Here is a 144,179-nt window from a genome sequence, read left to right on the forward strand (position 1 = left end):
ATATGACAACACAGTCACCGGTTTCTCAGACACCTGTGGGTCGTTTTTGGCTGTCATCGCAAAAAAAGAGCAATATCAATTTCAACAAATGACACACTTTCATGTACAGTGTGCAAAGGGCTGTGTGGGGGTGACAACCTGCTCACTCTTCAAAGACTTAATTGTTTTTGAAGAGACGAGCGTATTATGGTATAGGAGGAGTGGCTGTTTGTTTTGGAACTGCCAATTAAATCTGTCACAGGTTGAAGATTTTATCACTAATTGTAACACATTTACATGGAGAGGAAATGCATGATAATTAATCATGAATTTATTATGCATGGGTCTATCTATCTATCTATCTATCTATCTATCTATCTATCTATCTATCTATCTATCTATCTATCTATCTATCTATCTATCTATATAAATAGTATTCATATAGGCTACTATGGATGTGTTTAATGCTTAAAGTAAACTAACAACTAATTAAACCACATTTAAAAGCGACAAAAGAGAACATTTAATATTCTTCAGTTTGCAACAACAATCAGGTTTAACCTGAATTTTTTTAAAACATTGAAAAAAAATTCAGCATGCACCTTTCTTAATATCTCATTCAGAGTTATGGGATATCCGTACTTCATAATATCAAGCAGGCCCTCGTCATCATGTAAATATAATATTATGAAACAAAAAAAAAAAATCAAGCTTTATTTTCTTATTCGCAGAGATTTGCTGTCATGGTCTTGGAAATGAATTATGTTGACACATGGCTGGAAACAATAGTGAAAAGGCATGCAATGTAATGCAATGAAGAATCATGTGCTGCACCAGAGGAGAGGATGTGGAGCTGTTCCTTTGAGCCCTGTCTGACAGCTATGCAGTGCGACTTGACAGCTCAGTATTGCAATGATAAATGCAGTAGGTCTGGGACTCCCATTCACTAAACTCAGGAGTGTGTTGGGTTGATACTTCAAGGTCAAGTGAATAAGAACGAACAGAACCACACAGCTTGCTAAAGAGAGAGAGAGAGAGAGAGAGAGAGAGAGAGAGAGAGAGATGGTCTTGTTTGCGTTCATGCTTCTACATAATTCACTTCATCGTATTGTGGGTCATACAACATTTAATATTTAATAAAAAACAGGTTCATGCTTTCTTGATTCTACCTAAGATTTGCATAATTTTAGGACAATTTTAGATAGCTGTAATTCCCAGTGAATTAATAACTGGTTATGCTCGTTTTACATGTTTATTTAAAACATCAATAATTTATTTTTTATCTTAAATATTTACTGAAACACTGTAAGTAGTACATACACAACTCTAGCAAACTGTAGCAAACACATAGGTAATATAAATAATTCCTCACAATTTGAACATGTACATGTGGTGGCTATTGCAGCAGTGTTAACAAAAGCCATCTACTGCACTGTATATAAATTTTTCAGATTGAACACACAGCATATGTAAAATAAAAATAGCTGTTAAAATGGGAAGGGCGTTGTTGTTTAAATTTAATAATAATAATAATAATAATAATAATAATAATAATAATAATAATAATAATAATAATAATAATTTAACATTTTAATTACAGTGGCCAGACTCACCTGCTCTCTCACTCTTTGCAGATAACACAAAATGAAACATCAGACTTTTTCTTTTTCTATCCTCAATATCTTTCACAGTGCATACAGAGCGCTTTTGAGTGTAGTGGTGATAAAGTAATGAATACAAAACATGGCCTCTCAAGCTTCAGGCTTTCTTATATTTTCATTCGAGAGCCTTTTTTTGTTTATTTTATTCTCCTATGGTTTATCCCAGAGGAAGATTTGATTTTCCGCATATCTGATTCTTTGCTCTTTAATTACCCAGTGTTAATTCCCCTTGTTGAGTGTGTGTGTGATGAAGGCAGGCCTACAGGGCCTCGGAGTCGTAGCATGTGCCCAGAATCCCAGTTCTGAAGCACAGTTCTTTTTTTTTTGTTGTTTTTTTTTTTTTTTTAGGAATTTGCAGCATGGTGCTCTCACATGCTGCTGCATTAGGAGAGGTGTCTGATTGGCTTTCTAACTCCACCCAAATTAACAGTCTGCATGCCTCAGTCTTGGTAATTAGTCCCATCACAGCAGAGTCTGTCATGTCACAAGTGCAAGACTTGCTTTTTATTTGATATTTGTATGAACATTAAGACTGTTAAATAATGACTGAAATAATTGACTTAAATAAAATGACATAAAAAGTTTAATACAGTATGTGCAAGTGAGTTTGTTGCATTTTCTCATTACCTATACTTAAAAATTAATTGATCTGATTTTAGACGAAAAATACATTAACAGAATAAATATAAAAAGGTTTGTGTAATAGGAAACATCATGCACCTCATATTACAAATCTATATGGTGAATCCATACTATGGTTCTGTTCTGTTTGGTTCAATGTCTGAAGACAGTTCTTCTGGCAAAAAATCAGGAGCAACAACAGCAACAGGCCAAAACGTAGGACCCGTGTATTTGAAGACAGCAGGAAAAGTCACCGGGTGTTCTCGCAGGAAACCCAGCACAGCCCCATCGCACGCGCGCCAGCAGCAAGCGCGGAAACGTCACTGTATCTCCTCGTAGTCTGCTACCATAGCAACTGCAGAGGAGCACTGCGCAGCGCCGCCTGCTTGGGCAGTAGGTGTCACCCGTGGCAACGACCAATCAGAAGTTGCTGTTTCGCTGCACGGTCCTGAGCTCGGTGGGCGGGCGCTCGCTCGCAGCGGAGCGCTCCGATTGGACACTGTGCCGCTCACTCAAAGATAAGCGACGCCGCGATTGGCTCAAAGCGTTTTAGCTCCAATAGTATAAACATGTCCTCCACTCGGCTACCCTGCTAGGCAGGCTTGGTAGAGGCGGCCATACCGTGATACGGTGTGGAGAAACGAGGAGGCAGAGCAATCCATTATCAGTTTAGAATCAGGCAACATAAAACTTCGGGTATGTCTTTCGCGCGTTTTACTGCAAAATTCGTCTAGAATGTGACGCATCCGCTCTAAATGAGGCACGCGCAAAGTAGGACTTGAAGCTTTCTTTTTTCGGTGTTCTCCTTTCGTCATTATCATCACTAGTATCATTAGTAGCGCGCTGGCATTTTGTTTTCCAGGCTCTGGCGAGAAGTGACAATCCAGACCCCTCCTCTGCAGGGCGGAGCGTGCATTTTGATGTCGATTTTTATAGCGTTTTTTTCTGCTCAGCTTCAGCTCTGACACGTCCTCACTGAGTGAGTGGCATTGGCACATTGTCAATCGCTCACTACCGCTGCCATCAAACAACATAAAGCACACACAGCCCAAACGCGCGCCTCATAAATTTGAGCACGCTGATATTTTTGCGCATCGCTTCATGGCGTGTAATTAATTTTTTTCTTCCCCTACTCATCTTAAGAAAAACTTTTTCTACGTTTTATATTTTTTACTGTCACGTTTAGGCTAAAAGTGTTGCTTCTAGTGTCGGTTAATTTAGTTATTTTATTGCTCGTTCACATTTTCGGAAATTATTTGGAAAAGCAGTTATTTTGTGTTTTCTTTCTTCTTTCAAATATTGATCATCCATTCAGTTTGCTCTGCTGTTTTTACTCGGATATTTTTTGTTTGTTTGTTTCTGTCAGATTTCAGTGCGGATTCAAGCAAGTTTTGAAGAAGTGCGAACGGAGAAATTACATAAAGAAGAGACAAAATCAAGCCACCTGCAAGGAGCAACAACAGTTCAGTTTTTTTTATATTATTTTATTATTTTTATTATTTTTTTATTTTTTGCGAAGAGAAGAGAAAGTCAGTTTGGTTTGGAATGAAGACTCGGACAATATTCAACGGACGACTGCTGTCCTCTCACTGCTGAGCAAGTCAACATCTCTACGAGAGGCTGAGATTTCGCTAACGGACATTTCTACACGGATTTTTGTGAGAAAGTGAACAGCAGCAGTCCTCCCTCGCTGGTGGTGGTCGCGGTGCGTGCTGTTCACCTTGTTGCCACGAGCCCGCTTTACATCCAACGCTTCGGAGAGGAGACCAGCCCCGCAGATGCTCCTCGTGTAGTCACGCAGCCTTTTTGCATGCGCTCATTCCGCGTATCTCCAGCTTCCTCTGAGACTGAGTAAGAAGCGCATTGATCGGGTTGCGGCGGACTATGGACGAGCAGGCGCGGATCATGCAGACTCTCGGCGGGGTGAATTTGGCTGCGCACGCGGTGCAGGGAGGCATGGCACTGCCGCCTCCACATGGACACGACGGGACTGATGGAGACGGCAGGAAACAAGACATCGGTGACATTCTGCATCAGATCATGACCATAACCGACCAAAGTCTGGACGAGGCGCAAGCAAAGTTGGTGCATTTCTTTAAATTAATGAGCGTTTGAGTGATTTAAGTGTAGATCAAATCTAGTTTGGCTGTTTATAATACATAGAGCTTACACCGGCTTTACGTTATAGCTATTAGTTAGTAAACGTAGTAATGTGGGGAAGTTTTTTTAATCCCTGTAATGTTTTTTTTTAAATAGAACTCCAAACATCCAGGAAGAATTGTTCTTAGCTAACTTAAGTCTCTTAGCTAAGTCACCTGTCTCTATATGTGTAAAACATCCAGCAAAAAAATACAAATACACAAAGTACCCTGCCCTAAAGAATGTAATCTCTAAGACTAAGTGTTGTAATTTAAAAAATGCTTTAAACAGTAGAACAAGCAAAGGCATCCAAGAATGCACCATACACATTCTGTAGCTATTCTCTAAAACACTTGTGGGCATTTCATTAAAAGTTTCACAGACATCCCCCCTGTCCGGTAGCTGGACCATAGAGGCAGGCCTCACCGCTTGTAGCTCTGTCCTGTCCTGCCACTCTTATCATTTATTGCTGAGTGTGATAAATAAATAAGATCCAGTGACTAATATTAATTAGATAAAAATAATAATAATAACAATCTGAAATTGTGCAATAATAATAATATTAATAGTAACAAAGGCAACAAAGAGGCATTTAATAATAAAAGTGACAGTTACAGTGCATTTACTAGGCTATTTTGGTTTCAAATAGTAAACACATTAAGTACATTCAGTTTAGCACACAGTCAAGTGGGCTCACAATAAGTGAAGAAAATCGTTTAAAATAATTGAAGTGACTATATACCAATTTTGTGTCTTGTTCCAAACTGAAACAGGAAACACGGACTGAACTGCCACCGAATGAAGCCTGCCCTTTTCAGCGTGCTCTGCGAGATCAAAGAGAAAACAGGTAAGAGTGTAAATTCCGTACAAAAAGCTTCTCTTACACCGACATGCCTCAATTAATAAAAAAAGGAACCCTCGTGCCACTAAAAAACATCTCACCCCGCCATCTTTCCTATAGTTGTCTTGTTTTCCCTCGGCGTGGCTTTCTCTGCTCACCTCTGCGGCTCGGTCCCAAACCGCTGAGCGCAAAGCGCGCAGAACAGCGCCAGCCTGCAGCTGCCGGGAGCGCGAGCCCCGTCTCCAGCTGCCTCGTGCTTTTCGGTTGAGGCGCGCGCAGCCCTTTAGCCGTTTGTTTACTTTGCTTCAGACGCGCATTGTCCGGCCTGAGCCGCGCAGAGAGAGAGAGAGAGATTAAATATTGTTCACATTAAATAAGGCGCCAGACGGTTCCGCGTGCGCGTGTGTATTGTAGTATATACATATAGTTGTATATATATTTTTTCTCCAATGGCTGTTTGCTTAATTCTAATTACCCACATTTACATTGCGCCTGTGGAAATATGGTAATGAGGGCAGCGCGGTTCGTGTGGTTGTTAGTCTCATTATGTGGCCAATTTATTGGAAAATTATTGGCACTATTGGACATGCAGCTAAGTATTGACTCAGACACTCAGTGTTAACCGCTTCCTTTAACACTAAAGATCATTAAATCTGAGCCAACAGGAGTTTATAATGTATTTCTAAAAAAAAAAAATGTCATTTCTACTAGAATTTGAATTTTACATTAAACAGGAGTATTGTGAGAAACCTTTCCCACAGTCTACATAACTGACAGGCTACAAGTACTCACCTGACCAGTGTGAAAAAAAAATATATGTTTTGATAAATAAAAAATAGAAAAAGACAAAATATAACATTTTTGACAAAGCAGCGCTGGTGTTCTTAAGCAATAAGAATCCCACAAATAAATGTTTACATTCTCATTCACATCTCATGGTATTTCACCTGCTGCAAATTTCAGTTCTTATTCCTATTTTTTCCCATAGACTCACCTCAGCTTGCAATATTATAAATAGAGTTCACTGACAGATTCAGCACCAATTTAGCACATACGTTACCAAGGCTATACGGTGTGCCCCAGTGTCATATATTAACATATGTCACTGTCTCACAAAAGACAGATTTGAGGGGGCGACTCAACACCCATTGAGCGCTGCCACATCATGTAATTTACTGTCCTTTTTCTCAGCGTTCTGCGTATGGCGCTGTTAAAGTGCATGTTGACTTGCCTATAATACTGTTGAGAAAATGCACACAAATTGTGGGCATGCTAGCAGAGGTTTAAGATTGATTGTATTTGGGATGGAAAGTGGAAATTGCAAGGACAGTGTCAGCAAAAAAAAAAAAAAAAAAAAAAACTGAAAAAGAATGTGATCATCAGTGTATTAGTAATTGTAGTTAATGCAGAGCTTACGCTGTCTTTGCATTAGAAAGGGAGGCTTGTGTATTAATTGTGGAAATAATTACAGCTTGTTTCGGGCGTGCTACAATTAACATTGGCTAAAAATGGTATCGAATGGTTTTAGATTCTTACATATTATACTATTACACAGAGTTTTTATTTCCCTTAATTTAAAAGATTGTATTATTTAATGACATTTAAACAGGATAAATACTTTTTAAAATTTTTTAGCCTTGATCAAAACACAGTGGTGTTGCAGAATCTCCATATATACACTCTAGTGGATTTAGCCTTTTACCACGCTGTGGTTTTACGTGGAATTGTGCTTACCAGATTTGTGGCCTTTGTGCGGCTTATAAGCAGAAGTGACTCGAGGAAGATCATAAAACTTAATGAACTTCTAGGCTGCTGCATCTCTCCGCCAGGGGAGGGCAAAGCCTCGCTTAGCTGCCCTGCCTGCTTGAGGTGTTCTTTATGCCTGTCCAGAGATTGAAAATAGTGTGAATGGTGAGGATAAGCATTTAGTTTAGTTTAGTTTAGCTTTACAACTTACAATGTTACCTTTTAAAAAAAGACAGAACAATAGAGCGGTGTGCACACTCTGTAAAAATTAAATTGCAATTATAGCAATTATGTTAACGCGTATTTTTAGTACCAATTCCAAGCTTTCTACTCTTAAGTAAAGCATATGTTGCCTATTTTAACACCATGCTCGCTTCATAATTGCATTTGCTGGAAACATTTGTCATCCTTTATTCATGCATTCTCAATATTTTAAACCCACCTGTGGTCGAGACGCGCTCTGCTTTTCCTGTGTGCCTCTTGTGTTACAATTTAATACAATTAAGTTCCATATTGTATTATATCTCTAATTAAATAAACTTACAGAATAGAGTCCCTGAGTATGCTAATTATTTAAATGAGCTTGTTTACCAGCTCAGTTGCTGTAATCTTTAGTAATCCTTTTGATGCAGCCGGTTTTGAAGGGTTTCTTTCCTTTTTTTTTTTCTCCCCAGCACATCCAGGCTAATTCACTAACAAGCTTTCAGCTAATTTGTTTCCTAACCCATGAGTGAACATATGCTTCTTGTTTGGCATTGTCTTACGTTTTATAGTATTAACTCCCTTTTGTGAAGGAGTGGCTGGGTGGGTGCTTACACAAGAAACACAGTAAAAGCTGTTTTAAGTTTGAGTTTAAAAAAACACATACTGGTGTAAATGGTATTTGGGGAAGTTGAGGTATTTAGAATAATTTAAATAAACTATTCCTAAATAAACAAAAAAAAAATGCTTTGACAGGGAATATTGCTTATGGCAGTACTGTGACCTATCCTCTGCAAAGTTCAGGGCTAACTTTCTATGTGGAGAGAGAGGAGAAAAGCTTCTTTCTTTTCCATACGAGAGTTTGCGTTGTGTCTTCCTCCTCGGCTTGTTGAAGGACGCTGTGTGACGAGCGTGATAACGCAGGCCTCGCAGATAAGCGTTCTACTCCTGCTACTTTGCTGTCATGGGAATTTCCTTTAGTGTTTTTAGTTTCTCTCGTTCTTTTTTTTTAACACATATTTACCTTTAAAACTAGTGTCAAATCTGTGTGTAGGTTTGTGCTTATCAGTTATCAGTTTGATTGGTTGTTGTTGTTGTATGATGAGGTTCTATAGGTCTATAATCTCACCGCTGTGTGTGTGTGTACTGTGTGTACATATATATATATATATATATATATATATATATATATATATATATATATATATATATATATATATATATAGGAGATTTAAAGGTCATATAAATTTAGCAAATAGTGATCTGTTCTGAATTAACTGTTAATTATCTGTTAATACTTAAATTTTGTCATATATCTTGTTGTGTAATATAGTGTATTAATGGCTGTTTAAAACCATGTTAACCTTTTTAGCTTTAATTTTTTTATTATAATTTTTTTAAATTGTCACATTTAAACATTTAAACAATTAAAACACTTTTTTGCAATGAAGGATTACTTTTTTGTATTACTATAAATATATTAGCAAAAACAAATCTATATATCTATATATGCATACATAATAAGTAGATTTTCTTTTTTTCCCCATCACATTTTACAGATAGTACAGTAGTTATACAGTATGACAGTATGTTATATTGGTGAGCTGATGTCTAAATATATATATATATATATTTAAATACGTAAGATTCGAACACACCAGCTAGTGCTGAGAGACTTTGAGGCTTAGAGAAAAGGAAGAATTGAGTGTTGCTGCTGGATCCGCTGTAATGAGGACTGGAAGGTGAAATGGCTAAATCAAACCTGAAGTGTTTGTATAGTAGCTATGTAAACAGCGAGAGTGAAAAGCTATGTATGTACATTTTGTGTTGAGACGCAGGGAAGAGAGATGGTCTGTGTATGTGAACGTGTGAGTGTGTGTGAACGTGTGTGAGTGTGTGTCGTTTTAAAAGAGAGTTTTTTTACTTTGCAGATTCCTGTTTATTGTGTGTGTGAGTGTGTGTGAGAGAGTGTATCTTTCGGTGCGCATACATGGGATTCTTTTCTTGTATATGCAGATCTTAATTGTAGCTATTAAACTCACATAACACACTTCACTGTTGGCAGTGTAATTGTAATGTCACGATGGCTGGCTGTGTGAGAATGCACAGGAGGCTCACAATTACAGCCTGTAACCTGTGGGGGGTTCAGTGGATCTCCACGTCCACCTCCTCCTCCTCCTCCTCCTCCTCCTCTCGCTTAGCCATGTTTGGGATCATTCAGCTGGTCTGTTGACCCTTCTTGACTTTGCTGTTTTTTTTTTGAGCTCACCGTGACGCTCTCTCTCTCTCTCTCTCTCTCTCTCTCTCTCTCTCTGCTGCCTGTGCTTCATCTACTCCCCGGCTCTAGCGGCACGCGGTCCAGCAGCTGTAAGCCTGCCAGAATCCCACCAGTGTAGCAATATCGCCACCCTGGCAACCCTGTTACACTGGCACTGTAGAGCAGCAAGCCTCGGTGGCCTGAACTGTTAGGGACTTCTAGGGAGCTTGATCGTTCTAGTTAGTTAGACTGGCATAAAATGTAGAAATGTAGGCAGTACAGTTGTATTAAAAAGGAACATTAATCTTTTACTGATAACTGTTAGTAGTTCAATGCTAAAATTGTAGAAACATAAAAAAAATATATATTTTTTAAAATGTACAATTGTTTCAATTTTTTGTTGCAATTGAATCGCTAGGACGCTACATTCAGGGTGTTATTGGAAGCCCAGGGCTATATGGAGATTGGGCATGTAAAAACTGTAGCCTTCTCTTAAGTCGTTTCGAGCAGCAGTGGATGGAATGAGTTGGGTTGGGTTGGGCGAGCGAAGAGACAGCGAGAGAAAAAGAAAAGCAGATAAATGGATGGAAGCGTTTTGCAATGCAAAGCTGTACGCTAGTGTCGGGGAGCTTTCTTGGCACTCCACTAACTGCTACTGGAGGCCCTCAGCAGATTTCCCCATTGCTAAAGCCCTAGAAGTATAAATTCACTTTGATATGCTAATTAGAGGGCATTATGAAAGAAATGAGATTAAGTGGCAGCATGAAGTCATTTGCCTGTCAGTAAATTGAGTGTTTTTAGCAGGAGGGGTTTGTTTTTTTTTCTTCTTCTTCTTCTGCTCCTCTCCCTCCACTTTCTCTCTTGCTTTTTTTGCATTTAAATGAATCGAATGAAGGGAATGTGGCGGAAATGCTTGAAATGATTCTGCCTGCGTACAGTCGTCACTGAATTTTTATCCTGTGAGTGTGTGTGTGTGTGTGTGAGTGTGTGTGTGCTGTTTCTTTTTTTTTTTTCATACCACATTCTTTTTTTTTTCTTTTTCCAAGGTATTTATGAAGGTTTGAGGAGAGTATTTAAAAAAAAAAAAACAGCAGTAGGATTGTGATGGTGGAATTTGCCTTTTTTTTTAACGAGGATGCTGCTTAATTACTGGATTCATAATCATAACAATAATCATAACAATAATAATAATAACAATAACTAATTTCTCAACAAATGTTTTTTTTAGTACCTGGAAATGGAGGTGTCTAATCAGTGTCTAACCGCCTAGCATGCTCAGCAACATACATGAAAGAGTTGCTGATCTGTAGTATTTTAAATTGTAGTACGTTCCAGCAGACATAGAGGAAGGAGAGTACTGTAAAGAGATAGTAAAGTGTTGTCAGTGTGCAGGTAGAGATGGAGAGATAGCGGAGGCTTGTGAGAAAAGGAAAAAGAGTCGTACGGTATGGAGAATTGGAGACTTGTCGGTTTTATTTCAAGAGGGAATACAGAACCACGGTGTCGGGGTAGACGAAGACCTCTGCTGGGTTGATCAGACACTGAGAGGGTGTGTGTGTGTGTTTGTGTGTGTGTGTGCTGGGGCTCGCGCTCGGTTTGTTTGCTCTCGCTCCGATAGAGAGTGGGGCTGGCGGAGGCAGTGGCAGAAGCAGCAGGAGCAGCAAGGAATAACAAAGGTGAAAGATTACCTCCATATGGCATTTCTGACCGAGAGAGAGAGAGAGAGAGAGAGAGGGAGAGATGAGGGGGAGAGAGAGAAGCAAAGGGAGAGAGAGAGAAGCAAAGAGAGAGAGAGAGGTGTTTTGAAGCACCACTCCTTTCTGAAGTGAGGTTTAATCAATAGAGAGAGATTACAGAAAACTATTACAGTGCCAAAATCACAAGCTCTCTTTCTCTCTCCTCTCCTCTCTCTCTCTCTCTCTCTCTCCCTCCTTTCACTCGATCACTGGCTCTGAGGCTGCTTGCCTATTGACTTGTTGTTTTTTTGACCTTTGACTCATCAAGTTCAGGAGCTGGCGGTCTGGAGGAGAGAGAGAGAGAGACCACAGGAAGCTAGCTGTGTTTCGCCTGTTGTGCTGTAGGTGTGTGTGTGTCTCTCTCTCTAATTCTCTCTCTCTCATTCTCTCTTTCTCTCTCTATCACACACACACACACACACACACTCATACACACATGCAAGACAGATACCACTCTCACCACCAAACAGACACAGGGGCGAAGGCAAAACAAGAGATGCCCCATTTATTGCATGAGTTGCCAGTACACACACAAACATACACATATCATATTTATTCATTTTATTATTATATATTATCTTATATCACTTCTCTGTGATAGGCAGTGTGTGTGTGTGTGTGTGTGTTTTAATGTTTTTCGCTCGTCCAGGGCGAGCCCCTGGTTTGCACGCTCCGGACCGGCTACAGTAATCTGTACCCGTGGTTGTAATTAACCACATGCGAGGCTGGCTAAAAGCATTACCTTGAATAAATGGAATGTGGCGATGGAGAGAGTAAGCATTTCTTAAACCCTCGGGGAACATTTATTTCGAGGCGCCCCGACAAAGCGGTAATGAGCCAACTAAATCTGCCCTGAAGTTGATTTGACATCTGCTGCATTATCATTGTGTCACTGATATTGTTATTATTGGTATTATTATTTTTATTATTATTATTTTTTTTTAAATGAGCGGTATAAGTGGTAGGCTAATATCACTGATAAAATTCATTATTTCTATTACTTAAATGAATTCAAAATATATATTTATTAATGAATCAGTGAATAAAAACATTTATTATATGTTTAGTATTTAAAAAATCTAAGCCAGAGTGAATAATAATAAAATATATATGAAATGAGATATTAACAGCACATTAACACCAGGTCGTAATGCATAATGCTTGAAGTTCAGCCGTACGGTGAGCGCTCTGAGCGCTGCTGAGAGCGTGAGCCGAGGGATGAAGAAGAGTAAATATTAGTGAGTTCTGCCTTCCTCACTCCTCACTCGCCTTTCACTACAATACTGCAGATCCAGTGTTTTTTTTTTTTTTTTCTTTTTTTTTCTGAATGCTGGGCTAAATATATGCGGGCCACAATAGAAAGCCATTCAGCCAAGTAGACAATTGACTTTGGGCTGCTTTTTGTTCGCGTCTGCCCCAGTGATGCGTCTGCACTGACAAGATAGTGTGAGGCAGAATGGCTCCCTCTCAGCAGGACTCCCTTCCTCTCTTGCTCTCTCTTTCTCTCTTTCTCTCTCTCTCTCTCTCTCTCTCTCTCTCTCGCTCTCCCTCCCTCCCTCCCTCTCTCATTTGCTGGTGGAGTGAGGGATTGAGGAAGAAGAGGCTGGCTATCTTCTCCACAGCTCCCTAAATCCCTGTGCCTTCTGCCAGGCAAGGGTGGCACTAAAAAGGGGATGTGTAACAGGAAACATGAGGGAGAAGAGAGAGAGAGACGGGGAGGAGTTGAAAGATGTCATAGATGTCATAGATTTAAGGAGAACACCACTAAAAAAAAATGTTTTAAATTAAATTTAAGTAATTTCCCTGTTCTCTATGTTTAGGTAAGCTAAATCCACACAACACAAGTTTTAGGCTATTTATAGCATAGCTTTAGTATAATACCATTAAAAACACACTCAAATACACTGATAAAAAAAAGATTTTTATATGGCTCTAGACAATTTAGAATTTTTAGGTTCTAGATTTGTTGTCATGTTTAATCATTCAAAGCTAAAGGCCCTGGATTAGGAGTTCCATGCCCAATCCATGTTTTAAATGTTAGTTTCTTTATATTCTGCTATGAGGAGAAGCATGTTTGCCATTATTAAAGCTGAAATGGCAGTGCTTTATGCGGATAGATATAAAAAAAATATATACAAATCTTTCCGTTTTTCCGTTTTTTTCTTCTTCATCTATCTCAGTTCCCCCTCAGCATGGCGGTGGATATCAATGACATTGTCATTTATTTGCTAATCTCATTTAATAAATGTGAACCCCCCCCCACACACACACACCACCCCCCAGCAGAAAGCTCACCCATCCCCCAGGCAGCTCGGCATTAGATGAGCTCATGTTTCATTTAATTATGTCCGACTTCCCATTGGTCCTTCAGCCTGTTTATGAGAAAGTGACCGAGGTATAGTTAATGTGGCTAAATGCTAAATGCACAGACTTTAAAAAAATCTCTCTCTCTAATGTCTCTAATGCACTTCCTTTGTTTAACCCACTGTAGTGTTTTTTTTCCTTTAGAAGGAAATATATTGTCATATATTTTAGTTATCAATACATTCGAGTGATTGTGGATGAATCTTATTGCTCTTTGTTTTTTTCTGTGCATGTAATTTATAGCTTGTTCGTTTAGTCAGTGAGCCAGCCACAGCTTGCTAAAGGTCAAAGGTCAAGACTGCGACAAGACACTGAGCCTAAACAGCACATATACCCCCCACAGACACACAGACACACGCACGCACACACACGTACGCTCTCTGTAAATGATAGAGGAAATCTGACGAATCTCGCATCACCTCAGACTTGTCAGCTATTCGTTGTGGGTTAACCAAATTGAGCTCTGTATTGAAACATTAAATTTTCATTTAAAAAAAGTAAATGTTCTCGCCCGCCGCCGCTGTTTTAATATTTTACATCCCCCCCCCCCTCCCTGACATGTGTGTGTATATGAAATAAGTGCAATTTGTGATGTGTTGTCATTAATAATTTTGTCACCGAGCGTAAAAGCGCCGGTACTTTTGCCGAGCGCCGTGTTTATGCAGCATAAGAGAGAGAGAAAAAAGATATAGGCAGCTTTTACATCTGCCGTCTATAGAATACCATTTATACAAAATTAATTTACAATAGTGTCTGGCATGTTTGATATTTGTATCTGTGTTTATTTAGCTGTATATTGTGACTAGCACTAAACGCGCAGTTAAATGTTGTATGTTAGGTTTTAGCTTTTTTCTCCTGTTTTGTGTTTAGTGTTGTAATGATACTTACTGTAGCTAATTTAGTTTAGTCTTTTTAAGACAGCTTTATATAATTGATATAACTAGATATTAGGTATTGCCTGGTAATTATTATTATGGTATATTGAAGAACATGTTTGTAATGTTTGTACTGTATATACACCTTCTGTGTATCGCCCACCCCCTAGAACACTAGGGGTGGGCGATATGGCCCTAAAATAAGATCACGATATTTCATAGTATTTGCACAATATCGATGCTATTGCAGATATGATAAAAGACTGAATTAAAAAAAAAAACTTAAAGAATACACTACTGCAACAAAATGAAATTAATTTTTTTTATTGCATACAAAATTAAATGACACACCCTTAAATGAGATATTATTATTATTTTTTTTTTTTCAAATTTTATCAAATTTGTAACAGAATGATCAATTGGATCAATGATCCAGAATGTCATGATACTAATAATATTAATATATTGCACTCTACATATCTATATATATATATATATAAAAAAGCAAAAAAAAAATGAAGTAGTATCCTGATGTGATGATTAAGGGTGGGTGATATGGCTTGATATTTTAGGGTATAGTATTGTTATTTATCGATATTTAAAAATGTTACCGATATTTTTGCGTACAATATGATAGGCACACCCCTATATAACAATATTTTTTTGTATTATATATTTTATATATTTTATTTTTTATTTTAAGGCTCAACATGTTTTACAGCATTCAACAAGTTTTGCCAACAATGAACCATTGTTAGCATCAGCCCCTATAATTTAATAATGTTTACATGCTTTATATTTTAAAAGCTTATATATTTTTCTCCATATAGACTGAAGTATGCAGGTCAGTTTTCTGCATTAGGGTTTTTTTAGCCTCACCATTAATATCTGCTGTTGGTTCTCCGTCCATCTCTGTGTGTAGATGTTTGGTAGAACATGTATCACTGGTGGAACACTTATTAGTGTAATAGAGGGTCGGATGGTGAGGAGAGTACAGATTGAGAGAAGTCCTTTCACCGTAATGATGCCGCTATTTATAGATCTCCATTTCATTAGATGCACTGTTTCAGGGAAGAGATTTCCTCCAGGACTAAGTTCATTTACTTTCTCTAGGAGAGTGCACTTGTGTTCTCTGCATCTCTGCTCAAACAAGCATGTAGAACAAACAGGAATTTCGACCAATCAGGGGGGAGTTTACCATAAGCTTTGTAACACTTTATTAAGCACTTAATTGTCTCATATTTTAGAATATTGGTTAAGTAGATATTTATACCTAAAAAAAACTCTGTAACTAAAGTTGTGTGTAAACTTCTAAAAGCTTTCAAGTTGACGAATAGAATTGTCTGCAGTTCAGCACCTGAACACCAGGGGCTGCTAATCCTCGAGGGAGGGGGTCTGCATGAAAAAGGATGAATAAAAAAAATGTAGTAATTTAAATTGTGTATATATACAGTATCAATTAAAAGTTTGGAAACACCTTAAATAATAATAAAAAAAATCATTATTTTACAATGGTATGCATTGTAGATTAATACTAAAATCATCCAAACTAATAATAAAAAAATGTATATGAAATTATTTAGTAAACAAACAAGTGCTAAACAAACCAAAACATATTTTATATTTTAGATTCTTTAAAGGAGACACCTCTTGCTTAGATGGCAGCTTTGCTCATCTTGCCCTTGTCAAGAGTTAATTACTTGAATTTCTTGCTCCTCTTAATTAGTGTGTTTGAGAGCATCAGTTGTAAAGTTGTGAAGAGGTAGAGTTGGTATACAGTGAATAGCTCTATTTGAGTAATGTTCTATTCCATATTATGGCAAGAGCTACTCAACTAAGTAAAGAAAAGTAAAAAATACTTTAAAAAATGAAGGTCAGTCACTCAAAACATTTCCAGAACTTTAAAAGTATTCTCAAGTGCAGTCAGCGCAAAGACCATCAAAAACGTTCTGATGAAACTGGCCCTCATCAGGAACACTTGCACAGGATAAGTTGATCAGAGTTACCAGCCTGAGAAAGCACAAGTTAACAGCTCCCCAGATAAGAGCGCCTAAATGTGCTTCACGGATTATTATGGTCTGTTTAACACTTTTAAGTTACTACATGATTCATTATGTGTAGCTTCATCGTTTAATGACTTCAGTATTAATTTACAATGTATAAAAAAATGACATTGATTGATAAAAAAGTGTGTCCAAATGTGAAGTAATGAATCAAAAATCGTTTGCTCTGTGATTTGTATTATTCCCTAATAATTACTTACAGTACATTACAACAGTTCTAATGCAAAACCAGAGATATCCAAACCTGCCTAAGGCTGAGTGAAAATAATGGAATTATTCCTCCATAGGAAATAACCTTAAATATGTAGAATTTTACATGCACATTTTAGACACAAATACTTTCTATTTTCTGAATATATTAACATATAGAAAAAAATACATAATATTCATTTACTTTTGCAAAAGTGGCAACATACTTACATAAACTTTTGCAACATGTGAAAGAATGTGAAAAGATGTGTTTTATGTATTTTAAAAAATCTGACATAGTTGACTTTAACTAATTTTATTGCAGTTAACAAGAAAACAAAAAATAACCAATTAACTTGGCTAAATCAGTGAAAATCACTGATTAAATATGTTGTTAATATGTTTTTAAAAAAAGTGAATTTCAACCATTTTTTATTTTTTTCATTGTGAAAATATTAAAAAGGTGTATAGGGTATTTTTATGTATTTAGATGTACATAAAAAAAACACTTATTCTATATTCTTATATTGGAAACTTTAAAAATAAAAAGTAGTCATGTGTAATCTAAATGTCTAAATGATGTTATTCTCCTAAAACCTTTCTCTCTTTCTCTTCCTTTTTTCCTCTGCCTGTTTGCGTTGCTTAAATATAGTCCCTATGCCAGTGCTCCTCTGGATTATCACACATTAGAATGATATATTGAAAGCAGAAATGGGGAAAAGACTGCAGTGCAATGAAATTTTAATCAGCGTCTTCTGCTGCTTTAATAAGGCAAATAATTCTTATTGGCCGCTGTGTTAAGATTTCTAATATTTAATTCATAGCGAAGCTTGCGTGAGTCTCCCGTATCCCCGACAGGCTCCACTTTGCCCTGCGCCGAAAGGCAGACGTAAAAGACTTAAAAGCACGTGTAAACGTCCGAAAGCTTGCGGCCGGCCAGAGCGGCTGAGGGGGAAAACCACAGCCCGGCGCTGTGTAGCTTTAGCTGCTGGAGGGATTATATATATCCATCGATTTCTCATTTATTTATTAAATATCAAGAAACACTCACAATGCCATCGCTCACTCTGACTCCGGTGTTTTCACTTAATGTTCACAAGTTTAATGCCCTCGCTTTTGCCCCAGTTAAACACACAAAAACACAATCCTTTGAAAAATGTAGCGTATATATATATATATATATATATATATATATATATATATATATATATATATATATATATTTGGTATATATTGTTCTGGTCCTACACTGAAGAAACACTGACTGAACAGGCACAGGCTCAGTCTCTGGCATCGCCGGGGCATTCAGAGAGGTGCATTAAGAGAAGGACACATAGAAAAAGCCTTTAATTCCTAACTGAACTAGTGAGATTTACCATCTGCACACCTAACTGTGCACCAGGGACTACTCTCCTCTCCCCAGTCCGGCATCTTTATAAATCCTATTATTTAAACTGCACTAAGTGCACTCCGAATGTAGCCCCCTTCACCGTCTCCTCCTCTCCCCTATCCTGCACCCTTGAAGTTCATTTTTGTTCGCTGAAGCAGTGGAAAGATGGCGCAGGGCCAGTCAGAGCTAGATGCTGTCTCAGGTTTCAGGGAAAGGGGCCATATCCAGTTTTGGGCCTGTGGTGAAATGGCTTAATTGGTGTCAGAGCCCCAGGGATACAGTCTCTCCGCCTCGACTCTGCTCCTATTCTGCCTTACTTTTACTATACACTGTGCTACACCTCTCCTCTCCTCCTCCACTTCTTCTCTTCTCTCCTCCTCTCCTTCACTCCTTCTTTTCTCTTCTATTTTCTCTCATCTCCTCCTCTCCTCGTCTATCCTCCACTCCTCCTTTCCTCTTTAATCCTTGCTCCTCACCTCCTTCCCTCTCCTGATTTCCTCCATTCCTCCCCTTCTCTCCTCTTCTCCCTTCCTCTCTCCTCTCCTCATGTATCCTCCTTCATCTCCTTCACTCCTCTCCTCCTCTCTCCTCTCCTCTTCTATCCTCTCATTTTCTCCACTCCTCACCTCCTCTATTCTCTCTCCTCTCCTCTTCTATCCTCTCATTTTCTCCACTCCTCTCCTCCTCTATCCTCTCTCCTCTCCTCCTGTATCCTCTTTCATCTCCTCCACTCCTCTCCTCCTCTATCCTCTCCTCTTCTATCCTCTCATTTTCTCCACTACTCTCCTCCTCTATTCTCTCTCCTCTCCTCTTCTATCCTCTCATTTTCCCCACTTCTCTCCTCCTCTCCTCCTCTATTCCCTCTCCTCTTCTCTTCTATCCTCTCATTTTCTCTACTCTTCTCCTCCTCTATTCTCTCTCCTCTCCTCTTCTATCCTCTCATTTTCTCCACTCCTTTCCTCCTCTTCCCTCTTCTTCTGCTCTCCTCTCCTCTCTCCTCTCCTCCTCTATCCTCTCATTTTCTCCACGCTTCTCCTCCTCTATTCTCTCTCCTCTTCTCTCTTCCTCTCTACTCTCCTCTCTCTTCTTCTCTCCTCTCTCCTCCTTTCCTCTTCTATCATCTCTCCTCTTTTCCTTCACTCCTCCTTCCCTGTTCTATTCTTGGTCATCTCCTTCTCTCCTTTGTCCTCCTCTCTTCCCCTTTCATCTCCTTACCCTCTCATCTTTTCCTCTCCTTCACTTCTCTCTTCTCCCTCTGCTCCTGTCCTTCACTCTTCTCTTCTCTCCTCCACTGCTCTCCTCTCACCCTCTCCCACTCCTTTTCTTTACTCCTCCTCTCTCCTCTCCTCCTATACCTTCTTTCCTTTCCCCTCCTTCTCTTCTTTCTTCTCCTCTCCTCTCTTTCTCTCCTGTTCTTGGTGTTTATGACATAAAGCTGGCCGGTGTATGAGTTGAATGAAGAGTGAACAGCTTTGTAACAATATGCAGCGATGTTTGGGCTGACAGAAATTAATCCTTGCCCGGCTCCCAGAAAGCGGTGATTAATGGGTGAGAGCTCAGAACGTTGTCCTTCCCCTCTACACTGCTTTGATGAGGATTGAAAAGCAGCAAAAAAGAGCCTTTTTATTTTATTTTTCCGTCAGAAAGTGAACAAAAATATAAAAAAAAAATAAACACATCTGTCTTCAGGGCATGTATCTCTCTCTCTGTATCTCTCCCTGTATCTCTCTCTCTCTCTCTCTCTCTCTCTCTCTCTCTGTCTCTCTCTCTCTGGCAGTGGCAGGGTCCCAGAGACAGCGTGTCAGTTACTTGTTAATTCATTTAATCAGGCTTCTTGGCACTCTGCTTGTCTCATGGCTCTGCTGCAGTAATCTTATTGAGGGCGAGATGCGGAGGAAACCGCATGTCCGCGGCCTGAGAGTTCCTGCCCCGTCAATACACAACACCCTGCTCCGCTCAGCACGCCTCAGCCTGACGCAGCCTAATGCATTATTACTAATGGCTCAAGTTCAATAGCTACTTGGGGTTAGAAGGCGCTTAAAAACACAATGGGGTGCAGTTTCCTGGCTGCGTGTGTACATATTTAATGTAATTGTATATGTTTGTAAGCATATCTATGTGCATATACTTTATATATATATATATATATATATATATATATATATATATATATATATATATATACTTTTTTCTAATTTAAATAAAAAAATAAACAAACTTTTAAATATGTTGATTTGTTTATAGATATAATCATCATGTTAAACTTTTTCTCTTTTGTACTTATTTTTAAGCACTTTGTGTGAAACGGTTCAAATAGAATAGCACAAAATAACACAAAATATATATATTTTTTACATTGACTTGTTGCCATTTTAAAGAAATTATATTTTTGCAGGACAATTATGATATGTAACATGATATTATGCTATGATATGTGGCAGCATTGTTTTTATATTTTCATAATCTGGTCCATAGTGATCCTGTGCACTTATTTCACACATGCTATCTGAATGTTTGAGTCAGAAGAGAACGAAACAGGGTGTTGAAACAGTGGATTTGTGGGACATTAGTCTCTGCACGCTGCGGGTGTGTAGAGTGCAGGTTCTGACAGCGGTCATTCTGCTGACAGGGAGTATTTTGCTCACTTCTGCCTCTGAAATAAGCTGCAGCTCTGTCAGGATGATTGATATGGATTTGTTTTCTGTGGTACAGTTGGTGGGGGGTGTTCTCGCTCTTCTGTGTGTCGAGGGAGTGTACATGAAGTCAATTAGTAACTTATTTAAGAAAAAAAAGGAATGTTACAGGTAACAGAGAGATGGGTGATATGATTCCAGAAGCTTTATTACTTCAGTATTTGCTTCATTTTGAGTGGATTGTATAAAATGTGGGGGGAAAAATCACGCAAAAATAGAAAAAAAAATAAGACTAAACCATTACAGACTAATTGTGGAAGTGTAATTATTTAATAAACATGTAATAAAAAACTTCTTATCAAAAAGAAAATAATAAAGTTTTGCTTACAGTATAATTATTGACAGCTGCTCTTTAAAGATTAAAGATTACTGTATTTTTCAGACTAAGAGGTGCACTTAAAATCGTAATTTTTCCAAAAATCCTCAGTGCATCTTATAATCCGGTGTATTTTATGTGTATTTTTTCCAGTCAGGTTGTAAGGAGCAGTAAAGCCAACCAATGAAGTACAGCATATTAAAGGAGTATTAGGAAAGATTCTCCAGCACTAAGGCTGGGTGCAGCAGCATTAGCATTAGTGTGCTAACTGCATCGCTAGCACTTTCGCCGTTCAGAAATGAGAATATCACACTGTAGTCTGTGTGTTTACCATGTTAAAACAAGCTACAGGGATGAACCACTAGCTGATAGCGCCCTGGGTTACTGAAACATTACTGGTAATACCGGTGGCATTTACTAACACTAACTGTGGCTGGCTAGTGCTGCTAACCGCAGCTGGCTAGCACCGCTAACCACAGCTGACTAACCGTGGCTAGCGTTTACTCTTGGACAAAATACTGGAAATCTAAGCTTACTGTAAATAATCTGAAGCGCTTTACTCACCCAAATAAACAGTTTTCAGGAGAGAAATCTGTGTAGATTAACATCCAGCACTCGTTTGATTTTGATAGAAAAGTTTTGTTTTCTAAATAATTAGAGATTTGTTTAATTAAAAGGGAAACATAGCGACACCCTTGATCATTTTAAGCATGCATTCTTACTAGTGTCGCTTAATGTGCCTTATAATCTGGTGCGCCTTGTGTATAAAAAAAAAGACCAGAAAATAGACGTTCATTAATAGTGCGCCTTGTAATCCTGTGAGCCTTATAGTTAATTTTTTCTTTTTTCTTTTTTTTCTTTGCTAGATTACTGTGAGCTGGGTGCATGATGTGTTGCATGATTTGAATGTGACTACAGCATATACTCCTAAAATTTAAATACATTAATTTTCTTTGCTTGGATGTTCGATTCATGAAACTTTTTACTATATTGAGGATTAGGTTGTCTGTTTGTCGTTTTGTCTCTTGTCTGTCTGTCTGTCTGTCTGTCTATTCATCATTCATCAGTTTGCTAAATGAAATGTGTCAGTACCGGTTGAAAAAATTGAATTAGCTCTGGGTTTTACCATGATTCTGGAGCTCTGACACACACAGTATGGGAGAGCTTTTTATTGCAGAGTGTACATGGTGGGAGGTGTTGAGGAGTGTATCATTCCCCACTGCTTTTGTAATTTACACAGCACTCCATATCCTTGTTAATTTGCTCCCAGTCCTCTAATATAATCATGTAGAGTAGAGGGGGCCGCACTGTACACACGCATAACACTCAGGGACACACACACAGCGGAGAGGGCGTATCTCTCTTTCTCCTCAAATTAGAGACACTTTCAATATGTGTGTGTGTGTGTGAGAGAGAGAGAGAGATGTACAGGTATGCGGAGCACGGCTGTAGTGTGTATTTTGCGAGTGCTGTGGGATTGGTGAGTAGTGCAGTTAATTTATTTAATGACTGAGCTTCTCCTATCCCTCCTGAGCCCTGATTACCTTCCGTGCCTGATAAGAGGTGAGATAGAGAACACACACACACATATATACGCACACACATACACATACACACACATATATATATATATATATATATATATATATATATATATATATATATATATATATATATATATATATATATTTAACACACAAAAATATACGTTTGTTTGAAAATAAAATTTCACATTATTTAAAACACATTGGACCATCTAAGAGATACTGTGTGTGTATGTATGTGTGTGTGTGTGTGTGTGTGTGTGTGTGTGTGTGTATTGTACTGTGTGGGATTGGTCCCTCAGCCCATCCTCCGCCTGCAATAAATCGTTGCATGCAGAAAAGCAAGTAGTTGTGTGTGATCGTGGGAAAACCAAACAGTATGTGTGAGTGTGTGTTTGTGTGAGTGTGTGTGAGTGTGTGTGTGTGTGTGGTGTCTCTCTCTCTTTCTCTCTCTCTCTGTCATTGCCAGTCTGGCTTCCTCTCAGTGTTAATTCTCCTCCTGTGCAGACTGTGGTGATCAGCACAGACGGGGGGGTGTGGGGGTTTGGTTGGGGGGGGAGGGATTAGTGGAAATGCCGGAGCACAGAGAGAGAGAGAGAGGATGGGGGGAAGAAATGAATATATATATATATATATATATATTTACACTGACATGACAGAGGTCATGGGACACGATACTACTACTATTTCAGTTAGAAGCTAAAGAGCACTGCACTTTCCAGAGTTGCTTGTCTGTATGCATGGACAGTTGTAGGCAGATGCTGCCGGTCATGATCATTACCACCCACTGTGCTCTGCACTGTAGTAACCCAGAGAAAAGAAAACTCTAAAAGTAGATCTCCTTATTAATTAAAAAAAAGGTTATAAAGTGATTTTAAGGACTTTTTTTAAGTCAAACAGTCTACAAATGAGACCATTTGGGACTATAGCTACTATGCGAAGCAGTGGGCACCTACTTAAAATGACCCCCAAGAGCACAACAGTGCCTCATGAATGAGGTAAAGAAACAACCTTAAGTGACAGACACACAAGCAATGTGTCTGTGGCAGGACCCCATGAAAGTAGCCTCTGCTTACCAAAAGAACAGTTTGAAACTCTGTAAAAGTTGGGTCATGCAACAGGACAATGACCCAAAACAATGGACAATGCGAAAGGGTTTATTTCCCCTAGTTTTGAGCTGTGTTCTCTGGAAAGACGGAGTTCTATCCTTTACTTTTGGGATGAGTAGAGGACACTGTGGATTAATGATAAAGTTGACCTCACTAATGGCCTTTTCACCCCTTTTTTTAATGGTGATCAAATCCTGCATAGTAAAGACTTTGCTGTAAAGTTTATCCAATTAGAACCAGACCTGCTTTTGAGTTACAAATGGTCTACAATCATTTACTTATTAGTAGTTATTATTAATAAGTTAGGCCAGGAAATGATGTGTGTTTTTTTGATATGCTTGTCTTTATTAATGAATTTTCTGGAAAATTGACAGAAAATCACAATTAAACTCACACTCAAATAACAAATCACATTTAAGTTAGACAGAATGAAAATTGTGAAAAGACATCATTATAGTAAAATGTAAAAAAATGTATTTTTCTGTACTGAACGGTTGTTTTTGTAGTTTGTAGTTTTACATGTTAACGTGTGTTTGCATCGTACATCAGGTGCCTCAAACAGCTTCTGAGCGCACTTATCTATGTTGTACACTGACAAGTTTGCAGACACACACTTGTGAAAATTCACGCCGAACCATTTTAGGTTTTAATAAATTATTCATCTATATAATGATTATTTTTTTAAAGGAAGATGTGCAGTTAAGGCATTTTCCGAATAACATTAGCGCACTCACACCTTCTGAAAGCTGCTGGATGATAAATATGTTTGTGCTTTTTATAATCAGACCTGTTTGTTGGCTTCCCCTGAGCCGTCTTTAGGTAAAGTTTTAATTACCGCTCGTAGGTGCGAGGTGTCGTCACGTTCGTCTCTCTGGCCTTTAACAAGCTGGGAATCGGCTGCGTGTTGGAGAAGGAAGTTTAGGGTCTATGAATATGCAAAATATGTGTGTGTGTGTGTGTGTGTGTGTGTGTGATCGCAGCTGTGAAGTTGGAGGTCTTCATTAAAAACTCTCGACTCCGCTGCCCTTGTGAGAAGCTCTGCCGTGCATGCGTTAGGTAGGATGAGGGTGAAAATAAGTGCAAGATATTATTTGTTTTTTTTGGGTAAACGTGTGTCCATATGTGTATGTGTATGTGTATGTGTCTGTGTGTGTGTGTGTGCAGAGGGGATAGAAGGTGTCATCTCGGCATGCAGCCTTCATAGGACGCAGCTCCATAGTGACAAAACATTCAAATAAATTGCTGTCAGCAGGCCCAAACGCCAGCTTCAGCGATTTTTATCTGACGTCTAGAGGACTCAGACACGCCATCCTGACAACCAGCACTGGGACACCTGTGACAGAGGGAGAGAGAGAGAGAGAGAGAGGGGTAAAAGAAATCAGTGGATTGTCCTGATCCACCAAGATAGAGCATTCAACATTACCTGATATTAGAACGCTCCTATAAGAGAGAGCTGTGAGTTATGCAGCTGAATTGCTGTTATTATAGAGGAAGCTGGTAGCATTACGTATTTTCATATTCTAGCGGGCTAAGGCTCTGCCACTATGATCAGAAGATCACCTTTTTGAATCCTGCTCATGCAGCTTGCCATCAGCTACCAGAGCCCTGAGAGAGCACAATTAACCTTGCTCTCTCTGGGAGGGTAGATTTTTTCCCACATAATATCAAAGAGTGATGTCAATCAGCACGAGGCGTCTGTGAGCTGATGTATCAGAACCGAGTCGCTGGGCTTTCCTCCGAGCGCACTGTGATGCTACATCAGCGGTAGCTGACTTTACATTTATCGGAGGAGGCATGTTCTACTCTTCACACTCCTGGTTTGTTGGGGCATCACTAGTGATAGGGGGAGTCCTAAGGAGTAATTTGGGTAATTGGCCTTGTGAACAGGACAACAGAGACACACGACAGTAGTGCACTATAAGAGTAAAAGTGTACCAGTTAGGTGTGATGGGAGGGATGAAAGAGGGAATAATAGTACCAATATAAAAAGAACCCGTATAAACATTAGTGCAAATATAGAGGTATAAAACAACTTAGCTTCCTCTAAATTCTATATCTAAAACCAAGTCTTAAAGAACATGTTTAATGCTGAGAAATTTCTGTGCACACTTTATTCAGATTTCTGATATTTACCCACAGTTCTAAAAAGCACTTAGAGCTCAATTTTTATCATGTTTGAAAATGATCTTTGTAAAGTTGAAACTGAAATCCTGTAAAAGACGAGTGAATGAAAGAGGAGGAAGTAGTCGGGCGATATTGTTAATTTTGAGCGTATAGACTTCTTAATGAGGAACTGAAGCTCATTACGATTTTAAGGATGAGAGGGGAAAGCTTTTAATTAATGATATGTAAATGGTTCTGAATTGATTACGTTAGAATACCAAGAGAGCATGTGTAGAAGCTGCGGTGTAATATATTTAAGTTGGCTTGTCAAAACTTCAAACCACACATACCCCACAACACACACACTCCAAACCACACATACCCCACACCACACACACTTCAAACCACACATACCCCACACCACACACAATTCAAACCACACATACCCCACACCACACACACTTCAAACCACACATACCCCACACCACACACACTCCACACCAAACAAACCCCACACCACACACACTTTAAACCACACACACACTCCACAGCTCACATACCCCACACCACACACACTCCACCACACACATACCACACACACTTCACACCCCATGCACTCCACACACACTTCACACACACACCACACTCTACACACCACACCACACACACTCCACACCACACCACACTCTCTACACACCACACCACACACACTCCACACCACACACACTCCACACCTAATACACACAACTCACCCCACACTCCACCACACATACACCACACTCCACCCCACATTCCAAACACACCACACCAAACACACTCCACAACCCACTCCACACCCCACACACTCCACACCACACTACACAACTTAGTAACTATTTGACAAGCCAACTTAAAGTTCGTTCACGAACTTTGCCTTTTCTAGTTTAATTAGGAATTAATTAAAAATGATGGCGATTTCATAAAGCCTCACAGAAAATACTGGAATGTACTTTCTGTCAGGAAGTGAATTAGCCTTTGATTACATAAAGGCCCTCGTATTTACGGCGCGGTTATTTTTAAACCTTGCCGGGAAGAATTATGCGGGGCAAATTAGCGGCGTGTCTCTCGGTGGTCCACCAATTGCAGAAATGATATTAGGGTCATGTGACTGCTGTTCGTTACCATAATCGACTGGTGCACCTTATTGACCTCGTTTGGTGGGGATTTTTTTGGGTTTCTGATTTCTTGCAAATGACGTGGTAGAAGGGCTTGGTAGAAGAGTTGCTACAATGTTTCTATTTGAATTTAATTTTAAAGATTTGTATTTTGTAAAAACATAATAAAAATGATGGAAAATGTGTTTGTATATAAAATAGATAGATTTACAAAAGGATAAAATATAACGATACATATAAAAATACAATAAAATAAAAAAAGTACAGTCTGTAGTGTGTGTGTGTGTAATGGAGAATGGAGGTAGTGCAGTTGAACACAACAGTGAACACCAGTTGATAAAGTGCATAAAGTGAGGATTACTGATGTCAGCCATACAGAAAGTGCAAATACACAGTTATATAATTTAAAAAAATGATATCATTGATAGAGTAATATGAATCCTAGAAAAAAACACTTATCAATGATTTAACTTACTTTAACTGTTGAAGAATGTGTGTGTGTACATGCATGCATGTACGTGTACGTGTGCCTAAAACAGATCAGTGACGTGGAACAGTGCGAGAGGCAGGAGCTAGGCCTTTGTTCTTGGCGTGGTGTAGCGCGGCTGCGTTCGGCGCAGGCCCTGCAGCCCCCCGGCGCTGGATCGATGGCAGCGCGGCTGAGGCGGGAGCGGGCGGCGCTGCGGGGGGAGGAGGGAGTCCCTGGTGGGTTGGGTTTGATTGGAGCGCTGAGTTTGGTGTTGAAAGGCGGAGGGAGACAGGCTGCCAGAGCCAAATCCCGCAGGATCGGTTAGAGCTTTGCAACGAAAACACCTTGATATTCTGCAATCAAAAAAAAAAAAAAAAGAAAAAAGGGGGAAAAGAGCTCCTTTGCAAAAAGACAGAATCCGAATAAACGAGGCAACCAAAACAGACGGCGGAGGAAGAGTGGTAGATGCAAATTGCTTTTGATGGGGTGTGTGATGGGTTGTGTGCGTGTGCTGGGTTTTTTTTTTTTGGTTGCGTATTTGCATACCGTGCATTTTATCCGTGCCTGATGATGTAATGTAAACGGAAAGGCACTGCAGGCTGGATGGTTAGGAGTTGGTCTCAGATGCATGATGCAGACTGGATGTTTGTTTGTTTGTTTGTTTGTTGATGTTTCTTTGTAAACAACTTTTCTTTTTCTTTCGTTTTCTCCACAGTTTATAAATATATTTTCAACACAGACATTCTCTTCTATAATATAAAGATAAAATATTAAATAATAGATGCGCATAAAAAGTTTTTTCTGGAGCAAATTTAGAAAAAGAATTAGAGAATTTAAAGACGTGAACCCTATGGAATGATATAGTGATGGTGATCAAACTGTTAGAACGATGGAAAAAAGGAAAAGAAAAGAGAGAAAAAGGGAGAGCTCCACATGTAAACGGGGGTATCAGTTGTGTTCCCCGCGGAGTGGCCCGCCCCCCCTCTTCGCCCCTCTATCTCTCTCGGTTCACGTCCCTCTCTCTGGCCCACCCACCCATGACTGGTCCAGTCTCGCTCCTCTCTTCGACACCTGCAACCAGTTGCAATACATCACTGTCAACTCTGCTTTCCCCACCCATCTGCATGTGTGCGTTGGTGTGTGTGTTGGTGTGTTGGTGTGTGTGTGTGTGTTAGTGTGTGTTAGTATGTGTGTGTAGGGAAGAGTTGAGCAGCCATGACACACACTCCCTGGTGGGAACAGTGTAGGTAAGGGTTAGTAGGGAGGTGCTTGGTCCCCTCACCACCCTTCACTGCACCCACCCTCCAGATCTGATTAAAACTGAAGGCTGGATATTCCTTCATTCCGGTATATTCCGCTCGCTGCTGCTGCCGGCGTAGCAGCACTCTTGTCTCTGAAGCAAGTGTTTGGTTTAACTTTGCAGGAAAAGTAAAAAACATACGTAACTTTTGTAAGTTATTTAACACCATTCATCACAATTGATCCTTTTTTGTTAGCTCATTCATTTGAATTGAACTGAATTTATTCTGCTTTATTTATCAGTGCAACAACAGACAACAGAAAAAAACAATATATCTATATATATATATATATATATATATATATATATATATATATATATATATATATATATATACAGTATTGATCAAAGGTTTTAGGCACCTGTGGAAATTTTAAGTAAAGAAAAAGCTTCTTATCTGGGCAGTAATTGTCTTTTAGCTTAGTAATACACTAACATTACATTAAATACAAACAGCAATTTTACAAAAGCACAGCTTTTAAAGCCCTATTTTCCTTAAAACATCTCATAATCTGAGATCAATAGAGTTATTTCTATATTCTTTTGGAATTGTGTATCAGTTTAAAAAAACAAACATTATTGATCTTTTTTTTATTATTATTAATATTAGTTTAGTTGTAAAGATAGTCGTCAGAAGTGGTTTACTTCTAATTCACGTGTTGTGTTTAAACCCCGCCCACTGGACTGGACAGTAGTGTTGTATTCTCTTCTTAGATTTTTATTGTTCTGACAATACAAAAAACAAAAAAAACAACTTTTCTTTTATTCAAATTTTATGAATATAAGTGTGCTGTTGATTTTTATTTAATTTGATTTAAATTTAAGCAATCACAATATAATAAGATATATATTGAATCGAGAACCCTGTATCCCTGCAATGTGTATTGTATTGCATTGCTAAGCTCTTGCTAATACACAGAGGTAGCTGATGGTTTGAGTCACAAAAGTCACTTTTCGATGGACAGTCGGGCATGTAGGACAGCAGTACCGATAGCTGAGGGGCAACAGAGAGCAAAAAAAAAGCTAAATAGCAAAATAAAGTAGAGTTTTGTAATAATAACATAGTTATTACATAGAACAGCCTTCTTTCAGTGTTGTTTGTTTGTGTAGTACAGCCAGAAATCTGTATAATTTTGGAGCACAGCTGTAAAGTCTTTTAAACTCAGAGAGTGTATCCAGCCAATACGAGAGAAAATAAAACAACACTTTCAGTAAAAGAGCAATAATAAGTAAAAAAAAAAATAAAAAAGTGTAGTAGGCCTTTTTTTTTTTTTTTTTTTTTTACAATTGTTTAATTGTCTTATCTTAACACTTTAACTTTGCTATGAGAAAAAAATTAAATGAATCAATATCAGGTATTTTGATATGATATATGTGGCTGATCGTAACTACAGTGAAGGATTTTCCCTGTTTATTTAAAGTCTACTCATTGTTTAATATAATTAATTGATTGATTATGCAAGCATGTGGGTCTTTTATATGTGGTTTTATATGCTTTTACTTGCCAATTCTGGGCATTCTGGGTAATGTAGCCATAGACTACTGATGTATTGGTAATTGAATACTTTTGGTTGGTCATCTTTAGCAGTTGGCATAGAAGGTGTGTGTATGTAGGTGTGTATGTGTGTGTTCTTGTCAGTGGCAGCAGTTCATGACGGGGGTCCAGTGTATGGAGTGATGGCTGGAAAGCATGTGGAGGGTTAGCAGAGCAGATTTAGCAGAAAGAGAGAGAGAGAGAGAGAGAGAGAGAGAGAGAGGGAAAGAGAGAGAGGGAAAGAGAGAGAGCAGGACCTGCTGAGGCAATTACACAGTAATGGGGTCATTTGGAAGGCAATTGCCAGGGGTTAATGTAGTATGGAGAGATGAGGTGAGATTGAAGTGAAATTTGGGCCCAGAAAATGTGTTCAAATGAAAAAGGCAGCGGCGAGCAGACAAGTGGAGCTGGAGCAGGAGGCCGGCTGAGTGTGTGTGTGTGAGAGAGAGTGTGTGTGAGAGAGAGAGAGAGAGAGAGAGAGAGAAGGAGAGAGTTGGAAATCTCAGCCTCTGACTGCTGCCTCTCCTCTTCATCGCCTCCGTTCTCACACTCCCCCTCACGGCACATTTTTAGACACTAGCCCTTTCTGTCTCCCTCTCTCTGACATCAGTGGCTGAGGAGGAAGTGTTATTTTACCCTGCGCGGCGTCTTCCACAAAGCGGCCCATTGTCCTCGCCCTTTCATGAAATCATTTCCTGTATCATCAACCAAAACAGCGCATGACAACATGACAAGTCACTTTTGGAGAGAGCACTTTAAAGAACAGGGCTGAAGCACTCCTATGATACCTAATACCCGGGCATGTGTTTTACATTACAGCTAAACACTTAACGATCCAGACTTATCTGGAGTTAAATGGGAGGAAAGCCACCTATAATAGCCAAGAGAAGCCTTTAGAGGAAGGATCATTATGCTTTGTTACATTAGCTAGTTCATTAGCTTAATTGCTGTGGGTAATCCTGTTTTGGAAAAGCGCTCGGGCAGTTATGGGAGCCGCTCTCTGCCAGAGCTTTAAACAGGGCCTTCATCCTCCTCTGGATCCAGCGATCTGCAGAGCCGTTCGGCCTCGACTCTGATCAAAGCCGAAGTTCCTTAAGGTCACCCATGTGAGTTCCCCTGGGGCCGTTAGTGTGCAGTGGAGCGCAGGGGAGCGGGTAGAGAAAGAGAGAGAGTGTGTGTGTGAGTGTGTATGTGTGTGTGTACAGTTGAATGGCTGTGCTGGATCACTAACCAGCCATGGCATTATCATCAGCTTTCTCAGCCCTTCAGCTTCTCATCCTTCATGTAATAATGCTTATATTTCTTACTATGCAGGCTTGATTTTTCCTCTCACTATAATATCCACGTCTTTTTCTTTTCCTTTTCCCTTCTCGTTTTAAGCTTAACTTTAGCCTTATATCTCAATTTAATAACATTTTTTTCACACTTATTTTGTCACTAAACATATTGTCAAAAACTGGCAGTTGTCCTTTACATAGTGTCAAAATTGAATGAAATAATTAATAAAGTTCAATGAATTAGGGCTGCAATGATGCAGTTCAACCTCCAGGTGGACGGTTGTTTCCGGTTAAGAGTAGACTGTGCGCCATTGGCTGCCGCTTCTCATCAGTGTGTGGATGAGTGCTAAGTATGAATGGTTGTGTGTAAAACGTGTTAATTTTAAAGTGTCCTTGGGTGTGTAGAAAGCCGCTATATATAATCGACAATGTCGATTATTTCATTTTGTCAACTACAGATTTCATTGTCGAATAAAAAATTGTTAATTTGTTAAAGTACTGCATTACACAATGTGCTGGGGACAGAAGCGCAATGGGAGATGGGTAAATGGCTCACTTACACAGTTTAAATTCAACTCAGTGTGTGTTTCCAAAAGTGCCCAAACAAAACAGATTATATATTTACTTACTAAATGTTAGTACTTCCCACATTTAAACAAAATCGAGACATCTAAATGCCTTTAAAACCTCATGTTCAGCTGTTTCTATTGTTTGTAGAGATTATCGACTAATCGAATTATAGTTGCAGCTTAACTTCAATTTATACAGCGCCTTTCTAGAAACCCAAGGACGCTTTACAATTTGCACGTTGTAAACACAACCTTTCATACCTAGCACTCATCCACACTCCGGTGAGAAGCGGCAGCCTATAGCGCACAGCCTACTCTCAACCGGAAACAACCGTCCACCTGGAGGTTGAACTGCATCGGGCACTACAGCATTTACCCAGGACAAAGTGTCAGTATATACCTGGGCAGAGTCATGCATACATTACCAATAGAATAGAACCAATAGATTAGACCGATATATACATTACCAATGCAATAGAACCAGTTGAAAAGTTGGCAAATTTTGACTTTGACTTGCAGTGCAGTGCTTTTTAAATATTATTATTTCTCTAATTCACACTTTTTCTTTCACTGTCTGAAACAGACAGAGTTTACACACACAGCACACACACACACACACTCTTCTTGGGCTCTGGGATTTTTGGCGAGGAGCCGGCCACTTCAGCTGAAGCAGATTTTCCCAGGCTCCCACCGGGCTATTTCAGCCTGATTCCCATTGGGCCTTGACCCATTATCAATGTTCCAAATCATTTACAGAGAATCTATTGAGTCTCATACTGTAATGAACTCATTTGACATGGCCCGCTCCCTCTCTCTCTCTCTCTCTCTCTCTCTCTCTCTTTCTCTCTCTCTCTCTCTCTCTCTCTCTCTCTCTCTCTCTCTCTCGCACGCGGCCGTGTGAAAGTCAAAAGGTATTGCTGAGCTTCCCCTCAAGCCTCCTTCTCCTTCTCCTCCTCTCCGCTCTCTCTCTCTCTCGCCTTCGTTTCACAGCACTTCACATCTCTGCTTCAGTCACATTTAACAGTGAGCAGCGATTACAGTTCAGCTGGGGCCAGACCCGGAATATCTGATGCCCTGCGTTTAACCACAGGGAACTCCGGCTCCACAGTCTGCTTTTATCAGTGTCTGTGGAGGTTTCTGCCCGTTTCAGAGCGCGTGTATGGACAGTGTGAAGAGTAAACATATGAACATATGAAGATCCCTGTCTCTCATTGGTGGAAAAACACAATCTAAAATTATTTAGCACAGAACCTCAGGTAGAACACAGAAGTGGCCTGTGGATTAGTCCTGTCAGGGAGGCAGGCCCTTAAGCTAGTCTATCTGTTAGCACCTGTCCCCTGGTGGCCACGCTCTATGGAAACTCTACAGCAGTCTCCTCTTCGGGAAGTGAGATTCCTCCTCTATCTCCTTTCAGCAGACATACGAGAGGAGATGAGCAGATTACAGCCAGGTTTGCCCTAACACTGCGCTAACGCCCGCACTCATGTGAGGCAGGTGATTGAGAGAGCTGACGGAGCGTCTGCAGCTACACTCCTCTAAAAGATATGAAGGGATTGACTCTTACTCTGTCTCCCTGCTTCTGTCACGGTGTGGCTGTGTCTCTCTATTCTCTGTATGTGTCCAGCCAGGCTCGCTATCTGTCGCTTCATCCGTCACTCCGGCTTTCATTACATCGTGTCATTATTGCTCCTATCTTGTTTTATTTAGGAGCTCCGCAAAAGTGGAGTCCTGTCTCGAAGGGTCTTGCACTAGAATAGTGTAAAGGTGTAGAAATGACTAGAGAAAAAAAAACATGAAGAACATGAAGACCATAGGTCTCTACATGTCATTGAAATACACCATCAAAGGCAGAGAGAGAGAATGAGAGAGAATGAGAGAGAGAGAAGGAGAGAGAGAGAGAGAGACTAAGAGGGAAAGAGAGAGATGGGGGAGAAGGAGAAGGCAAGGGGAAGAAAGGGAGAAAAAAAAATCAATGCTGCAATCTTTTTCTTTTTGCTTTGCCCAATCCGTAATTGAAATGGAAAATCAAATGAACGGCGAGCAGATAATTGTTTTATCAATATTCCCGGCCTGCCCTACAAGGGTCAGCGGCGAATGATCACGAGGCGGGGATATGACGAGGACAAAATGTGAAATTGAACAGCTAGGAGGCAATAAATCAGTCTTGACAAGTAAGAGTGACCAGCACGTAGGCCAAGCAGGCGGTTTTCCCCCCTCGGAGCAGGTCCCCGAGCAGAACCGACCTAATGGAGAATATTCATCTCATTACCGACCCTGTTAATGTCCTTATCAAATATTACTCTTAGAAATTCACCAGGAAAAAAAATACAAAATCCAAGGGCAGTTCGGGCTATTATTGTTGTCGTCGTCGTTCGCCGGTAATATCCCGCCTGTTATAGAGGGCAGACGAAGCTGTGGCAGGGGGCTGATTAGGAAAAATACAACAAATTAAAAAAGAAGAAGGGAATTCGCTTGAATTAGATTTTAATATATTGTCAACGAGGGAAACGGCAGAGATGCCGCATTGTGTCAGGTGATGGTTCTCTGAATGTTACATTTACACTGTGTTACATTTATCCTTAATGTTATTCTGTAGTTTTTTAAATGTATTTAATGATTTATTAGTGCAGTTACAGAACATGTGTGTGTGTGTGTGTGTGAAAATTGTTGTTTCAGTAATAATTAAAAAAATAAAAAATAATAAATATGTCAGCACTTACTGACTTTTTCCCAGTTTTTTCCCGTTTTTACATACTGTATACTTGCTTAAAGTTTTCTGCCAAACTAGAGCATTTTAAGGGGTTTTGAAATTCAAATATATTATTATAAGTTTACTGAAAAAAATGTGTTTTATCATTACATTGCAGAGTTATAAAAAAGGAACATAAATGAAAAGATACATTACACAAGAGTAAAAGTATATCAAAGGGTAAAAGGGTCAACACATGCAATTATATCTCAATAGGTTAATACATTCACAACCCAGAGAAAGTGAGAGAGAGAGAGAAATGAAAAGCAAGGCCACAAATAATGCAAAGAAAACAAGTTCATATTCATAGTTCAAGTTTTTTTTAGAAGATCAATATTTGGTGGAATAACCCTGGTTTTTAATCACAGTTTTGTAGCATCTTGGCATGTTCTCCTCCACCAGTCTTACACACTGCTTTTGGATAACTTTATGCCTTTACTCCTGGTGCAAAAATTCAAGCAGTTCAGCTTGGTTTGATGGCTTGTGATCATCCATCTTCCTCCTGATTTTATTCCAGAGCTTTTCAATTTGAACTGTAGAATCAAAGAAATTCATTATTTCTAAGTGGTCTCTTTTTTCCACATATATGGTGTAATGAGTGGAAGAAAATGACTCTTATTATCAAATCCCAGTGTTGGCAAGTACAGGGGTTGGACAATGAAACTGAAACACCTGGTTTTAGACCACAGTAATTTATTGTCTGGACGGACAGTTCTGGTGGAAACAGGAGAGTTGAGGTGCACATTGAATTCTGCCGTGATTTGGGCAGCCGTGGTTTTATGTTTTTTGGATACAATCCGGGTTATAGCACCCGAACATCCCTTTCAGACAGCTTCCTCTTACAGCGTCCACAGTTAGTCCTGTTGGATGTGGTTGGTCCTTCTTGGTGGTATGCTGACATTACCCTGTCCAATTTGTCCTCTTTTGAACTCTGGGATGTCACCCATAATGTTGTGTGCATTGCAATATTTAGAGCAGAACTGTGCTCTTACCCTGCTAATTGAACCTTCACACTCTGCTCTTACTGGTGCAATAATGTGCAATTAATGAAGATTGGACACCAGGCTGCTTCAATTTAGCCATGATAGCCAGTTTCATTGTCCAACCCTTGTATGTACTACAGGCATAGTCTTTGTGGTAAACATGTGTCATGTGTACTATGATTTCTTTTTAGTTTAAAACAATAAAAAAAAAAATAAAATCACTTTGTAGTGAAACATTGGTGCACAAAATGTTCAGTGTGGTAGTTCTCACTTAATCTGACCAGATATGCTTAATGTGACACAAATTCTATCAGTGACATCAGTGTTACTGTGTCCTGTTGACCGCCTCCTGTTTAAGACACAGGTGTCTCCAGACTAAACGAGGATGCCTCCTGTTCTCCATTATCAGCCCTTTAAATGAACACGTCCAGGCCACTTTATAAGTCTTGTAAAGAGCCCAAATAAAGCTGCTGTTGAAAATCGGCATCCTAAATCACACTCTGGTCCCTTCCTATATGGCCAGTGCCCTAGCCAGGCGTGACAAAAATATGAAGTTGATTTGGTTGAAGGGTGTTAAGGAGTGGACAGGAGGATGTCACAAACAATGAATGGTGGCAGTAGTGGATGAAAAATCAATGGGAGGAGGTTTGCAGCCAGGCTAAAAGAGAGAGAGAGAAAGAGAGAGAGAGAGAGAGAGAGAGTTGGACCACAAGAGCTTTTCTCGCCACCTCTTTCCTCATGTGACTGAAAAGGGAAGATAAGAATGAGGTTTAATGAAGGAGCGACGATATGAAAGCTGACAACACAGACACAGATATGGCAGAATGGAGTTTCACACCAGAACAGACTATTGTCAGCTCAGCTGATTGAGGATCACATGTCTTAATCACAGCCACGAGAAGAGAAAAAACGAGAGAACAAACCCTCTGCTGCATATCAAGAGGAGCATGGATATAATTAGCTTCAAATTAATTAATGCTTTTCCTCTCTGACGATAATTGAATATAGGTTAAAAACGCTGTGTGCAGGTTAAACGTGTTTGGCTGCTTACAGCCGTAATCTTACAACAAACAGCACACATCAGGGTTTTTTTTTTTCTTACCGTGCTTCACAAAGAACAACAACAACAACAGCAGCAACAGCAAAAGCAACAACATACATTACATTATTCCCACTTCTATAGATTCCAACCTGTAAAGAATAGGATAAAAAAAAAAATAAAACACAGCCTGGCAGAGTTTTCTTTAAGTGGCATTCAAATTTAAACCCCCCTGCCCCTACGTATCCTGCTACTTTGCTTTGTAGGATTGCATTTGTAAGGCCGGGGCCATATGCTGCCTCCCTCTTTAGCTGGGATTATGCCACCATTATTGCTGATAAAGGCTGTTTACAGACTTGGCACAGGCATGGCGCTCGGGGCGATTGGAAACAGGCTCTCTGAGTTTGGCTTATGCCAGATGCTCTCCACCAAGGCCTCTCTCTCCTTCTCTCTCTCTCTCTCTCTCTCTCTGTACCATGTCTGTACTCGCGCTCGAAGCACTTCGTGTTTGTGTGGTTTATTTTGGCTGCAGTATTTGCTGTTGATTCATAATTGGTTTAATTATATCTTTCTGTTTTTGTTAATGTGGATTTTTTTTCTGCCTTTATTTCTGCCACTGTAATTATTTAAAATCCGTGTTTAAATCATTTATTCTTTCGATTTTCAATTAAGAATAAAAAATCGTTTTTCGTTTTTGAATATGATACTGTTTTTATTTTTTTTTAAGAGTGGCCCTGTCGTAATATTATGAGATTAAGTTTGTTGTATTTTGAGGGAAATGTAGTTCTAACTGCTTGGGCTGCAGTTTAAGAGTGGAGCACGGAAGGAGGAAGGATCATTTTTCACTCATGATCTGTTCCAGGGCTGCTGTGATTATCATCAGTTATCTACATATATTACCTGCCCCTTATTATTGCTCTGTTGTTACAGTTAATACAGATAATACGGTGTCGAGATTTTTACATGGTGGCATCTCTACCGGTAGCCTAGCCTTCGGCTTGGAACATAAATACAGTCAATTCCAGTTATGAATAAAGTTAGTAAACCTTTTACTGATGAAGGATGACTGTCTGTGTGTTACTGCAGTTAGCAAAAAGTAAGGTAGAATGGAAATCTAAATAAGACGCTGGTGAAAATTCAAATCAAGCTCAGTTTCTGATGTGTTTTTTTATTTTATTTCCCATTTTTGTTTGGATCATCAAACAAACAAAAAACAAAACAGAAAATACAAGCCATTATTTTTTTTTGGTAATGTTTTACTTTTTATTTTTTTCAATTTTGAATTCTCAATTGAAAATGAACACAACGAATAATACACAGATTATTTAAATACGTCCAAAAAAGCTAAAGTCATATTTTCTTCCTATGAACACGGTTTAAGCAGACAACTAAACTTTAAGTTTTGTTTTTTTTCCTCATTTATGCTCGTCTTCAAGGACGCGCCAATCAATTGTCAGAGACAAATCCTCATTGTGTTGCCATAATGACCAGTTCTCATCTCATCAAACACTAGCATGTCCTTGTCCGTCTCAAATTAATAATGTAAAATCAACAGCGGCCCCGTTCCCAGGCCATCGGCTCGTCATCCGTTACCTGAGCTTGTCAGGCTGATGCCTTTTGTGCAAACTCATTCGTTTCAGGAGAAGAGACAGACGAAAACATTCTGTATTCAGCTTCAGCCAACGCCAACACCCGGAGTGAACTTGACTGAGTGTATTGATTGGCACAAACCAATTCAGGACCTTTGATCAGCTGCACATCATGCCTGCACATTATACGCTGCTTTTTTATTCGCCTACTAACGCGAGTGCAGAGCCAGAGCAATGGAAGGGGTATTTGCTTTTTTATCAACTTAAGATTCAGTCAGGAGCTAACTCTATGCTTACTCTACTTTTTTTCTGAAATGTTTGGCCAGAGCTGGCAAAACTCTCAAATTCTCATGTCTGAAGGGCATCATGATAGCAGAATTATAAACCTATAAACAATTAGATTTTGGCATTTAATGATGCTAGATTGCTATTGTAAAATTGGTCTATTATATTTGCTAGCTGTTAAACATTATATAAAGTCTGTGCCTTAAACAGCTGCCTCATTACTTACATTTATTCGTTTTTGTGTTTAATAACTCCACTCACTCCATTTTAGAAAAGCACTTCCAGTGTTGAATCAGTGTTGATTTAGTCTTTTGCCAGCACTGTGTGTGTTGTTGTTGTTTTTTTCTTTACAGCGATGCAGGCAGATTTTTCCATGTTGGTTTAGCCAAACAGCTGAAGATGAGGGTAAAGTAATGGGGAGCTGACTGACAGGAGATCAGTGTAAATACAGACGAAAAAAACCCCCAAAAAACAGACAGGGGCATCATTTTCTCGTTTTCTCACTCACATAATATAATAGGATTTCTAACAGGAACCTAATATTAATATATGCTGAAGCCATTGCTAAAAATCATTGAAAAAAATAACATTTTGTACTTATTTTTTTAGATTTTACATTTTTAAATTAGGTAGAAAAGGAGAGAAAATCGACTAATGCTGCTTTAAGTTATATCTTCTCTCAACCTCCCCACCCCCTCTCTCTCCCTCTCTCTCTCTCTCTCTCTCTCTCTCTCTCTCTCGTTCTCTCTCTCTTCTTCCCTGGGGGCAGCTAGGAAAATCACTCTGATCAATATTTCCCATTTTAGAGGAATTGCTGCAAACATTCAGGCAGAGCAGAATTTACAGTACCTTCTCCTTGGCTCTAATCAAACTATAATTTAAATCTGTGTAGCGACCGAGTGAGCTGGAATTAAAATATAGTGTGAAAGCACTATAGTGCTTGCTAAGGTTGTTCGGCTTTATGTGTGTGTGTGTGTGTGTGTGTGTGTGTGTGTGTGTTTGTCCTTTTTTCCATTACCAGAGGTTGATGTGCTTTGTCCAATCTCCTTGATCATCAGCCTCGGCTATATTTCTAAAGAAAGCACACAGTATGTGTGGGTTCATGCACATTTGGAGTATGTGTAAATAAAATGCATTACATTTACATACATATATTCTTATATGCGTTAATAATACAGCTCTGGAAAAGAGACCATTTAAAAATGATGAGTTTCTTTAATTTGACGAAATTAAAAACCTCTGGAATATAAGCAAGAGAAAGATGGATGATCACAGGCCATCAAACCAAACTGAACTGCTTGAATTTGTGCACCAGGAGTAAAGGCATAAAGTTATCCAAAAGCAGTGTGTAAGACTGGTGGAGGAGAACATGCCAAGATGCATGAAAACTGAGATTAAAAAACAGGGTTATTTTAACAAATATTGATTTCTGAACTCTTAAAACTTTATGAATATGAACCTGTTTTCTTTGCATTATTTGAGGTCTGAAAGCTCTGCATCTTTTTTGTTAGATATTTTTTTGCAAATAAATGCTCTAAATGACAATATTTTTCTTTGGAATTTGGGAGAAATGTTGTCTGTAGTTTATAGAATAAAACAACAACGTTCATTTTACTCAAACATATATCTATAAATAGCAAAATCAGAAAAACTGATTCGAAAACTGCATATATAATATTTTTTCAGAGCTGTAACTGATTTCCTAGTTAGTTTTTTGTACTAAACCCTTAAAAATGTAGGTGCTTTAAGTGGTTCTTTTAGGAATGCCATGAAAGAACCAGTTTTGGTTAGATAAAGAACAATTATGGTAATAGAAATGCGTGAATGTAAGTGATTTTATCACACAACTCACATCCAAAATATGTTTTTCTTTTTATTGAACCAAAAGTGCTTTTCTTACTCAAACAACCATTTTTTAAAGAGGGTATAAGAGGGATTTTTACTATCTCTGGTGTGACAGTATTCATGCTGTTGCTTCTAAATTCTGAGCCTGCCATGTGTGTGCTACCATAAAAATCCAGATATATGATGTTTTGTTTTATGATAGTTTGGCTGATTGATTGATTAATTGATTAATTGATTGATTAATTGATTGACTAATCCAATAATTGCTTGTATAAAGTAGTAGGTTCGGTAACATTGCTGTGAAGTATGGATTTTATTTTGCTACAAGATTACTTTCTGAAAGTCCTGAATTTGTTTAGTTGTTACACATCAAACCAAATTAGTAAATCCACTTATAATGCACTGATCCACTGAGCCAGTGGTCCTTTAGAATGATTTCTTTAATTTCTAGTATTAAATTAATCAAGAAATTCCACACAATGTGAAGAACGAAACAATGCAGAAACCAAAACACTATGACCATCTCTTTGTTTCTAGACTTACTGTAGACTCACATTTTATCACATTATCACAGCGTTATATCATACACTTGCTTGTAGTTCTATAATTACTTTTTCTTTTTATTTATACTTTATTATTATCCTCATTTCAGCCTGTTCTTTAATACGCAGGACCCCACAGAACCACCAAAGTGTTTCCAAAGTGGTGTATGTTGTGTTAATGTGAGTTGTGAAGGTACGAGTGGATTAGACACTGCAGCAGTGCTGCTGGAGTTTTTAAGCAGCCACCATATTGCTGCACAGCTGGTCAGTGTTGGTCATCTTGTAGTTCTTCATCATCATATTATCAGTATTTATGAAAATATAACTATTGAGAAAGAATAATAAGGGTGGGTTGGTGGAACATTGCATTTCCATCTAGCTTTGTGGCAGAGTTGCTATGTGAAAATATGCACTAAAAGTGTGTGTATATATATGTGTGTGTGTGTGTGTGTGTGTAGTGGTAGAGGTTTGGAGAGTGTGTGTACTGGGTTCAGCTGGTTTGGGTGGCAGATGGTGACAGGGCATGAGCTGTGCCTGTCACAGGTGTGTGCAGTCAAGCCCTTAGTCAATCCTGCAACACTGGACAGCCATGAAATGAGACACTATTTCTCTCTCTCACACACACACACACACACTGCTGTGCTCACTACTCAGTAAAACAGAGGACTCATTCTTAGCCATTCTTAGCTATCAGCCCCCTTCTCCCCAACACATACACACTTACACTTACACTTACACACACACACATACACTCCTTACACTGCATGCTGTACCAGCATAGCCTGCACAGGTGTGTATGTGTGTGTGAGAGAGTGTGTGAGAGAGTATGTGTGTTGTGAAACTAATGTTTCGAAAAATGTCACTTTCCCCGGCTGGCTGTGGCTTGTCACAGGTCAGGCTGTAAGTGCAGGCTGATCCAGTTATTAACTCCACAATCTCATAAACAGCAGTCTCGCTCCAATTAATAATTTACATAATTAACACGGAGGATTTTTTTAGTTGGGGCTGGCAGACCAGGAGTTTGGGGAGTGGGAGGGGTGTAATTAGGGCTAACGTTGCTGTGCTGACAGGACCCCTGATGGTGATTCCAGCACACTCTCTCTCTCTCTCTCACTGTTTCTCTCTCTCTCTCTCTCTCTCTCTCGCGCGCTCGCATTTTGCTTCAGCATGACCAGCTGACAACTGGCTCTCCCGGCTTGCAGCAAAGCCCCCTTTCTGACAGTATTAATAGTTGACAAACTGCGCCTAAGCCCGGGCATTGTTTCTGTCACTTTGTTTGGTTTGATGTCAGTGTTAGGCGTTATAAATCAATAGTGTCAAGATTTGGTAATGCTCATAGCAGAGCCAAGGTTTATTATTTCATGTGACTGTCATGGACAAATAGTATTTATCATAGCTGTCTATAAATTACGGCCGACAGTCTGTTGGTTTACCCGAACCCACTCCGCTCGAGCAGGGACCATTCCGACGTCCACTTCCATATTTAAAGCAATTTATTTTCCCAGCGCCAGAGCCAGACGTTAACCCTGCGATGTCTCCCTCTCTCTCTCTCTCTCTCTTCTGTGGGAGTGTGTGTGTGTGTACGAGTGTGTGTGTGTGTGTGTTTAAGCACTATTGTGAATGTGGTGGCACATTAACACTTCCTAAACAGCTTGAGGGGCAGACCTCGCAACCCGACCTCTCTCTTATACATTTTGCATTAGACTTTTCGGTAACACTTTCTATGAATGTCATCTTTATTAGACTCTATAACTACATAATAACTTCATAATATATTATAATGCATTCATTAGGCGTTAAAAACATGGCTATAAATATTTATAAAAATGCATAACTCACTACAGCCATGTTTATTAAGCATTATGACTTGTGATTATAATACATTATAAGCTATGCTTATGATATACATGTTAAAATAGTTTATATCTATCGTTGATAATTCAGTCCTGCAATGAAAAAGTATGTCACTTTACTTAGAGCGCACAAAGACCTGTTATAAAAGATTATACTTGACTATATCTAATATCATATTCAAGACAAGTATAATTCATGAGTGGTTAAAAATATATATTTATAGGATTACTGAGGGTGTGTTTATAAGTTGGAAGCTGTTTTAGTCATGATACAAGTCTACAAGCTGGGACTGAGTTTCTTGGTATTGACGCATAACATGTTATAAACACAGCTATTAATGCATTATAATCACAGTTCATGATGCATAATAAACATGGCTATGATGAATTATAGAGCTTTATAAATACGTATAGCTATGTTTATAATGCCTTATGAATGCATTATAATGTGTTATGAATATGTTTATAGAGTCTTATAGAGATGACATTCATAGAAAGTGTTACCAGTAAACTAGGGAAGCAACTATTAATGAACTATGATTTATTTGGTATTATGACTATCTAATATGGCAATATCTGGCAACTGCTTTTCCGTTTATTCGATTATTTCTGATCGTGCTCTCCGACTCTTGCTGTGGGTCCAAGTCATGTTTTTGGCTTCTTCTTTTAGCATCTTTTTTAACAACACAAATGGCTGAATGTGGGTTTTAAATGCCATCTAAAACATTGTCCTTTAAATGTGAAAAAAAGTGATGCTGTTTAGTGAGTATATTTACAAGGAGTGTACGATTGAGCCCATTACCCTTCTCTTATAGGCTATAGGTAGCACAGTGGCTTAGTGGTTAACATGTTTGCCTCCCAGCACTGGGGTCTTGGGTTCAATTCCCTACCTGGGTGGAGTTTCCATTTTCTTCCTGTGTCTGTGTGGGTTTCCTCCCACAGTCCAAAAAAACACGGGTATAAGTTTAATTGGATACTCTAAATTAATTTATATAAGTATGTATAGGTATGTGTATTGTATAGGATTGTGTGTGTGTGTGTATAAAATGTGTGTATGACTGTGTGCCCAGATATGGATTGGCAAATCTTGGGTCTTGGATAAATGCTGTAGTGACTGATTCAGTCCTCCAGGTGGACGGGTTGTTTCCGGTTGAGAGTATGCTGTGCGCTGTTGGCTGCTACTTCTCAACAGTGTGTGGATGAGTGCTATGTATGGATGGTTGTGTGTAACTTCAAACAACACACATTCACACTCATTCACATTGTGTTTCTGTTCCCAGTAATTGGTGTATTAGTATTATATTAGTACTGGTACTAGTACTAATATTTTTACATTTGATTATATCAACTAATCGTTGTGTGAATCGTTTATACACCTGTTCACACACATTTCTTTGGACATACAGTGTATTTTAGAGTCAGGTTCCAGAGCTATAACAAAACTGTACTGTTCTTCTCATGTTAGACTGTTTTTTTTTACGTGCAGCTTCTGAATGAGTCTTTTAATTCTCTTGCATTTTGTTCATTGTTCATGTTTGGTTTGAAGACTCTTGACTCTGAGGCGGCTTTCAGAGACTCTGTGACTTAATAGCTCCATTGATAGAGGGTTCTGCTCCTGTGTGTGTGTGTGTGTGTGTGCATGTAAGACATGCCTTTGGCCTTGGGAATGATTTGTCGGTGGCCGGACTGGGCTGTGCGGTATTGATCAGGAGCAGCCATTGACTATCAGTTCCTCTTTTGGCAGGGAGGTCATTAGTTACCCGCACACACTCATTCATCAGAGAGCGGGGCTGGATATCACTTAGAATGCTAATGCACACGCTAGGAGCTGACAGCTGGGCCGTCCCTGCTCGTATGTGCATGTGTGTGTGTGTGTGTGTGTTGGGAGGGTGTCGAGGGAGTGCATGTTAAAGCGTGCGAGTGCGTGCTTGTGTGTGTGTGAGAGAGAGTGTGTGAATGTGTAAGCTTGTGTCTGTAAAGTGTGTGTTGACATGCATGCACTCCCGTCTCCTGCTCCTGCCAGCAGTAGCAACACAAAAAAGAAGAAAGACGCGGGCTGTCCGTGCTGAACCTGCCGTCCACTCCTATGGGGGCCACCGATTCTGACCTACCTTGATTGAGCCCGAGGCTGGCACCCTTTAAGGCCGAAACCCAAAAAAAAAAAGGAAAAGAAAAAGAAAAACATGGCATGAGAGAGAGCAAGAGAGATAGAGCGAGAGAGGAGCCTGTATAATTGGGCCAAGTGAAGCAGCGGGAGGTAGCCAAGTCTCCACGTTTGCCTTTTGTATATTCATGACCCCCTTGACTTGATTGATGGAAGGATAGCGTTTGGTGACATTGTCATTTGCAAGTTGAAAAGGTAGTGCAGTGGCTGGAGCCGCAGGCCCGGGGGCCGGGCCGGGCCTACAAAGGGGGCTGCGAGAAAGAGAGAGAGAGCCTGCCTCATTTCTATGCTGATGATATCCAAAGCCCTTCTCATTTCTTTTGTCTCCAGTGGAAGGACATCTGCTGACAACGGAGACTTTCCAAAAAGGGCCTGCAGTAAGGGGGGAAAAACGGACACGGGGTAAACAGGCATCTGGGTTTGTGGCTGTTTGTGTTCACATGTGAAAAAAAAAAAACAACAACAAAAAAAAACTATTGGATTTTTAGATTTTGGACAGTTTTTTTTTGCAAATTAAATAAAATAAAATTTAATTTTCTGCAGTTTGTACATTACAAAGTGATTTTGTGTTTAAATCCATAGATGACTGTGTGCTCAGATATGGATTAGCACTCTGTCGTTGTGTAAAATGCTGTAGTGCCCGATACAGTCCTCCAGGTGGACGGTGGTTTCCGGTTAAGAGTACGCTGTGCACCATCTGTGTGCTATTGGCTGCTGCTTCTCACCTGTGTGTGTATGAACGGGTTGTGAGTATGAATGGTTGTACATAAAACGTGTAAATTGGGTTTAAAAAAAAAAAAAAAAAGTGTCCTTGGGTTTTTAAAAAGCCCTTCTCATTTATTTTGTCTCCAGTGGAAGGACACCTATTGACAACAAAGACTTTCCAAAAAGGGCCTGTGTAAAATGGTGTAAAAAGGAGTAAACTGGCATCTGGGTTTGAGGCTGTTTGTGTTCACATGTGAAACAAAAAAATATTGGATATTTAAAGGAAGTTTAAAGATTTTGCACAAACTAAATAAAATAAAATTGCACTTTGTACATTACAAAGTGATTTTGTGTTCAAACGTATGTATGATTATGTGCCCAGATGTGGAGTGGCACTCTGTCGTTGTGTAAAACGCTGTAGTGCCCGATACAGTCCTCCAGGTGGACGGTGGTTTCTGGTAGAGAGTACGCTGTGCGCCATCTGTGTGCTATTGGCTGCTGCTTCTCACCTGTGTGTGTGTGTATGAATGGATTGTTAGTATGAATGGTTGTACATGAAAAGTGTTTTTTTCGAAAGCCCATCTCATTTCTTTTGTCTCCAGTGGAAGGATATATGGTGTAAAAAGGGGATAAACAAGCATCTGGGTTCGCGGCTGTTTGTGTTTACATGTAAAAAAAAAAAGTAAAGAAAACTATTGGATTAAGAAGTTTAAAGGTTTTGTGCATTTTTGACACATTATTTATTTTTATTTTTTTTGCAAATTAAATAAATACAAATTACAGTTTGTACATAGTAATTTATAGTAATCATTGTAAAAATAGTAAAAACTATTTAGCTTTTAGAGTTTAAAGAGAAACTAGATCATAAAAATAGATCTCACTCTAATATTTAATTTAACCACCTTTAGCTTTAGTCTGACCACTGCACAAAGCCCTCTCCAGCACATCCTAAAGATTCTCAATGAGGTTAAGCTCTGGACTCTGTGGTGAACTCTCTCTCAATCCATGTGTGAAAATGATGATCTCATGCTCCCTGAATCACTCTTTCACAATTCCAGCTCCATGAACCCTGATATTGTCATTATGGAGTATGCTCTGTGTCATCAGGGGAAAAAATCCATTGATAAGTTGGAATAACCTGGTCTATATTCAGTATATTCAGGTAGTCAGCTGACCTCATTCTTTCAGCACATACTGTTGCTGAACCTAAACCTGCAGACCAACTGCAGCATCAACCCCACATCATTCACTTACTTAAATCCAGGTGAAGACTTTTTGTATTTTTGTATTATCACGTATATACTGTATAGATGCAGTCACACGTTTTATCGCTCCGCTGTCACCTCACGCTCATCACAGGTGCAATTTATAGGTATAACGTGATGTCTGGGGTGCAGCTTATGTATTTACACCAATTAACACATAAAGTGTAATTACCCCAGTGGTGGCAGTTGGGAGTCCATAAATGAAGGCAACACTGGGACCCTGACAGCTGAGAGAAAGAGCGAGAGAGGGAGAGAGTGAAAGAGAGAGAGAGAAGGAGAGAGAGAAAGTAACAGTTAGATGATGGTGATGCTCGCTCACGCTGCGAGATGTCAGAGAGGTGTTTGTGCATGTGCAAGTGTGTGTTTGTGCTCCGTTCTCACCAAGGCTCACATTCATTCGGCGTTCAGACGCTCGCTCGCAAACTCACAAAATAAAGGCGCACACTTTGCACCCCCCTCTGTGACCACAGACGGGTTAGTGTCAGTCAGTGGCAGCGAGGAGGGAATAAGAAGGCTGAGTGATGGGGAGGCACAGAGGTTTCGGGAATTGAAACAAAGCAGCGGATCGGTTTTGTAAAAGTCCAAATCATTACAGTTTAGATAGAGATTATAATTAATCAATCAAGAGCGAAGCTGTAAGAAGAATAGAGAAGCTCATCGATCCGTCTGTTCTGATGGAAATATAAAACACAGCTTCTGCTCAGCAGTACTGCTGACTTTTCTCTTTGTGTTGTTGAAAATATATATATATTTTTTTTCTGATTCATCTTTTGAATTGTGTGTGTGTGTTTGTGTGTATAAGCACATGCACTATTTCCACTTGTGTCTGGGACTCGAGAGAGAGTGAGAAAGAGAGAGAGAAAGAGAGAGAGAGAGAGTCAAAGAGAGAGAGAGAGAGAGAGAGAGAGAGAGGGAATGGCTGGGTGTGATGGATATGCTCAGGAGCTGTTTACAGCAGTGTGTAAAGCATTAAGGAGCCAGCAGAAGGGCCATTAGCATAAATGTTTAAATCAGACAAACAAACTTATGTACCCAAATGAAAATGTTTCCCTGCATTAATCTAAAGCAGAAGGCACCAGCAGAACAATTAGTGCCTCTCTCTCTCTGTCTCTCTCTCTCTCTGTCTCTCTCTCTTTCTCGCTTCTCCCCGATTATGTTTTTAAAAAAAGACCTAGGGCAGCACTTCTGCGGTCTCTCTTGTCAGCAGCGATGGGCGAGCAGACGCTTTAGCGACAGTGCCTCAAGAGTCAGAGAGTAATTGTCAGCTCGGTCTATTATGACTGAGTTTGTCAGGGGGCTGTGAAGTTTCACAGACCAGCTGTAAAGCATCAGCTTCTCTCTCTCTCTTTCTCTTTCTTTATATCTCTCACCCCCTCCCTCCCCACACTCCTTCCCCTCTATATCCACACTTGCGCTCCGTTCGGACCCAACTGAAGCAGTGCTGATTTAGAACCCTGTAAAAGTGTCGGCTTTTTAAATACTATTTGCATGCCACCTCCCGGCAGACATTTCATATTCAGCAGATTTACATGATGGCCATTATTATGATTTTATGAAGCGTGAGCTTTTAAAACTGCTGCCCCCGAAAACGCCAAGGTTTTTTTCCTGAGACACACTTCGCACACTTCACACCCAACGCACTTCACCACGCATCAGAGGACCTGCAAGCTTTCTGGACTACTTTCTTGCTGTGTTCAGGTATTACGGGAGGACGTTTAGTAGTCATGGTCATCGGTCCTCACTTATCTGACTCTGAAAAAAAGCCATGTTTCACTTATAGACTTGACAATAAGAAGATATGGAGCACAGCTGAACTGTTTTCTAAACGTTCTCAACTAGATTGTAAAGGAATTAAGGAATTCTATGCATTGTGGACTGGTCATGCCAGGCTAGCGCTAACAGGAAATCCTTGGGTTGATAGAAAGCTCTATAAATTCTGCCGTTCTTTCAAACACACTTTTCTGTGCACTTCTTGTTTACAGTAGAGGGCGTGGTCGGTCATGAAAAAGTCGGCAGCTCAACCTCCCGTCTTAAACTCTTAAGATTGAATGTAGAACTCATGTTAACTCATGTTAACTCATTTTGTCAGCTCTCCTCTATCTCTATCCATCTTTAAAGTAGTCTACTCTAAGTAAGCAAGCTGAATCTCTCAGAATATACACATAGTGTACAGCTCATCTCATCCAAACAGTGCTCCAGACCAGGAACAGGAAGTGGAATGGAAGGTGAGGCCGGGTTTGATCAGGCCAGCTGGGCTGTAGCTCTTCCTCTTGTGGAGAGTTATGGTATTTTGGTAAGGTAGGCAGGCCAGGAGGCTTCTTTTCGCTGCAGGCTTGAGTGATAGATTCAGCTGCCTGAAGCATCCCAGTGTGTTTATCCATGGCTAGTATGGCAGCTTTCAAAAGACATTTACCCCATGATTTGCGATGAGCTTATGTGTGAATAATTAATGGCAATTAATCCTTAATTACAGTAATTAGGCAAGTCACAGGAAATTAAGCTGCAGCTGGAGAGACCCGGCACGTCGGGGGAGGAGGAGACAGGAGGACGCGCGCAGGCGAACGTGGCACGGCGGTGGCACGGCGCGGCTAGCCTGGGCACGCGCGCCCGGGCGCGGCTGGCAGCCGCGGGCGCAGATCGGGAACACAGATGCACAGCGGGCATGGAGAGAGAGAGGCTTCATAAGCCACGGACGGTCCTCTCTCTTTTTTTTATTCTATTTATCTTTCTCTCTTGTTTCTGTGTGTTTTATCCCTCGCCCGACCCTTTTTCTGTCGCCGCTTGCTGACCTAAACTCTGGCTGTAAATCTCGCGACCCCATTACGCCCTACCTGCATCCGTCAAGCCACTACAACTACAACAGACTACACCCTTTCCCACCTCCACCCAGTAAAAGTTCTCAGCCCTTTTCCCAGGGTCAGGATGCGCCGAAAAACGGAGACAGCCCTTTGATTCATCTTCATTTTTGTAAATCTCTTTTAATAAAAGCCAAATTTACAGCAGTTTGGAGCACCTGAGCTATAAAGCATCGCCCGCCAGGTCTGCAATGAAGACTCGGGCGTGAGAAGCCCAGCTGCAGTCCACTGTAACTCATTCGATATGACAGCAAGTTCACAATGCTCTCCCTCTCTCTCTCTCTCTTTCTCTCTCTTTTTCTTTCTCTCTCTCTCTCTCGTTCATTTGACTGGGATAAAACGGAAAAAAAAAACAGTCTATAAACATTTTCTGTTCTCAGAGATGCAGAAGCATTTTTGTTTAGTCTGAGCGGCTATTTGCTCATTTTCTTCTGAATAAGTGATGCTCTGAAAGCTGCACTTTATGAAACCAATGAAACCAATAGTGGGGAAAAGGTACTTAGCTTTTTTCAGTTTGGAGTGCTTTACAGAGATGCCTGTTCAGATTTTATCTGCTTTAAACTATGGTGACTTAAAAAAAATCTATTCATTTTTACCTGCGAACTAAATGAGCAACTGATTTTTACTTTTGTATCCATTCATTTATTTATTGACTGATTTCATGCTTTTCTGATTCCTAGTTTATCATAAGCATTTTAAGCCATGTTTAATGAAGTAAATGCATGTACTGTACCGGTTCTACAGTACTATATTTTCACACTCATTATACTGCTTTTATACTTTCTTTTTCTCTTTTAAATGACTTTATTATTCTATTATCACTCATGTTAATGGCAACGCTGCTGTTCAACCTGTATCCATGTGTCATAAAAACAAATTACAGGTAGTGTACACTGGATGTTGCTTTTTCTTTTTTTCTTTTTTTTTTCGTTTTTATTCACTGGCAATTATAAGAAGTATAATTTTGCTGCTTTGCTTGTGGAGTGGCAGCCGAGGCTCATTTTCACAGTGTTGAGAGGGAGTGTTTTACTAATAGGGGGAATAAGTGTCATGGTGAGGCGCCCAACTGTGATATTGCATTAACCCGGGCTGCCTTGCAGAGACTGCCACCAACAGCAAGATTAAGAGAACACACACCACTACACTCTTAGCGCTGAGAGACGGCATTTCAAATAATGAGGATTTATCGGTGAGCTAAAAGACCCTCTCCTCTTTTCTTTACCTCTCCCCTCTTTTTTTTTAAAATATCCTTCAGCAAATCTCTACTCAGTAAGTGTAGAAAAGCTCAAGTTTTAAAAAATAAATTATACACACAGCAGTGGCTAAACAGCTGTGCTTTGGTCCATTTAGGCATTTCAGACGTTTCAGGCCTTTTAAGGTAAACTGTATACTGCTTAAACAGGTAATCAGTTACCTGTAATCAGTTACAAATGTGGTAGAATTTGAGAGATTGAGATTGTTGCACCATTGTTAGTGTGAGCTAGATAGAGAGAGAGAGAGAGAGAAAGAGCAGTTCCAGAATGCTCCATAAGCCCATCTTCACCTGCTTAGTCAGTGAAAGAATGTGACTAACAGCCCCGCACCCAGACAGAGAGATGGAGGGCGAGGGAGGGAAGGTGGCTGTGACAGAGGAAAGTTGACAAGGTCAGCATGTTCTCTCGTCAGCGCCGAGAATCTTCCGGATAAGTAAAATAAATGAGGCAGAGTTAGCTGCTAACGCACCGTGTGTCGCCGCCATGCTGCACACTAACTGCTGGCGGGCCGCTCTCCAAATCTCCTGCTGGGCTTTAACATCAGGCTGGACTTACTGCTAAAGAGTCCATAAAACTGCAGTGCCAGGAAAGCTACTGATGGAGTCCGTGTGAAAACGCCTGATTCTGGGATGGATGGAAAAAGAGTGAAAACTGAAAACTGAAAAATGAAAATTGCTTCGTCACCTCAGTTTAATGTGGGTTCAGTGTAGATTGAAAGATATTAGATATTGGCACCTTGAAAAAAGTCTTTATCTTTAATTGTGGCACACATGCACTGTGGCATTGTTTCAATAAGCTACTGCAATGTTTCAGATTTATTAAGTTACCACTTTAAAATGAGACTACCTTTATAAAGGGTTTACAAATGGTTTATAAAGAAGTTTATTACTGGCAATGAAATAGGTTTGAAATACTTAAAAACCTATTAATAAACAGTTATAAATAAATATATGACAACGCAAAAATAGAAATGGCAAAAGTGAGCTGGAAATGTGCAAAATAGTGATTCTACACTTATTTATACTGCCAAACTTCAGATCTTTACAGATACTGATCTTATTTTGTGCTTTCATGGCTAAATTGGAGCAGCCAATTGCACATTATTGCACCAGTAAGGGCAGAGTGTGAAGGTTCAATCAGCAGGGTAAGAGCACAGTTTTGCTCAAAATATTGCAATGCACACAACATTATGGGTGACATACCAGAGTTCAAAAGAGGACAAATTGTTGGTGCACGTCTTGCTGGCGCATCTGTGACCAAGACAGTGACCAAGTCTTTGTGATGTATCAAGAGCCACGGTATCCAGGGCAATGTCAGCATACCACCAAGAAGGACCAACCACATCCAACAGGATTAACTGTGGACGCTGTAAGAGGAAGCTGTCTGAAAGGGATGTTCGGGTGCTAACCCGGATTGTATCCAAAAAACATAAAACCACGGCTGCCCAAATCACGGCAGAATTCAATGTGCACCTCAACTCTCCTGTTTCCACCAGAACTGTCCGTCCAGACAATAAATTACTGTGGTCTAAAACCAGGTGTTTCAGTTTCATTGTCCAACCACTGTATGTAAATAGAATTGAATTGAATTATGAATCCTCAAAGCATTTATGTCTGTATGACCTATGAGAAATCTTATGGGCCCAAAGCCGCTGTTTAAGTTCAGCATTTTACATTTTCATTTAACCGTCTCATTCCCTGGCAAGACCACGGAAATGCAATTGAGCGAAAGAGCAGGAGACTGCAGTCTGCGTTTGTGTTTACCTAATGTGGCATTCCCAAACAAGTGAACTTTAGTGGAAGACATGGCATTATAGCTGGACACTGGGGCTTAAGATGCAGCAGTAATCCAATAAAGAGGCCATTTGTGAAAAGTGGCCCGTGCCCCGAGTCTAGGCCCTCTCTTCCTCTCTTTCTTCATATGGAACCTCTTCGCAATTAAAGACCTGACTGCCAGTCGGCGGCACCCTGCGGGGGGTGGGGGGGGGGGGTGTTTGCAGAAAGCCAGCGTAATGCCATTAGCCCATATTTTAAAAGTGCAGTTTTGTGGCTGTGACTTCTGTGATAAAATGATCGAAATTGTTTCATTAGAATCCAATCGTGGCAAAAGCTGATACATGGCGCGCTTCCATTTTGAAAAGGAGCACCTTGTGCAGCTTGTGCTCTGTCTTTATTTTTTATTTTTTCTCCTCCTGGCTTTATGTTTTTTGCCGGGCTGTAATTGTCCAGAGTAGCCGAGAGTCGATGGTCTGCCATTAAGGAGCATGGGGCCAGCTTGTTGAGGCTATTTCTCCCTGTGAAAGCCCTACAGGGCCACGCTGGTGACAGCACCTCTGACAGGCTAATGGAAGAGGCTGTGTGTGTGTGTGTGTGGGTGTGTGTGTCTGTTTGTGCGTGTGTGTGTAAGGCTATCCCCTCGGCCTCACGCTGACCTCTTTGTGGGGCTGAATTCCTCGGATGTTTGCAGGATCAAGTCACTTAATCTGTGTTTCGGCCCAAACCCCAACACACAGAGCCTCCGAAGGGGAGTTTTTGTTTTTTTTGAAGGGGAGAGAGGGAAGGAGAGAGAAAGGTAAAGAGAAATATGAGAGATGAAAGAGTGGAGGCAAATTCTGAGGTTGTAGAAGATTGCTGCAGTACTGTATGTCATAATATTCTGGGTTTAGTCAGTAAAACAGTGTGTTTTATTTCACTCCACACTGTCCGTAGACACTTGTTGTTGACAGGTAAAAAACAGCAACAGAATTTCCTTGGGAATTCTGTGTTTTGGAACAAAATGGCAGGCGTCTGAGCCTAATCGCTTGGTCTTCGGTTGGAAATGGCTCCCTATTGAAATGTATGAGTTTGGACTAGAGCGCAGGGAACGCTGTGCTGCCTCCTCTCCTGTAGCAGGGCTCCGGAGGGAGCGCTCCTGCAGATAGAATTCAGTTTGTGTCTCCGAACAGCATTCCTATCACCCACCAATCACCGGCCCCGCTCCCATCAGCCTACAACGGCTCCCGCTCTCTGTAGCGGCAATTCATAATTTCAGCTCCGTGTCACACAACAGCAAGCTCTCATAGGCTAATAGCCTGGCGAGGCTGATGCGAAAAGAATATAGCTAAAAGACGCCAGAGCCTCGAGAAATATTTGAGGATCAGTCAGCGATCCGTTCAGAGGATTCGAATGCATAATAGATGAGGTTAGGCAGGGGGCCCTCCGGAGTGCGAGCCGCCGCCGCTCAGCTCGCCTCCGCTCCCCCTTCTCCATCACCGTGATGAAACAAAAGGTGCGGGGAGTGCGGGAGGCGGCCCGGTGCTGTAGCTGCGCAGAGCCGAGCTGCTCTCTCTAGTTAATGTTGGCGGCTAAAGGGCGGCTCACGGTGCAGGGAGGCGACCGGATCCTCAACCAGCACGTAACACCGCTGACAGCGTGGCGGTGTCATTAATTATGCAGTCTGGAACTGCAGAGCAGAGAGAGAGAGAGAGAAAAACACAGGATAAGAGAGATGTGGAGCAAAGAAGATGGACAAAATAAGGAGAGAAAAGAGAGGTGTGTGTGTATGAGAGCGCTAACCGAAGGAAAAAAGCTAGCACAAGTTAGCACAGCCTGTTTACACTGATAAAACAAAATATAGAAATCCATGAGAAGCTGAAGCAAAAAACTCTGAACTGATCTGTGGTATATGTGGGCGGGGTCTCTATCAGACTTTCCTCCAACTCCCATAATCCTCCTGTACCCACTCTATTTATCATACCTCACTTCAACTCCCATAATCCACCTGCACCCACTCTATCTAGCAGACCTCACTCCAACTCCCATAATCCACCTGCACCCAATCTATCAGACCTCACTCCATCTCCCATAATCCACCTGCACCCACTCAATCTATCAGACCTCACTCCAACTCCCATAATCCACCTGCACCCACTCTATCAGACCTCACTCCATCTCCCATAATCCACCTGCACCCACTCTATCTATCAGACCTCACTCCATCTCCCATAATCCACCTGCACTCACTCCATCTATCAGACCTCACTCCAACTCCCATAATCCACCTGCACCCACTCTATCTATCAGACCTCACTCCAACTCCCACAATCCACCTGCACCCACTCTATCTATCAGACCTCACTCCAACTCCCACAATCCACCTGCACCCACTCTATCTATCAGACCTCACTCCAACTCCCATAATCCACCTGCACCCACTCTATCTATCAGACCTCACTCCAACTCCCATAATCCACCTGCACCCACTCTATCTATCAGACCTCACTCCAACTCCCATAATCCACCTGCACCCACTCTATCTATCAGTCCTCACTACAACTCCCATAATCCACCTGGCCTTACAATGAGCACACTGACCATGTATATGTATTTTACACTGAATTTGTGTAAAGCATATTTGGCTGCAGTAGCTAGAAACATACCTACAGAGTATTCATGCAGAGAATCCATCAGAATATACTGTATATATATATATATATATACATTACATTTATATATTACATATACATACATATATTTATATATTTTTTTCTGTGGTTGTTGAGCAGGAAGTCCCATCTGTGTGTAGATCCCGCCCTCTGGTCTGGAGCAAGCTGAAGTGCGCTGCTAATGTGACCAAGTCACCATGGCATAGTTCATTCTGTCTCTCAGTAAGATGCTAATTTTAGCCCATGTCCTAGATTTATTATACCTTAGCACAGCACTTTCTTACAGTGCACACATACAGACTTCTACACACACACACACACACACACACACTTACACACACACACTTACACGCACGCACACACACAGCGTACAGACAGACAGATGATGCTGACTCTGTCTCTGCCAGTCATTGTACGCCATCATTCACGGGTGATGTGTGATGGCCTCAACAACAAAGTGCTGCACTGTTTTATTCCATCAGTCTTTAGTGCTATAACTACCCTTAACCTCTTAACCTTAACACAATGAAGCACCTCACCTTCCGACACAGGCTGTGACACACACGATCACATACATGCAGAGGCTTCAGCTTTTGACTGTGCTGATCTCAAAACTGTGTGATTTGACGCCATATTATAAAAAGTGTTTTTGAAGAAAGAGCGTGATTCTCTGATACCAGGGTTTTTTTATTGTGATGTCGATATATTTCTGTTCAAACGATATATAGTGTATCCAAAAACAACTGGTTTTATTATTTTTTTAAGACCATTTAATACTGCTGATGTATTGATTATTATACCATTATACCCTATATATTATATTGGAGTAAAAAAATAGGTGCCACTTTAAAATAAGACTACCTTTATAACGGGTTTATGAATGGCTTATATAAGAGTTTTTAATGCTTATTAATAAGCTTGCAAATACTTTAAAATCCTTTAATAAGCAGTTAATATATAACAGCACATAAATAAAAATGGCCACAGTGAGCTGATTTGCAAAATAATGATTCCACACTCATTTCTACTGTCAAACCTCAGATCTTTCTAGATACGGATCTTACTTTGTGTTTTCCATCAATCAGCATTAAAACTGTCATATTAGTATATTTGTAATTATGTTTTATGTTATTTACTATAGATTAAATGACTAAGTTGAATTTAATTAAGTAAACAGCAAATCACTGTTGCCTTTTCATATTGGATGTGTTGTAACTGCTTATCAAAGGCTTTTAAGCCATTTACAACTTAACCAATAACAATTAATAATCTAATCTATGAACCATTTATAAACCTTTTATAAGGGTAGTCTTATTTTAAAGTGGTACCAAAAAATAGTTTAATAGATAATATTCTAAAAAAAAAATAAAGTTTTAAAACAGTCACCTTTCCATCTTAGTGACATTAATAAGCTCTCCTTGTTAAGTAAAACATAACGGACAGTAGGTCAGCAAACTTAATTGAGGTCATGTTCATGCACTGTACAATAACTCTAAATAAATCAATCTAATTACTGTGATGGGCCTATTTGGTCTGTTTATAAACTAAACAAACAGCACAAAAAAATAAATAAATAAAACCCACAGAATTCCATACTGCCCATGATCGGTACATTAGTGTATTCACTAAATAATGGCATAAAACCACAGATTTCCTATAATCTTGATGGCGAGGATTTTTTTTTTTTCCTCCAAAAAAATTTCACCAAAGTTCTATTCTGTCAAGTCATTTGTAAAAACTAGGCATTTTTTTTAAATAAAACATTAACAAACTATTTCGTTGAAACACGCTCAGCACCGCGCCAACTCTTTAATTGAGACAGAGGTGAAATCTACATGGGGAAACTTTGCGAGGTAGTGATTTTTGTTCTATTGATTAGTCATTGTTTCAGAGAATCGATGTTGTCTCTGTGCTGTGATACGGCAACAAAAGCACAGCTTCTTTATAAAGACCTAACAGGGCTGGATCCAGGCGCGTCCTCTTTGTAGCTCGCGCAATTTTGATCTCGGGGAAAGCGCCGCTCCGTAACTGTCACCTGTCACTTCCGTTTTCTTCCGACACAAAAGAGCACTTGTGCTCCGCCGCCGATTCCGCCTGTGTATTCCTCCTCTCTTCCCTCGTTCTTTCTTCTTTCTTCTTCTCCCCAGATCTGCTCCGTTATTGAAAATTAAATGCTGTTAACTACTGTTTCAGTGGGTTCTGATTCAAGCCACATGAAAAAGAAAGCGCTTGCTTTATTCTCCGCGCTCACAATGGAATCCATTGACAAAATATTCACGCGTGGTGAATGGATTCATATCTTTATTCGGCATGATCATACATAGCCGTATTCCTTTTGACAGCAAAAGCGCCAGCGATGTTAACGCTCCAACACAGCGTGAAGCTACATCTGTGGTCGCTTTATTACTAAGTAGGTGGCCTGGAGGAAAATGTATGGATGCGGTCCTGTGGTATAAAATATGCATGTATAGGTTCTACGGTTCAGCTCGGATCTCTGTTATTCCTTAAACAAATTCCCGGCCGCCCGCAGAACCCCTTTTAATATTTAATTTGACAACTTTTTAATCCGTCACTAGACGGTGATGAAGTAATTGTCACATGTCTTGAGAGAGGGAGTGAATGAAAAGAAAGGGAAAGGAAAGGAATGGAAGAAAGAAAGAGAGAGGGGAGGGAGAGAGAAAGAAGGAAAAAAGATTAAATTATACTTTGAAATGCGTCAGGAAGCGATTTAAGATTTGCCGGAGTCTTATTTGTTTTACTTTACCAGTAATAACCGGGAGCTGACGCTAAAAGAGACGACTTTGTTCACAGTTTCACGGACTAATCTCGTACCCTCCACGCCGCAAAAGGCCAAATCCCTGGTGGTTTCTGTGAGCTAGCGCTCGCAACGCGGGACTGCTGTTTCTCCATAGAAGCAGGAAGAGGTTAGAAACCATGGCCCATACTAATGGAGTTCATAGGTCTGCTACACACCCACACACACACGCTCTCTACCGCTACGGTGCACTCTACAGAGCGGCGCCGCTGTACTTGACGGATGGCGCTCTATGAGTGCTTTTAAAACCTATGTCTGCACAATTGACCTTGCTTTTGCTTAGATTTCACAGTCCAGCAAAAAAAAATAAAATAAAATAAGCATTGTTGCCGTTTGAGGCCGAGCTTTAGCGTTACGAAGCCCGGTTCTGACTAGCTGACTAGCTGTCTTCTCTTTACTGTGATCTCCTCTGATGCAAGCAGATTAGCCGCACCAGGAAGACATAATTACTTCCAGTCTTCTCTCTCTCTGTCTCTCTGGAAGAGGACAAAAAAAAACGCTTATACCACTTATAATAATAATCCCTAATCCAGCTCGGGAGGAACTTCCCTTGTTTCTGTAATGAATGTTTGCAAAGTAGCTCTTCTGATCACTAGATCTGTTAGTTCATCAGGTCCTCCGTTAGCAACACCAGATTAGAAGGTTCTGCTCATGTCAGGTATACTGTGTGTATATACATTTTTTAAATAATTGATACACTTATCAATACAATACATTTATCAGAAAGGCTAAAGGAACACAGAACAGTCATTAAAAAAATACAAAAAACTTTTGGTTTGTTCATTTATTATAATACTTTTTTATTTTTAATAGTTTTTTTTTCACAAAACCTTATCTAACTTATCTAACTTTATTTAACTAAATATACAGCTCTGAAAAAAAAGAGACTATTTAAAAATGATGAGTTTCTTTGATTTCACTCTGGAATAAAGTCAAGAGGAAGATGGATGATCACAAGCCATCAAACCAAGCTGAACTGCTTCAAGTTTTTTCACTAGGAGTAAAGGCATAAAGTTATCCAAAAGCAGTGTGTAAGACTGGTGGAGGAGAACATGCCAAAATGCATGAAACTGTGATTAAAAACCAGGGTTATTCTATCAAATATTGATTTCTGAACTCTTAAAACTGTTTTTCTCTGCATTATTTGAGGTCTGAAAGCTCATATTTTTTTTCATTTTCTGCAAATAAATGCTCTAAATGACAATATTTTTATTTGAAACATAAAAAAAACAAGTATCTCCAAACCAGCAACTTTACAGCAGAGAGGAACAAACCACTTTTGATGGACCAGGACTCTGGTTAAACTGTCTACTCTCAGCTCTCAACACTGTTCTTTAGGTTATCGGAGGAGACATAATGAAGGATGATGACAGATTTTCAGACAGAATTTTGCAGCTGGAATCTGCTTTACATAGTGATATCCAGTGTGTACTGTACATAAAATACATTACATAGGTACATATATTTCAAATGGATGGAAACTCTTCTCTTCCTCTGTTTTATTACTTTAGTACATTTTTAACGCTTTATGGTCGAGTGTGTTTCTGTTCTGTCATCAGGACGGCTGCTGTACTCTGTGTACATTCCAAGTAGCCTGTACCTGAGGGAAATACACACACACACACACACACACACACACACACATAACATGCACTGACCTGCCCTTAGCCAGTGTGGATTTATGAACTCCACATGTTTAATACATTTCATTTGGTCCTGGGGATTTGTACCGCTTACTGCACTCCTTTTTCTTTTTTTTTCCCTCCTGGACCTGCTGATGCATACAGTCCGTATTCAGCCAGTGCAAGTAAAGTCTGAGGACTGGGAGAGTGGGGAATCTCGCTGAATATATATATATATATATGCCTGAAATCTTTTTCCCTTCCCTATTAGGATCTTTTGATGTATTTAGGCCTTATAGATTTCTATAGGGATGCAGTCAAGTGCATAGTGGATAAAAGGCTAATATGTACTGGCTCAGTAAAGCAATGTGTGCATGTGTGTATGTGTGTGCATGTGTGTGCGTGTGTGTGTGTGTGTGTGTGTGTATGGCGAGAGAGGCTGGCTGACGTATTACCAGACGACCCCAGTGCCGTGATTGAAAGTCAGATATGGAGCGTGAGTAAAAAGAAGTATGGAATATTGCGGGAGAATATTCAAAGCTCCCGCTGTCTCCCATTTTGCCGGGGAAATTTTCCCATTTGTAAACATATCCTGGAGCTGGAGCCATGGTAATAGAGAGCGGCAAAACAAAAACGGATCTGGCCGTGCAGGGTACAGTCACTAAAGTGTGTTTGCTTTGCTGAAGTGCTGTTATTTTAGCATTAAAACCAGAAGAAAAGAAAAGAGCTTCTGACACAGGGGAACAAATCGTACTCTCATCCCTAAAGAGAACTCGTATGAAATCAGCCGAGAGCTTTCGTTTGTTTGTGGCTCAAATGTTTGCTTATTTGGTGCTCTTTTTGTTTTATTGTCATCACCTTTTCATTTAGGTGGCAAACAGGGAGCGGGGTGAGAAAACGGAGGAGAGAAAAAGAGGTTTGGGAGTAGTTCTGGACAGTATTACTAATGTTAGAAATGAGAAAACTGGAATATTTTTAGTATTGAATTATTTGGGCTGGACTGTTTTTTTTTGTTCCGCTTTTAGGAACTAAACCAGTACCACTTTAAAATAAGACTACCTTTATAAAGTGTTTATAAATGGTTTACAATGAGTTTATTAATGGTTACTAATTAGGTTGTAAATGCCTTAAAAATCATTAATAATCAGTTATAACACATACATAAAAAGGGCAACAATATAGATGGCTGTGGGTTCACTATTTGGCAAACAACAGGTCACTATTGCCCTTTCTACGTATGTGTTATAACTGATTATTAATGATTTTTAGGGCATTGACAATCATTTACAACCTAATTAGTAACCATTAATAAACTAATTGTAAAGCATTTATAAACCCTTTATAAAGGTAGTTATATTTTAAAGTGATACCACTAAACATTTAAAAACTAAACTAAAAGACTTAAATCAAACATTTTAGAAGTAACATAACTTTTTAATACTTCTTTCTTTCATTTAAATCTAAATCTAAATCTGCCTTCAGCAATGACATGCAGTATTTTTATGAATATATATATATATATTATGATAATACACAGCTCTGGAACACATTTAGAGACCACTTCAGTTTCTGAATCAGTTTCTCTGATTTTGTTTTATTCTATAAACTACGGACAACATTTCTCCCAAATTCCAAATAAAACTATTGTCATTCTAAGCATTTATTTGCAGAAAATCAAACATTTCTGAAACAACAAAAAGGATGCACAGCTCTTAGACCTCAAATAATGCAAAGAAATCAAGTTCATATTCATAAAGAGTATAGTACATTTAAGAGTTCAGAAATCAATATTTGGTGATAATAACCTTGGTTTGTTTTTAGTCACTGTTTTCATACATCTTGGCATGTTTTCTTCTCCACCAGTCTTACACGCTGCTTTTGGATAACTTAATGCTGCTTTACTCCTGGTGCAAATATTCAAGCAGTTCAGTTTGGTTTGATGGCTTGTGATCATCCATCTTCCTCTTGATTATATTCCAGAGGTTTTCAATTTGGTAAAATCAAAGAAACTCATCATTTTTAAGAGAGAGAGAGAGAGAGAGAGAGTTAGCTTAGCAGCTGTGATTGGTTGTAGTTGCCGCAGATGCTTTTGTTTACACGGGCGATATGCGGGTGTATTTAACACTGACAGATATAGCTGGCGGGCGAGCGGCTGGTCCGGTTGGATTGAGGGGCCCATAATGTGGCTGTCATCCGCGAGTGCTGAGGGTGAGAAGAGGCAGCTCATCTCCGTATCCCCTCAGACGGAGGCTTCAGCTCTGCGCCAGCCACCCACTGTATTTATTGACTCGTTTTTACTGGCCTCAAACATGGCGCTTTTACACTCGTCTGCTCCGGCTCGGGGCTGGCCAGACATTTGCATTATTCCTCTGAGCCTGAGTTACACGCTCGCATAAAATAAAAAAGACAGAGAGGGAGAAGGCAGAGGAGCCGGAAAACGTCCATGCACCCACACACACACACACACACACATACCCAAAACCATCTCATAGGCTCAATAAACGATAGGATATTAATATACTGCAATATTTTGGGCTTTTTTTAAACCCAGGCTCTTTAAAAGGCTATTTATTATTATAGTATTTTTATTTCATTTAGTTAACATTAGCCACCAAATATGTCCTATTTTGCACAAACTCAGAGCCCCTGTGAGATGTGTGAAGAGCTGATCCGTTAGTAATGTGCTTTTTTTTTTTTTTTTTTTGACTTATTCATATGACCACTCTCGGTGTGCATTCATATTTAAATCTGCAGACTGAGGGATAAACCACACAGCTTTCACAAAGCAGCAGAAAAGCATGTCTCCAAACTCGCCCTTCCTCACACACACAAAAAAAAACCAAGAAACTGGATGCAGAAGGATGAAAGAAAACAGCGTGATGAAACCCAACCCCCGAGTCTGAGAGATAGCGGCCTGCCCTCTCCTTCCTCCCTCTTTCTTCCTTTCTTTCTTTCTTCCAAATCCTAAACACTATTTACTGCTCCGTCCCTCATATTTTAGCATCAGCTACTTCCCCCCTCTGCCCCACTGCAAGGATATTGAACCCATTCACAAACGCCATCTTAACCAAAGCTTATTAAAAAGACGGACGCAGCGGTCGAGCCTCGTTTTTCAGGGCCGGCATGTAATTGCCTAACGCAGGGTGGTGAACAACAGAGCTGGCGGAAGGGGGAAGAGGGGAAGAGCTTCAGAAGGGATGAAGAGAGAGGAGGAGAAGAAAATGTGGGGGGTGGTGAAAAAAAAAAGAAAGAGAGAGAGAGTGTGTGTGTGTGTGTCTTGGAATCTCTCAATAGAGCATGTTCCTATAAATCCCCTTACATTTCAGAGGGGTGTGGGGTTTCACAAACACATTTAGAAAGATGAGCCAGTGAAACGAGCGAGCACTTTGCAGTCAGAGTGCCAGCTTCTTTCAATGGGGGAAAGAGAGACAGAAAGAGAGAGAGAGAGAAATAGAGAGAGAGAAAGAGAAAAAAAAGGAGAGAGGAGGGAGTAGAGCGAGCTTTTGGAGGATGTAATGCCTCATGTTTGACCCAGAGTTGCACCGTCTGGCTGGGCTTTTGTGGAAATGATGTACAGTACATGTGCAACGGTAAAGTAAGGCAATGCAATCCGAAAAGGTCACTCGCCGCTGCAGTCGGCTCGAAAATGGAGATGAAGTGTATGTTCCCTTTCCTTTTTTTTCCTCTCCGCCATGAAAAATTCTGACTCCAGTCCCCAAAAATGCGGCGAGGGGCCTCGGGTATTCGTGTAGAAACAGGGACTTCAAACAGGGGTGAACAAAGATGAAAGAAAGACAAAGAAAGAGACAGAAAGAAAGAAAAGATGGAAACATGCTTCATAACGTCTTTTATGTATATATAATGTCTTGTTTTGTTTAATGTTTTTGTTAATAATGGAATAAACAGACTGTAAGCAGAGGCAGAGTATATCTGAAGGTATTTTATATGTATTTATGAACAACATGTTCAATCACAAAATGATATTCGGTTGATTCAGGGTTTGTTCGGTCATGAAAAACCTGGAAAAGTCATGGAATTTGAAACTTGAACATTCGAGCAATTTCCAGGCCTGGATACGTGTTCAAATTTTTTTTTTAAATACCTCAAAAGTTTTGGAAAAGTCATGAGAATTTGGTCTACGAACCTTTGAGTTTTAGTTTATCTTTTTTGTGCTAACAAAGATAATTTTAGACCTACTATAATCAGTTTTAGTTTTAGTTGGTTTTATTGTCCATGTCTGCACTGATGTTTTAAAAATCGTATGTATCATTAAATTTGCCTTGAAGGCATGGAAAAGTCATGAAAAGATTTGGTACCACTTTAAAATAAGACTACCTTTATAAAGGGTTTATAAATGGTTTACAATTAGTTTATTAGTGGTTACTAATTAGGTTGTAAATGCCTTAAAAATCATTAATAATCAGTTATAACACATACGTAGAAAGGGCAACAATGACCTGTTGTTTGTCAAATAGTGAACCCACAGCCATCTATATTGTTGCCCTTTCTATGTATCTGTTATAACTGATTATTAATGATTTTTAAGGCATTTACAACCTAATTTGTAACCATTAATAAACTAATTGTAAACCATTTATAAACCCTTTATACAGGTAGTCTTATTTTAAAGTGGTACCAAAGATTTAATGAAAATGTATTGGTTTAAAAGTGTATGATTTGTGGTCAGATCAAAATGTACAGCTTGAAATCTAAGAAAGAGTAGTAATGCTACTCCACTTAGATGGGAAAGTCCTCTATGCATCTGTAGTGCATATATCTGCAATAAAATGATTTACATTTAAATGACTTTCTCTGTGTGAGTTCATGTCAGTATCTTACTAAAGATACTGAATACATTAATGAATGAAGAAAAATGAAGGAAAATAAAGGCCGCAAAGCAAAGCAAGGCAGGCGTATGTAGGCCGGGCTGATGGTGTAGCTGTTATTGTGACGTGCGTGCACCCTCATTAACCGCCCGCTCATTAGCGCTGACCGTTACGTGGGGGTGACGAGCCTGGGCGGCTCAACCCCGACGTGTGTCATGTCAACGAGCCCCAAATCTTGCTCCAGACAAAAGCACCGAGGCAACAATGGGTCCTCCCCGACCGCACGCAACAGAATGCTTTCCCATCTAATGCCTTCCCCTCCAATTAAAGCTGCAACTGTTAATTACTGTAATTAGCTAAAGAAGACCTCCCCCTCCCCTTACATCCTCTCCTCTCCGTCTGAAGATGTCTCTCTCACTGGAATGCTTTTTTTTTTTTGTAGGGTGAAGAGATGTCAGTTAGGACTTAACAGTATTAACAAAAAAGCTAGTGTTGCTTCTGGTTTTCTTTGTATCTGGTTTGCAGTGTGTGAAATTAAATTTACAGTATCAGACTCAATTCTTGATTGATAAAACATCTAAATGATGGTCAAGCTTTTCCAGCACAGTAAAAAAAAAAAAAAAAAAAAAAAAAAAACACAACATACTCGTTGATTAAACCTTGTTTATACTATACTTCTCTGCAAAAAGAGTATAATCTGTGACAAATATATAAAAAATATAGTGGTTGTGCAGTATCTCCTTAGCTTTTGTTTCATATTGTAAAGAACGGCTTTTTACATTACGTTCAATTTGAAATCAGTCTCCGAGCTTGCCACTATGATTGGGAGGTTTCTGTTTCGAATTCGAATTCGGTTCGAATCCTGTTTATGCAGCTTGCCATCAGCTGCAGGAGCCCTGAGAGAGCACAATTGGTCTTGTTCTCGCTCTAGATGGGTAGATGACGCTCTATCTCCCTACAGTACTTCAAAGGGTGATGTCGATTAGCACAAGGCGCCTGTGAGCTGCGCTGTTATGCTACTCTGCAATGCTGCATCAGCAGCAGTTCGAAAAGAGGTGGTGGCTGACTTCACATGTATCGGAGGAGGCATGTGCTAGTAGTCTTCACCCTCCTGGTGTGTAGAGTCCTAATGAGTGAGTTGGGTGATTGGCCTTGTAAATTGGGGAAAAAATGGGATAAAAATGAGAAAAAAGTAAAAATAATTTGAAGTCAGTAACGCATTACTGCTGGTCAAACTGGTGCTGGTGGACCTGCTGCAATATGTCGCTCGCCTGTATACATGCGTCGCAGGTCTGAGATGCTTTACAATAAAGGAAAAAAACAAGTTTTCTCTATCCAATTTGTCATACATTCTTTATTCCAGCTCCCTCATGTTGTTTTTATCACTTTTACAAGTGTATACTCTATTTTAATGACACCACTAATATATAATTAATATATAATTGCATTTTACATTTCTTACAATTATTCCTTTATTTGCATTTAAATATCCACTACGAAAAACATGCATTTTTAGAAGAACAAGTGCTTAATCAGATTTAATTTTTATTTAATCGATTGACACCACTACTTTATATACATTTCACACACACACACACAAACACACATATATATATATATATATATATATATTTATACGTTTCGCACATGTGCTATCAATTCATACTTAACAAAACAAACAAATTCTGATGAGGACTGTTTCTCCATCATCAATTTAAACCTGCATACACTCTCCTCACCTTATTTGCTCTGTGAGTGTGTGTGTGTGTGTGTGTACTGTTTGCTGATATGCTGTATATGAGCAGAAGCCCTGGCCTGTGTGTGTCAGCTCCGGTAGGCAGCATAGTGGTTTTGATCTGCAGTGCACGCTGCACTGGGCCAGAATGCTAGCTACGTGGAGCACAGATTGTGTGCTCAGGACCTGAGAAGTGAAGGGAAGTGGCAGTGGCCGTCCAGACACTGACCCTTTTTTCTTTTTCTGACGAGCTGCGGTGTTTTGTTCTACCTTTTTTTCCCTAACGAGTGTTCCTAAAGAGCATTAGCGGGGGTAAAGTGTGTGTGTGTGTGTGCGAGAGAGAAAGTGAGGCTGGAGAGGAGTGTGTTGTATCTGTCTGTGTGTGTGTGTGTGTGTGTGTGTGTGAAAGACAACCCCTGTGTCTTTGTCAGTTTGAGTGTCAGCGAGCGCCTTTTTCTTCTCTCTCTAATTGGGGCTCTGTAAGTCCCCTGCCTTAGGATGCGCGAGACAAGACCATGTTAATCTGTAATTTGGAGTGTTATTCTCTTCTTGGAGAGGGAGGAAAAAGAGACTCGTCTTCAGAGGGAGATGGGATATGCCTCTCTCTCTCCCTTTCTTTATTTCTCTCTCTCTCTCTCTCTCTCTGTCTCCGTCTCTCTCTTCTTCTCTTTATGCTGGAGGCAGTGGAGTATTTGCCGTGGATCCACTGCAGCCAAATCTAAATGATGGACTGTCAAGTCTGGCACGGAGGACGGCACTGCAAAAAGTAATTTCTTTGGCACTGGATCACGGCCCGGCTGTACGTTTCTGCTGCTGCTGCTGCTGCTTTTGTTGTTTATCAACACAGCCTCGGTCATGTGTGCACATGTTTGCAGATGCGCTGCCACACGCATGCTTGAGAGTGCCTGCAGCTCATGCCATGCTGGAAGAAATGAAAATGAAAACACCAGGCGTAGGGGATTGTGGGATTAATATGAGCATATTAGATATTACAGCGCTGTCTTCATCAGCCTCTAGCCTATATGGATCAAGTTTGCGCGTGTCTGTGTACTGTATACTGAGTGTGAGTGTGAATGTGTGTGGCGTATAATGACAGTAATAATGCAGAACCTGCCGCCTCTGAAAGTGTGTGTGCGTCTGTGAGAGAGTGTGTGTGAGAGAGAGTGTGTGTGTGTGACCTGGTTTTACACGCTTTCCATTGCCTAATTAGGCAGTAGTGGAGGAGGGCGAAGCGGCTAGCATAGATTAGTTGCCTTTGGGTATTTCATAAGTGGCTTTCAATGCCACATTTGCATTATTTGCTCGGGGTGTGCATTAAGAAGCGCACTACCTTGGCCACAAATGAAGGCCAGCAGCTTAATAAGACAAGAACAAATAACCCGGCCGGATATTAACATGAAATATGAGGACTAAAAAAGGCGCAAATTGAGAGGGCGAAATTGGAAATGTAAAATCTAGGGATGTATAACTAAGGGCCTAAAGCTCGTGGTACATATTGCATTGTGGGGTAATATGCAGGTATTTGGATTAAAGAAGAAGAAGAATGAATAGAGACGAGGCCCGTTTTGTAGGAAATGCAAAAAATACATAAATAAATAAAAAAATCAAGTGCTCTTTCTAGTTCTTTCGAGTGCAAAAAAAAAAGAAAAAACAAAACAAAAAAAAAACAAGATGGCCGTCTCCACCACAGTGAGCACGCTCGCACTGATGCTGGCTTTAGTATTATAACTTTGAGCTGCCGCTGCAGCTAATTTTACACACAGACTAAACAAATGATTGAATAATGGTGAGTCTGGCAAGAGCCAATGCGCTGACCCCATAAGAGCCAGTTCAGGAGCTCCAACTCCAACTATGTGTGTGTGTGTGTGTGCATGTGTGTGTGTGTGTTTGTGTATGTGTATTTGTGTGTAGCAAGGGGGATCCATGCCACAGTGGCCTTGCACAGTGGTGTGGTTTGGCCAGTTTCCACCACACACACACATAAACACACATCAGCCTCACTCACACTGACCACTGTGGTTCCTGGCCAAAGTCCCACTGTGTGTCCAAGTGGGGAACACACACAAACACACACACACACACACTTATACACACAAACACACACACACAAAGAGCTAAACAGTTTCTCCCTGCGTCTCTCTGGACTCTCGTGCTGTGTGTCACCGCAGACAAATGTCAGCCCCTCAACAGGACAGTGATTAATTTTGGTGCGCTTGGCAAAATGTCTACAAGATGTTTGTTTGGGTTATCTGTCCCCACCCCGTCTCTCCTCCCTTTCATCCTCTCCTCCTCCTCTCTTTCTCTCCTCCTCTCTCTCTCTCTCTCTTTCTCTATGCCTGTCACACACACCTCTCTCTCTCCTGGGGAGAGGAAACACATCATCATCCAGGGACATGGCCTACCGGAACTGACAGGAAATCCTTTCTTTCCCCTGACTGCTGCCACCTTCTCTCTCTCTCTCTTTCTGTTTCTCTTTCTCTCTCTTTCTCTGTGAATGGATACATTTTGACCCAACTCTAGAGGATCAGTTTTCCTGTATGTGTGTGTGTCTGTGTGTGTGTGTGTGTGTGTGTGTACTGTCACGCATCACTGTCAGTGGTCCTGATTAGCTTATCATTCAGCTCACAGAGACGAGATTATGTGTATCATCAGCATCATCATCCACCACAGACAGGGTTTCTCTCTCTCTCTCTCTCTCTCTCTCTCTCTCTCTCTCGCTAACCCTCTCTCTCTCTCTCTCACTCTCTCTCGCTCTATCAAAGAACACATTCATCTCCAAGGCTCAGTGTTTCAAAGCCTACCCCCTAATTTATCAGTGATTGCCGGGAATCTGCAAGATAAGCTTCCATATGTTCCCCAGCGCCGCTAATCTCCAGCGTGGACTCCCTATTCAAATACCAAGTTATTTGTCAATCTCTTTAGTTGACACAGTATTAACAATGGAGTGCCGGGGCGTACGGAGCTCCGTCTTGCTGGCATGTAGCATGCAAAATAAGGGCCGAGCAGCATATCAGCCGGCTGATGATAATGTCCCACCAAACGCCACGCTGATGCGCCGATAATCGCTGCTCGCTGTTTTAGATATCAGTGCCAGTCCTTACGACTCATTTATACTCCTTTTCGTCTAAGATCTGTTTTTTTAGAGACTGTGCACAGATACAGTCACAGATACAGCCTCTGTCTGCGTCTGTGTCTGTATGTATTGTTGAGCATTAGTGTATTTTAAGAGTTTAAAGTCAGTTTACCACCACACTGACTGAACTGGTAAATAATAACAGAAAATAACAAGCATGGTAATTTGAACCATGTAATACAAACCCAAAAATCTGACCTTTAGCAACAGAAGTTGTTTATCAGTCTGTTTTACATAAAATTAGACATTTCTAAACAATACTCAAATATTTTGAGTTAGTTAAATATTTTTGGGCACATATATACATTCAAACTGAGATCTTTGAGTTAAACCAACTTAATAATAATAACTGAGTTTAGTCTGTTTCCACTGGCAGATTCTTTTCCATTGGCTTTTGGTACAAGCTATTTGCATACTGGGTGTGTCCAAGATTTTCTGACACTCACCATCAGTGTGTAGTGATTCCCCCTGGGCTACCTTAGAAATAAATCAACTTCCCCTTTAGTTGTAAAAACTTGATGTTCTAAGTTATGCTAACGTAAGTTTTCATGACCCATTACTTAACTTTTTTAAAGAGAATCTTTGAGTCAAGGGTTTCATGCTAGTTTTTGCTAGTTGTTTTTTTTTGTGTGTTTGCACCAATTTAAACACTTAAAACATTAAACACTTTAAACATTTCAAGCTTAAAGTGAGAACTCTGGTGTAAAATTGACTTTGGGTGCAGTAAAACATGATAAAGAGTACTAACCTTTGTTAAAAAGACCACCTCTGTTCTCCCTCAGCTTTCTGAGATCCAGCAATTTTATTCTGATCGTCCAAATACCCTTTAGACTGAGTGATATGGGGCATATTCTTGCCCCTGCGGATAAATCGCTTTTTACACTGTTATTCAAGCTCAAATTAGCTACACACCTCATTGCTAGAATCCGGAGAGCCCTGACATTTAAAACGAGGCATTTAGAACTTTAAAAGTAAAGGAGACGTTTATTAAAAAACACTGTTTACAACACGTAGCGTAACCTACATCTCCGGGCACCGCCATCTTAAAATTATATGAAGAAGAAGTGGATGGTTTGCATTTGTGCCTTCTTTCCAGGCTGCAACATTGCATGCTCATCACTCTACTGATCATGACTTTAATTTAAGATGTCAGCGGTCTGAGATGTAGCTTAAGCTACGGCTTGTAAACTGTGATTTTTAAAATCTTCTTCTGCACAAGTTCTTGATGCCTCGTTTTAAATGTCAGGGCTCTTCGGATTCTACCAATGAGGGGTGGAGCTACTGGATAATGATATAAAAAGTGATTTATCTCTTTAAGGGCAATAATATTCCCCATGTCACCCTGTCCAAAGGGTGTTCGGACAAACGGAATAAAATTTCTAAATCTTGGAAAGCTGTAAGAGAGCGGAGATGAGCTATTCAACAAAGGTCAGTGCTTTTAATCATGTTTTACTACACCCAAAATCAATTTCACTCCAGAGTTCTTCTTTAAATTGACACAAAAACATCTTAATGTAGAATAAGCTGCTGTTCAGTGCGGAGAGGTGAGAGTAGCTGAAGTAGCGCTGGTCTGGACTGTAGGGGAATAAAGGGGTTTAGCGCTGGACTGAGGCCTGTGGTCTGAGCTCGGTGAGTCAATGCACAGGGAGGAAAAGCGTGCTGCAGCTTCCCCTGGCGCACTCTCAGGTATGGTAATTAGTCTGTCATTAACATTGGGAATAGCTAATGTGTATTAATGTGTTAATGGCATGTTAATTACCCGACATGTGAGAGAGAGGAGGAAAGAGAGAGGGCCTGCAGGCATTTTCCTTGGCTTTCTTTTCTTTCTTTTTTTTTTTTTTGCTGTGTGGATGTAGGCCAAGGCTCTCTCTGTTTTTACACAAACAAACACACACTGGCGGATAGGACGGGAGGCGTTGAGGACACCGGTACGAGCGGATGTTTCGTCTTATTTGCCAAAAACAGAAATTTGCGGCTGTAATTTGACGCACTTCAGGGGCTCGCAGCCGAGGAGCCACTTGATCTGCCAGCTTGTGAAACATACGGTCCAAAATCAGGAGGAGTGTATAAGTGTTTTCTGTAATGTGGTTTACTGAAGTGCATAGGCTTGTGTGTGTGTGTGTGTGTTTTCCTTTGAATTCCTGTATGAGTAGAGCTGGGCGGTATACCGGTTCATACCAGTTTTGAACCGGTATGCATTTGTCACGTACCGAAATGCCGCTAAATCACACTCGTCCCTCGCTTCACCCTGCCTGAGAACATCACTTTATCCCCCAGAGAGCTCAAATAGCTCCTGAATACAGAATCATATATTTAGCAAGTGATAAAACTCCCTAAAACTCGTACTGATACGAGGCAAGCTGGGATGTCATTACACTATGTTTAGAAAGAGTAAGTTTTGCCCTTTCTAACTGTATATGAATTATGTTTATGTGTGAAGGGATTGCTGAGTAATTAAGCTGTAGCTGTGATATGCATTTTTGGTCATACCGCCCAGCACTATGTACGAGTGAAGAAGGCTGCATGTACAGGGGTTGGACAATGAAACTGAAACACCTGGTTTTAGACCACAATAATTTATTGTGGTGACGGACAGTTCTGTTGGAAACAGGAGAGTTGAGGTGCACATTGAATTCTGCCGTGATTTGGGCAGCCGTGGTTTTATGTTTTTTGGATACAATCCGGGTTATAGCACCCGAACATCCCTTTCAGACAGCTTCCTCTTACAGCGTCCACAGTTAGTCCTGTTGGATGTGGTTCGTCCTTCTTGGTGGTATGCTGACATTACCCTGGATACCGTGGCTCTTGATACATAACAAAGACTTGCTGTCTTGGTCACAGATGCTCCAACAAGACGTGCACCAACAATTTGTCCTCTTTTAAACTCTGGTATGTCTCCCATAATGTTGTAAGCATTGCAATATTTTGAGCAAAACTGTGCTCTTACCCTGCTAATTGAACCTTCACACTCTGCTCTTACTGGTGCAATAATGTGCAATCAGTGTTGGGAAGTAAACGGATTACATGTACACGTCGTGAAAAACAAGATAATGTGTAAACAGAGACTCCATCTCCGGTAAAAACACCACTAATATTTCAGCTTCTGCAGACCAGAGTCACACAGATCTCCATGCAGAGATCCGCGTTTTAATGCTGATGTTATTTCATGAGCTGATGGGGTGTTTAACTCGGCAGTGCACTAAAACACAGAACTGATACAGAACTCACTCATTAAGATCAGATCATCTGTTTAGTCTCACAGTGGGAAAGATATAGCTAGTGTTAAAGCAGGAACAGGTCAGAAAGAAACTCAATAATATAACGAAAATAAAACAATAAAATAAGTGAATCTATGAACCCAAAAGTCTGTGTAAAGTTCCTTACAGCACTTTCTCATAAGTTTCTCACTTTAACTCATGAAGTCTCTCAGTACATCCTGAGAGCATCTCTACAGGACAGTGTGTGAATGTTTGTTTTGATCTCATTTATAGACTGTCGCTCCAGTAGGTGTGCTGGGTTAGTGCTGGAGATAAAACTAGATCCTTTAAAAGCTGTTTTTGCATCTACAGCTCTGTTCAAACTATAATTTAACTATTCAGATGTTTTATGACCTGATTTCTAGAGCAAAATTTTAAATGTAAAATATATATAGTCACACACCTATAATAATAATAATATACATTAAATCATATATAAATATATTTCACATTCAAACATTAACAATATTACTCAAGTGGTTATTAAACGTTTCATTTCGTATACGTGTAGAGTTAATAATTCAAGGGAACTGATGAAAAAGCATTTACATTTACACCCTTTACATTTTAGTCGACTAAATTTACTGTAATTTTAGTCGACTATATTCTTATGACATTAAGTCGACTAAAACTAAAAACATTTCATATGACTAAATTGTGACTCAAACTAAATACTATTTTCGTCACAAAACTATGACTAAGACTAAATCACAATTTGTTGTCAAAATTAACACTGGTGGCAAACCTGCAAGTAGATAGCTTACGGTTGTTGTTACATTGTTTGGTTTTAAATGGTTTTATCATCAATTTATAGAAGTGTTTCATAAAATTGTTTGATGAAATGGTTTCATAAGTATTTTTATAGAGTGATTGAAAAGGCTGTTTTATTTGTTTATCTATTTGTTATCTGGAAAGAAAAATAAAAGGATAATATGCAATATGTGGTTGCTACATTCATTCAGGCTTAAAGCAAAATGACAATATTGTAAGTAATCCAAAGTAATCAGATTACGTTACTCACTTGAAGTAATGTAACTGATTACGTTACAAATTACATTTTGAGTGATGTTGTTGTGTCTTCTTGTTTCTTGTGGACTCCTCTTTGGGTGTTCTTGGAAGGCTGTTGTTTCTTGAAATAAAACTCAGTACACACTGTCTTCTTAACCGGAATAAATATTTATTTCAATCAGAAGCAAAGTGTGGGAGAGAGCTTGTCAATTCTCGGTGTCCCAGGTTTTTCTCCCTCTCAGTCTTGTAGTCTAAACCGTTTAAATAGTCCCTCACAGTCACTCCTATAGCTCTCATGCCTAAAAAAATCCAACCACCCTATTTACAGCTTTACCATAAATGTAAATATGACCTTTTGAGAAGCGGCATGTTGTTTACCTGCAACCACTTGTGACATGCCAATCATGTATAGAAATGGACTTCTCAAAATAGTTTAGCTGGACACATGAACTTCTCTGGGCTAAAGGCCTCTCAAACAAGAAGTGGTGAACATCCATAGTACAGAATACACCTCAATGTAATCAGTAATCTGTAAGGGATTACATTTTAAAAGTAACCTTCCCAACACTGTGTGCAATTAATGAAGATTGGCCACCAGGCTGCTCCAATTTAGCCATGAAACCTCCCACACTAAAATGACAGGTGTTTCAGTTTCATTGTCCAACCCCTGTATCTCTGCTTTAAAACTGAAGCCATATTTGAATCCGTGGCCAGTTTAACACAATGTACGTCTAACCCTTTCACTTACTCAAACTCTCTCTTTCTCTCTTTCTCTCTCTGTGTTTTCACTGCAGTGAACAGAGAGCTAGTGGGAGAGAGATGACCTTTCTAGATATTGACAGGAAATAAATTCCCTTTCGATTAGTTAGCTTTGGGAGACCTGCGCCAGTCGATGCAATTAGATGTGCTGAGGTGTCGATCGGCTCTGAACTCCTGCAGAGTAACCAGTGGAAAGAGGAAGACAGAGAGATCACAATAAGGCCGAACAGGACAGCGCAACAATCGCCCTTTTTTCTACATTTTCTTCCTCCCTGGCTCTGTGTGTTTTTTTAGCAGTTCTGGACAAAGCTTTCAAAAAACTTTAAACACGCTTTAGCTGTAATAAGCCTTTTAAAGCTCTGCCGCATATAAACCGCCATTGTTTCTTTTATGTCCGTGGCAGTGCTAAAGACTGAGTGACTCGACATGGTCCTTTTCCCTGTATGTGTGTGTATGTGTAAGTGTGTGTGTGTGTGTGTGTGTGTGCACTTATGTGTAAAGAGCTTGGCCCAGTCTCAAGCATTGCACATTAACACAGCAGGGTTGACTCTTTATGGCTCTCCTGGCCACTCTTCAATGATGCGAGCAAACAAGGCAGAGGTCAGAGATCAGTCGGCTCTGGTGGACAGAGGCTGGGCCTGAGGGATGGGGAGAGAGTGAGAGAGAAAGAGAGAGAGAGAGAGAGAAAGAGAGAAGATGATATTCCTTGTTGTAGTTAAAAAATGGGTACCACTTTAAAATAAGACTACCTTTTTAAAGGGGTTATGAACGGTTTATAAAGGAGATTAAAAATGGTTATTAATTAGGCTGCAAATACTTTAAAACTCATTAATAAGCAGTTAATAAATAAATAACAACATAGAGTAGTGATTCCACACTTATTTCTACTGTCAAACTTCAGATATTTCTAGATACTGATCTTACTTAGTGTTTTCCATCAATCAGCATCAAACCTGTCATATTATTATATTTTTGTAAGTATGTTTAACTATAAATTTACTATAAGTGAAATGACTCGGTTCAATTCAATGACTAAGCAAACAACGGATCATTGTTGCCTTTTCAACTGATGTGTTGTAACTGCTTATCAATGTTTATAAGGCATTTACAACCTAATCAACAATACTTAATAATCTAATTTATAAACCATTTATAAGCCCTTTATAAGGGTAGTCTTATTTTAAAGTGGTACCAAAAAATGTATACAAACAAAATATCTTTATTTTGACTCTTTAGTGACAAAAAACCCCGTAAAGTTAAAAAAGTTATGCCTAAAACACACTAAAAAAAATGATGAGTAAAATTTATTTTAAAAAAAAGTTTCGCAACTTTCTGCATGTGCTTTTTTAAAGTAAATTTAATTTCAGATAAAGTTAAGTAACTTCAACTCAGATTCAAGACGTAAATGTTACATAAGGTAAAGAAGTGAACTGAACTTCAGTCAATATTTCTTTTATAGTAAACGTTACTTAAATTCAGCATACAATATTACCTAATTACAATTACTTAATTTATACAATATTACTCAAATAATTTATGATAAATAATATATTATAATTCCTGAAATGTAAATATTTGTAGTTAAAACACTGTTTTACCTGTTGTCAAGGATGAGAGGATGGACGTAAATGCAGTTATATAAATGTAATACAAAGAAACAAGATAAACAAAAGCAAAACAGAAAACAAACACTGGATATGCAAAATACTTTAAAAAAAAACTAAACCAGGAGCCTAAATAACTAATACTAAAACAAAAACACAATCAAAACTAGGAAAACAACATTACTAGAATGAAAAGCAAACCTCACACATACACAGCAACGTATCACACAAAAGACTCCACACTGAACACTGAAACAATAGGGGCTTAAATACACCAGGAGGATAAGAAACACCTGGGTCGGATAACGAGGGGGCGGGGTTACAAACAAGACACAAGGTGACAACACTAATGGTTAGGGTGGTGCTAGGGTGGAGGCAGGACAATAACAAAACAATGCCATGTGCACAAAAAAGCACATGGCTGGGAACACAAGACAGGAAAACAGAGGGCAAAATAAATCGTTGAGATTATGTAAATATTTGAAAAGTAAATTTTACTCATCATTTTTTTCAGTGCAGATCTGATTTTTCTGTGCATTACTTGTCCAACACGAGCAGCCGTGATTCCTCTCTCTCTCAGGGAACGTTGTTGGTTAAAAGCTGATGAAATCGAGTGACGGGCCTTACCGAAGACCGTCTAATTGGTTCTGTACTCCTTCCCAGCACAGCCTCCGCTGTGTAATTTCTTTTGTTAGGGGACATCCCCAAAGGTGAGGCTCACCTTCCATCCTTTACACAAAGCTTTGCACCCCCCCGACCTCCCCCCCACCCTTCGTTGTCCATTTGCCCCGATCTATCAAACATTGCATCAGACAATAGCATGTTAATGCTCTGGAATCTTTTTTTTTTTTTTTTTTTTTTTCTGCTCGCTGGTTTTACTCTTTAAGACTTGTATTAGAGAGGGAAAAAAAGAGCTCAGGTTCAGAATGAGGGCGGGGGGGGGGGGGGGGTATTGTGTAAATCCTGCCCAATATCTGTGACTAAAGCCACAGGCCATCCTGAGTCTGTGTTTGCAGCTTTTCTGCCAATGCGAGATCTAATCAGCTGAAAAGCCTATTTTACAGGCTTCGCGACAGGATGTTTGCGCTGTGAGTAAATCTAAAAAAGAAAAAAAAAAAAAAAAGAAAAAAGTGTTATTAGCGGCCTGCAGACCTTGGGCCTGGAGTAAGCTCCTGCAGGAGTGTGATAGCGGTAATTCATTTCAGACATATTTGATTTCATTTGGAGTGATAAGACTGCGTTTTGTTACGTTACAACAGAAATGATTCGCTTAGTTCGTATTTGTCAGTTTCCAGTGTCATAGTCGGCCGTATTACTCCAGCTGCACTGTGCATAATGAAAAAGGCAACAGGAAATCATGTGATATATTCAGAGAGAAAACATTTACAGAGAATTTACAGAGATCTGAAAGTTAGGGCACAAAAAAAGGAGAGAGAAAGGTGTATGTCGTCACTGTCCAGTAAAAAAAAAAAACAAGTATGTCCAAAACTGCAACTTTACAGGAGAGAGAAAAAAACCTTCTAAACTTTAAATTGAAGTCAATTTAAAAAGAGTTTATTTCGGGTCATTTTGAAGAGTTTCTTTTGGTCCGTTCATCAAGAAATTTTGGCACAGCATAAGGGACAGTTTTTCTGTTTAAATTATGTAGTAAACAAAAAATCAACAAATTAGACAGTGGCAAAATAAATTAAGCAGAATGGAATTGGGTTCCTCTTCAAGTCTTCTTAAGGAGTTTCCCAAGGTGCGGTCATCCTTAGGGCCAATAAATACTTCTGCATCGAACCTACGCTATAGGCAACGTCTGTCCGGCAAGAGAGGTCTAGTTTTCTTTTTTTTTTTTTTTCACTTCACCAAAGATAAATATCATGATGAAGCTATTCAAACCAGTCAATAAAAACAATAGGAAAAGGGCAAAAGTGCTTTATGATGTTGTTTAATAAGAGACGTGTACAGTAAGGTTACTGTAGAGTCTCTTCCCAGTCCACAGCTAGTTGCTGAAGAAAGCTAGAGGATGTCTGTGCCGAACAGAAAAGCAGGGGGAATGATCCCCATAGTGCCACTGGTTCACCCATGGCAAGTAACAGCTTTGGATTTGTTAGCAAGGAGATGTTTCCACAGTGCGCAACATAATCAAGACGTTTACAACCCAGAGAACTTTAGCTAACCTAAGGTTTAAAGATGTTTTGAGGTTGTTTTGCTGCCTCGGGCGCTGTGTGCATTGACTAGGTGCAAGGTACCAAGGGATTTTGGGTCACAATATAGAGCCTGGCGTCAGAAAGCTGTCAGAAATCTTTGCATTCAAAGTCATGGGCCTTCCATCAAGACAATGACCCTAAACATACTTCAGGATTCTATTTCCCATTGGACACCTGTGGAAAGCTCTTAAATTTGCTGTTGGGAGAAGGCAACCTTTAAATATGAGAGAACTGGAGCAGTTTGCGGAAGAAGACTGGTCCAAAGTTGAGAGGGGTAAGAAGCGTGTGGATAAATATAGGAAGCGATTGATTTCAGTTTTTAAATTTTTTCCAAAGGGTGCGCAACCAAATATTAAGCCAAAATGAAATTATTTTGATTAAGATACTTAACAGAGAAGCTTAGCAGGAGTGTACAGCGTAGCTTATGTTAAACATGTGCTAAACATCTGAGGTAAAAAAAAAAAAAAAAAAGTTTTTTAGTAGGGATGCACTGAATATTTGGCAACCAAAATCCAAAAATATTTTGCAAAAAACAGAAATATCCAATAAAAAGTGGCAAACACAATAATTTCTATTGAATAATTGAAACTCATAGTGGTGTCTCCTGTAGCTGTTAAAATAAAGTGTTCAGCATCACGTACTATGCTTGGTATTAGTTTACTAGCTTCTTACACTTTTGAAAGATACTGTACAGCTGTAGTACAGGTAGTAAGACTAGCTGAGTTAGCTAGCTAGCATTCTTTGTGTACATTTCTCTCACCTGTTACAGTACAGTAGCACTGCCTGAGGTAAATGTATCAGTAGAATAGCACTGCTGGGGATTCAGAGTGGTCCAGCGGGCTATGCGCTACCACTATGATCAAGCCAAAATGAAATTATAGTGAAAAAACAAATACATATTTGTTTTTTCTAAGTTGTTTATGTTGTTTCCATACACACAAAGTAAAATAATTTGGCATGTTTATTACAAAACGTGCAATTGTTGCACTAATTTCCTCGGAGGGACACTTTCAGCAAGACTTGGATGGTTGATAGAATTGACAGGTTGTACCTATGGTCAGACCCACATCTGGGTTATTACAGTGAATGATTCAAACCATGTAATGAACAGTGTGTGTGTATGTGTGTGTGTGTGTGTTTGTAAGAGGCCGCACCGGGAGTCAGTGGAGCAGGGTCATATCGTCCCTGGTGTGGCCTTGGCAGTATACGCTGACACTGCAATGTCCAGCACAGCCAGCTGAGCGTCTTCCACAAATGACCCCATTCATCCTCGGCCTCTCACACCATTACACCCCGTGGCCTCATATCAGCGCCACATACATGCACTAACACCTGATCAATACGGCGGCGGATGGGCCGCGGGCTCAATCACTGGCTTCGGCTGGTGGTGCGGAGCTTTTATAGATCTATAGTGTCAGTAGAGTATATGGTAACTCCACTCTGACAGGAGAAGCTTTCGGTTTGGTTGAGTAGGGGACTGCCGATGTTTGTGTGTGTGTGTATGTGTGTGTGTGTGTGTGTGTGTGAGGGAGAGATAGAGTGTGCCTGTATTCCTCAAGGACATGTTTGTATACTAGGCCGGCTCTCTTGATAGCTTTGCTTGTAAGTGGAACTGGGTTAGTGTACGGTATGAGAGGGTCTTGAGGAGTCTTTGTTTACAGAGAAGCTTAGCAGGAGTGTACAGCGTAGCTTGTGTTAAACATGTGCTAAACATCTGAGGGGTAATACAATTTTAAAAATCTGTTTTTTTTTATTTATTTGGGATTCACTGAATATTTGGCAACCAAAATCCCAAAATATTTAGCAAAAAAACAGAAAAATCCAGCAAAAAAGGGCAAAAAAGCATGTTTGGCAGTGTCTTCCGTAGCTGTTAAAATAAAGTGTTCAGCATCACATACTATGTTTGGTATTAGTTTACTAGCTTCTTACACTTTTAAAAGATACTGTACAGCTGTAGTACATGTAGTAAGGCTAGCTGAGTTAGCTAGCTAGCATTCTTTGTGTAAATGTCACTCACCTGTTACAGTACAGTAGCACTGCCTGAGGTAAATGTATCAGTAGAATAGCACTGCTGGGGATTCCAAGTGGTCCAGCTCTCTCTCTCTGGGTGGGTAGATGGCGCTGTCTCACCACATCACTTCAAAGGGTGATGTCGATCAGCACAAGGCTGCGTCTGTGAGCTGATGTATTGGAACTGAGTCACTGCGCTTTCCTCCGAGCGAGCTGTGATGCTACTCGGCAATGCTATATCAGCAGCAGCTTTTATCGGAGGAGGCATGTGCTAGTCTTCGCCCTCTTGGTGTTGAGGTATCGCTAGTGATATGTGGAGGCCTAATGAGTGTGTTGGGAGAAAAAAAAAGAAAAAAAAAAAGAATAGCACTGCTGATGTAAATTTCTAACTAAAGTTGCACTGCTCAGAACAATGTATGATTAGCATAACGCTGCTAAATTTCCTCTAAAGTGGCTGTAATGCAGAATTTAAAAACATTTAAAAAGAAATTCTGTTGCATTTGCTTTCCATTTTTTTTGCAACTGCAACTGATCAGTCTTTTCTTTACATAAATAAACAATACATAAAATAATTTCTTTAATTTAGCCAGTGGTTTAGGTTAGATTTTTCTTTTTTTTTCTATTGGATTATTATTTTCTTTTTTTTTTCACCTCTCTTTGTGCTCTCATGGATGTAGGGCATGTAGGCTGCTGCTTTGCCAGAGCAGGTGCGCATGTTCCAGTGCTGAATGAGGACTAATTAGGATTCACTGAAAGATAGGCACGGGAGAAAAAGAAAAGGGAGGGGAGAAAGGAAGAAGAGCAAGAGAAAGGCGGTGTGCCGTGATAACAAAGGCAGGAAGGCAATAGCCAGAAACAAAAGCGGGGGGACTGTCTGCGTCTTCAGTCTTCTTAGAGCGCGGCTATAATCAAATACATGTTAAGATTAAAGCTCTTGATTAAAATCTTTTACAATAAGGATTCTTTTTTTTTTTTTTCACCGCTTCTCTGGTTAATTATTCTTGTACATGAATGGTGTTCATTACACAGACAGAGGAGACAGAGGGAAAGGAGAGAGATAGAGAGAGAGAGAGAGAGAGAGAGGGAGAAAGAGAGAGAGTCAGGCACTGATGAGGAAGTCTATAATCAATCTTAATGGCTCTTTACTGCTCCAAGGTTCATTATGAATATCAAGCAAACACAATGAGCTATCTTTCTCCCTCATATTGATCGCTATGCAAATTTACATACATTTGGAGCCGGCTGCTCTGTGCAGCGAGCAGAACCGCATGGTGTAATAACGCACTTTGTTAACCACAAAACATAACGGCACTTGTGAGAACACTTTCTGCTCATTGTTACCCCTGCACTCGTGGTGCCGGAGCAGCCGGCGCTCAGAAACACACACACACTTTTACACACACACACACACACACAGACGGCTTTCTGTTTAGCATCGTCTCTGTGAGGGGAAGTGCCACAGCACTGTTGAGTGTGTGTCAGTTGGTGTGTGTCGCTGTCATGTTGGGCGGCGAGTAAACACACAGTGTGTGCAGTGTGGTGTGTAAATACGAGAAGGCAGGTCTGAGAAACAGCACAAAAAACAAATTCATACCTACCGGCTCTCTTTCAGCACTGCCGCAGCACCCTGAGCACCCACCCCCATCTCTTTCTCTCTCTGTCTGTCCCTCTCTCTCTCTTTCTTTCTGTCTTTCTATCTCTCAGCTCTCTCGCTTCCTCGCTTTCTCTCCTCACAGACAGATACAGCTCCGGCCCACAGACGGCCGATGCTGGCTGTGTGTTGTTGCAGTGATATCATATAACATCACTCCGGGTCGCTGTCATAGAGCTTCTGCAGGTCATAGGGCATCCAGTGAACTCGCTGTTAAACTCGCTGCCTGCCTGCGTGCTCTGCTCAGCTCAGCACATGCTTAAAAACCTGCTTTAAAGCAAAATCATGAAGCAAATTTAGCTTAAAATTACAGCAGTAAAAACTATTGCGATGCTATACGCTTGTCTGTATTGTAATAGAAACAATAGCGACTCTATTATCACTAATATCTCCAAGCTTTGCACGCTGGCTGCTGCACTACGTAACTTGAGTGAAGCGTGGAAGGACATTGCACAACATAATTGCAGTTATATGTATTTGTGTGGAATCCTGTGGTATACCATATACTCTCTCAGTCCATAAAACAGAATGTCCAGAAATGCATGTGTAAAGTGTGTCCTATAACATGACTCAAATTTCTGCACATTCTGGAAAATAAAAAAAATAAAATAATAGAAAAATATGAACTTTTTAATTATCTTGTCATGTTCTCCTCCACCAGTCTTACACACTGCTTTTGGATAACTTTATGCCTTTACTCCTGGTGCATAAATCTCAAAATTCTTGAGATTTTTGATGGTTTGATGGCTTTGTATTTTCTTTAATCCTATTTTTTCAGAGCTGTATATCAGGGTGCTCATGTAACGTAACAAGAGTAATTTAAAAGAATATATCCAAGTTATATTATTGACTGATTGCACATCATATTCACAAATTACTGTCTGACCCTCTCCTTGTTCTTCTTTGGTCTCTCTGCAGGTCTGAGTATTCGCGGGGCACAGGAAGAAGACCCTCCGGACCCACAGCTCATGCGTCTGGACAACATGCTGTTGGCAGAGGGGGTCGCCGGGCCGGAGAAAGGTGGAGGATCGGCGGCGGCGGCAGCAGCGGCAGCAGCCTCAGGAAGCCCCACCGACAATTCCATCGAACACTCAGACTATCGAGCCAAACTCTCCCAGATCAGACAGATCTACCACACAGAACTGGAGAAATACGAACAGGTCAGATACACACATACACACACAAACAAACACACATATACATTTTTTTTCAGCACAGCTATAATTGTGGTATATTTTAAAAGCGTGAACCCTATGCAAGTCTGTAGTGTTAAAAGGAGGTGTCCTTTTTTTTCCTTTTACCCAGTAATTCAAAGCTTAGGAACAAATTGTTAGAATTTTTCTATTGAACAACACCAATGAAGTACAATTGAGATAGGTAGGATGGATTTTTACTTTCTGGACCTGGACCACCTATCTCTTTGTGTAAGTATCTATAGGTTTACATAGGATCTCCGGTGGATTTTGTGTTTTTTTAAAGCCTCTAGGATTAGGTCAGTGGCACATGTTGTAAAGTAACATATGACATTACAAAGACTATTATTAGACTATTATTAAAAATATTTTAAAACGTTTCTAACTGTTTTCCGTCTCACTGCCTCGCAGGGCTGTTAGCCAATCAGAGGTGATATATATGAATAGTCAAGAACAATGAGCAAGAGCCGAAATCCTATACTGGTATATACCGAAAAAACAACTCACATGGCATTCCTTCATACTAGAGACCACAACTAGACATTTTAAAATTGTTTAAAAAAACCCTGAAATGAGACCTTTAAGGGTTTGAGATAATAGTCGGGTAGTAAAATATATTTGTAACTGTAATGTTAGAAGAAATGAACTGTTATGATCCTGTTTTAGAACTATTGATTAGATCCTCGGATCTGATACGGCTGGATATAAAACTCTGCGTCGATATCAAACTGCGTACCGTCTAGACAGATTCGCACATGTGTGTGATGTCATGTACAGTGCAAGACTTATAATCAGAGTAACCATGATGTAAGCTCATGTATGTGTCTGATGTAATTGGGGAACCGGGACACTGTCGGCTCCTCTATAGTGTCGATGTCAAAGAGCAAAACCTCTCAGCCAAGGAAAATGTGCCATGCATCAAAATCTGATCCGATAGGTGGTCAGGAACTGTCCTTTACAGTCATTTTCAAGTGGAAGGCCTGAACTCCCCTGAACCCTCACAGCATATCTTCCTTTATTAATATTGAGCGGACTCTTTTACTTACTGAATGGAGAACATCTCCGAGTGTTGCTATGAAGTGCTGCCTCCTCTGCAGGGGCCGTGTATTGATTCTTTTAATAGAGCTGACATTCATTTTTTTATTCTTTGCCTTATCTATTTTTTAATAGCGACGTAATGAATACTTGATGATTGCGGATTGAAAGCTTTTCAATTACAGTCTCAGGAACAGACGTGGGTAGAGTAGCCCAAACATGTATTCAAATTATTGCTGCTAAAATATGATTATTTTTTTGTAAAATGTAAAATAATAATCAAAAATAAAATAAAATGAGTCTTTTTATCATTAATTAAATAAAAGTAAAAAAAAAATAATATATATATATATATATATATATAGTAAAATGAAGACTCAAGTTGTGAAATTGTTAAATAGTCAAAATAATAGTCAATAATCAAACTAATCCCAATGCCCAAACAAAAAGCAGCAATAGCCATTTTCAAACTCATATAAAAATGAATTTTAATGCTATTAAAAATACTTAGCAAATTTGAACTATATTACACTATATGGACAAAAGTATTAGGACACCTGCTCATTCATAATATTTAAAATCAGGGTGTTCATCCTTCTTTTGTTGGAGTAAATGTGTCTACTGTCCAGAGAAGACTTTTATTCTAGATTCTGGTAGAGCATAGTAAGCATTGCTGTGAGGATTTGATCGCATTCAATGACAAGAATAGTAGTATCATCTTCAAAATCAGGATGTTGGATAATCTTTACCCCACCACATCCCCAACTCATCCAATTAAATCAAATCAAATCAAATTTATTAGAAATTGTGCCAATAGGGTCGTGCTCATCTGCTTTATCTGCTCCAGAAGTTCTATTTAATTTAAAGTACTTCTCTAAAGAGGGTCTAGCTGTGTGTGCATTTGCATTTCTGTGTCAGTAATATGTGCAACTTAAAATAGTCTAATTGCTTTATTAGAAGGAGTGTTCACAAATAATAGTGCAAACAGTGTAGCTCAAAATATGATTAAAATATTTCCAATATATCAAAAGAATGTTTACTTTTAACTTCATGGATGAAATTCTCTAGTTTGAGCAGAAAGAATTGCTTCCTTTCACTGTTAGCTACTCACTCCATCCACTCACACACCCCATCAGCCAAATCCGGAACATACCACAGTCCGTTTCCTTAAGTTAGATGTTGAGAAAGATCCATATTTTTAGGTTAATAAAGCAGTATATGATATAAGTATTGGTTTTATAATCTGTAGAGGAAACTTTGCCTAGATATGGGGTCAGGGTTGCTCTCTTTCCACTGCTGTCGTTTGATTCTCGCTGCCCAAAAATTATTATAATGATCCTTTAACCACAGTGCACACTGGGACTGTGTTACATGTAGTTTACAACATATAAAACTTATGGTGCTTTATTGGTGCTTTTGATTAGAGTCACCAAACACACAGTTTATTGATAAAGGGGTAAGACTTACAGGTGTAGTCAGAGACAGGCAGGGTCAGAACCAAAACGGCAGCAATAGATAACAACAATACCAGAGTGAGCAAGCAAAGGATCATACACAGGAAAAAGGCTAGGCAAAAGGAGAAGTCAAAATACAGAAAATAAGTGTTGTGAACAGTAAACAACAGTACAAAGGGCAAAGCAAAAAAGAAATAGTCAAAAACACAAAAACAGGTTGATTACAAAAGATTAACAAACAAAAAAAAAACGCTTAGCCGAACAGCTAGTACACTAGATTCAGTACCAGTCGAGGAGCTACTGAAATCGAGGGGTGTATATATACTAACAGGACCAGGTGTGGGCAGTCAGAAGCTCGGAGAGCAGGAGCGCCATAGTGTCACGTGCTTAGCAGAGTCCAAAAGGTCTGGTGTAATGCATGCTGGGAGTTGGAGTCTTTAGTGTGTGTATCAGAGTCCAAAGCAGGCATACTGACAATGCCAGGACTGACAATTAGATAATGGATTTATTGTATCCAAATTGCATTTAAGTGAAGCAGACAAAATTAAATTTATTTAAATAGATATTTTTTTTAATTAAAAGAAACTTGCGGAACGTAACAGAGTAAACATTTTTACTACACAAATGTATTTATAATTATTTCATATACTCATACATGATGACAGGCTTAGTTCCTTTAACACTAAAATAAAGAAACTGATCTGTTCTTAGCCTTCCACTGGGTTTAATGCATCTAATTTACTCCCAGCTAAAGGAGGGAGTGCAGAGGGAAGCTCAGCCCTTTCCGCCCAGCGTAAATGCATCTTTCTTAAGGGTGTTCCCCTGGTTTTAATTATCTAAATGTAAATACTTAACGAATTTTACTCAGAGTAATGAGCTAAAGTGTGCACTACCTAAATTAGTTATTCTAATTAATCATGTATGAACTACTGGTTTAACGAAAAGCTGTTTAAATTCTCTGTGCGTTGGGCAAGTGCCAAATTGCAAATCGGCATTTGCATTCATAGATGACTTCACCTATTAGGCCGCTCAGCTTTAGTACTCAGCTCTGCTACAAACAGCGTGAGCTTTGGAAGAGCTGCTGCTTTCAACTCCATAAAAAAAACACTGATAGAGGCGTATAAAGAGGCTGATAAAAGCTCAGCGCAGCTGCGATGATAACGTTTCAACTGCTGTTTCTAAATCGTCTCAATCATCAAACAACTAAATATCCCATCATTTACAGGTTTTAACATTTGCACGCCTAATTAATCTTCTTAAAAATCTGAACAGCCACTTTACAGATAAACAACAGCAACAACAAGAGTGCAGATAAAACAATACTAAAAAAATTAATTCTGTGTTTTTTGTTTTTTTTTTCTGCAGGCATGTAATGAGTTTACGACCCACGTGATGAACCTGTTGCGGGAGCAGTCGCGCACACGGCCCATCTCACCCAAAGAGATCGAGCGCATGGTGGGAATCATCCACCGCAAGTTTAGCTCTATTCAGATGCAGCTCAAACAGAGCACGTGCGAAGCAGTCATGATCCTGAGGTCCCGCTTCCTCGACGCCAGGTCAGTGCTTGTGTTTGGTTTATGCTAGCGCATCTCAAAAAATGAGAATATCATTGAAAATTAGTTTGTTTCAGTAATTCAGTTTAAAATGTGAAACTCGTATATTTTAGTGTGGGCAGTGTGCCAAATCCTGCTGGAAAATGAAATCTGCATCTCTATAAAAGTTGTCAGCAGAGTGAAACTTCACACTAGACCTCAAGCAGCTTGAACTGTGGTTTTCTCCACTCTTCCTCCAGACGTTCCAAATGAATGAAATGTAACATTTTCTGATGATCAGTGATGGTTTGGAAAGACATGTCATCTGCTGGTGTTGATCCACTGTGTTTTTTTAAGTTCTTATCAAAATCTTACAGCACTTCATGCTTCCCTCTGCTGACAACTTTTATGGAGATGTGGATTTCATTTTCCAGCAGGACTTGGCACACTGCCCACACTGCCAAAAATACCAATTGGTCTTATATAGCTAATATTCACATTTTCTGAGAAACTGATCTTCGGGTTTTCAATGGCTATAAGCCATAAACATCAACAATAAAATAAATAAATGCTTGAAATAGAACACTCTGTGTGTAATACATCTATACAATATATGAGTTTCACTTTTTTTAACTGACTTTGTGAAATAAAGTAGCTTTTCAATGCTATTAATTTTTTTTTTTAGATGCACTAGTGTATGTGTACTTTTCTAAACCTATTTGTTTATGATTATGGGAAGTAGTTTAATAGAACATCAACTTAAGGAACTACTTTTGGTTGTCCAATAATTATAAATTAATAAAATAATTAATCAATTTTAACCTGTATATCACTTAAAACGATGTCCCGACCAAATTTCAAGAGTATTATCCTTTAGTGTATCACATCATTTCTTTTGTCTGGAATTTAACTGTGTGTGTTTGAGTTATCCTGCTCAGGAGAATAGTGATTTTTTTATGTCCTGGTCTCTCGTTTAAGCATTGTTCTTTTAAGCAACTCTTCCAGAGTAGAACATTTTTTGAACAAGTTTGTTGAAGCTTTAAGCAAGACCGTAGATTTTCCCTCTGTCAGTAATATTTCACTCCTAGCTGAAGTGCGGCTTCAGATTTTCCCCCACACCTGCTTGATCTAACATTTGACTTCCACACTAAGAGAAGTTCCACTCCAAAATTCATCCATTAGTGAGAGAGAGGCGACGTGCTGCAGTGAGGAGAGCTTTCCTGCAGCCTACAGGCCTTTCCATTCAGCACCCGCCATGCTAAGCACCTGAAAGCACTTCGGATTTCGGCTACGCAGGAATGAAGTCATTTGTGTTCGGTGGGTAGGAGGTCATCAGCAGGCGGTCCAGATTACAGTAATCACAAACAGTTGGTGCAGGAGGTCTAGAGAGGTCTAGAGAGAGAGAGAGAGCGATAGAGAGAGGGAGAGAATAAGTGCAGTAAAAGGTTGTGGGGGAATGCTCAATCGGAGCGGAAGCGCTGTCATTGGGCCAGTTCTGGCTCTTGTGTGAAAGGCAATAAACAAGGCGAAAGAAGACAGTGGCTCAGCAGCAATAGGCCTGCGGCACTGAGGGGAAGCGGGGGTGAAGGGGGAGCGGGGTGTAAGCTGCGGTCTGTTGAGGGCCGCTAGACTGAGCACAGCTCCTTCAGGCCAGTTCCTGGTACTTGAGGAACAGTGCTCAGCTGGGCATGGTCTGATTTCTCTAATGTCTTGAAATACAGCCCCAACTGAGCCTGTAGTCCTGTGGTTCAGGGACAGGAAGTCTGTCTGCACTAAACGCTGCACATTACACGCTTGGTCTAGAGCCTGTTCAGCGGTACGCGTGTGTGTGTGGTAATGGTGTGATTATGATGTGTCTGTGTGTTTATGGCCGCACATTGTTTCAGATGAGGGATCCTCCAAGTTCAAAGGCCTAGTTTTCTCTGTAAGGGAATCCTTCTTCCCTCAATATCACTCTAATTGGGGGCCATCAAGCTGCCGGCGCTCAGAGGGAGCAAAATTGGCCTTGCTCCCTCCAGGTGGGTAGATGGCGCTCTCTTCCCACATCACTAAAAAGTGATGTCCACAGCACAGGGCGTCTGTGAGCTGACGTATCAGAACTGAGTCGCTGCGCTTTCCTCCAAGCGTGCTGTGATGCTACTCGGCAATGCTACAGCATCAGCAGCAGCTCGAAAAGAAGCAGTGGCTGGCTTCACATGTATCGGAGCGGGCATGTGTTAGTCTTCGCCCTCCTGGTGTGTTGGGGTATCACTAGCAATAGGGGGAGTCCTAATGAGTAGGTTGGGTGATTGATTGGCCGTGTAAATAGGGGAGAAAATGGAAAAAATCACTCGCTAATCTCCGCCCTCTCCTTCTCCTCCTCCACTCAGACGGAAAAGACGGAACTTCAGCAAGCAAGCCACGGAGATCCTAAACGAATACTTCTACTCCCACCTCAGCAACCCCTACCCCAGCGAAGAAGCCAAAGAGGAACTGGCCAAGAAGTGCAGCATCACAGTATCCCAGGTGAGACTGGAGATTTCATTCAGTTCCCTTTTTGACCCAAACACACAGACCCTTGGTTTAGTAGGACAATAGAGCCACAATAAAGCTTGGATCCTTTAAACGTGAATAAAGTCCTAAGGCGAATGCTCCTTATGAATAATACCCTCTTACAAAACAGCAACAACAACAAAAAAAACTGTAAGGGTTCTTTGTAACTGTGTTAGGAAAACTGGCCTTGGTTTCCTTAAAGTTTTTATTTTATTTTATTTGTATTGTCAATCCAAGAATCATTTATGCAACTAAATACTACTTATGATAGCAGGGAAAGCATACACTCACTGAGCACTTTTTTTGGAACATGATACTGTATTTGGACGGGAACACAAATTTTGCCTCGTCATAAGTCTTTGTATGACACCTTATTGAACCTAAAAAAGAAGCCCTTAAGCTTCGATTTAAGTTTACATTTTTAACAAGCATATTGCATATTTAGTGTTTAATAAAATCATTACATCATTGGCTTAAAACTACATTGATTATTTATATTACTTAGATGTAAAACCTTTGCAGTCAATGACCAACATCACAAAATGCTGAGTTTCCTGTGTTGAGAGTCTTTGTCAGCAGTTTACTGAAGTCATCTTCAGGAGCTGCTTATTGGTGGGTTTTTCTGTTTTAGCTGTGTTGACATTAGGTAAAAAGTTGAGTTCATTGTGTAAGAACATCCTATTGCTTCTAATGCATTAATTGGATTGGTTTCATGGGTTTGGTTGAGTCAGTATCCATATATATAATAAAGCTGATATAATAAAGCATTTTACTGAATTTGAGCAGAAAGAATTGCTCCATATACATCTGATTTCATCCTGGCATCCATACTTGCCCATAACAGTGCCTCCACCATGTTTAACAGATAAAGTGATATGCTTCGGATCCTGAAACGTTTCTTTCCATCACCATGCTGAAGTTAATCTTGGTTTTATCTTATCTTACGCCCTGCTAACAATCTATTTTCACATCTAGCGCCTGCATCGATTAAATAGCGAAGCCGATTACGAATATATCTGCACCGATGGGTATGGTGGTCTGGCATATTGCTATCTTGGTGGTGGAAAACAGAGGCGCTTCACTGACTGAAGTGACAGACGTTTATTGCTATCTTAGTAATAAACCTTCACAGCATGAACAAGCAGGTTTGTGCCCTCTGCTGAGCAATCTGCCAAAGTCAAAGCACACCTGGCTCTTAATGATAGCCTCCTTTATTTGCATCTATTGGATTATGTAAAAAAATCTGAAAGTTTAATCTTATTCCATTTATTAATCCTTATTGCTTTATTTCAAATCCAATGAGGTGTTGTACAAAATGAGGCAAATTGCAAAAATTGTGTCACTGTCCAAATACTAATAGACTTAACTGTATACTTGCTCTCAAAACACTGTCAGTTCTTTTGGCACAGATTCCACAAGATGCTGGTGCACGCATCTCCTGTTCTGGTCTGGAGGTGTTCAGTTAGATTCAGATGTGGAAGTCCAGTAAAGAACATTTAAAGAATGGTAAATTGTGGTCATGAATGGATGCACATGGTCAGCAACAACATTTAAATAGACTGTGGTATTCAGGCGATGATTGATGGGTATTAAAGGGCTCGAAGTGTGCCAAGAATACATTCCCCACACCATTACGCCAGCCTTGACTGCTGACACAAGGCAGGTTGGGTCCATGGATTCATGATGTTGACACCATATTCTGACCCTACCATCTGTGAGCCTCAGCAGAAATCCTTCAAGCCGGGCTGTTTTTCGGGTCTTTAGCCGACCGGTTTCGGTGAGCCTGCAGCTTCAGATTTTTGCTCTTGGCTGACAGAATTTAAACCTTGTAGAAAACCTTGTTTTGCCAGAGGTTGGATGAGTTGTGCATTCTGAGATGCTTTTCCGCTCACTGTAGTAGTCCTAAGTTTTCTGTAGACCTTTCACGGCCTTATTGCGCCGTTCTGAGTGACCTCTAGAGTGTCGATGTTGTGCACATCAGTCCCAGGTGATCAGCAGTTATTTATATAAATACGTAAACCAGCCCATCTCGTGTAACAGTCATGCCATTCTTAGAATCACCAGGATCATATTCCCCTATTCTGATGGTGAACATTAGTGTGAACATGATCTGAAGCTGCTAATTGGCTGATTCGTTGTTTTATTAAAAACTACACTGGAAAAAATGATGCGTAACATTTTCTGCATTTGCTTTTTTTAAGTAAATTTAATTTCATGTTAATTTAAGTAACTTTAACTCAGTATCAAGACTTATATGTTATATAGAGTAAATAAGTGAACTGAACTTCAGTCAATCCTTTCTTTTAGTAAACTTTACTTAATTAATTACAATTACTTCATTTATATTACTCAAATAGTCTATGATACATAATATATTAAAATTCCTGAAATGTAAATATTTGTAGTTAAAACACATATTACACTGTCTCAACACATGGATGGCATTGAATGTATTACATGTATTACAAGCCATCCATTCGTTGAGACAGTGAGACTTGGTCTGTTACAAAATAAATCTTTGAAATTATGTAAATATTTGAATGTGTGCTTTAACTAAATTATATAGAATAATATTGTATAAATTAAGTAGATGTAATAAGGTAATACTGCATGCAGAAATTAAGTTCACTAAAAGAAAGGATTAATTCAGCAAAAAAAAAAATAAGTAAAGTTTACTAAAAGAAAGGATTGACTGAAGTTCATTTAAGCCTTGAAACCGAGTTGAAGTTACTTAAATTGACATGAAATTAAATTTACTTAAAAAAAGCAAATGCAAAAAGTTGCAAAAGTTTTTTTAAGTAAATTTTACGCATAATTTTTTTAAGTGTACAGTATGTGCATAAATGTTTCTAATAAAGTGCTCTGTGAGTGTCTACGAACATTTAAAGCTTAGAGCTGAATGGAGAATGTATCTGGGTTGCCATGTGTGAGAGTCTAAGAGTGGGTCCTAAACTAGATTCCTCCTACACACTCTACCTCTCTCATTTCCCTTTTTTTCCTCCTCCTGTCCTCCATCCCTACTGTCCTTCATCCATTGAACTTTTAAGGGAAGCGCAGAGTCTTCCTCAGCCTGTAGCCACTGCATCTGCTCTTGTGCCACTGTTTATTGTAGCTCACCTTAGCCTCTACTTGTTAGCTGTGTGAGTGTGTTCTGCATGCGTGTGGATGCGACGTCCATTATGAATGATTGAATGCGTATAGCACCATCAAAGTAGTGAATTTTCCCACTCTGTGTAAGCACTAAGTTAACATACACCTGAAGGCAATACTATCCCCCTCACCCATTTCCCCACAGACCAAAAAAAAAAAAAAATCAGAAATTTTATTACACGAAGCCACAGAGGTGGTCTTTTTTTTTTCTTAATGTCTACTGTTAGCCTACAGGTCTCAGTATACACCACTGGAATTCTCTGTGATATGCAAATGTCTTTTTTTTTCTGTGGGGAGGGGGTTGTGGAGGGCTGTTGGGAGTCAGATACTGTAAAAGCCGTTTTTTTTTGCCTTCAGGGGGTGGGAAGCACCATCACAGTGGCACAGGTATGTCATGATTTCTCCTGCTCCGCTCTTGTTTTTGGTCTCTTCTTTTGCCTTCTGTTTCTTTTTTATTCCTAAAAAAATCTTCTTTATGTGTGTTCACTGACACCTTATATTACATTCACCCCACCCACAAACCCACCCACCCAGTCCACTGACCTACTGCTACTGACTGCTCTGAACACACTGAGCAAAGCAAATGTGATCAGTACAATAATAAATGGGTCAATATTAATATAATGTGACTTTTGTGCTGCAGCATACAGCTCTGGAAAAAAAAATAAGAGACCACTTAAAAACATAGAGTTTCTTAGATTTTACCAAATTGAAAACCTCTGGAATATAATCAAGAGGAAGATGGATGATCAGAAGCCATCCAACCAAGCTTAAGTGGCATACAGTTATCCAAAAGCAGTGTGTAAGACTGGTGGAGGAGAACATGCCAAGATGCATGAAAACTGGGATTAAAAACCAGGGTTATTCCACCAAATATTAATTTCTGAACTTATAAAACTTGATATAATTATGAACTTGTTTTCTTTGCATTATTTGAGGTCTGAACGTTCTGCATGTTTTTTGTTATTTCAGCCATTTCTTATTTTCTGCAAATAAATGACAATATTTTTATTTGGAATTTGTGTGAAATGTTGTCTGGAGTTTATAGAATAAAACAACAATGTTAATTTTACTCAAACATAAACCTATAAAAAGCAAAATCAGAGAAACTGATTTGAATCTGACCTGAACTGAAGTGGTCTCTTAATGTTTCCCAGAGCTGTAGACTTTTCTCAACTATCAGTCACATGTCTTATCAACACACCACTAGTGACTGTGAGCAAGATCACTGTATCTTCTAAGGTTTGATGATCTAAGCTAACAACACTGTGTAGCAATACAATTTTCATCATTTACTCTTAATGAACACATTATTTCACATATAAAGGATTGTTAGGTACTTTTTGTACATTTATAGTACATTCTTTAATGTAGAGGTGGGTCACATCCTCAATGCTGCCTGGTTAACCCATAAGAGCCCAGATCTAGTTTTGAATATACAGTGACATATTTGATTCAGTTAAATTAATTGAGCATTTATTGTTTTGTTTTTTTGTTGTTTGTTATTGTTGTAAAGAGGTCACATGTTTACTCCTCTATATATTATAAGTTATTAAAATTTCAATTCATACACACATATACACACAGTCACACAGTGCCTAGTTTGTCACCTTGTGACCGAGTTTCCATATTTTTTTAAAGTGTTGACATGGGCTCTTATGGATTAAATGAAATGATTCTGGTTAAATAACATCATTTTAATCTTTGATATGAGTGATGTCACAACCTTCACACTTTTATTTTTAAGGGACTGAACACACTTGCTGCTGCATGTTCAGCACTAAATAATATTATTTTCACTTATTATATTTATGTATCATATTGTCTCCATACTTAGCTGAGATAAAGCTTAAGCTGTCCATCTTGTCATAGTAAAATATCACAGTGTCATGCTGGAAAGAGATGCTAGGGTAAGGCAAAAATTGAGAGTGTGAAACAAAAACAAGTTGTTAACAAAAGGCAATAAACAAAGGAAACGTGTTGTAGAAGAACTAGATATTTAGTTTCAATACACAACAGGGAACAGAGCAAACTGAGGGTTATTTATGCTAGACAGGCCAGGTGGAAACAATCAGTAACTGGGGGAGCAGGAACGCTGAATTGAAATCTCTGAGTAGTTCAGACTCCAGAGCAGGCAGACTGACAGCGTAAGAACTGACACACAGTAATTAAAATAATTTCTAACTACATTTTAACAAATGCCAATTTTCACTAAAATTGTCCACCCTGTCATTGTCTCCTTTTTGTTTCTGTTCGTGAATGTATCCACTCTGTCATAGCAAGTTGCACAACAGGACATAATAAAAAAGTGATGAAGCAAAATATGGAAAAATATTATTTCTGTTTATTTTATTTTTTTTTAGATTTGAGGGACAAAAGACACAGTATTCTGATAGTGACCCATATATGTTTCAAATGAATATCTAATATCTAGCACACAACAGTCACTCTTGCATTTTATCATAGAATTTTCATTCCACAAGATCAGGTATATATTATAGCTCCCCTCAGACCTGCTCATGTTTGTATTTTATGTTATTATTATTATTATTATTATTATTATTAATATTTGCCCATATTATATACCACATATCTCAAAGGCAAATTGATTGTTTTGTATTGTTAATGATTTAAGATATACATTATATAGTCCCAGTTATTCTGTGTTGCACAGATGTGCTGTCTCTGATATGCTGAAGTGTGGGATCTCACTTAGTTTTGTGTAATAATAGCTTTTGTTACATGGCTATGTGCTAGAGGACTATTGCGCTTTAAAGGTCTTAGTTAATGAGGTTACCATAGAAACTAGACAGCCAATCAAAGAGCATTAGGAATTAAAAGGGCTCTTGCAAAAGTCACTTGAAGTCAACTTGAAGAGCCCTTAGCATTTAGGGCATCTGAACTGTCCAAGATTTAGAAAGCATTTAATGTAAAAAAAAAGCCTCAGACTTGTAGCCAGATAAACTCAAAACTGGAAACCACCAGAGATTTGCAGTTGGTTGTTTTTAACCCTTAGAACCCTGCGGGCGGATTTTCCATCCAAAATCGCACCTTGTGTTCTCAGCTTAACTACTCAGGAATCCCTTCACACATAAACATAATCCATATATGGTTAGAAAGGGCGGAACTTACTCTTTCTAAAAATAGCGATTACATCCCAGTGCGGTAAAGCTAAATCTACAAGAAACCCATTGAGAAAAAAACACCTAAAAAAAGTGAGATCTCCTTCCCCAACCAATATTACTTACCTTTAGTGCTTCAAACATATTTCTATGATGTTTCAAACCAAATAATATCAGTAAATAATGACTCAAAAGTGTCCACAGAAAAAGTGTGAAACTACCTGCTTTACTCAAACTAAAGCTAGGTATGGTGTGCGCACTACTTTATATAGTTTTTATTTTACTTGGACATTTTTACTAAGTAGTTATTTTGCACTAAACATTTTTATTTATTTAGATTAAAAAGTTTACATTTTTGTATTTATAGTTTTCTTTGTGTGTTCTGATTAAAATACTGAAAGGCATAGGCTGCTCTGAGTGTCAGGTTTTTAATAATCTACATGTATCCTATAGGTGTGATTATTAAAAAAAAATAAATCCGCCTGATGCTCTCTCTCCATGTATTTTATCAAAGTAATAATTAATAAGCCATGTAATTAACTATCATCAATGATCTTATGCTTTTTTAACTCATAAACACTCTAGTCTAACCATTTTTAAAAAGATGTCTTAGGCGTGAATATATTTAAAGTCTATACATTCAAAAATAAGTTTAAAAAAAACAAGCGCTTGGTAAAATTTTAACCAAAACATGAACAGTTCCAGGAAAATATCACAATTCTGCTTCCTTTTACATTTTAAATGATTAAAATTTTGAGCAGCCGTATGGCTTCTGGAGTAAAAGTGCTCATGGCATGTTGAAACTGACAAAAATGAAGAAAAAACACCCCAAAACAGTCTTGGGTTCAAAGGGTTGAAGTACAAATGCTAGCAATGCTGTATAGTAAATTTCTTCTTCTTTTTTAAACAAAGAGCAATAAGCTGAGAAAACAAGGCACTTTCCGGAGTTAGCCAAGGCCAAATTAGGCACCCGAAGCCAAAGCATTGTTTGGGTACTGATTGTTAGTGATGTGAATGTGCGTAATGGTGTTGTTATGAAATTTAGCCCCCTTTATCAGTCACTGGTTCAAGTTAGCGCACTGAGATGTCCTCATTATCTACCCTGCTCTCTGGAACGAGCAGCACCACGGCCACGTGCCAGACTTTTGTGATGTGCCGGGGCCTTAAATGATATTGTTTCTGGAGCCTGAGCACTGATTGGGAGTGATTGTGCACATTGGTCATCCAGGGATAGGACTGTGACAGGAGAGTGAGCGGAACCAGACGTGCAAATGAGTAGGCCCAAAGATTGGCACTGCCACCCAATTAGGTTGCTTTCTTCCGCTATGATACACTCGAGGTTCAAACCGGTGACACCTATCAATATTTCAGCTCATTATACATGTAGCTGAGCCTGGCCTCGGGTTAATGTGTTAACTATTAATGCAAGTACTTTCATTATTGATAATATCTGTGGTGTAAGCCACTGAAACCACCAGCGGTGTGTGTGTGTTTGTGTGTTTGCTTAGGCTGTAGCAATCGCCATGGACGAAGTGGGCTAAGATTTACTCGTAGTGATATTTGGATGTTAGCTTTTAATATATATATATATATATATATATATATATATATATATATATATATATATAGCTAATGAAAATGTGCAGCTTCTGAGCACTATGGCTACGTTCACATTACAAGCCACATTGCTCAAATCCAATTTTTTGCTCAGATCGGATCTTGATGATCCACATTCATAAAAGTAAGTGACCTGCGCACATTGATATGTGTATAAACGTCTCCTTCTTCTCCAACAACAAAAAAACTCATATTTGAGAGATGACTCGTAGCTTTATAAAGGTGAAATGGATGCGTTTGTTAGCAGCTCATATGTGGATCATCTTTTGCTGGAGTGGAGAGTAAACAGCAGGTCTGAAGTACCTTCTCAGGTCGAGGATGTGAAAAAAGGCCAGGCTGCTTGCTTTTGCTGTTTTTTTACACCAAGAGATGTGTGGGTACGAGAGAGAAGCATGTAGCGCAGCGTAAAAGCTAAAAAAAAAAAAAATGCATGAATTCCGACCACATATGAAAGTGACTCAAATCTGATTTGAAAAAAAAAAAAATTTATTGGATTTGGCATGTTTACACAGTCATGAAAAAAATTTGATCTGAGCAACAAATTTTGATTTTTTTGGATTTGAGTCACTTCAGCCTGATAATGTGAACGTAGCCTGTGATTCACTTCTGATCTGTGTGATCTTTTTCTCCACATCAAATCTCTCGTAATATAACTTTAAAAATGTTATATTGAATTTAAATATACAGCTCTGTAAAAAAAAAATTAAGCGACCACTTCAGTTTCTGAATCAGTTTCTCTGATTTTGCTATTTATAGGTTTATGTTTGAGTAAAATTAACATTATATTTTTTTCTATAAACTACAGACAACATTTTTCCCAAATTCCAAATGAAAATATTGTCATTTAGAGCATTTATTTGTAGAAAATGAGAAATTGCTGGAATAACAAAAAAGATGCAGAGCTTTCAGACCTCAAATAATGCAAAGAAAGCAAGTTCATATTCATAAAGCTTTAAGAAATCAGAAATCAATATTTGTTGGAATAACCCTGGTTTTTAGTCACAGTTTTCATGCATCTTGGCATGTTCTCCTCCACCAGGCTTACACACTGCTTTTGGATAACTTTATGCCTTTACTCCTGGTGCAAAAAATCTAAATTCAAGCAGTTCAGCTTGGTTTGATGGGTTGTAATCATCCATCTTCTTTCTTGATTATATTCGAGAGTTACAATCTCATAATTTTAAGTGGTCTCTTTGCTATATCCTGTGATGCTTAAATCTAAGATGAAACCGAAACTTTGCTCTTTTGCATGTGCATATAGCAGTATAGCAGTATAGCAGCTCAAACTATTTAGACTCAATTTCAAATATGGGCCAAATAAAAAAAAAATAGTGTCAACAGCCTAAAATAACAGCAGATTTGGTAAGAAAATAATTAGATCTGGGCCACTTTTACCTGCTGTGTAATCGCAGACTTCTTCAGGTCATAGTCTTTTAGCCGTGTGTGTGTGGGGGGGGGGGGGTGTATGTGTTAACAAAACTCCACACACCCCCTTCACTTAAGAGCGGTAATATAAATCTGGTGGTATTGAAACCTGGGGAAGATCATCTATTCCTTTTCTGTGACTCTAGAAGCGTATTGACCCAGGCTTGGAGGTGGAGAGGCGGTGAATTATTTACTAGATGCATACAGTCTGTCCTCTCCACTGGGCAGGGGAAAACAAACCTGGTGTCGGGTTGAAGGCACACAGCAGTACTACATCACTGGAACATTCTCCTCATTCCAGTTCCTCAGCAGAGGTCAGGTGTGCAGTAGTAATTCAGCCTAGTGGCCGGTGTTGCATGCAGCACTGAGCAGTCGATTGAAAGCATGCTCCAGCACTAGATAAGGTAAGGGTGCAGGGTGTATGGAGTCTTCCTACTCTTATCACCACTGTGTTTGGTGCAGAGGACTCAGCTATTGCATGTACACACGTTTACACACACGTTTACACACACACACACACACACAAACAAATACCTACTACTTTACTAAACCTCATTACAATAACAATCAAGAGCAAACTCTCAGCATCACACTGTGGTGAAACACAGGCATGTCTCATCAGCTCTCAACAGAATCATCAGGAGGCAAAATGAGATTTGTAAATGGTTGCATGTATAATTCCATCCTATTAAAAGCACATTTTAGAATGTGTATAAGGGTTTAAATAGGATTATGTGAAACTCTATATTTGTAACTCTACATCCTGCTGATTTATTTATTTATTGTTTTACAGCAATAGCAAAGTTCCCGCGGGTCCTTAAAAAGTCTTAAAATGTCTTAAATTAAAATATGGATAAATAAATAAGATCTTATATTGTCTTAAATTTACTATAAGTATAACATTTAGCTGTAGGTATAAAAATTGTAGATGGTGCGTCTAATGCAGGTGGGAAAGCACATACAAACATTAGCAGCAAACATTAGTTACTGGAGAGAGAACTAAGGTTAGTGGAGTTAACATTAGTCTAGTTAGCTAACATACTAACGAGAGCTAGCTAACATACTAACATTAGCGGCGTGTTAGCTACATTACCAGGGAGAAAACTAGTGTTAGTGGAGAGCTAGCTAACATACTAACATTAGTGGCAAGTTAGCTACATTACCAGGGAGAAAACTGGTGTTAGTGGAGAGCTAGCTAACATACTAACATTAGTGGCAAGTTAGCTACATTACCAGGGAGAAAACTAGGGTTAGCGGAGAGCTAGCTAACATAGTAACATTAGCGGCGAGTTAGCTACATTACCAGGGAGAAAACTAGTGTTAGTGGAGAGCTAGCTAACATACTAACATTAGCGGCGAGTTAGCTACATTACCAGGGAGAAAACTAGTGTTAGTGGAGAGCTAGCTAACATACTAACATTAGTGGCAAGTTAGCTACATTACCAGGGAGAAAACTAGTGTTAGCGGAGAGCTAGCTAACATACTAACATTAGTGGGAGCTAATGTTAGGGAGCTAGCTAACATTAACAGGGAGAGAACCAAGGTTAGCAGAGTTGACATTAGTGGTGAGCTAGCTAACATTATTGGAGAGCTAGCTAACGTTACTCGGGAGAGAACTAAAGTTAGCAGAGAGCTAGCTTACATTAGTGGAGAGCTAGCTAATGTTACTGGGGAGAGAACTAAGGTTAGCGGAGAGCTAGCTTACATTAGTGGAGAGCTAGCTAATGTTACTGGGGAGAGAACTAAGGTTAGCATAGAGCTAGCTAACATTAGTGGAGAGCTATCTAACGTTACTCGGGAGAGAACTAAGATTAGCATAGAGCTAGCTAACATTAGTGGAGAGCTAGCTAATGTTACTAGGGAGAGAACTAAGGTTAGCAGAGTTAACATTACTGGTAAGCTAGCTAACATTAGCGGGGAGAAAACTAAAGTTAGTGGAGAGCTAGCTAACATTAGCGGAGAGCTAGATAAGGTTACTAGGTAGAGAACTAAGGTTAGCATAGAGCAAGCTAACATTAACAGAGAGCTAGCTAACATTACTAGGGAGAGAACTAAGGTTAACAAAGTTAACTTTAGGGGTAAGCGAGCTAACAAATTAACATTAGTGGCGAGTTATCTACATTACCAGGGAGAAAACTAGGGTTAGCAGAGAGCTTGCTTACATTAGCGGTGAACTATCTAACTTTACTGGGGAGAGAACTATGGTTAGCATAGAGCTAGCTAACATCAGTGGAGAGTTAGCTAACATACTAACATTAGCAGTGAGCTATCTAACGTTACTAGGGAGAGAACTAAGGTTAGCGGACAGCTAGCTAACATTAGCGATGAGCTATATAATGTTACTGGGGAGAGAATTAATCACAATGAAACAAAATTGAAAACGTTTTATTTCCAATACAATAAATTATTTTCTACTATAGTTTAACATTTTGCAAAAATTACATGTTTTAAAGTTTTTTTTAAATCTCCTGTTTCATTCAAATTTATTAACATCTTCTATCCTTGGATACATTTTAACCTCCAGAATAATTAAAAGGATTAAGTTTATGTCACATGATATATATGGGACTAAATTACCTATACACAGTATAGGGCATTTTAACTCTTTTAGACCCTGCGTCCATCACAATGGACATCAAGTATTTTCTTTTTTTTTTTTTGTTTTACATAACACTAATTGAGACCTGGTTTTAAGCAGAATAGACTATAAACAAGCCACAGAAAAACGTTAATAAGCCAATAAAATAATAATAGCTTAGCCCCACCCACTGCTCTCAGCTACCTAAAGTTGCAACCAATGCAAATAATCATGAAGCTGTTAGCAGAGCAGTGGATCTCTCACTGTTTTCTGGAAAAACAATGTTCTTTTAGATGGAATATGTTATATGGAGATGGGACTGAGATGAAGTGGTGATCTTCCAACATCCTGACCTCTCTAATGCTCTTGTCGCTGTTTCCAAATCCTCACATCAATGCCTTAACTGAACAGGACAAAAGCAAGATAAGCTCTTTTTAAAACCTTAATTTTGATTAAAACCTTGATTTTATAAATAAAGAATGAATAATAAGGTGTTCCAATACTTCTGTCCATACATTGTAGCTGTAGGTAGATAAATGCAATTTTAAATATCTGTTCATGGCTGAATACAAATCTATCATACTTATTTTCCACTCGTAATATGGAAATGACTCCAGCCTGTAGCTACAGGCCTGTGCATATATTTTACGGTAGCCTGTAGGTTAAAGCTTAAAGCCTGAATGTGCATCTTTCCCCTCCCTGCCCTTAAAAAGCTGCTCTCTAAGCAGGTTAGCTAAAAAGGATGATGGCTAGTGCTTTCATTGCTTCCAATTAAACCTTGCTTGTTAGTTTAACCTCTAGGTAAACCCATCAAACAATTGATGTCAAGGCAAAAGCCTGCCAACGGTGGTGGCTTCGGCTGGGCAGTCATTAATTTTAATTGCCTAGATATTAAAGATTTAGAAGCGCGGTGACATGGCGGGGTAGGACTGATCTGATGTCATGTAAATTCACCGGCATTGGTGCGCCGTGGCTCCGGCTGCTGGAGATATTAAAATAGAAGCGCAGAGGTGGAAATTAAATAAAGCTTCATTAAGGGGCTCGGCTTTTCTGCCTGTCCCAGCCAGTGTTGGGGATATGGCAGGAGAGCTCGCCACGGCGACAGGCTACTGTAATTTATAGGGCTATTAAGAAACAACCCCTAATCTCTTTATTATTCCACAATTATTGCAGCGCAAGCATTCACACTTCTGCCCCCCTGATGTGACCTAGATCTTATTGTTTGCAGTGTGCGCTGTGTTTTGTGTGATTGCAATAATTAATGCATGAGGTACAATCAGTGGAATTTCTCTTAAGTGTAACACGCGGCTTGAATATCTTCTGTATGCGAGAGTGCGTGCGCTCTGAATTATCTTAATTTATGCAAGTTTACAGTATACGCACAAATGAAGAGCCTATTCTTGTAATGAGCAAAATTCTATTTATACTAAGGATTTATATACTAAGAGATATTACACTACTCTACACTACACTTCACTGCAAAAATTACTATCTTGGCAAGTGGAAGGATTTTAGTTTTTTTTTTTTTTATGTATGGAATTATGTAAATCGTCGCTGTCCAATAAAAAAACAAGTATCTCCAGTCGATATTTAGTTTCTGCCAAACTTTCTTGATGAACGGACCAAAAGAAACACTTCAAAATTACCTAAAATAAACTCTTTTTACCTTGACTTCCATTGAAAGTTTAGAAGTTTTTTTTCTTTCCAATAAAGTTGCTGTTTTAGAGATACTCGTTTTTCACTGGACAGCGATAATATGTAACATGTGCGTATAGGTTTATTTCACAAAAATCCATGAACGTCTACCAACTATATACATTTGGGTCCAAAAGGACACATTTGGACAGTGTGACATAATCTTTCTTATTTTAATTTCTAATTCTAAACAAACAAATATTAATCTTAGAGGAACTGCAGGCATTTTTACAGGCTAAAATGACTAATAAGTTATTAAGTTTTACAGTCTATTCCCTTAATTAGGGAGGTAAAAAGATTTTAGCCTTAGCTGTGTATTTTAAGGATATTTTATTATATTTTTAATCATTAATCGTGGATTTATATTTATCGTCGCTGTCCAATGAAGAACAAGTATCTCCATTTATGGCGATATTTAGTTTACTACATAATCGGAAACACATTTGCAGCATTTCTTGATGAATAGACCAATTGACATTCTCCAAAATGACTTGAAATGAACTCTTTTTACATTGACTTCCATTAAAAGTTACGAAGGTTGTATCTCTCTCCTGTAAATTTGCTGTTTTGAAGACACTTGTTTTTCATTGGACAGTAACCAGGGTGAAACACATACATTCCCTCATGTCAGAAGGGTTTGTTTGACAGTACTCAGGACAGTGACTTTTGCATATTAATCTTTTGTAATGGCCTTCTCAAGCCTCAAAGACCACAACCTTAATTGAAAACATGTTAACTGTGTGTAAAAGTTGGGGGTTTGTGTTTTTATCCTGCTATTTATAACTTGATTCGTGATTCGTTTTTAAAAGTAAACTCAAGAAAGTTCAGCTCCACTTTTTTTTTTATTCTGCAAGATGCATGTAGTAACGTTTGAATGTATGAACTGCAAGGACTGAAGAGTGAATCATACAGCTTGAAAACTAGATTCTTCTGTTACATACAGCTCTGTAACAAATAAGAGACCACTTAATAATAATGGGGTTCTTTGATTTTAACAAATTGAAAACCTCTGGAATATAATCAAAGAGGAAGATGGATGATCACAAGCCATCAAACCAAGCAGAACTATTTGAATTGTTGCACCAGGAGTGGTGTAAAGTTATCCAAAAGCAGTGTGTAAGACTGGTGGAGGAGAACATGCCAAGATGCATAAAAACTGTGATTAAAAACCAGGGTTATTCCACCAAATATTGATTTCAGAACTTGTAAAACTTTATGAGTATGAGTGTTTTCTTGCATTATTTGAGGTCTGAAAGCTCTGCATCAACAATGCTCATTTTACTCAGTTGTATACCTATAGACTGAAGTGGTCTCTTGTCATTTTTTCCTGAGCTGTAAATGACAGAATTAGTTGTGAGTGTAGTAAAATCATCTTATTTAGTTAGAAATAAACTTAAAATAATCATCTTTACCAACCTTTACAATGGCCAATCTTATTCATATGTGCATTATGCAAATTATTTAATTAATATACAGATTTTTACTTTAAGATAAAGGTCTTAAAACTTCAGTAATCATTACTCCACACAGCAAAACCCAAATTTTCACCATTACTGAGCAAACCTTTCCCTTTTCCTAGATTCGTACCAACATTACCTCAAAAGTGCAACCCACCATCCACCCACCGATGCTCTGGCGACATGAGCAGCACCAAAGCTTGGTGTTGCCACAAGATGAGCAGCCCCTGGTGTGTTGGTTTTTGTCTAGAGACAAACAGAGAGCATGTCACACTCTCATCCGTAATAGCACACAAGCCCTGTCTGATAATCGCTTAATTAGTCTACGTGCCCAGCGGATATTACTGCGGGAGGCTGGGGACCGTGGACTTGATGGACCTGAACGTGACATCTTGAAACAATCACACTGCTCAGTGCGCTGTGCCTCGTCTGGGTTGATGTCTGACACCCCCTCCTTCCTCCTTCTCCTTCCCTCAAACCCTCCTACCCCACCCCACCCTCGCTCTCTCTCTGTCTCTCCCAGGTATCCAACTGGTTCGGGAACAAGAGGATCCGCTACAAGAAGAACATCGGCAAGTTCCAGGAGGAAGCCAACCTGTACGCCGCCAAGACGGCCGTGAACGCGGCGCACGCGGTGGCCGCCGCCGTGCAGAACAGCCAGACCAACTCGCCCACCACACCCAACTCCGGTAAGTGCCAATAAACCCAACTCTAAAGCTCCCCTACCCCAGCCCACCCCGTACCACCCTACCCCGCTCTCCTCCAGAGCATGTGCCTTCTCCCGCTCCACGCTGCCTGGGTGCCGTGACAGTGAGTGGTCCCAGCCTGGGGGATAAGCCCCGCTCTCCTGCCTCCCGGACCGTACATGCCGAACGAGACGAGCGATGTCAAGTAGACAAGCTGTAAAAAGAAACTGTAGTGTGTGTGTGAGTTTCTGCAGTGTGAAATGTTTTGGGTATAAAATGAGATGATAAAAAAAAATATATATATATATATATATATTTATATATATCCTCTCCCACTCTTCCCACTCTTCCCTTCCTCTCTGTCCTCTTATCCTCTTAAGCATAACAGTGCTATGTTACTTCCCCTCCTTCCCTCCTCCTGTGATTTAATGGAATATGTTTCGCTCTAGAAAAAAAAAAACAATAAAAAAACAAGGGTCTTTTTATTGAATATTAATGAATACTATAATAGGTACCACTTTAAAATAAGACTACCTTTATAAAGGATTATAAATTGTTTATAAAGGAGTTTACTAATAGTTAATAACAAGGTTTCAAATACTTGAAAAATATTAATTCCACGCTCATTTATACTGTATCTTTCCTGTGTGTTTTCCATCAATCAGCATTGAACCTATCATATTAATTTATGTGTAAGTATGTTTAACTGTTGACTACAAATGAAATGACTATGTTGAATTAAATGACTAAGCAAACAACGGATCACTGTGGCCTTTTTTTAAATTGATGTGTTGTAACTGTTTATCAATTTTAATTATATGAATAATGCATAATCTAATTTATAAACAATTTATAAACCCTTTATAAGGGTAGTCTTATTTTAAAGTGGTACCTTATTATTATTATATTTATTATTATTAATATAAGCAGCATGTGTGTAGTGATGACGTTCAGATTACACTAAACTCAACTAAACTATGCTTAAAAAAAATAAATAAATAAATAAAGCATATTTAACAGAAGTGACTATGTTGTGGACATGGCTGAGGCCCTGAGGGCTTGTGGGGGCTTGTGGGTAAGAGATTTAAAGGGGTCCCCTTTTTCTTGCACCCAGGATTCCAGATGAAAGATGAAGAATTTCAGCTGGACTCTGCAGAGAACAAAAACTCTCTATTAACCAACATGTTTACTGGTACTGGCCTTTTCCATCAGCTTCTTCCTGTCCTTATTGTCATTGGCACGTGTTCCTTCTGAGCTAGTCCATTAGAATAGCAGGTCATGCCAAATCCCGTGGCGCTTAGGCTGCCAACCCCACATCCAGTCTCTCTCTCTGTGTGTGTCATTTTCTATTCTTTTCTTTCTATTCTTCCTTTCTTTTTGTGTGTATTTATTTGTTAGATAGTAGTAGTAGTAGTAGTAGAGTATATAGGTTTCTGCTTTCTCTCTATCCTCTCAATTATTTCCTCTCTTTGCGTTTTGGTTGCTACATTCTGGTTGCTTGCTTTCTGGGCATCTGTGTTTGTGTATGGGTGATGTGTGTGTGTGTGTACTTGTGTCTGTGTGTGTGTGTGTGAATTCCTCTCTCTTTTCCTTGCTCTCTTTCGTTATTTAGCTACTTACATCTTTCCTTTCCAGGTTCGTCAGGTTCTTTTAACCTCCCAAACTCGGGGGACATGTTCATGAGCATGCAGAATCCGAATGGGGATTCTTACCAAGGGGCACAAGTCGGAGCCAATGTGCAATCACAGGTAGGCTCCACGCACAGGGACTGGGGCTGTGTGCCAGAACAGAACAGAACGCTGCTAGGTAGCCAGTCATCCACAGTACAGTCTCAAAAAACAAAACAAAACAAAAAAAAAACACCAGCTTACGGATAATAATTGTGTGCCCCCTCTCACAGATCCCATTTATTTCAGCGATGCAGCATTAATTGTTGATGACTGATGTCTGGCTGTGGACGGATTATTTGAGTAAGCCCAAATTGCCCTCTAATGAATCACCGCTCTCGTAGTCCAGGGTGCCCAATAAACACACACACCCTCATTATTTGTAGTCTGTTAGTAAATTGATCTCACCTCTGGAACAGACCCCGTTTTGCAGTTGATGTTGCGAATGCATTTGGCTCTGACTTGAGCTCTTGGGTTGGTATTGGGTGTTTGTAACTGTACTTTCCTTCAAAACCTCTGTATCCTTTACTATCTCTGTTTCATCGTGGTTGTGTCCCTTCATTACGCTTTAATCCATTTCAACATGATCAAGCCTTTTTTTCAAGAAAAGATTGCTCATGTATAAAAAAGAGAGAATAATCGTACTGAAGCAGAACACCTTTAAACTAAAATCTACTGCCCCTTTCTGGAATATTGCTGTAGCACTCTGCATTCTGTATTAGATATTATTATGAATGCCTTTAGATCAATTTTCTAGTTTATGAGATTACATTTTGTCTAGTTCATAATTTTTTTAATTGTATTTTACCAGATACCTACTTAAAAAAAAATATTGTCTAAAATACAGCTTCTCTGCATGCATACTATCATGTCTCATTTATTTCATTTAGTGAACATTTCATGTCACCCACTGCTGTCATGTTAGTAGATATGTATCATGGACCAGTGGCCCAAGTGCACGGTTGTAAACACACAAGTGTCTTTGCTTAGTGAGAATCGAAAAGTTGACAAGTTGATCCAAAGCACAATTTAATCCAATAATAAAAAAAAATAATACTAATAAATAAATATTAACATTTTAATCTATCTCGTACTAACTGGAAGTGATGAAGTAGGGAAGTGTTGCTATGGGAACATACTGTATTTACATGTTCTTTACATTTTTCTTAGGTGTAACTAGTAGTTCTAATCATGGATTTTATATTGTGAATGTTTTAATCAATTTGATCAATTCTAAATACTCAAAAATAAAAAAACTAGTTGTCATTATCAAATATTTAGCAGTTGAGAATCACACAGTGTAAAACATGCTAAGAATTAGCCTAAAGAACCTAAAGAGTTAACAATAATTCTAATGTTTAGTAATTCATTGGTATATCAAGCCCTGCTTACAACCGTGGACTTGTCCGTTCATCCCTCCTGTTTAGATTTCAGTGTGAATGGTTTTTGTATATATTTTTTTTTGCTGATCTTTGTGTGTTCCTGAGACACAGGAAGTTGACAGGCTTGACTTCCTGTTGTTTCCTCTGCAGGTGGATACCCTGCGCCATGTTATCAGTCAGACGGCAGGATACAATGATCCTCTTGGGGGGAACTCCATGTACAGTCCACATGGCTTAAATGTAAGTAGATTTGGTTATTTGTTATATAACCATTTTTGCTGGTGTTTAGTTTCATAATAATGATATTAACATGATATTAAGGCTCCTTTGGTGACCATATATTTAGAATGCATTTACATAACAGCAGCAAGTTTATTCATATGGGGTGCTACGTGATGCAGTGGTCTAAAGCGCTTCCACTACATTTTACCAGTCAGCTGCCACATTGGTTCAAATCCTGGTCATGCAGCTTGCCATCAGCTGCCTGAGCCCTGAGAGAGCACAATTGGCCTTGCTCTCTCTGAGTAAGTAGAAGGCGCTTTTTCCCCTCATCACTCTTATGGTGATTCCAATGAACTGATGTATCTGAACCGAGTCGCTGCACTTTTTTCCGAGTGCGCTGTGATGCTACTCAGCAATGGTGCATCAGCATCAGTTAAAAAAGAGCCGTTGGTTGACGTCACATGTATCAGAGGAGGCATGTGCTAGTCTTCACCCTCCTGGTGTTGTGGCATCCCTAGTGATAGGGGATATACAGTTGACTAATGGGCGGAACAATAGGCCTAGATACATTGGGGAGAAAAAATGGGGGTAAATTAGGAATAAGTCTTATAACAAACACTTGAAACAAAACATAAAACTAATAATTTTGTGCAATTAATTTCTAAAGGGTTGCTCATAGACATATTTTTATTTAAAAAAATATATATATATGTATGTATATATATATATATAGAATATAGAGTTCTCATCCATAAAAGATTGTGTGCAAACATCTCTGAATTAGTTTATACGTGATTCCTAATGCTAAGGGTAAGATACTACTATCAACAGCAGGCCTGTATGTAAAATTGGTCATACGTTAATGAGAAAACACCATAGTTATTCGAATTAAAAAGGTGTGCAAAGGTGTGTTTATCTACTAATATAATATCTAAAATAATAAATAATAACAAATAATAGCATAGCTTTCAACTGAAATGCTTCGTAATCATTGAAATCATAATAAATTGAGCCAGCATAAGAATTAATAAGGGTCAAAATGAGCTTTAATTTAATCAATATTGATTTATTTGAATTGATAAAGTATGTCATACATCATGAAGCACAGGAAATGCTTAATAAAGGAAATGCTTCAATTTTAAAGCTGTTGTATTTTGAGAACCAAAAGCCCTGGTTGACATAAACCCGAACAGCTCCAGTCCTGAGGAAGAGTGAACGCAGAATGAGATTCAGACAGATATTAAACGTGTTTGTTGCTGGTGTAAACATTTCATATGATGGTAACCTATAGCGTGGTGAGATGAAAAGGCTTTAGTGCCCTATCTGCTGTTTTGAAATGCTTCAAAGAACTCCCAATATTCTTATCAACGAGATGAAATATGAAAGTATGATCGCCTGCAGCCGTCGGTAGACATGAATTTTATCTTCCTTGATGAGGTTTTGCTGTGGTGCTTTTCCCTCTGTATGCTCTGTAATCTGAAACCACAAGGGTAAAAAGATTCAGTTATTTGATGACTGAAAGAGAGCGAGAGAGGGGGAGAAAAAAAGGAAGCGAGTAGAATGATTTCTTCTGAATAAACCTAATACACTTATATTCTTCCTTTTCTTTTATTCTCTAATACTAAATAAACAAAAGTATATTAAAACAATCCTATTAATCAAGAGTACATACCGTACTAGAATAAGCACAGATAAATGATCAATTTTAGGTACAAAAAAAATTAAAGATACAGCATGTCTATGGGGGAAGAGATGGATTTTAATAGAAGGATAATAAACTGTACAGTAATTAATAAAACCGAGCAGTCACATGATCAGTGCTGTGTTCTGTTTGTGCAGCACTGAGCTGTGTTTGGTTGAGTGTAGTTAAGGAATGTGTGTGTTACTCTCAGTGTCAGCGGCTGCAGTGTATGCGTGATTGTGCGCTGCAGTGGGCCGTGGTGGCGGTGGCAGTGTATCTGTGGCGAATGCTGGCGAGGCGGCGTGTCATCTCGGCTTTAGTCGTGGCCTCTGTGGCCTGCAGCGGTGCAGATGAAGTGTCAGGCTCTCACAGGCTCAAACTGCACTCTCACACACACACACACACACTGTGGTGATGGAGGGAGCTCTGACCTAAGCAATAGACCAGAGTGTGAAAGTTGCAGAGAGAGAGAGGAAGAGAGAGAGCGAGAGAGTGTGTGTGTGTGTGTGTGTGTGTGTGTGTGTGTGTGTGTGTGTGTGTACGCTATGGAAACAGAAAGACAAAGGTGAAGGTGTTAGGCTGACTGCTCTCTCCCCAGACTCAATTGAGAGAAAGAGAAAGAAAGAGATAGAGAGAGAGAGAGAAAGAGATATGCAGGTAGACAGACAGAGAGAGAGAGAGGTAGCGAGAGAGTGAAACAGTAGTAGAGAGAGGGGTAGAGAGAGTGTAAGAAAAAAAGAAGAGGTAGATAGAGAGAGACAGATAGGTAGATAGAGAGATTCAGATAAAATGAGAGAGGGGTAGAGAGAGTGTAAGAAAAAAAGAGGAGGTAGATAGAGAGATAGAATTAGATAGATAAAGAGAGAAAAAGAATGGGAGAGAGAGAGGGAGAGGTAGCTAGAGAGATAGTGGTAGATAGAAAGAGAGAGAAAAGGATGGGAGAGAGAGGTAGATAGAAAGATAGATGTAGATGGATAGAGAGAGAGGTAGATAGATAGAGAGAGAGACAGAGGTAGATAGAGAGAGACAGAGAGAGACAGAGGTAGATAGAGAGAGAGAAAGACAAAGGTAGATAAATAGAGAGAGAGACAGGTAGAAAGAGAGAGAGAAATAGAGGTAAACAATGAGAAAGAGACAGAGGCAGATAGAGAGAGAGAGCGACAGATAGGTACATAGAGAGAGAGAGGCATAGAGGTAGATAGAGAGAGAGAGAGAGAGAGAGAGAGAGAGACATAGAGGTAGATAGAGAGAGAGGCAGACATAGAGGTAGATAGAGAGAGAGAAATAGAGGTAGACAGAGAGAGACAGAGAGAGACAGAGGTAGATAGAGAGAGAGAGACAGAGGTAGATAGAGAGAGAGAGAAATAGAGGCAAACAACGAGAAAGAGACAGAGGTAGATAGAGAGAGAGACATAGAGGTAGACAGAGAGAGGCAGACATAGAGGTAGAGAGAGAGACAGACATAGAGGTAGATAGAGAGAGAAAAAGAGGTAGACAGAGAGGTAGACAGAGAGAGACATAGAGGTAGATAGAGAGAGAGAGAGAGAGGTAGATAGAGAGAGACTTAGAGGTAGAGAGAGAGAGAGAGAGAGAGATGTAGATAGATAGAGAGAGAGTCGGTGTGTCTGAATGCAGATGATGCATGTCACCGTGCTGAGCAGACTTCCTCATAACGCTCCTATTTCAGCCTCAGCCCAGACACAGTGGCTGGAAGAAGCCGGATCAATCTGTTTATTGACCTATTCCAGGAACTCTAAATCAGCAAAATTCTAATTCTACCTCCCCAAACACACGCTACACACGTACACTATTTCTGTTTGAATGGAAAATCTATCATAGTATAAACACACTTTAATATTTCAAAAAATCGGATTAAAATAAAAACTGAATTTTTTCAATTTTAAATTTGTTTTCAGAACAGTGGGATGTAACGACGGACTACAACACAGCTTTAGTAGGAGGGGTTTGAACACAACACTAAATAAACCACTGTCTTTATTTATATCTAATAATAATAAAAATCATATCAGTGCTGTGATTTTAAGAATTGATACAGTGTTGCAAAACAAAATATCATAATAATAATATTTTCTTATACCCCTAATAAATGTGTACTGTACGTACAGGCTTCAGACGTCATGATGTGCACACTGATGGTGTAAAGTGATGATTATACAGTACGCTTTTGTTGTGGTGACTGAGAGAAGCAGGAGAATAGGAGGCAGGAGAAAGGGGAGGCAGCGGAGGCCAGGCGGGCGGGAGACTTTCCGTCAAAGGCTAGTTTCTGCCGGAAGCCACGCGCTGCAGTCAGAGGCACTCAGGCACGCTGGGTGGAGGAAAGGCCTCCACCGTCACTTTCACTCAGCGTCCCCCCGCCCCCACCCCACCCCACCCAGCCCGGCCTTCCCTCCTCCTGACTTACATCAAAATATGGAGCGACAAGCTGTCGGCCCACCGCCGAAATCTGATTAGACACTGATTTCAGAGATCGCTCCCATTGCCCACGACGTTAAGGCGAATTTGTTTTCTGAGAGAGGGAGGCAGCAGAGAGAGAGAGAGAGAGAGAGAGAGAGCGATGCTAGTGCAAACCAAACGAGATGGCCGTCGGCAAGACTGAGCCCACCCCCACCCCCCCTTTAATTTCTTAATACATGCATATGAACACGCATGTCTCACACAATGGGTTCGAAAATCAGGCTACGCACACACACACCCACACACACACACTTCTACACGAGCAGGATAAACACAGAACACCCCTACACACACACAAAAAAAAAAAAAATGTTTAAGTAAAATGAGTGTTGTTTTATTCTATAAACTACAGACTGATATAGAAACATTTCTTCCAAATTCCAAATAAAAATATTGTCATTTATCTTAGTATATTTTTTGCAAAAAAAAAAAAAAGGAGAAATGGTCAAAATAATAAAAAAGATGCAGACCTTTCAAACCTTCAATAATGCAAAGAAAACTAGTTAATCTTCATAAAGTTTGATGGAATAACCCTGGTTTTTATTCACAGTTTTCATGCATTTCATCTTGGCATGTTCTCCTCCACCAATCTTACACACTGCTTTTGGATAACTCACACAACAACACATAACAACATCTTCCTCTTGATTATATTCCAAAGGTTTTTCAGAGCTGTATATAGGGACAGTAATTATATCATATAGTATTTTTGCTATCCAGTGTTTTTGTAGCATTAAGAGCTGATTTTCCCAAGTGGTCAGGAATAAAACTACTGAACCATTTTTTTTGCTACATTCAGATCATTGTTGCTGTTATACTGTTGTATTTGTAGTGTTTTTTTTGCATACATACACATTTTGTGTATACATTTTAATGGCATTTATTTTGTTATAATGCTAAAAAAAGCTAGCAAAACAATCCTGGATCCTGATTTTAAGGCACTGTCTCTGTTTGTATTTCCTGCTGCAGGCTAACGGAGGATGGCAAGACGCTACGACCCCATCCTCTGTGATCTCTCCTACAGAAGGCCCTGGTAGTGTGCACTCTGATACCTCGAACTGATCTTTTCTTCATTAGTACAGCTCCTCCTAGACTGTGGGACTACCAGTGACCAAACCACAGACCCACGAACTGACCGATCAGAGACGCAGGAAGGACAAACCTACTACCAATAAGCTTGGAACCTTCTCTTCTCTGAACCCTCACTCATTCTCGTCTCACTGGCCTTCCTCCTCCAGACAAAAAAACATTCGGAAAAAACACTCTGACGTCTCCGAGGAACCCAATCGCTCGCCGTCTGGCTCGCGCCAGTTTCATCAACTCCAATCATTTCTGTTTTGCACATCATTCATTAACTGCTTTCTCTTCTTCGGGTGTGTGATGTCTCGGATTTTCTCATTTACACACTTATATAGGTCTTTTTTTAGTGAAGATTTCATTTCAACTATTGCAGTCCTGGTCTACTGTAAACAAAGCCACAGAGTACAGGGACAAGGACTGAGAAATACATACACTAACCCATTTATTTTACAGGGCTAATACGCTACAAAAGGCAGCTTTGGGAATTCCAGAAATGATATACATTTTCTTTCTTTTTAATTTCTCATATAAGAATAATAATAATAATAATAATAATAATAATAAATTAATAATTTAAGTTGTGGTGGTGGTACTAAATTAGGTTGACGATCCAGTTAATTTGGGGGATAAATTTAACTCTGTACACATGGGTCCCATAATGCTATAATTTCCATTGCTCACTGCATCTCAACGTGTAAAATGAAATGACTCATATTACGTGAGACATGTTTTTTTTAATATAACGCAAAATAAGAGTCCTACAGACACACCAGCTCAGCTGTGTTTTAGGACTCTAGTGTTTTGCATGTAGGGACTCCATCCACAGACAGGAAAAAAAAAAGACGGTCTTGTATATAATATAGCTTAAGAGTATTTATACATCTCACAAATCAATACACAGCTTTATTACCTCATTCAGACTCATAGAAAAACCAATAGATTTCCAACATTTCTCTAGCTTAGAGTGCTCTCACTGACTACCTCTCAACAATATCACCGCCATCCTTTTAACTTTTCGTTCTTTTCCATTTTTTACGTAGTTTCATTTGATTGCATCTTGTAATAAACTTTCTCTCTCTCTCTCTCTCTCTGTCTCTCTCTCTCATGTAATCTAATGTATATTTTAATCTTCTAAGAAAATTAGTTGCTTTCTTGCAACTTTTAAAAAGTAAAAAAAGAAAAAAAAAGGAAAAATAACCATAATATGATTAATACGAATAATACGGAGAGTGAGGGGCTTTTGTGGTGGATTTTTGGGGGAGGGGTGTTGGGGTAGGAGAAAGTGGGAAATGGGTCGAAGAATTAACACCAAACAGTTAAACTGTTGTAAATAGCAAAGAACATTTTGAATGTTGCTCATCTTGTTACTAATTCACTTAAAAAAGGGAAAAAAAATCATGATTAAAAAAAAAATCTGTAATGCATAGAGGTTTCAGTATTCAGAACTGTACATTTCAGACTCTGTGTGACAGGGCTCCAACTTTCTTTCTCTTTTTTGTATCGTATGTGATTCTGAAACTGATTAAAAAAAGTCATGAAAATTGATTTGTGGCAGTGATTCTAATGTATTAAAGATGTTTCGTGTTTCTTTCTAACCAGACTACACCCTGGACTGAGAAGTCTTCCTTGTGGTAGTTATATGTAATTTCAAACATGAATAAACTTTTTTCCTTTCATGATGGAAGATCCTGATATCATGTTTTTTCTTTGTAAGCAGACATTATTATTATTATTATTATTATTATTATTATTATTATTATTATTATTATTATTATTATTATTATTATTTTATTTGGCTTAATTGTATTTATTTATTGATTTTTTTTTTTTTTTTTTTTGCATATGATTGTGCAAACAATAATACTTTGGTAAAACCAAGCTATTCGCATACCGCATTTTTAGCACTATAAGGCGCACTATCAATAAACATCTATTTTTTGGTCTATTTTCATACATAAGGCTAATTATGGACACTAGTGGGGAACAGGGGTGTCGCAATGTTTTGCTTCTAATTCAGCAGGTCTCGTTGCTGGGTGACGAATGCTAATAATTCTCCAGCAGTGCTAGCCAGGGTTAGCAGGAGGCTACAGGCTCATAATACTCACCTCTGAACAGCAAAAGAACTAGCGCTTTGCGCGTTAATCAATGCTCCAGCAGTGCTAGGAGGCTACAGGCCAATAATACGCACTTCTGAATGGCAAAATAACTAGCGCTTAGCGTAATTAGCGGATAATGCTAATACTGCTCCAGCAGTGCTAGCTGGGGTTAGCAGGAGGCTACGGGCTGATAACACGCCCCTTGAGCGGCGAAAGAGCTAGCGCTTAGCGTTATTAGCGGTTAATGCTAATACTGGTCCAGCAGTGCTAGCTGGGGTTAGCAGCAGGCTACAGGCTGATAATACTCACCTCTGAATGGCAAAAGAGCTAGTGCTTAGCAGTCTCTGCACTGGAGAACTAAACTAAAACTCCTGTATAACTCTGTACTTCAGTAGAGTGGCTTTACTGCTCCTTACAACCTGACTGGTAAAATTCATACATAAGACACACCGGATTATAAGTCACACTGATGATTTTTGGGAAAATTAAAGGATTTGAACTGCGCCTTATAGTGCGGAAAATATGTTATTACTAGTACTACATTGTTTAGACAAATCATAAAACAGTATCTTGAAGATGTTCTGATGTGCACATCTAAGGTACGCACTGTATACCAGATAAATTTGAGGGACAACGGGAGCCTATATTTAATTCCCAGGAATTTTACTGCTGTATTTTGAGACTAAACACCAGGCAAAAACACATAAAATCTACAAAATACAGAAGATTCTTAAAATTTACCCAGTTGTAGATTGTAAAAGAGTAACATATAGAATATAATCAATATATTTGAAGCAAAATGTGCTCTCACTTTGTTTTGGAGAGTTTACTCCATATCTTGAGTAAATATTACGTAAACCGAACAGCTGAGACCCTCTAAAAAAAATTTCTTATTAAGTTACACCAAATTACATCTTTCCTATTTGCCCCTGACATAATGTATTTACATAATGGAAGCATGTGCCCCGCCCCTAGCTCACCATTAGTCTTCTTGCCTACCAGGGCTATCTTCCCTTAGGTATATTTTTATAATGATTGACTGTCTGGCCACAGTGTTGTAGGTCATAGGAGCAAGTTACCATGCATGACTTCATGCTGGCTGAGAACTGCAGTGCAGTAACTTTACAGTGTCTCTGCTCCAGTATTTTACTGTTCATTTACAGTGAAATTCTTACCTTATTAGCAACTGAAGACCCAATTTTTTTTGTCAATTACTATTGTTATTATACAGTTATATGCTGTAATTTTTCTCCACTCCACAGACAAATACTGTAATTCTACCTTTTTGCTGTTATCTTACTGTAAAATGTACAGAAAACATTTTGCAGTGTATGATATAGAATTGCAGCAGTTTATGGCCATTTTATGTGGCACAGTGATGTGATAAAATCACTTTAATATTGCTAATGGTCTCTTTAACATCTTTTATTCATCTCTTCTGAGATCTGAACTTTTTTGCAGAGCTGCTTCGAGACATCAATTGTAAAAAGTGCTATATAAATAAATTTGAAATTTAAAAAAAATAATTGAAATTTAGCTATCATTATTCTACATTAAACTACATAATTCCTTTAGCATGGTGTTAGTTTTACAATCACAGTGTATATCATGGCAAATATCCAAAGACATTCAGGAACAAATGAGAAAGAAAGTAATTGAGATATATCAGTCTGGAAAAGATTATAAAGCCATTTCTAAAGTTTTGGGAATCCAGTGAACCACAGTGAGAACATGGAACAGTGGTGAACCTTCCCAGGAGTGGCTGGCCAACCAACATTACCCTTAGAGTGCAGTGACGACTCATCCAAGAGGTCACAAAAGAGGCCTAAAAAGAGGGGAGAGACTTCAAGTTCTGCTTGTTTTAAGAAGCTACACGTCCTCTCTGATCAGTAGAGTCAATAAAGATAAAAAAGAAGAGTAATAGAAAGGTGAGATGTGGTGATGTTTCTCCCCTCAAAATCTTTGTTATTTTCATAACAACATATAAACGTAATGTCCTGTTTATTGACACTGTATAGACATAAGCATTAACTAATTGTTTTATGGTGGCATTAAATTCCATTTCTCATTTAATTCTAATCTAATATTGTTGATGCTGAGTTTAGAGTTAGAGCACACAAAGCTTTCAAAACACGCTTGTGCCTCATTTCCAGCAGACGCGTGATTTCAGTACAAGCCAATGACCTGACTGCTTTGTAAATGTAGTGTAGGAAATGTGCAAGCCAAGCAGGAGCATTCAGACTGAGGCAAGGGGCATGAGATCCAGCCAGCACCTGCTGCAGCCAGGCAGGCACACGCAGATGATCCCACACCTGGGCTCTGCTGGCCCCATTCAGATAAACATGGTGTTGATCTGGAATTTCTATTTAATATAATAGCTTGCATTACAATGGGAGAGTGTTGGGAACAACCTAATTCAGGATTAAACTCTAGTGTTTCTATAATTTGTAAAATTGAATATATGGGTCAATATCAAAACAACATAGCTTTTTAAATTTCATACAGTTCAATTCAATTCAATTCACAGCAGTTTTTTACAACAAAAGTTGTCACAAGGCAGCTTTACAGAGAAAACAGAGATGCCAATTACTGTAGTGACACAGTGACAAGGAAAAACTCCCTTTCATTAAGAGGAAGAAACCTTAGGAGGAACACACCAATTGTGAACATTGTGTAACACCAATTGTGCACCAATTGGTCTTAATCGGAATAGATACATTGTAACATATATAGAGAAATGTAAACCTTAATTTTTAAGCATTTTTCCTACATTTTATACATTTTCTGTGAAGTGAGTTTTTTTTTTTTTTACTTATTACGTTGAATACGTTTTAAATACAGGGGTTGGACAATGAAACTGAAACTAATTTATTGTGGCGACGGACAGTTCTGGTGGAAACAGGAGAGTTGAGGTGCACATTGAATTCTGCCGTGATTTGAGCAGCCGTGGTTTTATGTTTTTTGGATACAATCCGGGTTAGCACCCGAACATCCCTTTCAGACAGCTTCCTCTTGCATCCACAGTTAATCCTGTTGGATGTGGTTCGTCCTTCTTGGTGGTATTCTGACATTACCCTGGATACCGTGGCCCTTGATACATCACAGAGACTTGGTCACAGATGCGCCAACAAGATGTGCACCAACAATTTGTCCTCTTTTGAACTCTGGTATGTCACCCATAACGTTGTGTAAATTGCAATATTTTGAGCAAAACTGTGCTCTTACCCTGCTAATTGAACCTTCACACTCTGATCTTACTTGTGCAATGTGCAAACAATTTAATCCTATCCACTTTGTCATTTTTGCATAACTCCACCCTTTAAGAAAGTAAAGATTCATGTAGACATCATATTTTAACGTAAGCGCATATAGAGCTTCTTAGGTGTAATAAAATGTTCACCTCCAGAATTTAAATTGCCTGTGATGTAGATCTGATCGGCTATCTTTTGGACATGTCCACAACTGGTTCAGTTAGCAGAAGAGTTACTACACAGGTGCTACACAGGTACCTCACTACGATACCCAGAATGAATCTCAAACTTCAGACATCACGCACTCACTTGATCATATTACACAGCACACAGCCTTACCAGGAAGTCAATCACCAGAATATTGATCACACCTGTCCACCTCCCTATATATACACCCTCACTACATTTACTCCTCGCTGAGTCTTTAAGGTTTACCTCTCTACAAAGTGTTATTTCATTGCCTTGGTGATTCTCCATTACAGTGTAAACGAAGATGTCTTAACTTCTTCCAGGATTTTTCTTTTTCAATTCATGTGAGTTGGTCTCCTTCATTGCTGTTTTTGTTATGTTGGCTAATGCCACCTACATGTATTGCGCACATTCACGTTACGTTGTAATCCGAGTTGGCCATGCTCTCTCTGGGTGAGTACAGTAGGTGGCGCTCTCCATGCAACCTGTGGTGCTGCCTGACTTCACAAGTATCAGAGGTGTCTCTGACATCATGCACTCACACGATCACTAACACTGCACATGGCACTACTAGGAAGCTAATCACCAGAATATTGATCACACCTGTGCACCTCCCTATATGTACATCCTTGTTGCCTTCTCCTGTATGATCCTTGGACTGTTAACCGTGTATGGTATGTTTATTCTCTCTCGCTGCTGTTTACCAGTATTGACCCTGCTTATTTTGACTACCACTTGTATTTTTGCTATACTTAACAAACAGTTAAGTATCGGATTCTCATCTGCGCATCTAAGTCTTGTCCAGCCATGACAACTTGATACTGCCCTGCGGGAAAAAAATTAATAAAACACAGACAAAAAAATGAGACCAGCACGAACCAATCTAGCCGTTTTACATGAAGATGGAATTCTTGCTGGTCTAAGCTGTTTGTTTTAGCCGAGCGTTTACATTTTTTTTTGATGACCGGAAAAATATAAATCATGCAAAATACTTTTACATATTTTAAGATGTTTTTTTTTATCTTTCCCTGTGAATTTCCCATTTAGGGGAAAAGTTTAATGTGTGGAAAGTTTTCTTGCACTTTCTTTGCACAGAATTGTACCAAAATGGTTTGAGTTTAATTATTAGGATATTATGAGTAGATTAGTCAACCTAAATTATTATGGAAATGTGTGATATTACTTTTTAAAAGTGCAACATCCTCACAGCAATGCTGTTAAATATAGTAGATTATTTTTTTTATAAATTTAGGAAAAAACAATGAATGCTTTTGAAGTCCTAATACTTTTGTCCATATACAATGTCCTAAAAAAGTATTGGAACTGTGAGGCCAATTCCATTATTTCTGCTTGTAGACTTAAAACATTTGGGTTTTTTATTTAAAATATGATTATGAGAGGATTTGCAACTAAATATTGAATATTGTTCACTTTAATCTATTTTAAGTTTATCTGTTCCAATACTTTTGCTCATAAGAACAATGGGTGGGTTCAGGCACAGTGTTCTCAAGTCTCACGCTTTGAGCGTGTGACTCACGCACCTCAGCGAGTTCACACGCTCACACGCCACACATGGTATTTCTCAGGCTTGCCAATCCATCGGCTGTATATTATAATGTACTCTCGTTGAGCCAATCAGAATATAGATCGCTCTGTTGTTAGGCAGACCTAGTCAAAGAGGGTGGAGTTTCAGCCAGAGTGTCAGGCGCGAAGAACTGTCCGATTCGAAGGTTCTGAAACACACGTCGGTGAACAACTGAAGGATAGCGGCAGCAACACCCCCAATCTCACTCCCACCAAACTTCAAAACTTGAGAGCCCTGTTCAGGCAGAAGGTGCTGAATCTTCTGAACTGTGTATCAGACCCAGAATTTTTAATCTCATGTTCTTTTAATCTTTTAATATCAAACCCAAATGTCTTCAGTCTACATTAAAAAATGATGGAATTGACCTCACTGTTCCTATACCTGTGTTTTTGCTTACACACATGTGAACATCAGTGTGTGGTGTCTATATCACCATGCATTTGTTACTTGCATCAACAACACTCTATTGCTATAACTGTGTATCCTATACTGTGTTTAACTGCCAGTATCACCAGCAGTGGTATAGAATTTGTATCAATGAAATGAAAAAACAGTCATAAGAATTAGATACAGTTTGACAATTAGAGCTGTCAGCTGGCCAAGGCCATGACTACTCAACAATCCATTAAAATGCATGAACGGTTCTTGTCAAGGTTACAGTTTTTCTGGATTTTTTAACTCAATGACCACAACATATAACTTACACACCCTTGAACCAGTTCTGCTAAACTACAAGCAAAATTCCTGCTTTACACTCGAACAGCAGTTCTAAAACACACTTTTTCAAAACTCTACACACACAATTTTCTGCATTTGGCACAATTTCCATTAATAAAATCTCTTGTTTTTACAAGGAACTCACTGTTATTCAAAACTCAGAAATCAGAGATTTAGCAGAATGAAACAGAAGACAGGATGCAGCACAGTTTTTTGTTTACTGTAACTTTATACAGTAAATTCTTCTGTTGTTTTGTGTGTAAATCACTGCATCTTTGTGTTGGTTGCATCGTAAACTGTGTACATTGTTTTTGTTGGAAAAATAAAATATATTTTTACTGTTTATTTGTGTGTTCTGAGTATGAAAACAATATTATTAAATATTTTAAAACACACTTATGTATTTACTGTCTGTAGTAAGTGTAACACTGAACAAAAAATGACATTAAAAAGTCATTATGATGAATGGAGAATGGTGTTTTACACTGAGCACATCATATGATGGGTTCTGGGTGTCATCTGAACACAAAATAGCCTTTTGTGAAGAGAGAACACTGTTTTGAATGTAAAGTTTCATTTTGCAGGAGAATTGAAGGGTTTTACCCATTGTGTGCGTGTTTGTTGGATTTGTGAGTAGAGAGTAGAGAGAATATGAGGCATGTTTTTTTTAGAAAATGTGTGTAAACAATCCAGAACCTTTATTAGTCACTTGTCCACATATTTTTAAATTATAAAGCAAGAAGCAAAATGTGCCCCATAGCCATTTTTTGTGACACTGCAGTGTTGGTCTACAATAAAAATAATACTAATTTAAAATGATAAAAAGTATCATTAAAAGCTTCTTCTGTAAAAAAATCTAGACCATATACATTTTATTTCTGTCACAATATAAACACATCAATCAGTAGCCTATATTCTGTAGCATCTTTCTTTTGTGTTTGGCCATTATTCTTCTTCTCTCTGCTATGAGATGGAGGGGTGGCAGTGGGAGGGAAGCAATAAGCAGTTTGACCTTCAGTCCTTTTGCAGGTAAACCTATTTAACACCGCCTCAATCAAGTGCTCCCAGTGGTCAATACCTCTCGTAATTAGGGGCGGGAGAAATAATGTGCAGACCTTGAAAAATGAAAGCCAATTTCAGCAATTCCCTCTTTGATCCGACTGGAACGATTTACCTGCCAATGAGCTCCTTCAATAGGCTCATTTGTTCTAATGGCGTTCTCATGTTGGACGAATTAACGCTACATCTTGTTGAGGATGTCTGACAGGAAATGCGAGTCCGTGATGCGTATTTGACTCTAAAAGAGGAAGAAATCTATGGCGTCACATCCATGTCAAAAGTCGGGGGCGCAAAAATACCAGATGAAAAAAATTAACCAGCTCTCGAGCTTCATTTTTCTCCTCTCAATTTATTTTTGTCTTCTCGTATTCACAGTTTTCCTCGTGCGGCATACGAATTAACTGCTGCTGCTGTTGTTGTTGTTCGAGTGATTTATTTGCGCTCGAGTTTTGAAAGGGGTGGGTGGTTTTGACAGTTTGGGGGCGGGACAAGAGTCAAATCCCTCAGCAAATGATATTAGTTGATATATCCAGGGTTTGTAATGAACCGCCTACCTCCAAGAGCCAAAGGAGTAGGGTAGAGAAAGAAGAACATCAGGAGAGTTAGCTAACTAGCTATGCTAACATCCAAACAACTGGCTCTTGGGTGCTGTCTGCCCGAGTTTAGTACCTAGAGCGACCAGATCTTGTACAGTGCTTGAAGCTACCGCTGCTGAATGAGAGCCAGTAGCTCCAGGCACTAAACCCGGGCTAACCAGAGAGCTGGTTGTTTGGATTTTAGCATAGCCAGTTAGCTAACTCTTCTGTTGTCCATCTTTCTCCTTCCTCTGGCTCTTAGAGATTCGTTGGTCCGTCACAAACCCTGATATCAGATATCAGCCAATAGCATTTGCTAAAGGGACGTGACCTTGACTCCTTGACGCTAAAGGGACGTGACCGTGAAAAATGAGGCTCGAGAGCGATATTCTGTTCAGCGCGCACACAATTCTCCTTTTTTTTGCTTGCGAGCTTCACATTTGCACTCGTGAAAAGTTAATTTACACACAAAATAGTAAAAAATGCTGGTTAATTTTTTATCACCATTTTTTTTTACCCTTTTTTTATGTGACGCCATAGAAATCAGTTAAAGCAAAAGGCGACTAAATTCACAGTTAAACATTAGCTAGTAAAAGTGGTAAAAGTGAATATTTAGGAATAAGTGCTTTTTAGAGCGGAAAGCTATCACTGCTAACAGAATCTACAGCTTTTTTATTATCAAAACTGAAAAAAAAAAAAAGTATTAGCTATAAAACTAAAAATAAAAGGTTAATGGATTCTTTTTTTTTTTTTTGAGAAGAGTGAAATGTTAAACGAGTTCTGATCCATCCATAGGTTTGGTCTGAGAACAATTCACTTTCTCCGGCCTTTGCTCTTCCCTTAAACCCCGGCTGCGGAGGTGAGGCCGTAATTGAACCTGGTTTGGAGGTGACCACGAAAGCTAGGCATGCTCGCAGCAATTAACTGAAATGTCAGGCGCTTCTAATTCAAGTTATTCTGTCTGTGGTGGAAAGGGCTGCCTCCATGGGTCATTGGCTACCAATTTAAAATGGAAATTGACATCCATTTATTCCAATTTTCACTGTAGACTTCTCTAAAATGAGTCATGCCTTTTAACCTGACCGCAGAGCAGAAGAGCCGCGTGCTTTTCTCTCCTGGGTTTTAAACTGTTCTGGAACTTTTTTTTTTTTCCGCTAAGCGTGTGCTTTGTTTCAGGCTTTGTTCAGAACCTGTATGTTTTTAATGACGCTCATAACAGCAATAAACAGCATAGCTATCACTGGACAATATAACTTTTTAATTTTTTTCCTGCATTTGCATGTTTTTTAAACAAATGCATCTGGTAGCAATAAGGCAGCAAGCATAGAAAAACAATATCCATTACATTTTTCTTCTTTGCTCCTCCGCAATTGCCTAAATATGTTTAAATCAGCGGAATTGACCAAACGACCTTTATAGCGCAGGGAATTCTGTTTGTTAAAGAGAAGGTCTATTAGAGCTTTCTCTGAGCTTCATTAGAGACAACGTTTCTCCAGAAAAAAAAAAAATAAAAAATTACCATGGAAAGCATGCATCATTAAATATGGAAATTCATGAATTTTATTAGCAATCTACTAGATCTGAGCCGACACCAATAAAATCAAAGGAAGATATCATTTATTAAGGACGAGTTCATATTCGGTTAAATATGAGGAGTAATTTTCTCCTCTTTTTGATTAATTGCCGCTGGTGCATTGTTCAAAGACCCATGTTATATTTCAATGGCAGGAAATTGTTTATGCATTAAACTTTTAAACCATTCTCATTGCTCGCCGTTGCTCGGTCCCAAATGAAATGGTTATGATGTAAAACTATAAATTAATAAACACATTTGAAAGTGCAAAGAGAAAAGGCAAACCTATTTTTCATTACAGGGTTTTAATATTTCATTTACTCCGCAGACCTATTACAGCTCATCTCTCTCTTTCTCTCTCTCTCTCTCTGTCTCTCCCTCTATCTCGCTCTCTCTTTCTCCATGTTTTTGTCCTGTCCCTTAGTGAACAACACAGATCAGGATATTTAAATAATCTGATACAAAAATAGTATCAGTCTAGTATGTCAAATATCTCAGCATAAAATCAAACCAATAAAAAAACGCATTCATTTTAATGATTTGTATTTAGTACAATAACAGTGATCAATCTGTTCCTATCCTCAGTACACGTAACACAGAACGCCCGGCTCTAGGTCTGTTATATTCATGCGAGGATCAGTTCTTCAGGGGAACAGAGGAAGAGAATGGCGCGTAGAGAGGAAATGTGTTGATTGGTACTTGTTAAAGTATGATGTATGACTCTCTGGGAGAGACTACAGCTATCTGGAAGTTATTACACTCTCTCTTATTCCTGCACCAAAGTGAACTCTACATTACATTTTAAAGGAGAATGTCCAGCCCTTTAATATCTGAATATAAATGGAGTGGTTATTCTAGAATGAGTATATGATTTATTACAGATACTTTGTCAAATTAAGTATACTTGGAGGTCGGGAGTTGGACTGAGCCTCTGAAGTTTAGCACTGTAGCTCAATTCACACTTTGTTCACTACTGTACGGCGTCACTGAATGATTAATGTGGAAACGGAGGAGCGGTATGGTGCATACGTCAGATGGGTTATGCTCACTCAGGCACTGGGGGGTGATATGATGAAATGTCCTAATACTTAGCCAAAAAGCTCACAGCAAGTACACACATTTTCATACAAAAAATATATAGTACCATATTTTTTGCACTATAAGGCGCAATTAAAATCCTTTAATTTTCCCAAAAATCACCAGTGCGTCTTATAGGGATGCAACGGTACAGTGTGGCCACGGTTCGGTTCATATCGCGGTTCTTGGGCCACGGTATCGGTTCAGTTTCGATATATATATATATATATATATATATATATATATATATATATATATATATATATATTAGAGCTTAGATTTTCTGCACGAATCCAGGAAATAGACTGTGAAATAAGCATCTGTTTTTTAATGCTATTTTTATTTTATATAAAGCTCCGGCATGATAATCACAATACAACTATTAAGTAACTAAGTATTATCATTAACAAAAACGAACAAAATAACAAAAACTGAAGAAAAAAAATTTCGTTAACTGATACTAATAAAAAAGGTAACTAACTGGAACTGTACTGAGATTATAAAACTAACTAAAAAGAAATGAAACTACTAATAGAATACCCTTTGTTTTTGTGTTTGTTAAATTATTTATAAGCGCTGTTTCCACTCCAGCAGTTTTACAGCAGGCAGTGTTGTGCCGAACGTGCTTGCGAAGTGGAGTCAGATTCTGCGGGGAGTCACATTCGGCACAACAGCGGCGGCACCTCGCGGTCTGTGGCGTTAGTTCTTCTCTAAAAAACAATTAAAACTAACTGAATTGGATGAGAAAAGGTGAAAACTTAATAAAATTAAACTATAATGAAACATTTAAAACTATTATAACCTTAAGTAACAAATCAAACTGTTTAAAAAAAAGTCACCAGTTAGAATGTTATAATCAGGCAGCTCTGGGCTTGGGCGAGCTTTATACAGGAGTTTCAGTTTAGTTCTCCAGCACCAAGACTGAAGCAGTTTTAGCATTACCCACTAACTGTGCTAAGCGCTAGCTCTTTCGCTGCTCAGAGGTGAGTATTATCGGCCTGTAGCCTGCTGCAAACCCCGGCTAGCACTGCTGGAGCAGCATTAGCATTAGCCGTTGACTAACTCCTTCACTGTTCAGAGATGAGTATTATCGGCTTGAAGTCTGAGTGTTTACTGTGTTAAAGCAAGCTAAATGGGATGAACCGCTAGCTAATTCCTCCATGGTTTACCAGAACACTCAGGGTTCCTCAGTGCAGCACTGTCAGGTGGCATTTACTGTTAGCTGTTGATGCTAATGCTGCTGCACCCAACCTTAATCCAAAATCTGTTTTTCAGGAGAGAAATCTGTGTAGATTATTATCCGACACTCGGTATACTTATAAGAAAATGTTTTTCTAAGAATTTTTTGGTTTGCTTAGCTTAGCTTTACTTAACTTTGTTATTCCCCACCACCCAGTGGCGCGATCTGATATATTAGAAGGAAAACATGGCAACACCCCTGTTCTTTACTAGTGTTGCATAATGCACCCTGCGTATAAAAATAAAAATAGATGTTCATTGATAATGCACATTATAATCCGGTAATATTTAAATTAGGGCTGAACTGTAATGCAGCCAAGTTGTAGCTGTGAAATTCTTCAAATGTCTGTGTTTTGTATTTTCACTGACTGATTGATTGATTGATTGATTGATTGATTGATTGATTGATTGATTGATTGATTTAACAACAATAGCTTTTTATTAGAATTGAATCATATTTGCTTTTTAAATCTGCAGAATTATTAGAAATGTTTGCTACAAATATGATCAAAATCTATAACCTTCCTAAATCTATAACACAAACTATTGCAAGTCAAATGGGAAAAAAAACATATTTTATATTTTACATGTTTTTTAATTTATTTATTCAGTATTATTTATTAAACTTTTTGCAGTATGTATAAATTTAGCATTTTTATATGTTTTGGATTGTCTGCAGTTTAGTCAATAAATATGAAAAATGTGTATATTTGATGAATATCTGATTTTGTGATTTTGTGTAAAAATATAGTTTTATGCTTACTGCCTGAGTCAGTCTTTATTATAAGAATAGATATGGCTTTTTCTGAAAGGTTGAGTGCAAATTTCTGATTTATGATGAATGTCATGCTTTTTTTATATGGTGCGGTTCTAAAGATATAAATTACCTTCTACAAAGAACCATTTCCAGCACAGACAACACTAAATTAATAAAATGTAGAAATTCCCAAAAATAATAATGCAAAAATTCATTTCCAGTTGGAAAAGAAGTAAAATCAGTATCATTCTAAGAATTAAATATTTGAAAAAGAATTCAGCTGACATTTCCTAAGCTACTCAGTGAAGTGTTGTTGTCATTTATCAGGTTTGTAAATAGCCTGACTAATTATCACATGCCAGGATTGTTCTCCCTTCAGCAACGGCACACGTCTCCAGTTCCCTCCTAATAAAACCCTTCAGCAACTATTCATCGCCTTCAGAGAGCCGGAGTATGGTGATGGAGTGGGGTGAGAGGAGCGGTGATGGGGTCTTATCTGTGTCTGCTGGGTAATGGCACAGCTCTGAAGTCTGGTGACAGTAGACAGGTGTTCTCTTTACCTCTCAGCATCGCCGTGTCAACCAGCGCGGGAGGCCTTTGTACTTCTAAAATACACTGACGTTCAACAGAGTAAAATACAACTGCAGAGAAAGTGGAAAAACAGGGAGATTCCACCATTTTGGCTTTTTGCTTTCTCTATTCTTTTCTCTCTTCTCCCTGGCGTTTCTCCGAGCTTCTCTCCGTCTAGCTCTCTAACTATCACTCTCTCCATTCCGCGCCTGTTGGGGTATGTGCCACGTCTCCCCCAATGAGGCAGGTTCTTGTCTTTCTAATGAGACGGTGCTGGTTGGTCGGAGTGTGTTGTTGAGGATTTGTGTTACAAAATCCCTCAGTGCTGCATTTATATTTTATATTTTGTGTTTCACACAATATTAACAGCTGCGATTTGTTTCCACCATCTGCAAGCGATTACTCTGAGTTTATTTGGCTTTGTAATAATGGCGTGTTTTCGTCGTCACGTCTCTCTGACAGGTGTTGAGGCTTTTGCTCAGGAGATTCGTGGAGCCGAGATACTGCTGCATTATTCAGCCGCGCTCGTGCAAACAATGCGCGCTAACAAACACACTCGCGCCTTTAGACCTCGCTCTGCGCTCTCTCTTTATTTTAAAGCAACTTTTTCCTCTACGAGTCTCTCTCCTGAGCTTCCCCTTCTCCTCGCTCTCTCTTTCTAACGACCGCCTCTTTACCTTGCCTTTTTTCCACTCTTTTACTCTTTATCTCCCTTCCACACACCGTTCCCTCTCTCTTTTTTGCCCTTCTCCAGCTCACCCCAGTCATCAGCTGGCAATTCTGCCTCTCTCTAATACCATCATGGTGATATTTGTCCTCCTTAACCGTTCATTTGTTCGCTATCTCTCGCTCTCTATCTCTCTCTCTAATTTTCCTTTTTCTCTCTCTCTCTCTGTCTCTGCGGTGACCTTCTCTCCTTCACCTTCTCTTGTACATGCCTTTCTCCTCTGTGCCTGACTTCCTCGTTTACAGCTCCCTCATCCAGTTTTCGCTATAATAACTTAACACTTCACATCGCATTAGTCCGTGTCCCCACAACAAGGCAGCCTGACCTACCGAGTCAAAGAGCGCACTCCGCCATTCGGCCCGTGGTAGCTATTTATCAAGTCAGCCCGGGGCTAACTGTGATTCAGCCCAGAATAAACAACAGACACAGCGACCTGGAGCTACTTTACCACAGTAAATGCCACTGGAGCTACGGCAAACAACCTGGGTCACATGCAAATCTACGTTTCTGTAACTGCATCGCAGACACAGAGAGACTGCAAGGCTTTCTGAATGTTCAGAAAGCACTAACATGAAGGAATATTGATTTATTTAGGCTTTAAGCTCTTCAAATTTGAGAAACTAAAAGATTTTTTTAGTTCATTGGCATGGTTCATATTTAAAAGTGAAATGTTTCATGTTATAATGTTTATTATAAGGCGCACTATAAATGAACATCTATTTTCTGGTCTATTTTCATACATAAGCCTTTATTATGCATTATGTGACATAAATTAAGAATAAACAAGTAAGTAAGTAAGTAATAAAACAGGTGTGTGGCCATTTTTTGTTTACTTGTGTGGCCAAGTAAACAAACAAAAAAAAAAATCTTGCAAAGGATGTTAATCTACACTGATTTTTCTTCTCTTTCTTTTGGTGAATGAAGCACTTCTGTTTATTTACAGTAAGTAAAGTTTGAATTCCAGTATTTTATCCAAGGGTGAGTGCTAGCCGCGGTTAGCCAGTCCCAGTTAGCAGTGCTAGCCAGCCACGGTTATCAGTGCTAGCCAGCCACGGTTATCAGTGCTACCCAGTCAGCCCGGGGCTAATTGTGATTCAGCCCAGAATAAACACCAGACACAGAGACCTGGAGCTACTTTACCGCAGTAAATGCCACTGGAGCTACGGCAAACAACCTGGGTCACATGCAAATCTTCGTTTCTGCAAGACATAGAGAGACTGCAAAGCTTTCTGAATGTTCAGAAGGCACTAACATGGAGGAACACTGATTATATTTAAGCTCTTCAGATTTGAGAAACTAAAAGATGGGTTTTTGCCATGCATGGTCCATTGGCATGGTTCATATGTTTCGGTGCACCGTATTATAAGACGCACTATAAATGAGCGTCTATGTTCTGGTCTTTTTTTCATACATAAGGCGCATTATTTGACATCAGTAAGAAGGCATACTTGAAGTAAACAAAGTTGTTGCCATGTTTCCATGTTTTTTTCTAATTCACCAGGTCTCACCGCAGGGGGGTGGTGCCTAAAGCCCTATCCAGACTGAATTATATTCCCAGTGGTATGTCTGTGAAAATTATTTCACACTTCTACTCAGTGATAAAACTCTTGCAGTCCGGACTGCAATAAAAAAAAAATAAAAACAGGAGGAGCAGCAAGTTTTTTTGGCTTTCTTGGTCACATGACATCATGATCAGTAGCTCCTCCATTTCCACTCGCTGTTGTGTTTACGTAGATCTCTGTGGAAAGCGCACCCAAAGTGTAATTACAGTGAGTGGCAGTGGACAAATAGCTATTTTATTAAACGTGAGGTGATAAAAAAAACTCAGATATGTGCGTCCGTATGGGATTAAAATGATCACAGAGGACCACAGAGTTCAGCGAAAAACAGTAGGTAATTCAGCCTGTAATTTTCTCAGAGGATGCCTGAGAAAAAAATAAAAACACATACATGGTCGTTTCGGACAGGAATAAAATTACAGAGGACTGCCAATAAAGGAGAAAATTGCCCCAGGACCCCCTGAGAAACTAGTCTTGTCCAGATAGGGTGTAACTAAACAAAACTGTAATTCTTTAAAAAAAAAAAAAAAAAAAATATATATATATATATATATATATATATATATATATATATATATATATATATATATATATATATATATATATATATTAAAGTCAACCAAGTGCTGGATGTTAGTAGATAGTAAGCTTAAAATTATCATATTTTGTCCAAGGGTGAGTGCTAGGCGGGTTAGCAGCACTGAGCCATTCATGATTAGCAGTGCCAGCCAGCCCCGGTTAGCATTGCCAGCCAGTCGCAGTTAGCATTGCTAGCCAGCTGAGGTTAGCTTAGCTCCTATAACCAAGGGCACTATCAGCTTGTTTTATGGTAAACCAGCAGACTACAGTCCAATATACTCACCTCTATACATCGAAAGAGCACTGAGGTTAGCGGCTAATGCTAATACCACTGTATTATAGCCTCAGTGATGGAGAAACTTCACTGAAACTCCTGTATAAAGCTGTACTTTAGCAGAGTGGCTTTTCTGCTCCTTACAACCTGACTGGTAGAATTCTTACATAAGGTGCACTGGATTATAAGGAGCACTGATTATTTTTGGGAAAATTTAAAGATTTGAAATATATGAAAGACTAAACTCAACAAACACAAACAGAAAAAGAACAGAAAGAAAAAAGGATCTGTAGTTTAAGAATGAATAAACATTAATTATAAACCCTCCAACAAACAGGTAGGAGGCCTTACATCTAGCATATGAGATATAGAATAAAAAGAAAAGAAGATGTCACAGCCGCTGATGTCGGAGCCTTAGGAGGTCATTAGGAGACCATTGACCTCGCTGGTGCAGCCCCTCCACCAGGCCACCCACTGGCATGATGTCATACTTCACATGTCAGAGCTCATCAGCGCCCGGCCGGCCAGTGGAGACGAGCAGGCGGCGCGGCACAGAACAGGAGGATGCCATTATGACAAAGACAACGTGTTAATATCAGCCATGCCGCCTCTGACAACAGGCCCCGAGATACAGTGCGTCACCATCAAAATATGACCACATGCCAGGATTTCTGCAGTTAATGGGTTATTCAATAGCTTGATGAGACGTGATAATAGGAGGATTTTTCTCATTTCGTCCTAATTTTGTCCTAATCAATTTTCATTATTGTAGTGGATCTCTCCCAGAATGTATAACAGTGCGTAGCAGCTTTGGAGGACAAAGGCCAGGACACGACTCATACCTGAATCCTAATCACACATCCCATCATTACAGATCTCAGCGGTTAATAAAAATACACCACTATCAAAGAGCCAATTATTGGGATAAGGGACAAACATTTGAGAATAGCCCACTTCTTTTTCTCTCTTTATATATATATATATATATATATATATATATATATATATATATATATATATATATATATATATATGTTGATCAGAAGATCGCTGGTTCGAATCCTGTTCATGCAGCTTGCCATCAGCTGCTGGAGCCCTGAGAGAGTTGGCCTTGCTCTCTCTGGGTGGGTAGATGGCGCTCTCTCCCCAGATCACCCCAAAGGGTGAAACATAACCTGTAATAAAGAAACTGGTAAAAATATATATATATATATATATATATTTCAGTTTACTAATCCTTTATCTAAATATAAAAGTAGCATTGAAACAACGTGTATTACTGCTATCACTATCACGGTATTATATCACATATCTGGACACTTAAAAAAAAACACACAATAGGGCATTAAAAAAAACTTAAACGTTTTAAAAGTGGAGCTCTTGGGGGCTAAGTGTTGATCAGAAGATCGCTGGTTCGAATCCTGTTCATGTAGCTTGCCATCAGCTGCTGGAGCCCTGAGAGAGCACAATTGGCCTTGCTCTCTCTGGGTGGGTAGATGGCGCTCTCTCTCCCCACATCACTCCAAAGAGTGATGTCACTCAGCACAAGGCTGTGTCTGTGAGCGGATGTATCAAATCAGAGTCGCTGCGCTTTCCTCCGAGCGCACTGAGATGCTACTCAGTAATGCTACATTAGCAGAGACGGAGGTTGACTTCACATGTATCGGAGGAGGCATGTGCCACTAAACCGTGCAGGGCAGTAGATCATGGTTTTGATAATGCTAGTTTTGATATTCATGTGGTGTCAGAAAATCTTACAGCACCTCATACCTCTTTCTGCTGGCAACTTGGAGATGGAGATGTGGATTTCATTTTCCAGCAGGACTGTGCACACTGCCCACACTGCCAAAAGTACCAACTGGTCTCATATAATATTTTAATTTTAATAAACGCTTAAAATATAGCACTCTGTGTTTAATACATCTATATAATATATGAGTTTCACATTTGAACTTTTTAATAATATTAAATTATTTTAGATAGTACTAGTACATACTTACATACATAGATTATTAGACACTTTATTGATCCTGAAGGAAACATAGAGAAGAACATTTGGCCCATGCAGTGATTCAACCCAATGTACATGTGGGTTTCCAGTGTTAACGCAGACATCTGAGCTATCCAGCTGAAAATAACAAGACACTCAACACACATACTCCTAAATGTAATGTATTGGAAACTCAACACCCCATCATTTTGATGTACTGATCCTAGAATCACACCTGCAGAGAATTTAAAGTTACAGCTAAAAACATGGTAAAATTAACCCAAGACTTAACCCATAACTTACCCTCATTTGCCACTTGTGTTAACTACATTGTCAGATGTTTTAGTGGAAAGTGCTCACGATTAACATGGAAACTCCAATGTTTATTAGACAATTCGGACATATCATGAAAGTTAAGTCTCCAAATTGTGCTTCATAGTGAGTGAGGTTATGTTTTTAAGTCATGTCATCTCTCTCTCTCTCTCTCTCTCTCTCTCTCTCTCTCTCTCTCTTTCTCTCTCTCTCTTTCTCTACAGTGTGATTGTCTACACATGTCTGTATGTGACTGTCTGGCTCCCTGGTGTAATGGAGGGGACTCCGGGGCCGGCAGCCTTGAATCCAACATTTAAACTCATTTGTAGTCAGTGTCACTCCCCCTGTGCAGCGGTGCAGAGCAACAGGCCCAGCCTGAACCAGTGCTCCTCACTTCAAATTCAGTACAGGGGAACACGGTGTACACACACACACACACACACACACACACACACACACAGTGTCATGGTTTAGGAGTTTCAATACCCAATAAAGTGTGATTGGGATTTGGAGTTTGAGACTCCATTCAAGGCGACTGAATTTTAATCTTCTACATATTTGAGGAATTATCTACATAACTGTGTATTTCATAGTTGAGCTTTCTGCATTTGTTGTGGCACACCTGATAATTTTCATGATTTTCCTTTAGAAATCATTGGTTGTTAGAATTAGCAATTTCAGTTAAATACATCATATAGCAGATATGATGTGATATTTGAGAAGTGAAATGAAGTGTATAGGATGTACAGAAAGTGAGAAATAAATCCTTAAACACCCTTGTTGTCTCCTAAATGTTGAAAAATACAGGACTACAGTCTGTAACTATAGAACTATAAATTCTCCTATATGATCAGAGGAGAGAGGTAAGAGGTATATATACAATGTTTTGTATGATGTCTAAGTATGATGTGTGTGTACAATGTTTGCGTATGATGTCTGTGTATAAGGTATGTTTACGATGTCTGTGTATGATGTGTGTGTACAATGTTTGCGTATGATGTCTGTGTATAAGGTATGTTTACGATGTCTGTGTATGATTTGTGTGTGCAATGTTCGTGTATGATGTCAGTGTATAAGGTATGTGTACATCATACAATGTCTGAGTCTGAGTATGATGTGTGTGTACAGTGTGTGTGATGTCTGTATGTGATATTTGTGTATGATGTGTGTGCGCAATGTGTGTGATATTTGTGTATGATGTGTGTGTGCAATGTGTGTGATATTTGTGTATGATGTGTGAGTATGTTGTATGTGTACAATGTTTGTGTATGGTGTCTGTGTTTGATGTTTTTGTACTGTCTATGTATGATGTAAATGTACAATGTTTGTGTACAGTGTATGTGTATGATATCTGTGTATGTTGTATGTGTACAGTGTGTGATATTTGTGTATGAGGTGTGTGTACAATGTGTGTGATATTTGTGTATGATGTGTGTGTATGATGTGTGTGTGAAATGGGTGTGATATTTGTGTATTTACATTTACATTTACATTTACGGTATTTAGCAGACGCCCTTATCCAGAGCGACTTACAACAGTACTTCAAAGTTACTTAAGATATCCAAAGCTAGTTTGTAGACTAGGATCAAGAGATACATAGAACTTAATCATGTTAAGAACCCTAGGAACACTTTATTTATTTATTTTATTGTGTATGATGTGTGTGTATGTTGTGTGTGTACAATGTGTGTATGGTGTCTGTGTATGATGTTTTGTACTGTCTATGTATGATGTATATGTACAATGTTTGTGTAGAGTGTATGTGTATGATATCTGTGTATGTTGTCTGTGTACAGTGTGTGATATTTGTGTATGAGGTGTGTGTATGTCGTGTGTGATATTTGTGTATGATGTGTGTGTGCAATGTGTGTGTATGGTGTCTGTGTATGTTTTGTACTGTCTATGTATGATGTATATGTACAATGTTTGTGTAGAGTGTATGTGTATGATATCTGTGTATGTTGTCTGTGTACAGTGTGTGATATTTGTGTATGAGGTGTGTGTATGTCGTGTGTGATATTTGTGTATGATGTGTGTGTGCAATGTGTGTGATATTTGTGTATGATGTGTAAGTATGTTGTGTGTGTCCAATGTTTGTTTGGTGTCTGTGTATGATGTTTTGTACTGTCTATGTATGCTGTATATGTACAATGTTTGTGTAGAGTGTATGTATATGATATCTGTGTATGTTGTCTGTGTACAGTGTGTGATATTTGTGTATGAGGTGTGTGTTATTGTGTGTGTGCAATGTGTGTGATATTTGTGTATGATGTGTGTATAATGTGTGTGTGCAATATGTGTGATATTTGTGTATGATGTGTGTGGGCAATGTGTGTGACATTTGTGTATGATGTGTAAGTATGTTGTGTGTGTCCAATGTTTGTGTATGGTGTCTGTGTATGATGTTTTGTACTGTCTATGTATGATGTATATGTACAATGTTTGTGTAGAGTGTATGTGTATGATATCTGTGTATGTTGTCTGTGTACAGTGTGTGATATTTGTGTATGAGGTGTGTGTATGTTGTGTGTGTACAATGTGTGTGTATGGTGTCTGTGTATGATGTTTTGTACTGTCTATGTATGATGTATATGTACAATGTTTGTGTACAGTGTATGTGTATGATATCTGTGTATGTTGTCTGTGTACAATGTGTGTGATATTTGTGTATGAGGTGTGTGTATGTTGTGTGTGTACAATGTGTGTGATATTTGTGTATGAGGTGTGTGTACAATGTGTGTGATATCTGTATATGATGTGTGAGTATGTTGTGTGTGTACAATGTGTGTGTGATATTTGTGTATGAGGTGTGTGTATGTTGTGTGTGTACAATGTGTGTGATATTTGTGTATGAGGTGTGTGTACAATGTGTGTGATATCTGTATATGATGTGTGAGTATGTTGTGGGTGTACAATGTGTGTGTGATATTTGTGTATGATGTGTGTGTATGTTGTGTGTACACAATATGTGTGTGATATTTGTGTACGAGGTGTGTGTACAATGTGTGTGTATGATGTTTGTGTAGGATGTCTGGGTATGATGTTTGTGTGTACGTCGTCTCTGTATAATGTGTGTATGTAGTGTGTGTACAATGTGTGTGTGATATTTGTGTATGATGTGTGTGTACATTGTGTGTGTATGATGTTTGTGTAGGATGACTGGGTATATACTGTATGTAGTGTGTGTACGATGTGTGTGATATTTGTGTATGCTGTGTGTGTATACGATGTGTGTGTGTGTGTAGCTGAAGTGTGTGTGTACGCAGACGTGATTGGCTGCTCTCGGGGGAGCTGCTCTGCTCTGTGTCTGCTTCCCGGTCGTGTCTGGGAGCTCAGGTTGTGGAGGCTCCAGGATCAGGTTGCCTCTGTAGTCGTTGTCGCTTGCGTGGACTTGGCTAATTTATCTCGCTAATGGCAGCCGGCTCAGTTGAGCACTATGACTGCGATATTCTTTTTTTTTTTTTTTTTTGTCGTCGTTCTTTTTTTTTCGGCACGGCTGCAGTTTCACCCTTTTCATACCCTTGATCTAATGCAATTAACATTATCATTCTTAAGGCGAGGCGGTTCCGTCTCCCTCCGAGTTCTGCAACCCTGAATAGTTTAATGAGCCAAGCTGTCACTAGTCTTATCTGTGCATGAGTTCCCTGTACAGCATGAGATGCAAATAAACGGAAATTACATTAATAGCCTTATGCTTTCAAAACACAAATACGCAGATTCTTTAGCCACATTTCCAAGTGTCTAGACTGAAAGCAGAACTTAATGAACTTAATGAAAAAAACATGAGCTTCTGACTTTGTCAAAATAGCTCGTGCTGGTTGTTTGACTCTTCGTTTGCAGCTAGCATCGCTACAAGTCTCCTAAAATTTCACTGCACTGCAACCATTTAACATGCTCACTGTGCTGCTGCTCACAGATTGCATCGAGTTTCTCTGGGCTTTAAACCATTTCATGGAACGTGATACTGAGCGTTTCAAGACAATGGTAAGTAAAGGATTCCAAGACTCATTCAAAGTCAAAGAAGGAACGTCCAGAAGATACACGAGTATCTGCTTCTGTATAATATCATTTTAAATGTGAGAGAAAAAAATACTTTTTATGTATATATAAGTATGCAGTGCTTTAAAAAGCATTTTTTTAAATAATTTCTTCTGTTCACTCATGGGAAGATTCACCACTGATTCAGGTCTTCTCCCTTTGTGGATAATGTCTGTCTTTGTGGTTTGCTGGATTCCCAGGGCGTTATCACTGGCTGTAATCCCCTCTCTAGACTTGTAAATTTAGTGAATTTAGTGAATTCAGTTTTACATCTGTATTTAAATCTCTTTAGGACCTGCCGTCATGTGCTGCCTTTTGAGACCTTTTAGCCATCTTGCCTGAAAGGTTCTGGTTGTGGCTGGTAGTGAGTTTATTAAAATGGATTTAAATGTATTTATAAAGCCGAATTAGCTTCAGAAACAACTACAGAATTTATAGTTTTAAATGTTTTTAAGCATATTGTATGTTAGCATATAGGTAGTTCAAAGAACAGTTTGAAATGTTTTTGTATTTGTGTATTTTAATTTGGCACATATGATACTGATAAAGGCTGATAAAGTTGAAAACAAAGTTAGAATAAGAGTTCGGCTAGTTTTCGTCTACTTTATAGTTCTGTATACCACACATCAGTGAACATGTATTTTCTGGTCTATTTTCATACATAAGGTTCACAGGATTATAAACCACATTATGTGACACTAGTAAAGAACAGGGGCGTCGCCATGTTTTGCTTCTAGTTCAGCAGATCATGTTGGTCTAGCGGTTAGCGGCTAATGGCACCCGACAGTGCTATACTGAGGAACCCTGAGTGTTGCAGTAAGCTCTGCTAGTACTGCTAGCACTGCTTAAGCAGCATTAGTTGCTAACTGCAGCACTAGCTTTTTTACCATTCAGGGGAGAGTATATCAGTCTGTAGTCTGCGCATTTACAGTATTAAACAAGCTACGTGGGACGAACCGCTAGATAATATCACCGGAATACTCAGGGTTCCTCATTGTAGCACTGTCAGGCACCATTAGCTGCTAACCACAAGACCGACATGATCTGCTGAATTAGAAGGAAAACATGGCGGCTCCCCTGTTCTTTACTAGTGTCGCTTAATGCGGCTTATTATCCGGTGCGCCTTATTTATGAAAATAGACCAGAAATAGACGCTCATTATAGAACTACAAAATAGACAAAAACTAGCCTGGTGCTCTCATTCATGATATGAAATTGCTACCAAACTCTATAAACATTCTAATATTCAGTTTAAACATTCTAAACTTCCTTAGCCTTAGTTCCATATTTGCAAAATTAAAATACACAAATACAAAAAATATTTCTTACTGTTCTTTAAACTAGTTTTATCATACAATATACTGAAAAACATTTAAAAATGTAAGACCTGTAGTTGTTTCTGTACATTCTACTAAATCTATGAATTAAATACAACTCACTACCAGCCACAATCAGAACCTGTCAGGCAAGATGGCTAGAAGGTAATCTCCTTTCACCCTGTTATACATATTTATAGAAATAGGTGTGCCAGGATTAGGTAGAGGAACAGTTCAGGGTCAGGATATGTACAGCTTTGAAAGAAAAATAAGAGACTTAAAAATTATGAGTTTCTTTGATTTTACCAAATTGAAAACCTCTAGAATATAATCAAGAGGACAATGGATGATCACAAGCCATCAAACCAAGTTGAACTGCTTGAATTCTTGCACCAGAAGTAAAAGGCATAAAGTGATCCAAAAGCAGTGTGTAAGACTGGTGGAGGAGAACATGCCAAGATGCATGAAAACTGTGATTAAAACCCAGGGTTTTTAATTTCTGAACTCTTTGAACTTTATAAATATGAACTTGTTTTTTTTTTTTTTGTATTATTTGAGGTCTGAAAGCTCTGCATCTTTTTCTATTATTATTTTTTTTTTATTTCAGCCATTTCTCATTTTCTGCAAATAATTGCTCTAAATGAATTTTGGAATTTGGGAGAAATGTTGAATGTGGTCTGTAGTTTATAGCATAAAACAACAATGTTCATTTTACTCAAACATATACTGTAACTATAAATAGCAAAATTGAAAAAAAAAAAAACTGATTCAGAAATTGATTCAGTGGTCTCTTAATTTTTTCCAGAGCTGTACATATGTCACTTGCTGATTTCTTGGTAAAAAAAAAAAAAAGATGTAAAAATGAAGTCATCTCCTCTGTGTATGGTAAAAAATGTCTCTCTCATTCTAGCTCAGTTTTTCATCAAAGCGTAATCCAGTGACTCGGGGCATTAAACAGTTAAAAGTGCTGGAGGCTCTCGGCGAGAGTTTCCAGAGTGGCAGGGGTCTGCTCCCGGCGGAGGAGTTCTTGAAGCGACCCCGGCTTGATCTCTTCTCCGCGGAAGGTCGTTGCCACACAAATGAAGAACATGAGAAGTGGTGCGGGGCCTCTAATCAAGTCCTCCGACTGCGCTCGCTGGGAGCAATTAAGTCTCCTCCGCTCCCCTGATTCCACGTAAGTAACTGGATATGGCCCATCGACATTATGAATCAGAGGGGCTTTACAAGACGAGTAGATGGGCCAGACCAGCCGCCCTAATAGGCCGTTTTAAAAGTCTTTCGATTGAGGAGAGCATGAATTTGCACTCCGTAATCTAAAGAGCACGTTCCAGGCCAGTTCTGCGACGCGGGAGATCACTGGCCGAGACGTAAAAATCGAAGGGCTGCCTTCACGTGTCCTGACATAAGTGGCCTGCGTTATGCCGGTGACACAATCAGGGCTGACAGGACAGTGGAGATAAAAATCTGACGGTGGGTTGGATATTGTGTGGCACGGATTGCGTGCTGGCATCGAGTCACGGCCCCGCTGTGGGTCCTCACCGCAGAAATTCATTACCGTCGCCACGCGCCTGACACAAATGAAGTCCGAGCACTTTCCGTCCACCTTCTCAAACCACAATACTTCATCATCAGCCATCTTACATCTGCTTCTGTGTCAGACAGTGAGCTGCAAAAAAAAAAAAAAAAAAAAAAGGAAAGAAGGAGTGGACCGGACGGGACGGCAGTGAAGGAGATGCTCTGAATGGGCTGTTTGGGTCGGCCCAAGCTTTCATCAGGTTCATCAGCACTGTTTACTGAAGGGGTGGAGACAAATAAGAAAAGAATGCTGAACCGCAGCTTTACTGTAGACGTGCTGTCCATACAATGAAAAAAAACTAAGAAGAAGAAATTAAGAAGATTTCTGCTTTCAATCCCATAAAGAAAATATATCTAAAAAATTTATTCTTCTGTCTGTTACTTTATGTCCATAGGGATTAACATGGCCTATATGCAGTACGATCCCTGGCTTTAATATACTGTTCAATTATAAAAAAAAACAAAAAAAAAAACACAACAAAAAAAAAAATGGGATTCACTAAATCTATCCATTTATTATGTTGATAAACGTTTATAAATAAGATACTTTTTAAGGGTTCCAAAGGGACTAAGGCATGTAAGGCACTAAGTTTGTTGGTTCAAATCTAGGATCATTCTGCTTGTCATCAGCAGCCAGAGTCAGAGAGAGAGCACATTTGGTCATGTTCTCTTCCCTCATCACTGCCAAGGTGATGTCAGGTCAGAACAAACCAATGTTTAATAGTTTTGAAATCATAGTTATAGTTAGATTTTATTTCATTACATTTTTATTAGTTTTATTATTAGTCGTAGTTATTTTCATACTTAGATTATTTGAGAGGTACATGATTCAAAAAGTTAATCAAAAAATTATTCAAATTATTCAGTTACAGTTGAAAAAAACAACTGTTCATAACAATTGTAACAGTCCACAAGATAGCAGCCTTAATCGCAAAATATATGTAAATAGACTCCTGATCATGCAGCTTGCCATCAGCCGCCAGAACCCTGAGAGAGCAGAACTGGCTTTGTTTGCTCTCTCTGGGTGGGTAGATGGCGATCTCTCCCCACATCACTCGAAAGGGTGATGTTGATCAGCACAAGGCTGCGTCTGTGAGCTGATGTATCAGCACCGAGTCACTGCGCTTTCCTCCGAGTGTGCTGTGATGCTACTCTGTAATGCCGCATCAGCAGCAGTTTAAAAAGAGGTGGTGACTGATTTCACATGTATCGAAGGAGCCTGGTTTTGTGGCACCACTAGTGATAAGGTATGTACAACTAAGTAACAACTGATTAGCAGCTGAAGGGGTGGGAAAGATGGCATAGCTAAATGGGAGAAAATAGGGAAAATAATTAAACATTTAAATTAAAAAGAAAAAAATTATAAAAATAAAAAATTAATAGCCAATAGCTCAGTTTGAGAAACACATAAACAAACTCAGAAACCAAATAAACTCTACAGGTTTGACCCATTTTGACCAAAGTTTGCCCAAACGTTAACACAGTGAACTCAGCTGTCTGAAAAACAGTTATTTTAGAGAAAGTGTGTGTGTGTGTGTGTGTGTGAGAGAGAGAGAGAGAGAGAGATATGTTCCACTGCATCCTCCCTCTTGTGGTGTTCCCCTGTATTAACTAAGCAGCAGTAATTTGGTTTGTACTGGTGAAAGTAGTGCTTTATGATTGTGTGTTTTCGGGATCTGCTAACTGGGATGTTGTTTCTCTTTCTGTTCTCTCTTTCCACTACAGGACATATGCTTTTATCCTTCTTTTTTTCCCCATTGACTCCCCAATTTTGCTCAGTCAAACTTTTGCCAACTCACTCATTAGGACTCCCCCTATCACTAGTGATGCCCCATCACACCAGGAGGGTGGAGACTAACACATGCTTCCTCCGATACATGTGAAGTCAGCCTCCTCCTCTTTTTGAACTGCTGCTGATGTAGCATTGACAAGTAGCATCACAGCACGCTCGCAGGAAAGCGCAGCGACTCGGTTCTGATACATCAGCTCACAGACACCCTGTGCTGCAGACATCACCCTTTAGAGAGGTGGGGAGAGAGCGCCATCTATCCTCCTGGAGGGAGCAGGGCCAATTTTGCTCCCTCTGAGCACCGAGGTTTGAACGTGCGACCTTCTGTTAATAGTGGCAGCGCTTTAGACCACTGGACCACTCGGCGCCCCATGCTTTTATTTTTCTCACAGTCACATTTAAACCCCATACAGAATTCTGCAGTCGTTATTACGCTGGCTAGTGTGTTTACGGTTGTAAAAAAAAGTTGCCACCAGCTGTAAAACTTCTTGAGTGGAAACAACGCTTAAAAATAAATTGTCAAACATGAGAAAACCAAGGGTATTCTATCTGGTGGTTGGTGCGGCGCAGTGGATAACACCACTATCTGCCAGTGAGCTTACTACAACACCATGTGGGAGATTGTGGCTCAATTCCTGGCTTGGGTGACTGAATGCTGCGCCAATGCTACACCAATAAGAGTCCTTGGGCAAGACTCCTAACACTATATTGACCCAACTCTTTAATAGGAATAACCTTGTCAGTCGCTCTGGATAAGAGCATCATTAAAATGCCATAAAATGTAAATGTAAAAAAAACTATAATTTCGGTATGTTTTAATTAGTTTATAAACACTCAATACAGTTCCAGTTAGATATCGTCTTTTTTTTTGTAATTATTGTTTTTTGGTTTTAGTTTTTATTCAGTTAACATTGGAACAGGAATCTGTTAGCTGAGGTATTGGAGCCGGGTCGCTGCGCTTTCCTCCGAGCACGCTGGCTACTTAGCTATAGGTGGAGTTCTAATCAGTGAGTTGGGTAATTTAACATCCAAATTAAAGAAATGATATAAAAAA

At 39.2% G+C, this 144,179-nt stretch overlaps 1 protein-coding gene across 10 annotated transcripts; it reads left to right on the top strand.

The window, feature by feature from the left end:
- Positions 1-2,844: 2,844 nt before the first annotated feature.
- On the top strand, positions 2,845-115,962 carry pbx3b (pre-B-cell leukemia homeobox 3b). 10 transcript variants are annotated; one of them, XM_022670732.2, is made up of 12 exons: positions 2,846-2,957; positions 3,628-4,342; positions 5,168-5,247; positions 83,214-83,455; positions 87,343-87,533; positions 89,879-90,014; positions 93,549-93,578; positions 105,609-105,774; positions 106,886-106,963; positions 107,407-107,519; positions 108,971-109,060; positions 114,168-115,962. In XM_022670732.2, the coding sequence occupies exons 2-12, from the start codon at positions 4,146-4,148 to the stop codon at positions 114,258-114,260; spliced, it is 1,416 nt and encodes a 471-aa protein (XP_022526453.1). In that variant the 5' UTR covers positions 2,846-2,957; positions 3,628-4,145; the 3' UTR covers positions 114,261-115,962. The 10 variants fall into 10 exon arrangements, with proteins under 10 accessions (XP_022526454.1, XP_022526457.1, XP_022526455.1 ...); XM_022670733.2 differs by having other exon boundaries at positions 2,845-4,342; positions 5,174-5,247; XM_022670736.2 differs by lacking the exon at positions 107,407-107,519 and having other exon boundaries at positions 2,845-4,342.
- Positions 115,963-144,179: the final 28,217 nt, after the last annotated feature.

This window comes from Astyanax mexicanus, chromosome 12 (assembly GCF_023375975.1).
Source record: "Astyanax mexicanus isolate ESR-SI-001 chromosome 12, AstMex3_surface, whole genome shotgun sequence".
In the NCBI taxonomy this organism is placed as follows: domain Eukaryota; kingdom Metazoa; phylum Chordata; class Actinopteri; order Characiformes; family Acestrorhamphidae; genus Astyanax; species Astyanax mexicanus.

Bases quoted from the DNA above. Each gene is read 5' to 3' on its own strand.
- pbx3b (XM_022670732.2), top strand. From the start codon at position 4,146: ATGGACGAGCAGGCGCGGATCATGCAGACTCTCGGCGGGGTGAATTTG. The intron at 83,456-87,342 runs GTCAGATACACA...TTTTTTCTGCAG, and splicing joins AACTGGAGAAATACGAACAG to GCATGTAATGAGTTTACGAC. The intron at 109,061-114,167 runs GTAAGTAGATTT...TTCCTGCTGCAG, and splicing joins ACAGTCCACATGGCTTAAAT to GCTAACGGAGGATGGCAAGA.